The 144,179-nt window shown below is 40.1% G+C and overlaps 4 protein-coding genes across 4 annotated transcripts; 1 reads left to right on the forward strand and 3 right to left on the reverse strand.

The window, feature by feature from the left end:
- Window positions 1-9,534: 9,534 nt before the first annotated feature.
- gmds (GDP-mannose 4,6-dehydratase) lies at window positions 9,535-112,953 on the forward strand. Its single transcript, XM_063001430.1, has 11 exons — window positions 9,535-9,754; window positions 25,359-25,403; window positions 25,611-25,698; window positions 30,400-30,509; window positions 46,134-46,326; window positions 47,463-47,567; window positions 55,433-55,560; window positions 93,108-93,226; window positions 95,713-95,809; window positions 108,588-108,656; window positions 111,446-112,953. Exons 1-11 carry the CDS (start codon window positions 9,659-9,661, stop codon window positions 111,506-111,508), a joined length of 1,113 nt encoding a protein of 370 aa, XP_062857500.1. The 5' UTR covers window positions 9,535-9,658; the 3' UTR covers window positions 111,509-112,953.
- Window positions 112,954-123,971: 11,018 nt separating this feature from the next.
- foxc1b (forkhead box C1b) lies at window positions 123,972-125,576 on the reverse strand. Its single transcript, XM_063001431.1, has 2 exons — window positions 125,283-125,576; window positions 123,972-125,242 (listed from the first exon to the last, which is right to left on the reverse strand). Exons 1-2 carry the CDS (start codon window positions 125,517-125,519, stop codon window positions 124,283-124,285), a joined length of 1,197 nt encoding a protein of 398 aa, XP_062857501.1. The 5' UTR covers window positions 125,520-125,576; the 3' UTR covers window positions 123,972-124,282.
- A 7,993-nt stretch (window positions 125,577-133,569) lies between these two features.
- Window positions 133,570-135,670, reverse strand: foxf2b (forkhead box F2b). Its single transcript, XM_063002533.1, is given in 3 exon segments — window positions 133,570-133,675; window positions 133,677-133,779; window positions 134,731-135,670. Coding segments are annotated over 3 exon segments (1,149 nt in total).
- A 6,918-nt stretch (window positions 135,671-142,588) lies between these two features.
- Window positions 142,589-143,461, reverse strand: foxq1b (forkhead box Q1b). Its single transcript, XM_063002534.1, has one exon. It carries the CDS (start codon window positions 143,459-143,461, stop codon window positions 142,589-142,591), a length of 873 nt encoding a protein of 290 aa, XP_062858604.1.
- Between the last annotated feature and the right edge of the window lie 718 nt (window positions 143,462-144,179).

Here is a 144,179-nt window from a genome sequence, read left to right on the forward strand (position 1 = left end):
ACGCATACCCAGGGTCCAAGCAGCTGATTTCGGACGCCTCTCCAGTGTTTTCGCAGCTGAGTCCAGTTTCTCCAGGGTCCAAACAGCTGACTTCTGACGCATATCCAGGGTCCAAGCAGCTGATTTCGGACGCCTCTCCAGTGTTTTCGCAGCTGAGTCCAGTTTCTCCAGGGTCCAAACAGCTGATTTCGGACGCCTCTCCAGTGTTTTCGCAAGTGACTTTGGACACCTCTCCAGGGTCCTCACAGCTGAATCAAGGAGATTCTCAAGGATTTGTGCAGCTGATTAATGACGTTTCTCCAGTGTTTTCACAATTGACTTCGGACGCCTCTCCAGGGTCCTCACAGCTGAATCAAGGAGATTCTCAAGGATTTGTGCAGCTGATTAATGACGTTTCTCCAGTGTTTTTGCAGCTTATTCCGGACGCCTTTTCGCCAGGGTCCTCGCAGCTGACTCCGGACGCCTCTTCGCCAGGGTCCTCGCAGCTGACTCCCGAAGCCTCTTCTCAAGGGTCCTCGCAGCTGGTTCCGGACGCCTCTTCGTCAAGGTCCACGCAGCTGACTCCCGAAGCCTCTTCGCCAGGCTCCACGCAGCTGACTCCCGAAGCCTCTTCGCCAGGCTCCACGCAGCTGACTCCCGAAGCCTCTTCGCCAGGCTCCACGCAGCTGACTCCCGAAGCCTCTTCGCCAGGCTCCACGCAGCTGACTCCCGAAGCCTCTTCGCCAGGCTCCACGCAGCTGACTCCCGAAGCCTCTTCGCCAGGCTCCACGCAGCTGACTCCCGAAGCCTCTTCGCCAGGCTCCACTCAGCTGACTCCCGAAGCCTTTTCGCCAGGCTCCACGCAGCTGGTTTCTGTCAAGTCGGTGCCCCCCGATGGCGCTCCTGTTCCTGAGTTGGCGTCCCCCGATGGCGCTTCTCTTTCCTCATTGGCGCTTCCTGACAGCGCTTCTGTTTTCAAGTCAGCACCCCCTGATGGTGCTTCTGTCCTCAAGTCGGCGCCCTCTGATGGTGCTTCTGTTTCTGAGTTGGCGCTTCCTGACAGCGCTCCTGTTTTCGTGTTGGCACCCCTAGGTGCTTCCGGCTCCTCGACAGCGTCCCCCGACTGTGCCTCTGGATTTCTGTCGGCAGCCTGCGTCCCACCATTTTTATCACGCCTGCCTGAGGACATCCTTAATGACTTCAAATTTACCCCGCAGGGCCCAGGACCTCCTTGTTTTTGTTTTTTAAGGCACTCCAGGTGTAGTGCCTTTGGGAGGGGCATCTGTCACACTGCTAGCCTCTGTGTGCTCATATGTGCCACGCCCCCCTTCTCCGTGAGCACACTCACTCCTGCCATGCCTCACTCCTGTTTGGTCCTCCTGAGCAATCAGCCCCAGCTGATCCTAATCAGGGACCATTTAAAAGGATAGCTGAGGAACAGGCTGGCGGGGGTTATTTTGGTTTGGATTTGTTTCATGGTGACTCTGTTTGACTGATGTATCTCTGTTTCATATAGATCCTGATCTATTCTGGTTTGTTCTTGTCTTTGCCTTTGTCATGTTTAGTCTGTTTAGTTATGTTGCACTCTGTTTAGCCCTGTTCAGTCTGTTTAGCCCTGTTCAGTCTGTTTAGCCCTGTTCAGTCTGTTTAGCCCTGTTCAGCCCTGTTTAGCCCTGTTCAGCCCTGTTCAGCCCTGTTCAGTCTGTTCAGCCCTGTTCAGCCCTGTTCAGTCTGTTCAGCCCTGTTAGTCTGTTCAGCCCTGTTAGTCTGTTCAGCCCTGTTAGTCTGTTTAGCCCTGTTAGTCTGTTTAGCCCTGTTCAGTCTGTTTAGCCCTGTTCAGTCTGTTTAGCCCTGTTCAGTCTGTTTAGCCCTGTTCAGTCTGTTTAGTCCTGTCTAGTTCTTGTTTAGGTTTCCTGTGTGTTTAGTTTAGCTTTAGTTAGCTTAGCATAGGTTGTGTGTTTGGTTGTGTGTACCCTTGTCTTGTTCTACCCTGTCTTGTCTTGTTGTTAAATATACCAGTTTGTTACATCTCTGCGTGTGTGTCCGCCCCTTCTTGTTTGTCATAGCCCATACCGCGTGACAGCTCACAGTACCATGAATATTTGCTGTACCGTTTTAAAACTGGATATTGTTACTGTCCATGAACACTTATATTTTAGCCACAGGGCAGCTCTCGGACACAGCCTCAACAGAACACATTTTTGACAAAATTGTTGACCTGGCTCATTTTTATTGACTTGAAGTGATAATTTGATGTGTTTATTTAAAATGTAGTTAGTGTTTCTCTAGTCAGACGACAGGACGAGTATGAATTTTAATGAAATGTGATTCATTAGTATTAATTCTGATGTTTATAACCGTGTTGCTTTAGTCTGACGGACACGCTATACACAATGAGAACAGCTGGCTGTGCTTTCTGATTATGGTTATATTTACTGGTTGCCAGGTCGGCAACATTTTAAGTCAGCTTTTAAATATACTTCAAATTTTACTCTATGCACATACTGCAACATGTCTACAAACATCAGAGACACAATAATGCGAATAAATAAGTTCACTGTACTGTAAACATGCATATGTATAAATGACAATCATTCCATCTGCCCTAGATTATCCAGATCCTTTACAGTATTTTTGTCTGCAGGATTCAGATGCTGTTACAGATTTCTTGCAGACTCCTGTTGGGATAATAACTGCTATACCCGAAGACAGCCAGCAACCAGGTCCAAATACCCTGCACATTGAGCCATCCAGCACTGGAATGTATTATCATTATGGACGGCATTGCAAGTCACACACTGACTTGTGGACAAATACATTAAACATGATTAAATATTTGTGCTTGTTAAACAAGTAATATTTTGATTGTCTTTAATGTGGATGTTTTATTTGTGTAATTAATCATAACTCTTTAATGTTATTTACATGTTACATGTATATTCTGTTTAAAGTAGGAACTACTGAATTAAATTGAGTAAATAAGACTGTTTTAAGTAGACTTTAATGGTAGACATTAAGTAACCATAACTTGAAAATAAGTGTTATATTTACTTAACTTTTTCAATGCAACCGGTTTCCTGAATTTCTTTAAGTAAGATCAACTTATCACATTTTACAGTGTAGAGATGTTTTTGTATAATTGTATATGTTACAAGTATAAGTATATGCTAAAGACAATAAAGTAAAACATAGTCTGTCATGCTGGTTTGCTTAGTTTGTTTCTTATGATCTCATATTTTATGTAGCAAAACATTTGGAAGTTGTGCATTTTAGTCTCTAACTATAGCATAACAGCAAGGTGGAGCTGCAAGGTAAATATGGCTATTAAAAGGGCAGGTAAGTGTACACTACAACATCTAAAGTCAAGTCAACTTTATTTATATAGTGCTTTTTACAATATACTGTAGCGTCAGTGGGAGGAGCCGTGGTATCCAGGCTTACCGTCAGCGTGTATCCCAGTGTGGGAGACTGGGTGGCTGCGGTGAGAGCTGGATAGGTAGCTTATGTGTTTGTCTGTTGTATGAATGTATGTGTGTATGAATGAGTGTATGTCCTAAACCACTGAGAGAACTGCCAAGGGCAGCTCACTCGAGGCCCCGACGCTCGCCTTCCTGCTCGCCGGCGCCACATTGGTGTCAGAAGTGGGATTGTGATGTCTGGGTGGCTCTGGTGGTTCGGTGGGCCAATATGCCCGATCTGTCTGAGTGCGCTGGCCCCGGGGTTGTTGCGAGGGCATGGAAAGCCAGGTGCAGCAGGGGTGTTGAAACAGCGGCTCGGCAGTGTAATGGGGTGAGGTCCGGACATGGAGCCACCCAGTGGTCGCTGGTGAGTAGGTCACCGGGACGGTTGACCTTTAGGGAGGGGGCTATGTAGCGTCAGTGGGAGGAGCCGTGGTATCCAGGCTTACCGTCAGCGTGTATCCCAGTGTGGGAGACTGGGTGGCTGCGGTGAGAGCTGGATAGGTAGCTTATGTGTTTGTCTGTTGTATGAATGTATGTGTGTATGAATGAGTGTACGTCCTAAACCACTGAGAGTGTCCCACTCGAGGCCCCGACGCTCGCCTTCCTGCTCGCCGGCGCCACAATACATTGTCTCAAAGCAACTTTACAAAATCCAGGACCAACAGATACAGAAACCCCTGTTGAGCAAGCCGAGGGCGACTGTGGCAAGGAAAAACTCCCTGAAAATTACAGGAAGAAACCTTGAGAGGAACCAGACTCAGCAGGGCCCATCCTTCTTGGGTGGCCTGGAGGATACTTTAAATAAATACACGATTTACACATCATACAAACACAGAATTAAATGATCTAAAAGTCATAACTGGTAATAAATAGATAAATAAACAATTAAATAATAATAGAGTTGTTATCCGCTCTAGTCTTCAATAAAGTCTGTAGTGATTTCTTGTCGTTGCAATTACTCCAGACCCGTCACATCTGACAGGGGCAGCATCGTTGTCCCGGCAGTCTCGACTTTAATCCTTAACCTCGGCGGGTAAACAGGTTTCCATCAGAATGCCCTCGGGGTAAAACAACAGAGAATGTAGTTAATAATGTACAATGCTAGTTGACAAACAGTTTTACAGAGAGTTTTAGACTCCGGCAGCCCTAATTATTACAGCATAACTAAAAGGGAGAGCAAGCAGGTAACAAGGTCATGAAGGCTTTCACAGGACATCAGCGCCCATCTCCCCACCGTCATCAAACCTGAGTGATCGGACAAGAGAGGCAGGACGACAGCAACCCAACATCCCTGATCACCACAAGTTTCTATGACCAAGAACCCCCAAGCTCTGCGCCTTTGTCTATACTAATCAAAAGCCTGAGAAAATAAATATGTTTCAAGTAATTGCAACATACTTTAACATGTCACTACCAGGATAAGCCACAGGTGTGTTCAGAATGGTCTACCATCCAAAAAATAGTTGGTTAGTGATGGGTTATGTATAACAGAAATGTCAATATTTTTTACATGCATTTCCCAGCTTTATTCAGTGTTGTGTGTGAAACATAAAGGACAAGAAAACTGTGGAATACTGATTCCATTTACCTTCTCAAAAACACCAACTACAACTGTTGTTCAATACCTGATCACTACAGGTATATAATTTGACCTAAATACATTATATATAAAGATGATATATGTATAAACAGTGTCTAATTTAAATAGTCTCAGCATATACAATTTATTGTGCATTACTGAAAGAATGTGAATTAATACAGTAAGTAATTAATTAGTTAACAGCATTACTTAATAATATGTTAATAGTTAACAGATGGCTTTATTAATGGCTATTCATATGTCACTCATTAATTTGTTAATGTATACAGTGTATCACAAAAGTGAGTACACCCCTCACATTTCTGCAGATATTTAAGTATATCTTTTCATGGGACAACTCTGACAAAATGACACTTTGACACAATGAAAAGTAGTCTGTGTGCAGCTTATATAACAGTGTAAATTTATTCTTCCCTCAAAATAACTCAATATACAGCCATTAATGTCTAAACCACCGGCAACAAAAGTGAGTACACCCCTCAGAGACTACACCCCTAAATGTCCAAATTGAGCACTGCTTGTCATTTTCCCTCCAAAATGTCATGTGATTTGTTAGTGTTACTAGGTCTCAGGTGTGCATAGGGAGCAGGTGTGTTCAATTTAGTAGTACAGCTCTCACACTCTCTCATACTGGTCACTGAAAGTTCCAACATGGCACCTCATGGCAAAGAACTCTCTGAGGATCTTAAAAGACGAATTGTTGCGCTACATGTAGATGGCCAAGGCTACAAGAAGATTGCCAACACCCTGAAACTGAGCTGCAGCACAGTGGCCAAGATCATCCAGCGTTTTAAAAGAGCAGGGTCCACTCAGAACAGACCTCGCGTTGGTCGTCCAAAGAAGCTGAGTGCACGTGCTCAGCGTCACATCCAACTGCTGTCTTTGAAAGATAGGCGCAGGAGTGCTGTCAGCATTGCTGCAGAGATTGAAAAGGTGGGGGGTCAGCCTGTCAGTGCTCAGACCATACGCCGCACACTACATCAAATTGGTCTGCATGGCTGTCACCCCAGAAGGAAGCCTCTTCTGAAGTCTCTACACAAGAAAGCCCGCAAACAGTTTGCTGAAGACATGTCAACAAAGGACATGGATTACTGGAACCATGTCCTATGGTCTGATGAGACCAAGATTAATTTATTTGGTTCAGATGGTCTCAAGCATGTGTGGCGGCAATCAGGTGAGGAGTACAAAGATAAGTGTGTCATGCCTACAGTCAAGCATGGTGGTGGGAATGCCATGGTCTGGGGCTGCATGAGTGCAGCAGGTGTTGGGGAGTTACATTTCATTGAGGGACACATGAACTCCAATATGTACCGTGAAATACTGAAGCAGAGCATGATCCCCTCCCTCCGGAAACTGGGTCGCAGGGCAGTGTTCCAGCATGATAATGACCCCAAACACACCTCTAAGACGACCACTGCTTTATTGAAGAGGCTGAGGGTAAAGGTGATGGACTGGCCAAGCATGTCTCCAGACCTAAACCCAATAGAACATCTTTGGGGCATCCTCAAGCGGAAGGTAGAGGAGCGCAAAGTCTCGAATATCCGCCAGCTCCGTGATGTCGTCATGGAGGAGTGGAAAAGCATTCCAGTGGCAACCTGTGAAGCTCTGGTAAACTCCATGCCCAGGAGAGTTAAGGCAGTTCTGGGAAATAATGGTGGCCACACAAAATATTGACACTTCAGGAACTTTCACTAAGGGGTGTACTCACTTCTGTTGCCGGTGGTTTAGACATTAATGGCTGTATATTGAGTTATTTTGAGGGAAGAATAAATTTACACTGTTATATAAGCTGCACACAGACTACTTTTCATTGTGTCAAAGTGTCATTTTGTCAGTGTTGTCCCATGAAAAGATATACTTAAATATCTGCAGAAATGTGAGGGGTGTACTCACTTTTGTGATACACTGTACATATCATTAATTCATCATTAATTCATGATGCACTAATAATTAGTTGATGTATTAACTCATTGTTAATAAGATAAGATAAGATAAGATAAGATAAGATAAGATAAGATAAGATAAGATAGCCTTTTATTATCCCACAGGGGGGAAATTTGTAGTGTTACAGAAGCTTTCAAGAATACAAAAAATAGAAAATTACAAAGTGTTCCAAGAATATGTAAAAGTTACAAAAATATAAACAGTATTTTTGAAGAAAGTTAACCAAATATTGCACAGAGAAGTACTAAAAACCAAGTGAATTATTGTGATGGTAATTATCTACGTTTGGGGCGGTGCTGGTTGTATAGCCTGACAGCAGAAGGAAGAAAGGAGCTGCGGTATCACTCCTTTGAGCAACGCGGGTGCAGAAGCCTGTCGCTAAAGGAGCTGCCCAGTGCAGCCACAGTTTCATGCAGCGGGTGATCAGTGTTCTCCATTACGGATGACAGCTTGGTCATCATCCTTCTCTCCCCCACTGCCTCCACTGAGTCCAGGGTGCAGCCCAGGACAGAACTCGCCGTTCTAATTAGTTTGTCCAGTTTCTTCCTGTCTGCTGCTGTCATGCTGCTGCCCCAGCAGATAACATCATAGAAAATGGCTGATGCCACCAACGAGTCATAAAAAGAGCTGAGAAGGGCCCCCTGTATTCCAAAAGAACGAAGCCTCCTCAACAAATAGAGTCTGCTTTGGCCCTTCTTGTACAAGGCCTGTGTATTGTCCGACCAGTCCAGTTTTTGGTTAAGGTGAACACCCAGGTACCTATAGGAGTTAACAATCTCGATATTCCGTCCGATATAATACACTGGTAGTTAAGTGTTAGTATATGCTTAGTTATGTACCCGTATTGTAAAGTGTTACCATAATTCATTACAATTAATAGCTCTGGAGTGACTGGGTCATGCTTTAAGTGGAGAAGTTCTGAGTGAACATGTGTGTCCTACATTTGGATTTAAAGTAGGAAAGACTTCAGGTAGAGTTTCAGAATCTGGGGACAGTAGCACTGCAAGATCTGTCAGAGTGTATTCCTGCGTTTTAAACTGTCGTCAGACTAGGGTTGCCACCTGGACACTGTCCTATATAAAAACAATTTTGGTGGCCAGAATTGGACGCACTAGAACATACTGCAAACTATGCCTTGGTTTGTAGGGTAATTTGAACACGATTCCGATTCACGATTGCTTTCTCATCCTGTCATTACTGAAGTAAGATGAACATTTCCTTTTAACTGGAATGTCAGATTCAGGAGACACAGTCTTTTCTTAGTCCTCCATCTCGCCAAAAATAGATACAGCGCAATTAGCTATTGGTTAACTCGTCTTTCAACATAGACACTCGGGCAGCTGATTGCCTGATGAAAAAAAAAATGTTGAAAGCACAACAGGATGTAACAGAAACTCCAGCCCACTGATGTTTGTTTGTTCGTTTATTAGGATTTTACCGTCATGTTTTACACTTTTGGTTACATTAATGACAGGAACAGTAGTTAATCTTCACACAAGATTCATCAGTTTACAAGTTTATATCAAACACACTCATGGACAATTTAGTATCTCTAGTTTACCTCACTTGCATGTTTTTGGACTGTGGGAGGAGACCGGAGCTCCCAGAGTAAACCCACGCAGACACGGGGGGAGCATGCAAACTCCACACAGAAAGGACCTGGACCGCCCCACCTGGTGGTGGCTTGTTAGTGTGTGTTGTGCTGGTATGAGTGGATCAGACACAGCAGTGCTGCTGGAGTTTTTAAACACCTCACTGTCACTGCTGGACAGAGAATTGTTCACCAACCAAAAATATCCAGCCAGCAGCGCCCCGTGGGCAGCGTCCTGTGACCACTGATGAAGGTCCAGAAGATGACCGACTCAAACAGCAGCAATAGATGAGCGATCGTCTCTGACTTTACATCTACAAGGTGGACCAACTAGGTAGGAGTGTCTAACAGAGTGGACAGTGAGTGGACACGGTATTTAAAAACTCCAGCAGCGCTGCTGTGTCTGATCCACTCATACCAGCACAACACACACTAACACACCACCACCATGTCAGTGTCACTGCAGTGCTGAGAATGATCCACCACCCAAATAATACCTGCTCTGTGGTGGTCCTGTGGGGGTCCTGACCACTGAAGAACAGGGTGAAAGCAGGCTAAAAAAAAGTATGTCGAGAAACACATGGACTACAGTCAGTAATTGTAGAACTACAAAGTGCTTCTATATGGTAAGTGGAGCTGATAAAATGGACAGTGAGTGTAGAAACAAGCAGGTGGTTTTAATGTTATGGCTGATCGGTGTATAGTGTATACTAACATTCACATCTATCAAGATGTGCAATCTATAGTACGTCGGACGCACTTTGATCTTGACCAGGTCACACATTTAGTAGAAACGAATGAATCTCGTGTTTAGATCCTACAGGGGCGCTGTGCGATTCAAACAGCGTTATAAAGAACAACCGGTTCCTCCTCTGTATTTATCTGTGTACGTCATCGTGTCGTCACGGTGATGAGCTCTCTGATTGGCTGTTGCTGGTATACTGTTGCTGTGAGGGAGCAGTGTTGCTGTACTTTATCCTGCAGGAACAAACCGAGCGGTCCGGAACTGAGAGACTGAAGCGTTACTACTACTGACACACTAGATTCACTCCTTACTTCACTAACTTATTCAGTCCTTTAACCATGGCTCAGTGCGCTCCAGCTTGCTCCAACTGCACCCCTAACGGAGACTCGGATAAACCGAGGAGAGTGGCTATCATCACCGGCATCACCGGCCAGGTAAGTCCTGCTCCTCTTCCCTGATGTACATCAGTCAGACTGAAGGATGGAGGGAGGAATTTAAAGTGTCACATTATATAAAATAATTAAAAACAATAATAGTTATTTGTGGGTTTATTTTACTGCTAAATATGCTGTTCGGTGATATTGGCGTAGACTTTGTAACAGCCGCTTAGTATCCATGCAAGTAATTTTATTACTACCGTGTCCCAAATCCCTACATGTTCCCTACTCCCTACACCCTACAGCGTGGACTCAGGATACTCCGCGTCCCCTACCACACATCTCCTGAACGCTAAATATTCCAGTCCAGTGTTGGAGTTTTATCAATGCACCAGTAATCAACCTTGCGCTTAAAAACAAATCGTTTGCTAATAAGCAACACAGCCTAACTAGTGCACTACATAGTGAACTAGGTGTGACTTTGCAGCAGGTGTTTTCCTCATAGGCTGGTGCAGGTAAGGATAAGGAAGCAGGAAGCGCTCACCTGATCCTGCGTTACCTGTGCAGACCCGCTACACTATTATAGTGACATTAGAAAGCTCTTTTCTTTCAAATCTGATACCAAAGGTTGTCATAGGCACAAACTTCTAGACCTTCATCAGTGGTCACAGGACGCTGCCCACGCGGCACTGTTGGCTGCATATTTTTGGTTGGTGGACTATTCTTAGTCCAGCAGGGACAGTGAGGTGTTTAAAACTCCAGCAGCGCTGCTGTGCCTGATCCACTCATACCAGCACAACACACACTAACACACCACCACCATGTCAGTGTCACTGCAGTGCTGAGAATGATCCACCACCCAAAAAATACCTGCTCTGTAGTGGTCCTGGGAAAGTCCTGACCATTGAAGAACAGCATGAAAGGGGGGTAACGAAGCATTCAGAGAAACAGATGGACTACAGTCAGTAATTGTAGAACTACAAAGTGTTTCTATATGGTAAGTGGAGCTGATAAAATGAACAGTGAGTGTAGAAACAAGGAGGTGGTTTTAATGTTATGGCTGATCGGTTTATTATACTGTGGATCTGTGTTATTTGAAATGTGGGACGGTTGTAGCCTAGCGGTTAAGGTACTGGACTAGTAATCCAAAGGTTGCTGGTTCAAGCCCCACCACTGCCAGGTTGCCACTGTTGGGCCTTTGAGCAAGGGCCTTAACCCTCAATTGCTAAGACAATATACTGTCACAGTGCTGTAAGTCGCTTTGGATAAAAGCGTCTGCTAAATGCTGAAAATGTAAATGAAATGTGCAGATCAGCAGAGTAGAGGCCACCTAGTATAATCTCTGTGTCCAGTGGGTTTAATTAAGGTACTTTAATTTACTTCTATTTTACAAAAATATGTCATTATGTGAATAATTTAGTCAAAGTGTGAAGTAATGAGTGTGAGAGTTCTGGTCAGTGCTGTCAACACAGTCCACAGACAAATATACAGTTAAATATCATTTACAGAAGAAATGTCTATTATTTGTATTATCGACCAGTATGTGCATTTAAATTTGACGCCCTTAAAATACAAGGGTGTAACAACATTGGTGTGCTGGATTCACTGAGGGATCACCTGACCCCCCCCAGCTGCTTCCACCATCCACATGCTGGCCCTGTACAAGCCAGTAATTGTTTCTCACAGAGAGCTGTATCATGTATGGAGTCATGCTATGCCCTACTTGTATCCTCTACTTCTCATGTCATCTGAACCTTGCAGTGGTTCAGATCTGTTCTGTAACTGTGTAAGTGGGTGCGAGTGATGATATGATCTAGCTTCACACTGTGTTTTCCAAGCAGCAGTGTTGGCTTTAGCATTCACATTAAGTCAAGTCAAGTCAACTTTATTTATATAGCGCTTTTTACAATATACGTTGTCTCAAAGCAACTTTACAAAATCCAGGACCAACAGATACAAAAACCCCTGTTGAGCAAGCCGAGGGCGACTGTGGCAAGGAAAAACTCCCTGAAAATTACAGGAAGAAACCTTGAGAGGAACCAGACTCAGCAGGGCCCATCCTTCTTGGGTGGCCTGGAGGATACTTTAAATAAATACACGATTTACACAAATCATACAAACACAGAATTAAATGATCTAAAATCATAACTGGTAATAAATAGATAAATAAACAATTAAATAATAATAGAGTTGTTATCCGCTCTAGTCTTCAATAAAGTCTGTAGTGATTTCTTGTCGTTGCAATTACTCCAGACCCGTCACATCTTACAGGAGCAGCATCGTTGTCCCGGCAGTCTCGACTTTAATCCTTAACCTCGGCGGGTAAACAGGTTTCCATCAGAATGCCGGGGTAAAACAACAGAGAATGTAGTTAATAATGTACAATGCTAGTTGACAAACAGTTTTACAGGGAGTTTTAGACTCCGGCAGCCCTAATTATTACAGCATAACTAAAAGGGAGAGCAAGCAGGTAACAAGGTCATGAAGGCTTTCACAGGACATCAGCGCCCATCTCCCCACCGTCATCAAACCTGAGTGATCGGACAAGAGAGGCAGGACGACAGCAACCCAACATCCCTGATCACCACAAGTTTCTATGACCAAGAACCCCCAAGCTCTGCGCCTTTGTCTATACTAATCAAAAGCCTGAGAAAATAAATATGTTTTCAGTCTAGACTTAAACATTGAGACTGTGTCCAAATCCCGAACAGAGGCAGGAAGATTATTCCAGAGTTGTGGAGCTTTGTAAGAAAACGCTCTTCCACCAGCCGTGATCTTTTTAATTTTAGGAACTATAAGTAACCCTGCATCTTGTGAACGAAGTGGACGTGCTGGGTTGTAGTAATTAATAAACTCACTCAGATACTGTGGAGCCAGACCATGTAGCGCTTTATAAGTTAGTAAAAGTATTTTGTAATCAATGCGAAATTTAACTGGCAGCCAGTGTAGAGATGATAGAACAGGAGTAATATGGTCAAATTTTTTAGTTCTAGTTAGCACTCGAGCTGCTGCATTTTGAACTAACTGGAGTTTGTTTAAGGATCTACCAGAGCATCCAGTTAGAAGAGCATTACAATAATCTAACCGAGAAGTTATAAACGCATGGATCAGTTTTTCGGCGTCATTAACAAATAGTATATTTCTTATTTTAGAAATGTTACGCAAATGATAGAAAGCAACTCTAGTAATATTATTAACGTGTGTATCAAATGAAAGATCTGAATCTATTGTGACACCTACGTTTTTTACATCTGGGATGGGAGTAACAGAGAACGTGTTTAAGTTTAGCACCAGGTTAGACAACTTGTCTCTTGCAGCTTTAGAGCCAACAAGTAAAACCTCAGTTTTATCTGAATTAAGTAAAAGAAAATTACACGACATCCAGTTTTTTATGTCGTTTACACAATCTTCTATCTTACTGATTGTGTCAGTATCATTTGGTTTGGCTGATATATACAGCTGTGTGTCATCTGCATAGCAGTGAAAGTTTATGCCATGTTTATGAATAATTTCACCTAGTGGAAGCATATAGAGTGTAAATAATAGCGGTCCCAGTACCGACCCCTGTGGAACACCATACTTTACTTTTGTAGTTTCCGAGCATTTATTATTTACATAAACGAATTGAGAGCGGTCAGTCAGATATGATTTGAACCAAGAGAGTGCGAGTCCTTTAACACCTACTGTATTTTCTAGCCTCTCCAGTAAAATGTTATGATCGACCGTATCAAACGCTGCACTAAGATCTAATAGAACAAGAAAAGAGACACATCCATTATCAGAAGACATTAACAACTCGTTAACTACTCTAATTAATGCAGTTTCGGTACTATGGTTGGGTCTAAATCCTGATTGAAATTTTTCATGAATACAATTTTCATTCAAATAAGAACATAGCTGTTTGGAAACTACTTTTTCTAATATCTTTGAGACAAAAGGAAGGTTTGAAATTGGCCTATAATTAGCTAGTACATGTGGATCAAGATTAGGTTTTTTAATCAGGGGTTTAATAACAGCACTTTTAAACAATTTAAGTACATATCCAAGGCTAAGGGATGCATTGATTAATGTAAGCAGGGGCTCTACAATAGCTGGAAGTAAATCTTTAAGTAAACGAGTTGGAACAGGATCGAGTATACACGATGATGACTGATGATTTAATCAACACAGTTAGTTCATTTTGGGAGATTGGATTAAAGGAATTTAGTTGGATTAACTCGTTACTGTTATCATCACTGTTCTCACCAATGCTGCTCGGAGTGAGTCCATACTTAACATTGGCAGGTGACACACTCTGACTCTGAAGTCGTATTTTTTCTATCTTGTCATTAAAGAATTTAAAAAAATCATCGCTGGTACAGTCAGGCGGTATATTAGATTCAGTTTCATTGGCGTTTTTAGTTAATTTGGACACTGTCTCAAAAAGGAATCTGGGATTGTTCTTATTTTTCTCTATTAGGGACGAATAATATGAAGATTTAGCTTTTATAAGTGCATGTTTATACTCAGTTAGAGCATCTTTCCAAGCAATCTTATACACTTCCAGTGTAGTGTGACGCCACTTGCGTTCTAATTTCCGTGCTGCTTGTTTAAGTGCGCATGTGTGGTCATTGTACCATGGAGCAAATTTTTTCTCCCTAATCAGTTTAGTTTTGAGTGGGGCTACGTTATCTAAGGTTGCGCGCAGTACGGTCTCTAGGTTTTGAGTTGCCTGATCTAGTTCTTTAGGTTCTGATGCTGGTATATTTGGTAATTCTGGTAGGCAGTTATGAACGCTGCTGCAGTTGCAGATGTAATAGTGCGCTTATATTTAAAACGATTTGGTTGCTGTACCTTATTGGACAGGGACACTTCATAAATTAGTAGAGAGTGATCAGAGATTAAGTCATTCTGTGGTACAATTTCCAGGTTGTCTATGTTTATACCATAAGTAAGTATTAAATCTAAGGTATGTTTACAGCGGTGAGTGGGTCCTGTTACATTTTGGGTGATGCCTAAAGATTCTAAAATAGTCAAACGCAGTTTTGAGTGGATTACACTTATCCTCATAATGAATATTAAAGTCACCAACAATTAAAGCTTTTTTAGTTGATAAAACTAATTTAGAAAGAAAATCGGCAAATTCGTTAAGAAATTCTGAGTAAGGACCAGGGGGTCGATAAACAGTAACCAGCTTAAACATACTAGTTTTATCAGATGAACATTTATTGGCTATGTCAGAAATAAGAACTTCAAACGAGTTTGTTATGGGAGTTGATTTTACAGTGAGACCTATGTCCTTGTCATAAATTGCGGCTATTCCTCCACCACGACCGCTAAGACGTGGCTTATGTTCATAACTGTAACCCGGAGGAGATGCTTCATTTAAACCTAGATACTCATCAGGTCTAGCCCAGGTCTCAGTTAAACAAAGTGCACTAAGACTCTTATCTGTAATTATTTCATTTACAATTACTGTTTTGCATGCAAGTGACCTGATGTTTAGAAGTCCTAACTTTAGTTTAGCTTTACTATGGTTTTCATGATGCTCATTTAGATTAATTTTAATTAAGTTATTATGACATACTTTTTGATTTTGTTTTGGCTTACACCTGCCACGGTAAACAGACACAGTCTCAATGGTTTGTGACCTAAGGATTCCGGGTGACGTCCGATGGCGACTCGCAGACAGTCGGTTAGGCCTGTTAGTCTGCTGCCTGGTCTTGGCTCTGGATAGTCATTTAACACTATCTGCCGCTACACTAACGCGGTGGTAAAGCCTGTCACCTATGCTGCAAGAAATGCGAGCAGCACCCTCCCACGTGGGGTGGACACCATCCCGCTTCAAAAGACCAGGCCTTCCCTCAAAGGTGGACCAGTTATCTACAAAATCAATGCAGTTTTCTGAGCACCATTTAGACATCCAGCGGTTCAGCGACAACAACCTGCTGTAGGTTTCGCCACTGGGTCGAATCGGTAAGGGGCCAGAGCACACTACTGCCTCAGACATCGACCTAGCTAACTCACACACCTCTTTAACATTACTCTTAGTAACCTCAGACTGCCGTAAACGAACATCATTAGTGCCGACGTGGATAACAATCTTCGAAAATCTACGATTAGCATTAGCCAGCACTTAGCATTAGCCAGCACTTAGCATTAGCTGGATGGGCCATGGTACCAGGGGTAGAAAACGATACTACAGAGCTTTACATGGCACAACATTTTGTTTTAGCTCCAATATGTATCCAGTGCTCATTTTTATCAGCTGAAATCATGACAGTGTTTCTATCCACACGTTCCTTTGGTCTGAAACCCAATCTGACCTTTCCTCCCTGTCTGACTATCTGGCCAGACCGGTAATACCTCTTAGACTTGAACTCTCATTGTTTTTTCCATAGTATGTTTCTTGTACAGTAAGAGTGCAATAAATCACAGTGGTTAGGATATAAAAAGGTGTAGTAAATCTAAACAAGTTAAACAAAAACTCTTTTATATGTATGATTCATTCATGGAAAATCAAAGATTTACGCAGCACTGTTTAGGCAGCAGAACAAGCTTAGTGCTTACCTCTTGATTGCCAGTAAAGCTGCTTTATTAATATTTTTTATTAGATTAATGATATGTTTTATTTCTAGAGTGCCTTTCAGAGACTACAGATTATACATATATAAAGACAAGTCAGCTGATTAGAGCTCTCATTGGGAGCAAAAAAAGCGATCACACCAGTGTGTTACAGAGTACATTTTAAGGTGCTGTTACTGGTCTATAAAGCTCTCAATGGTGTAGGATTAGCATGTTTACTAAATATTCGACAGAGCCAAGTAGAAGTCTTAAACTGGACTAACTGACTAGTTTCTTGTGATCTAAGGTGAAGACTAAACATGGAGAAGCAGCATTTAACTGATATGGTTCTCTTAAATGGAACCAGCTGGCAGAGTACACTAAAAAATATGACATTAGAGTTTGTTTGTTTATTAGGATTTTAACGTCATGTTTTACACTTTGGTTACATTCATGACATGACGGTAGTTACTGGTTACACAAGGTTCATCAGTTCACAAGTTTATATCGAACACAGTCATGGACAATTTAGTATCTCCAATTCACCTTGTATGTCTTTGGACTGTGGGAGGAAACCGGAGTTCCCAGAGGAATCCCACGCAGACACGGGGAGAACATGCAAACTCCACACAAAAAGGACCCAGACCGCCCCACCTGGGGATTGAACCCAGGACCTTCTTGCTGTGAGGCGACAGTGCTACCTACTTAGCCACCGTGCCGCCCCTGATTTTAGAGACTTTTTAATTCATTTACATTTTCAGCATTTAGTGGACGCTTTATATCCAAAGACTTACAGTACTGTGACAGTATATTATCTGAGCAATTTAGGGTTGAGGGCCTTACTCAAGGGCCCAACAGTGGCAACCTGACAGTGGTGAGGCTTGAACCGGCAACCTTCTGATTACTAGTCCAGTACCACTAGGTTACTTCCTTCAAATTCAGACTAAAACATTCCGATTTGACCAGACATACAACTCAGTTTAAAACTGAGATAAATGAATCATGCTTTAATCATGTATTCTATATATATTTTTTTAACTTATTACCTTTGTATTTTCTAATATGTGAAGCACTTTAAATAACCAACATGTATGAAAGGTGCTATAGAAATAAACTTGCCTATTACAAATATATACTTGTATTAATACAATTGCCCAGCTTGTGGACTGTAACTATATTGAATGACCTTTACTGCCACATAGTTGGTCTAAATGAGTGGTGCTGTACCATACCTGCCTTACTGTTCACTTTCACCTGTCAGACAGCAGAGGGCGCCATTGTGCTGTATGACAGAGTTGTACAACCACAATGCTGGAGTGACGACTGCTTTAACAAACTTGATCTAAGTCCTCACATTTTGTTTCTGCTGCTATAGTGCAGCGTTTCTCACCCCTGTTTCAGTCACGGCACAGTATCCCTCAGGTCACCTCAGCTTAAAATGGATTTATGTGTAAGTAGAGAGAAAACACAGAGTTTGGCTCTGTACATCAGCCTGTATGTAGTAATATGCTGACCCCAGAGCTGACTTTGTGATATCAGGGGGGGAGGCATTGAGAGAGGGCCATGTAGGAAAGTTTCAGGATGTATGAGGTGGCTAATAATCTGCATTTCATGATAACATGTAACTATCCATTTTTGGAATTTTAATTCACTTTAGGGCGGCACGGTGGCCTGTTGTGTATCACTGTCGCCTCACAGCAAGAAGTTCCTGGGCTCGATTCTTAGATGGACCGGTCCAGGTCCTTTCTGTGTGTAGTTTGCATGTTCTCCCTGTGTCTCCGTGGGTTTCCTCCGGGATCTCCGGTTTCCTCCCACAGTCCAAAGACATGCAGTCAGGTTAATTAGAGATACAAAATTGTCCATGACAAACTTGAACTGATGAATCTTGTGTAATGAGTAACTACCGTTTCTGTCATGAATGTAACCAAAGTGTAAAACATGACGTTAAAATCCCAATAAATAATTTTTAATAATGTATCAATAATGTCAGAATATATTTGACGGCACCACTGTTGAGAGGACCTCACCAAACTCTACGGCTCTCCAGCCCTTCTCATGCATCCTAAGTGTTTAATAATTCCTAAAACCAAAATGCAAAACTTTTTTTGTAGGTGTGGTTCGAGGGTAGGACAAATGAGCAGAAAAACACATAAAGAGGTGCTTGACTTTAAACCAACTAGATCTCAGTAGCAACCACAGCTGCACAGATGATTTTTATTAGGTCGGTTGCCAATTAACACGTGTTCGCTATAAAAAGCTCTGATCATTAGCATGTTGGAATGGAAAATATTAAAGCAAATAACAGAGGCCAAATAGTGAGAAGCCCTACATGAGTCACAAAACTGGAAAATTTTTTAATGATTTAAGGCTAAGTTTTGGATAAACAGAACCACCAGAGAGAGAGAGAGAGAGGTGTAGATGCCACTTCAATTACAGAATAGGTGCTAAATTCCTAAAAAGTGTGATCCCAGAAATAACCACATAATTTGGTGCAAACGGTTTAAAAGATGTGCTTATCAAACATTGTAGCTCAAGAGCTGAAGTTCATGACATTTACATTTACAGCATTTAGCAGAAGCTTTTATCCAAAGCGACTTACAGCACTGTGACAGTATACTGTCTAAGCAATTGAGGGTTAAAGGCCTTGCTCAAGGGCCCAACAGAGGCAACCTGGCAGTGGTGGGGTTTGAACCAGCAACCTGGCCGAATTGGTCATACTGCCCTCACCCACCGACACCTCCTGGTTGGCGAGCAGGCACCAACCTGTCAATTATGTGCTACATCCATAACAGTCAATCATATTTTATTAGAATGCCCTACAGTTTCAGCCATCAGAGACGACTTTTATAGGGGTGAGAACATGAAAGACTTGTTCGAGAAGATTCCTCCAATTAAAATTCAGGACTGTTTAGACAGACTTGTTCAGAAATATGATCTGAACAAATAATTATGTACAGTTTCGATATCTGTCTCTGCCATAAATATAGCCAGTATGTTGCTGATATGGCATTAAACCCAAACAAACAAACACACAGTGCTGCTGCTTGTAAACGGTTAAAGGCAGAGGTGGCAGAAGTACACAAGTTCCTTTTGAAATTTTTTTACTCAAGTATAAAAGTACATCACCATAAATGTACTTCAAGTAATAAAGTAAAAATAATTTTAGAAAAAATTTTAAATTCAGTTTTGTGAACAGAATATCTTTTTTTTTTTTTAAGTTGGAGGTACACAAGCACCATCACACAATCAGCTTAGGTTTTATAAATTCGTGGTTCACTTTCGTAAATCGTAAGCGGTTCTTGCTTTTGATGAAGACGAGAGCAGAAAACGTTCAGTTTTCACATCAGTTACTAAGTTTGTTAGTTCAGGATAATCGGCTTTTACTGACAGAAAACTTTTAGCTCCACAGACAGAATGAGTCTGACCTGGTTACCGCTCTGTGGTAATATCAGTTTACTTAAGCCTTTTAAAGTAAGCGAGTCACACAGAATGTTCCAGTAGCTGGTGTTTATTTAAAACTGCGACATTCATTAATAACAGTAAACACGGAGAGATGACTGAGAAATGAAACTTACGCTTTGCTTCATGTGAATCGACTTACTTATATCGATACTGTGAACAGAGCATCTCCCACTATACACCTTTCTTAAAGACACACACACACACACACACACAAACACGTCCTATAACAGCAGTCACCGATGTATCTTCACTGTTAGCCCTGTTTTTAAGGTCTTTTTCAGACTGAACTGGACGAGATTAAACGTGTGCGTGGTCAGCAAGACTAATCAAATATGTTTCCTGTGGGTGAAAAATAAATTGCTTTAGTTTTAGAAGTAAAAAATAAATCTCGTAATGCCACTCCCTTTGGATGCCCCCCCGATAGCCCCACCACCACCACCACTTCACATCCAGTAGGATTCCGATTTGCACTTCATTAGGTGCCTGAACAGAACTGCCTGATTAAAAAATACGTAAATAAATAGATAAAATAAACCAATAAATACATTTATGTAGTTAAAACTAAAGTTACGAGACTGTTTTGAAAATGTAGTGAGTGAAAAGTACAAATTTTTCTTTTGAAATGTAGTGAGTAAAAGTGAAAAGTATTAAGTGACAGAAATACTCAAGTAAAGTACAGATACCTAAAAAAGATTTGTACTTTGTTACTTAATGCCTCTGGTTAAAGGCCTTGATAGGCGGCACGGTGGCTCGGTGGGTAGCACTGTCGCCTCACAGCAAGAAGGTCCTGGGTTTGATTCCTTTTCTGTATGGAGTTTGCATGTTCTCCTCGTGTCTGCGTGGGTTTCCTCCGGGAGTCCAAACACGTGCAAGTGAGGTGAATTGGAGATACAAAATTGTCCATGACTGTGTTTGACATTAAAATCTTAAACTGATGAATCTTGTGTAACCAGTAACTACCGTTCCTGTCATGAGTGTAACCAAAGTGTAAAACATGATGTTAAAATCCTAATAAACAAACAAACATCTGCTCTGTGTATATTGTGGTGTTTTGCACTTGTGTTGCACCCTGGTCCTGGAGGAACCTTGTTTCATTTCAGTATGTGCCTGTATACAGCTAAAATGAAGACAGCCTCTTGAACTCATACGCTTGTTTTTTGGAGAAAGCACACAAAAATGATGTGCACGATGATTGGCATGCATTACTGGCATGGCCTCACCAATGTGACTGTATGAAAAAGGAAAGGAAGGACTGTCAGAACGCGCCTGTACTGTAGGACAGAAGAGAAACAGTCAGACGGAGAATGCTTGTGTATGAGCACTGCTATTGAAATGCCCAGGTCTGTGTGAGTTTCCTGTCTGAGACGATAATCAGGGGGAAACAGGCCACATTCCCTAACAGTCTCAACACGCTGAGAACCTCCATTTATCACAGAGGATCATGGGTCCTCACTCCAGTTTGACATTGGCCATCACACATGTTGTCAATGACCCTTAAGCACCCCGCACTGGTATCGTGAGCCGCGGAAGCTGGGACCAGTGTTGTGCAGGAATCGTAATACTTCATGAAAATGCTACAGGAACCACTAAGCTTTGTCTTTCAGGTGCACGCGCACAGTAATGCTTTCTTAACTGCCAGATTACCCTGGGTTTTCCCAGAAATCTTTGGGACTGTGCCTGTATCACCCCAGCAGGAAGCGGGGTGGGGTGGAATGCCACAGAATGTTCCAGAATGTGCGGTTGGGAATTTTGAGCAGGAAAAATGAAAGAGAAAGCTTAAATATGTATGTATATGTATATGTATATACAGTATATGTACTGTATGTATATACTGTAGACACACACCCCTGTTTAAATAGCAAGTTTTAAACACAAAGACTGTGGCACGGTGGCTCAGTGGGTAGCACTGTTGCCTCACAGCAAGAAGGTCCTGGGTTCGATCCCCAGGTGGGGCGGTCCGGGTCCTTTCTGTGTGGAGTTTGCATGTTCTCCCTGTGTCTGCGTGGGTTTCCTCCGGGTGCTCCGGTTATCTCCCACAGTCCAAAGACATGCAAGTGAGGTGAATTGGAGATACTAAATCATGACTGTGTTTGATATAAACTTGTGAACTGATGAATCTTGTGTAATGAGTAACTATCGTTCCTGTCGTGAATGTAACCAAAGTGTAAAACATGACGTTAAAATCCTAATAAACAAACACAAAGACTACATATACCCAATACATTAAAACAAACTCTCACACACGATAATACAAAAATAATTACATGTACATAAAATTCCTTAATAATATACGACTGAAAACATAATACAAGATCAATAAAACACCAATTCCTGCTGTGAATATTATAAATGTAACATGGCGTTATAAAAACAAACAAGTAACAAGTTGTAACCGAGCGGTTAAGGTACTGGACTAGTAATTAAAAGTTCCCTGGTTCGAGCCTCACCGCTGCCTGGTTGCCACTGTTGGGCCCTTGAGCAAGACCCTTAACCTCCAATTGCTTGGACAATACACTGATCAGCCATAACATTAAAACCACCTCCTTGTTTCTACACTCTGTCCACTGTCTATTTTATCAGCTCCACTTACCATATAGAAGCACTTTGTAGTTCTACAATTACTGACTGTAGTCCACCTGTTTCTCTGAATGCTTTGTTAGCCCCCTTTCACCCTGTTCTTCAATGGTCAGGACCCCCACAGAGCAGGTATTATTTAGGTGGTGGATCATTCTCAGAACTGCAGTGACACTGACATGGTGGTGGTGTGTTAGTGTGTGTTGTGCTGGTATGAGTGGATCAGACACAGCAGCGCTGCTGGAGTTTTTAAACACCGTGTCCACTCACTGTCCACTCTATTAGACACTCCTACCTAGTTGGTCCACCTTGTAGATGTAAATATATAAGTATATTTTTGGTTGGTGGAATATTCTCAGTCCAGCAGTGACAGTGAGGTGTTTAAAAACTCCATCAGCACTGCTGTGTTTGATCCACTCATACCAGCACAACACACACTAACACACCACCACCATGTCAGTGTCAGTGCAGTGTTGAGAATGATCCACCACCTAAATAATAACTACCCTGTAGAGTCCTGACCATTAAAGAACAGGCTAAAAACAGTATGTAGAGTAACTGTTGTTCTACAATTACTGACTGTAGTCCATCTAAGTGCTTCTATTTGGTAAGTGGAGATGATAAAATGGACAGAGTGTAGAAACAAGGAGGTGGTTTTAATGTTATGGCTGATCGGTGTAAATTGTCACAGTACTGTAAGTCGCTTTGGATAAAAGCATAAATGTAAACAAACAATAAATGGCAGGTTTGTAAGATGTAACAAATGAAACCAAGATAAATGATTTGAGAACTTTTTCCATTATTAATGTGACATCTGTACAATTCATTAAAAAAATAAAAATTTAAACTAATACTTTTTTGAAGCACCATTTGATCTAATGACAGCATTCAGTCTTTTTGGGTTTTGAGTAAATCAGAATGGCACACCTTGGCCAGATTGTGAGGGCATCTCCTGTGCACACCTCTCTTTAGGTCACCCCACAGGTTTTCATTAAGATTCAGGTCTGGACTCTGACTGGACCAGGCTTCTTTTAGTGAAAATAGTCTTGTTGAGAAAGAAAAGTTTTACCGTTTAGCACAAGAACAACCCAAGGCATACCTCCACATCTTCAGCCTTTTAGCAGAGGCCTGAAGGTTTTGTGCCAAAATGAACTGATATCTGGAACTGTTCATCATTCCCTCCAGCTTGACTAAAGCCCCAGTTTCAACTGAGGGAAAAATAGCTCCAAAGCATAATGCTGCCACCACCATGCTTCACCTTTCTTCTGGTGATGTGCAATGTTGTTTCTTGCACCAAACATACCTTTTGGAATAATGCCCAAAGTTCAACCTTGGACTCATCAGACCATAACACATTTACCCTTGTGCTTTGGACAGACTTGATGTAGGTTTTTGCTAAATGTAGCCATGCTCGACCACACAGCCCAGACACATGAAGAATATGGGAGATTGTTCTCACGTCATACCCCAACCAGTACCTTCCACAAATTCTTGCAGCTAATTTAATGTTGCTGTAGGCCTCTTGGCAGCCAATTTGACCCCTTTTTTCTTTTGGAAGGTCGTCCAGTTGTTGTACATGTAAAGGATTTAAAAAAAATTTATTTGAACATTTCAGCACTAAAAGTGACTTGACTTTATAAGATTAACAGTGTAAAAGAGAAGCTGTTTCCAGTTGATTCTATGATATGCTGTAACAATGCAGCAATGTGCAATAAATCTATTTTATTCCTTATATAAATGATTGATTATATTTCTTACATTTTATTTATTAATTTCTTCTGAAATGCCACACTTACAATAAAACACATCCTAATAGAACACCCCAAATACATCTAGGAAGGACAACATATACACATGCCTGAAACCATAAAAGAAACCTTTACACACAACACATGCACACAACACAAGAACAGTTTTAATCTACCTTGCAGCCATAAAAAGGAAAATATATAATGGCCATTAAATGAAACATACACTATATTGCCAAAAGTATTCACTCACCCATCCAAATCATTGAATTCAGGTGTTCCAATCACTTCCATGGCCACAGGTGTATAAAACCAAGCACCTCGGCATGCAGACTGCTTCTACAAACGTTAGTGAAAGAATGGGTCGCTCTCAGGAGCTCAGTAAATTCCAGCGTGGTACCGTGATAGGATGCCACCTGTGCAACAAGTCCAGTGAAATTTCCTTGCTACTAAATATTCCACAGTCGACTGTCAGTGGTATTATAACAAAGTGGATGCGACTGGGAATGACAGCAACTCAGCCACGAAGTGTTAGCCGCGTAAAATGACAGAGCGGGTCAGCGGATGCTGAGGCGCATAGTGTGCAGAGGTCACCAACTTTCTGCAGGGTCAATCGCTACAGACCTCCAAACTTCATGGAATGGGTTTCCATGGCTGGGCAGCTGTATCCAAGCCTTACATCACCAAGCGCAATGCAAAGCGTCGGATACAGTGGTGTAAAGCACGCCACCACTGGACTCTAGAGGATTAACCCTATGGATTAAGAATGGGATGTCACTCAAGTTCATATGCGTGTGAGGGCAGACGAGCGAATACTTTTGGCAATATAGTGTACGTGTTACACATGGTGTTAAAACCCAAATAAATAAATACAATTTATTTATTTGTTCTGAAAAGATGTGCATTTACAAAGGCAAGGCAGGAACACGCACTGGACAGGGCAACAATCAATCACTGAATGATACACACTTAATCTTTACTCACTCATTCATATCTAGTGGTCATTTAGAGTAGCCAATCCATCTTCTGCAATTGTTTGGTTGGCAGAAGGGAAAGCACAGTGAATTGAAAACATAAACAAACAGAGAACATGTCAAACTCCTTAGAGAGAGTGAATGGAGGAATGTTCCAGCTCCCAGCTCGGTTCCCTGGGACTTTTGTCTCATACACTGAATCAGAACTCACACTGATTTAGTGAGAGTTCTGATTCAGTGCGGTTCATTTCCTGTGCTGGAATGTTTTCTAGTGAAATTTAAAGTCACTGTGGCTCATTTGAGTGTGTGTGTGTGTGTGTGTGTGTGTGTGTGTGTGTGTGTGCGTGTGTGTGCTTTCAGGATGGCTCGTACTTGGCAGAATTTCTGCTGGAAAAAGGCTATGAGGTAAGAGATTGCAAGACCTGCTCTGTAAAGATCTTAAACCCCTTAGCACACACACACGTTTGGAGAATACACTCATCCACTATTCACAGCTTATTTCACTTTCTGTAACATCGTTCCTGTAAGTCCTTTCATTAGTTTACTAGAAGAGAAGAGGTCTCACAAATGTTTTAGGTTTTTTTTTCTCTGTTTGCATTTCTGTCTGTGTAGGTTCACGGTATCCTCCGCAGGTCCAGTTCCTTTAACACAGGCCGTATCGAGCACCTTTACCACAACCCTCAGACACACACCGAAGGAAGTGAGTGAGATTATTATTTACTTTCCTTTACTAACACAGTACACACAGGGGTGGACAAATGTACCCCAACACACAGGTCCAAAGCAGCGCTCCTCAATCAGGGTTAGAAACCCAACATGGTTACATGAAATGCAGATAAAGTTCATTTAAAATACATTTCTCAGAGTTGACAAATTAAAATTATAATTGAATCTATTCAAATGTTAGTTTAAAAGCAAATCTTAATGTCATTCACTTGTTAGCAGGCTTTTCTCTAAGTACCTAAGATGCAGAAGGTAGATTGCCTGACCCGTATTGGTCCTAGGTGTTATGTGTGAGTGATTATTACCCGATGATTAATAATATTGCTGCCTCGCACACAGTGCTGCTCGGTGGATGCAAGTTTTGTGTTTAACCTTTCAATGTAAAACACGCTAACAAATTACCAGCCTTTCACAGCCTTTATCTGTTCCTCCACCAGCAGATCGATCACTTACTGTAGGCCAGCAAAGAACAGAGTCATTTGTCCACCCCTGATACATTTATTATTTATTATTATTATAATTTATTGTCTGTATGGATTCCACTGATTATTTCTGGGTTTTTACTAACACTAGGTTGTTTTAGGTATTTGTGGCTTCAGTACAGCCCCTTTAATTTTGTTTTATTTCATTATTATTGATTGCAAGTTATTAATTCATTTATAAATAAATTGTTTAGATCACAGTTGTTATTAGTCTTATGTCTGGGTTTGACCGAAGCCCTGCAGTGGATTGGCGCCCCATCCAGGGTATTCCTGCCTTGTGGTCAGTATTAAAAATAATTGATCTGATAAAGTAAAGCAAATAATAGCTAAATTTATAACATAATTTATGTATTTAATTACTTTTATTCAGGGATATTTAGCCAAAAAAGTCTAGTAAACATAAATACATGAAGGTTCATACATGGTGTTTTTTGCCCTCAAATACACTAATCAGCAATAACATTAAAACCACCTTCTTCTTTCTACATATAGAAGCACTTTGTAGTTCTACAATAACTGACTGTAGTCCGTCTGTTTTTCTGCATGCTTTGTTAGCCCTCTTTCATGCTGTTCTTCAATGGTCAGGACCTCACAGGACCCCCACAGAGCAGGTATTATTAAGCTGGTGGATCATTCTCAGCACTGCAGTGACACTGACATGGTAGTGGTGTGTTAGTGTGTGTTGTGCTGGTATGAGTGGATCAGACACAGCAGCACTACTGGAGTTTTTTAACACATCACTGTCACTACTCACCTCACTAGTCCTCCAACCAAAAATATCCAGCCAACAGCGCCCCGTGGGCAGCATCCTGTGACCACTGATGAAGGTCTAGAAGATGACCAACTCAAACAGCAGCAATAGATGAGCGATCGTCTCTGACTTTACATCTACAAGATGGACCAACTAGGTAGGAGTGTCTAATAGAGTGGACAGTAAGTGGACACGGTATTTAAAAACTCCAGCAGCGCTGCTGTGTCTGATCCACTCATACCAGCACAACACACACTAACACACCACCACCATGTCAGTGTCACTGCAGTGCTGAGAATGATCCACCACCTAAATAATACCTGCTCTGTGGGGGTCCTGACCATTGAAGAACAGCATGAAAGGGGGCTAACAAAGCATGGAGAGCAACAGATGGACTACAGTCAGTAATTGTAGAACTACAAAGTGCTTCTATGTGGTAAGTGGAGCTGATAAATTGGACAATGAGTGTAGAAACAAGGAGGTGGTCATAATGTTATGGCTGATCGGTGTATATAGTTCATTTTAAAAAATCTGATTGTTTTTAATTAAACACTTGATCTTGCAGTGTGGATGTAGGTGTTAGTTATAATAACAGAAATTTACATATTCAGCATTTAGCAGATAATTTTATTTAAAGCAACTTACAATTATGACTAATAAACTGCAAGCAATTGAGGGACTTGCTCAGCACCTTGCTGGTTTTGGGGCTCGAACCAGGAACCTTCTGATTACTGGTCCAGTTCCTTAACCCTCATTAACAGCTGTTAATACAGTACATACACATCACACAATAGTTCTTAGGTTTGTTTGATAAAAGGCTCAGAAGTGAATAAAATGTGGAAATCCTTGTGTGTCTAACTTTACCATCTATCGGCAGGATCTGAATCATCAGCAGGGTGTAAGTTGTTTGTTTAATTAACATATTTTTCCATCGATCTTTTTCTTGATTTAATATAATTATACAATCTCATTTCTGGTTTTCATGATGACACAATTAAAGAACCAGTTTTCATTTAAATGTACCTTTGTATGTTGTGAAAACCAGAATTGGTGCAAACTGGTATCGGGGATTCCTCTGTTCATTAGTGATATAACTTATCATGTGTATTCTTTCAACCTCAAATTTATTTAAAAGAAAGTAGATTGATTCTTTCCTTTTTTTCAGTAAGGCTGATTTATATTTCTGCACAGATGTACATGCACCCGTCTGCAGCATGGTGAAGTGCACACGCACCCTTCCAAAATCTTAACTTCACATTATACAGTTGATGTGATTGTACACACATCTGGTACATCCATTCTTTGATCATTGTATACTACACTACCATACAGATACACTTGTGTGTATACAACGCACATTGTAACCGTTGGTGAACCATACTCAGCACTGTAATGACACTAGCATGGGAATGTGCTGCTATGGTATGAGTATATCAGGTGCAGCAGTGTTGTTGGGATTTTTAAATACTGGCCTCTTTATTAGGAACACCTGGGAGGGTTTCCTCCGGGAGCTCCGGTTTCCTCCCACAGTCCAAAGACATGCAGTCAGGTTAATAATGGGAGATACAAAATTGTCCATGACTGTGTTTGACATTAAACTTGTGAACTGATGAATCTTGTGTAATGAGTAAACTACAGTTTCTGTCGTGAATGTAACCAAGGTGTGTAAAACATAACAATAAAATCCTAATAAATAAATACATATTAGGAACACACTCTGTAGGCACCTGTTGGCTATTTTTCATGCACACCGTGTCCTAATCTTCCCCTAATCTTTTATCAGTGGACATGTTCTGACCTGCAGGACTATTTTTATTTAGATTTCTCCATCCAGCATTGACAATAAGGTACAAAATACTCACCGTTGCAGTGACTCACTGTTCCACTTACACCAGTGCAGCACACCGTGCCATGTTACACAGTGCAGTGCTGAGAATGACCCACTACCCAAATAACATCTGGTCAGTGGGGAAGGTCAGTTTGGATTGGTGAACGGGTTACACAGGCGAGACAGTGTACAGTGCTACAGTTAGTAATTGTGTGTTTACAAAGTTTATCTGTATGGTTGCTGTAGCTATTATATGGACAAAAGTATTGGGACACCCCTTCTAATTATTACATATTTGTGTTTCAGCCATAACAGTTGCTAACAGGTGTAACAAATCAATCAAATTATATACTTCCAACTTTGCAGCAACAGTTTAGGGAAGACCCTTTCCTTTTTTAGTATGAGTGTGCACAAAGCAAGGTTTATAAAGACATGAAGAACAGCTTGAATAAAGAAACTCCAGTGACCTGCGTGGAGCCCTGACCCCAGCCCCACTGAACAGTTTTGGAATGAACTGGAACATCAGCTGAGGCTTTCTTGACCAACAACAGTGCCCAGACATACCAATGCTCTTCTGACTGAATGGGCACAAATTCCTCTAGACATACAGTATGTCAATATCTTGTGAGAGACCTCGAAAGAGTGGCTGTTAGAGCTTGAAGGATCACATGGAGGTCACTTTATTTTAATACCATTTGTTTTTTAAATCTGGTGTCCAGCAAGCTAATGGTCAGGTGTCCAAATACTTTTGGTCATATAGTGTACGTGCCAGATTGGTGTAGCTAATAAAGTGCTTGATGAGTGTATCATGTAAACAATTTTTGGATGAGCAGAATTTTGACAGACCCCTCTAAGGTGTAGAAATGCAGAAGTATAAATTGGCCTGTGGAGAGATTGTGTTGGGGTGGAAGTGTGTGTGTTGGTGTATTATATATGAATCGCAGTGGATTTAGCCAAGGTAAATACAAATACTTAAGCAAATCATTTATTTTACTTTGTTTTACTTCGCTATAATTCAACAGTTTTTATATATACCTAGTATTATATCATATTAAATACTTAGTTTGAAATGTGAAATTAGTTTGAATTTATTTGCTTTATTGTGGCTGCATGGTGGCTCAGTGGGTAGCACCGTCACCTCACAACAAGAAGGTCCTGGGTTCGATCCCCAGGTGGGGCGGTCCGGGTCCTTTCTGTGTGGAGTTTGCATGTTTTCCCCGTGTCTGTGTGGGTTTCCTCCGGGAGCTCCGGTTTCCTCCCACAGTCCAAAAACATGCAAGTGAGGTAAATTGGAGATGCAAAATTGTCCATGACTGTGTTTGATATAACCTTGTGAACTGATTAACTTTGTGTAGTTGAAACCAATTTAAAACTGTACACTGTTTAAGTAGAATGGCGCTCGGTTGGGTATCGAGATCAGGGTTTGAATCTCGGCTGTGCTTTCGGCCGGCCTGTCATCTACACAGACATGATTGTCTTCGATTGCCCTGCAATGACTTGCCGTTCTGTCCAGGGTTTTCCTGCCTTGCACCCAATGTGTGTATATATTTTAATATTATGATTTCTTTCTATAGTCAGTTATTTGTGTGTGTCTGCTTGTGTGTGTGTGTGCTGTAGATATGAAGTTGCACTATGGAGACCTGACTGACAGCACATGCCTGGTTAAAATAATCAATGAAGTCAAACCCACTGAAATCTACAATCTGGGAGCACAAAGCCACGTTAAGGTAAAACCGTCCCTCAGTGTTCCTGTAGGTCATTTTCTCTCTGTGGTTGGGATACACAACTTCTCTTTGTGAACTGACTGTTCTACTCCTACACCAGCTAGAACACACACACATGCACACACACACACGCACACACATAGATTGGTTTTTAATGAGTGATGCATCTGGGTGTGTAAGGTGAAGCAGTGACCCAGTCCGGCAGTAATTCTGAAGAGTAGGCGAGGATGCACACTGTGCTGTTTTTGCTTTTCCCTTCCCTGGTCTTCACTCCTGATGTGAACAAGTTTGGGATGTGGTCGGAGGGATGTTACTCATTGGCTTGGTCATCAGATAAATGTTTGTGTATGTGTGAGGAAGAGAGAAAACCTGTGTGGGTGTTTTAGAACAGTTGAGTAATGAGAACAAAGACTATTTGAGTTTCAGAGTGAACAATCCGACTGATATTTCCCACAAAGCCTGTACTGGTCACTCATCTCACAACAGTACTGTGTTGGTGGTCTCGCTGACCAAAAAAAAGAAATAAAGCAGCAGGGAACATTACAACAATGTGGTTTGTGCGCTTAGACTTGTCTGTGCTTCCATCTGAGCAGTCCTCGGAAGATTTTAGATGGATAAATAAATGCTTTAGATTAGGGCTTGAGCCAAAATCCTCTATTGCGGTATGAAGTTTAATATAATCACAGTAACAGTGTACGTGACAATATAGAAATGATTTGTATATACAGTATTTGTAAATGGCATTAATTGGACCAGTCCTCACACGGCCTTGTATACTCCTGTCTCAAACAACAAAAAAACCTTGCTTAAATGTGCTGTAAATTTGTCCATTTTTATGTTATTAGGGTGGCAGGAATCACTTCTATAGCCACGTTCCTGTAGGAGTTTCCTGCATTACTTTTGTATTGTTGTAATGACATTTTCAGCTCACAGTAATACATTCAGATCATAAAAATATTGAATTTTACACTTAAGAAAAATTATGAAAGAGGATAGATAAGATAAGAGATTAGATGCCTTTATTGTCATTGCACAGTGTACAACGAAATTGAGTAGCAATCCAACGGTGCTTACACATACAATAAGTAAAAATAAAAGCAGAAATTATATACATATACACAACACACACACATGTATGTATGCCTAAGAATCTTAAATATAAAGAATAAAGACTAAACTATAATTATTAAAAAGGACAACAGACATTGTTTACAGCAGTGAGGTAGCAGTGGGGTATTGCACATGCCCTGGATAGCTTAAAAAGATATTGCACAGAATATATATTTAGCCCTAAAAAAACAATAGTGCAGTCATAATAAATATAAATATGAATTACGGTCAGAGTAGAATGAAACATTGTGCCATGTTTTAAAGGGGTCCCGTGTTTAATGTTGTTGTTCAGTTTACTTGTGCAGTGATTTTATAAGTCAGTTGTTAGTGTGTGGTTTGGAGGTGTTCAGTTCCCGTATGGCCCTGGGGTAAAAACTGTTTTTTAGTCTGTGACCGGGCTGTGATGGACCTGAAGCGTTTTCCAGAGGGCAGCAGGTCGAACAGATGATGTCCAGGGTGAGATGGATCTCTCAGTATGCTGGTTGCTCTGCTGAGGCAGCGAGAGCTGAAAAGGTCCTCCAGGCTGGGCAGTGGGCAGCCGATGATCTTCTGGGCAGTGTTGATGACCCTCTGAAGAGATCTCTTATCTGCCGCTGAGCAGCTACTGTACCATGTTGAGATGCAGTATGTCAGCACACTCTCAATGGCGGAGTGGTAGTAGGACACCAGCAGCTTCTCCTGAAGGTTGTTTTTCCTGAGAATTCTTAGGAAGTAGAGTCTCTGCTGTCTCTGCTAAAAAAAAAGATTACTGTTCATAATATAGTTATTATTTACCATATGCGTTTGTGTTATATATTAATCTATACACTAATATTGTAATTCCTTTCGACTGTACCATTAGGGGTCGCCACAGCGCATCATTTGCCCATATATTTTGCTTGGCACAGTTCAACCCTATTGCTTATCTGAGCTCTGGACCGACACCAATGGTGCACTGATGTGTCCCCCTAATTTTAAGGTTCACGTAACACCATGCGTCTTCTATATTTGTGAGCCCAGTTTAAGATTCAAAACCCTGTAAAAATGTACACACTAATATACAGTGCTGGACGGTATGACAGTACATTCTGTATACTGTCTTTGATTCCTTATACCGTATGGATTTTTCAAATACCACCATACCATAACATAGTTAATACAACAGCTGTAGGCTTCAGTAGGCAGCAAATCATATAATATTGTTTGCCGCTGTGACCTGTGGTCAAGTTGTACAGTGTAGTTTGCAAATGTCATTTTATTTGTTAAAGGGGGGGCTAAGAGTAACTGTACAATACTTAAATATTAAATAATAAAATTAAACAATAAAAACTGTATTTATTGCAACTGTTTCACACGTCCTGATTCCATCATATATATATTGTCATTTTGTGGGGCCAAGCAAAGCTTATAGTACTCAAAACATTTCTTATATACATGGTGAAATTAAAGCTTTTTATATTCTATGTACTTATGACAGTAGAATAAACCACAGACATAAAAAGTCCCAGTCATACACAAAAAAAAACATACCATGTTGGCAAATTTGTTAAAAAGACTAACCAAATTATAGACGTGAGATATTAAAGCATATTTCAGATATTCATGTGCACAATTTGGAGATTTGGTTAAAATTGGGATTTGTTCTAGTGAAAGCTACTTTTTTAAAATAAGTGTCAATGTGATTCAGTATTCAAGAGGCTTTATTGTCATTTCAGCTATATACAAATAATATATAATTTATTAACACATTTATTAATTTGGGTGGCACAGTGGCTAAGTGGGTAGCACTCTCACCTCACAGCAAGAAGGTCCTGGGTTCGATCCCCGGGTGGAGCGGTCCGGGTCCTTTGTGTGTGGAGTTTGCATGTTCTCCCCGTGTCTGCGTGGGTTTCCTCCAGGAGCTCCGGTTTCCTCCCACAGTCCAAAAACATGCAAGTGAGGTGAATTGGAGATACAAAATTGTCCGTGACTGTGTTATGAGTAACTACTGTTCCTGTCATGAATGTAACCAAAGTATGTAAAACATGACGTTACAGTCCTAATAAATAAATAGATTAATTAATACCTGACCTCACAAATGCTTTTTTGACTGAATGGGCGATTCCTACAAACACACTCCAAAATCTTGTGGAAAGCCTTTCCAGACGAGTGGAGGCTGTTAGTTCTACATTCATTTTGATTTTGGTTTGGGATGTCCAGCTCTGTTTGGCATTTAGTGCATGCTGTGCTCTAGTAGACCCTGTATACAGTATGTGTACAGTACATCAGTCTATAATTCTATCTATACAACTTGGGTTTTTTTGTATTGTTTCATTGTGGTCAGTGTATGCCCACAGCAGACGCTACGTACCTGCCGTGGTTCTGACCATGAGCAGAACAGTGTGTTCTTTTGCTCTTATAGACCATCTGCTTTAAGGTTCGACACGTTGCTTTTGACTTGTTTTTTCACTGACTATGATTATAAGGAGTCGTTACTGGAATCAGTGAAGCCTTTCTGTCCGCTCGAACCAGCTCGAGTCTGGCCATTCTCTTCCTGACTCTCTCATTAACAAGGCGTGTCTGCCGGCAGAACAGAACCGTTCTGTGTTCGCTCAAGAGGCTGTTGTGCATAATATTCCCAATACATCGGCACTTTCCGACATTCTGGCAGCAACAACCATCCGCCCGTCAGTCAGTCGGATCACATTTGTTTCCTGTCTGATTCTTGATGTGAGCATTAACTAAAGCTCCTGACCTGCCTTTGAATATTTGGCTGTTAACTGGATGAATAAATAAATGAGTTTAAAAATTAATTAATAATTAGCAAAAATCATGATTTTATGAGCAACCACACATTTATGCTGCTGTAAAATAAAACCAGAGCAGATCTAATCAAATCCTCAGATCAGTAAGAAATTAATACCATTAATAACGCTCACTTGATCTGTAGCAAAACATTCTGACCACGAGGGCAGCACAGCAATCCTGCTGATCAAGTGGGTGCAGCACAGCATTATTGGTTCTGGTTTTAACTTGACCATTAGATTCTGTCTGGATGAAGTTTGACATGTTTCATCCATGCCCGCAGTATCTTCCCTCCACCTCGCAGAGACCTCTCAGAAGGTGAATTAGCTGCTTTAAATTGAGTAAAAGTGTGCGTGTGGTACCCTGCCATGGATCGGCTCTCCATCCTACATAAATACATACTGTATATACGCTATATGGTATATGTTTGAATGCCCGACCATGATCATGTTGGACATTTCAAAATTAAGGTGACCATGGGATTTTGCACCCATTTAGTCAAATAAGCATTTGTATGTCTGGGCACTGATGTTGATCAAGAAAGTCTCAACTGATGTTCCATTTCATTCCAGAGCTGTTCAGTGGGGTTTCTTTAAACCAAGCTCTTCTTGTTTTTTATAGAGTTTGCTTTGTGCACAGGGGCTCAGTCATGCTGGAACAGGAAAGGGTGTTCCCTAAGCTGTTGATTCAAAGTTGGAATCATATAATTTGTTTTATATAATTGATTTATTACAACTGTTAGCAGTTGTTGTGGCTGAAACACAGGAAATTAATAATGTGAAGGCGTGTACATGTTCCTTACAAAAGCTTGTAAAATTCAACTAACTGGAATCGTCTTCATATTTGATTTGAACGCGTCACTTTTCAGTTGCACCAAGAATTGATTGAGCAATTAAATCAAATGTTTCTGCTGCTTTTATGTGGCCAAAAAAATTTGAGTTGTCATTGAAATATAAAACAAGGTTCCACAGCAGTGGCATACAAACTGTTGGTAGGGCAGTTGTAGCCTTGCGGTTCAGGTACTGGACTAGTAATCAAAGAGTCGCTGGTTCATTTACATTTTCAGCATTTAGCAGAATCTTTTATCCAAAGCGACTTACACGATGAGCTGAACAGCATGAGCAACTGAGCGTTAAGGGCCTTGCTCAGGGACCCAACAGTGGCAACTTGGTGGTGTCTGGGCTTGAACCGTCAACCTTCCGTTTACTAGTCCAGTACTTTAACCACTGAGCTATCACTGCCAGGTTGCCACTTTTGAGTTTTTGAGCAAGGCCCTTAACCTTCAATTGCTAAGACAATATACTGTCACAGTACTAGAAGTTGCTTTGGATAAAAGCATCTGCTAAATGTCTAAAATGTAAATGTAAAAACTGCAAGGCAAGTCCTCTTTCAGAATCTTAGAGGAAGCTACTGGGGTGGAATAAAGTGACCTGAATTTTTGGGTTATTTTAATAAGGCCACAAGCAATTATTTTCTTCTACTTAATTGATTAATTACATCTGGTTAAAACAAATTAATTAAATGGTGTTTTTAAGGTGTCTCAGTACTTTTTGTCCATATAATAGGGTACATATGGGTGGTGTGTTGCACATTTCCTTTAGTGACACACAGGGGTCAGAAAAGTGCTGCAGTGTGTGTGTGCTTAGCAAAATTCTGTAGCACAGTTTCCTTTAGAAATGTCCCACTGCTGAGAGAAATGAAAAACCTTCCTGCCTTAACTTTATTTTACTTCTTTGTTTTAACTTGTGACTGAAACAATGTGAATAGTTTAAGCAAGCATTCAGCTTATGTGTACAGATGTGTACAGAATAAGCAGCGGATTTTGTTCAAACCCAGGATAAAATGTACTCTGGTGTAGTTGGCGGTGGGCATGGACTCAGTAGTGAGCAAAAATCCCTCTCCATGCTGGCTGGCGGCTCTTTTGTTCACACGCTGTTTGAGTGTGTGTTTACATCAGGATTAAAATTGTCAGGCTTGGTCGGATTTGTTTTATATGAGCGAGCTGAAAAGACTTTGGTTGTTTGCATGTGTATTACAGTCTGTACACATGTTGTAGTTCTTTATTTAGGGGGTTTGGACTTGAAAGAATGAAATGATAGACTTTACAAAGGTGCCTGATTTGTCTTTTCCTGATTGGATGAAAATGTAATACAGTGATTTAATTCATTACTGTAGCTATTATTAAGCAACTCTAATTTGAGGGGTCATACATTTATTAATTTTATTTAAATTTATTTTAAACATATCTAGCATGGAAACGTACCTGCTTCCTGTACCTTAAAAGGGGGAAACATGCTCACATGTTCTCTATTTATATGAGTGTTTCCTTTTGACCCACTACCCTAGTTGATCTGACCACAAACAAATGAAGCCTTATTCATAAAGGAGTTACATCACCACTACACAGATTAAAAACATGATTTATTGTGTATGGCAATGAATAGACCCACAAGGCATGATGGATTTTGTTGTGAAAAGCATGAATCACATAGTTCAGTTCTCATTCCATGTGGGCCTGACAGAATTTCTCTGATTTATTCGCGTTCAGCCTGGTACTCTTTATCACACATTCATGGATTTGTGGTAAATGTGCCATCCCACCAACATCCATACGTGCTGATAGGACTCTTCCAGCACCAGCTTGTTCCTGCATGCAGCTCGGCGGCGGAATGCTTTTCACTCGCATCCTAAGTCACGCCGTCATTCTATAGGTTCATTATAACATTCTTTATAATGCTTTTATTCGAGACTCCAGTAAACCAGAAAAAATGCCACGTCTTGGTTAAACACAAGCCAAGAGCATTTAAGTATGCAATAGTGCTCTGATGAGCTTCTTCTGATGATGGAATGATGCGATAACGAAGAGGCATCGAAACGAAGCATAGGCGTTTCCTATCGACAGGAACCCACCTTTAGATTTTATCTCTAGTGACAGATTTATGTTGGAACCTGGACTGGGTACTTGTGTACTGCACCATGTCTTACAGGGGTCAAAAATGTCGATTCATCAACGTACCCCTGTGCTAGATCAGTGTAGGTTTGATGAACCACTTTTTTTTTTTTTTTTTTTTTATATGAAATAGGTTTGTACATTCTCTCACTTACTCCTACACAGACAGGTCTGATTAAGTACCTCTGAACAGTTTGGTGGTGGTGTGGGGGGGTATATCTGGGAGTGAACTGACACATTCCTGTCACGTCTCCATTCCCTCCAGCAGTTCTTGCTTCTCTCCGGTTGAAGAGCCTCCAGTTATAGCAGTAATTATTATAATGTATAATAATTATAGTATGAAGCATTATTAGTGTATTTCAGACTGATATAGATGCACTGATATGCAACAGGAGGTCATTTTTAACTAGATAGTTTACCGGACTGTTCCAGGATTCTGGTACAATGATCAATTCAGTTGAACGTTTTGAACTGTGAGTATCCTAGACATGTCTGAACTTGTCCATTTCATAAAGATTTTAATGAATGGAATTAACTGTTACCAAAGAAGAAGGAAATTGGTGCACAATTGGTGCACATATACTTCTAAAATCCTGTAGACGTCACTGTTTTGAACATTGAGCAGAGCGTTGTTGTACAGTCGTACAGTTAACTCAACACAGCTGCAGTGAAGTAAAACATCTGAATACATTATTAATAGACATTTTTGCAACAGCAAAGGTTTTTTTTTGACTGAATGATTCCAACATATACTACTTTAACAAAAGAATTTGAGTTTGTAAACTTCTTTAACAAATTAAGAAGAACAAAACTTCACAATAAACGGTCAGTGTAAAATATTCAGGGGTGGCTCGGTGAGTAGCACTGTCGCCTCACAGCAAGAAGTTCCTGGGTTAGATTCCCAGGTGGAGCGGTCCCAGTCCTTTCTGTGTGGAGTTTGCATGTTCTTCTGGTGTCTGTGTGGGTTTCTTCTTCGAGCTCCGGTTTCCTCCCACAGTCCAAAGACGTGCAAGTGAGGTGAACTGGAGTTACGAAATTGTCCATGACAAACTTGAACGGATGAATAACCAAAGTGTGTAAAACATGACGTTAAAATCCTAATAAATAAATAAATAATTCGTTATTGTAAAAAAAATTATTAAATGTTGTAATAGAGCCCCGTAACCGTCTTGTTAGGAATTACGATTGACCTTTGTGCAGTAAAACTAGCCCTATTACTATGGGCACAATTAAACAATGTATTTGCATTGGATAATGGACTGTTTAACATTGTTAGTTCATCATCCGCTTCGTCCTGGTCAGGGTCGGGAAACATTAGGTGTAAAGCAGGAATACAGGCGGCTCGGTGGGTATCACTGTTGCCTCACAGCAAGAAGGTCCTGAGTTTGATCCCCAGGTGGAGCGGTCCTGGTCCTTTCTGTGTGAAGTTGTTCTCCCCGTGTCTGTGTGGGTTTCCTCCCACAGTACAAAGACGTGCAAGTGAGGTGAATTGGACATACAAAATTGTCCATGACCAACTTGAACGGGTGAATAACCATGAATAACGTGTGTAAAACATGACGTTAAAATCCTAATAAATAAATAATAATTTGTTATTGTAAAAAAATATATAAAATTATTAAACGTTGTAATAGAGCCTCATAACCGTCTTGTTAGGAATTACGATTGACTTTGGTGCAGTAAAACTAGCCCTATTTCTATGGGCACAGGTGAACAGTGCGTTTGCATTGGATAATGGACTGTCTAACTTTTTTTTCATCATCTTGGTCAGGGTCGGAAAACACTGGGTGGTAAAGCAGGAGTACCCTAGACAGGGTGCCAGTCCAGCGCAGGGCACAGCAGTGATGAACAAACTGCAAAACCTTTCCACGTTTAAAAGCTTAGCAGTAGCTACTGGGGAGCAATAAAGTAACTGGATTTTAATAATGTCAGATTTTACATGTATACATTTTACATATATACAATAAATATATTTTTTTTTTAGAGGGAATCTTTATAGAGATTTTTAAAAAACTGGAAACTTTTGAGTTGGATTTTTAACAGTGGATTGAAGTGATTGGGTTTGTTCTTTATTTTGCATTAGTTTGGTGAAGCTGCGCATCACATCCCTGTGCACAAAAGACAGTGTTTATTGAACCTGAACTCTATTAGCTACCAGTGCAGCTGTGCTCATTTAACATGCAGCTGGATTCACAGAAGCTCCTGAAGTGCCTGCAGAACTTTACAGCTGGATTCCACCAAAATCCGTTTAAGCCCATACATTTTCTCTCATCTAAAACTGTTAGTAGAAACTAGTATTGGTAGTAATTCTGTACTTTTTTTTGTCTTGTGCTTGTTTGTACACACAATATTGTAGCAGAAAAGAAAAGAATCATACAGACTAAACCACTGCATGGCGGTTTTCAACGAATTCTGTGACTTTTCTTTGATTGGAGGAGTGTTTTTCTTGAGACTGTTGTGGCTTTTCAGAAACTTTTACATATACCACACTCCGTATTTATCTGGCTTGAAGCTCTTGTTTTAACATGATCAATAGCTTTTAATAGCTTTTTAATTAGTTCCTGAAGGAACTCTGATTGAACCGTTAATCACTTCACCTCCCAGATTTGTCGAGTTGAACTAAATCTGTTGCATTTCTGGGACAGAAAGCTGAGAATTTTGGGAAGACCAAAGTGTTTAAAAAAAAAAAAAAAAAGTTTTGAACAATTGGAACCCAGTGCGTCCATGATTTAACCTCCTGGCAGATGCTGAATCATTTTGAGGACATTTACACCTGTGTTTTTAGCAGCTTCTATTTTATAACATATTTTCTTGGTGGTTTCTTGATTTTAAAATTATATTATAAAATTATATCCAGGACAGGGCGCTGATTCATTGTAAGGCCGCCACCCTTTGGACATGACCAACAGATTTAGATGCCGATCTGCCAGTAGCACTGCTGGGGATTTGAACCCTGTGGTAGTGGGTTTCTTAATACCTTTTTTTCTGGTGTAACACTTACTGTGACAGCTCTACAATAAATCTCCAACACCGTTCACTCTGTCCATCATCACAGGCGAGCTGATTTATACAGCAGTGCTATAAAACAGATTTGTTCCCATACGAGCAGTTATTAAGCTGTCATATCAAAGATGAATTTACCAGCCACCACACATGTGTGTGTGTGTGTGTGTGTGTATGTCTGTGTGTCTGTGTGGCTGCAGAGTTAAATTCCTATGCCACGGTGCCGTGGGCGATCGTAGGCCGGGGCAGTTCAGGCCGTCAGTGTGTTAGCGATGTTTTGTTAACCACACAATAACTTCTCTCATTCTTCCAACCCTGTAACTGACAGCACCTGTCAGCTGAGATGACACAACATGCCCTGTGTGTGTGTATGTGTCAGACTCAGAGGTGCACCGGTTAAAGGGGACGGGGGCGGTGACGGGGGGGTTTACATGTGGAAGCTGTTAGCTGCTGTCAGCACAAAGCTAACCCAGAAAGAGAGATGGACACAAAGAGCTGCAGGGGGATCTGGGGCATCTTTTTACTATTCACACTTCAGATACACTGAAAGGGTGTCAGACTTTACCAAAGCACATTAAGTGCACTCAGCACAAGGCTGGGTACAAATATCAGGAATCTCAGATTATACTCAAGGACACATGCCCCCCACCCCCCTTTTTTTTAAATAAATGCAGGAAGTTATAAGTCCAACATACAAACTAGAGTGAAAACATTTCAATATTTACATCATTTATTTATTTATTAAGATTTTAACGTCATGTTTTACACTTACATTAATGACAGGAACGGTAGTTACTGCTTACACAAGATTTATCAGGTCACAAGGCTATATCGAACACAGTCTTGGACAATTCAGTGTCTCCAATTCACCTCACCTGCATGTCTTTGGACTGTGGGGGGGGGGGGGGGGGGTGGCATGGTGGCTAAGTGGGTAGCACTTTCGCCTCACAGCAAGAAGGTCCTGGGTTCGATCCCCAGGTGGGGCGGTCCAGGTCCTTTCTGTGTGGAGTTTGTCTGGGACTGTGTTCGATGTGACAGCCTGGACTACCTGTTCTGTCATGAATGTAACCAAAGTGTAAAACATGACGTTAAAATCCTAATAAACAAACAAAATAAACAAACTTTGGACTGTGGGAGGAAACCCATGCAGACACAGGGAGAACATGCAAACTCCACACAGAAATGACATGGACCAGGCGAGGTGAATAGCGCCAGTGCCCTCTGCTGTTTAAAGTGAATTGGTTCATTATACACGTAAACCGATTCGAATCGTGGCACATGTGCACCAATTTTTAACTCCCTTGTGGTGCATCGTTACATCCTGTGCTGTAAAATAGTAACATTATGACCAGGGCCGGCGCTAGGGGGGGGCTGAGGGGGGCATTGCCCCCCCAAATTGTGTCTGCCCCCCCAAGCACAATGCAAGCAACGGCTATTTTTAAAATGATCTCTGAACCAATCACAAAAATGCATTTTGTTTTACAGTGTGAAGATATTTCCTTGCTTATTCCTGATTGGCTCTTTGAGTCATATAAAAATCGGCAGACTGCCCCAAACAGTTCAGTTCGGCAGTATATGTTCTGTTAGTGTGAGCGAGAGGCAGGTATACTGGTAAACACTTTTTTTTTTACAGAATTAGTATTCTTTTGTTTTCTTTATATTTTAATTTCCCAATAATATAAATATTCTCACTCATTCCTATTTCCACGTTTGAATATTCTCAGTCTGTGTGTAGGTACATTTGTCAGCTTTGACTTAAATTTGTATTAAAGCCTTTCAAGAAATAGAGTTGTTCTATTAGTAATGGCAATTTAATTAAGGGGGCGTATTAAAATGAAATACAATTAGATAATCTTTTTTCTCCATTTACATAATCAACATGTATTTTTTAATCATTGGGTTTTAAGTTTAAGTTCGAAAACATGCATTTTTATTTCTTTACCTCATACATCACTTTAAGCCAGTATCAATAGCTTGGCTGTCATCATTCATGCACAAATCAAGCCTTGAATATATTTCTGGCTTCAAAAACATGACTATCAACATGCCCCCTCATTAGGTTTTACTGCCCCCCCAAGCAAAGCAGTCCAGAACCGGGGCTGATCATGACCCTTAAAAACGAAGCAACCAGTAATTAAAATGTACTTGAAATAATGTATTTGAATTTATTGTTCATTTCATTTAGTTTTCATCAAAAGTTTGTCCTGGTCCGTGTTGCGGCAGGTCTAGTTTTGCTGTAAAACGGTGATTACAAGGCAGAAACATCCAGGACCAGGTGACCCTGGGCTTTGGTCTTCACACCAGCCTTCCCCAGACATCATGTCATGTCTGCATAGACTCCTGGTTGGCCCATAGCACAGCTTAGACTTGAACCACAGACTCAGCAGTGGTGGGCTAGTATAATAGACGATGAAAACAATGAATTCAACAAGCACTGAATTTATTGTTTTAGATTTATTTAGAAGACCCTGATATGTGCCCAGCGGGATATTCCGCTAGCACACTAGCGCCGAGATTCTGAACTCCTCGGTTCGAAACTCTGTGTTGCCTCCAGTCAGCTAGGCGCCATCTAGCGGGCATAATTGGATATTAAAGCCGGATAGGGTCTCTCTCATAACTAATGCAATTATGACCTCTGCTGGCTGATTGATGGCGCCTGCACAGAGATGAGAAAAGAGTGCTGTCATGCATACGGCATGCTGCCCACGTGTCGGAGGGGGCATGGGTTAGCTTCGTTCTCCTCAATCCGCATTGGTGGAGAGGAAGCATGATGCAATCGGGCAATTGGACGTGCTAAAAAGAGAGAAAAAGGGAGAAAATGCATAAACAAAATATATGTACATAAAAATAAATAAATAAGTTCAGGTCTCTGAGAAACTTCTGTAAACCATGAACAGAATATAAAGTGTGTGTGTGTGTGTGTGTGTGTGTGTGTGTGTGTGTGTGTGTTTATGTTGGAGAAAGTAAATGAATGATGAGCTGAGCTTTTGGCCAGTCAGAAAGATTATTAAAACGGCAAAAGGGTCAAAAAGAAAGACATTAGTGGTAAATGAAGCATGGATGTAACCGGCTAATTAATTCCATTCTTGGCGTGCTGAAGGTTGTAAATGTGGAGGAGTAGTATGCAGGATGGGGGGGGGGGGTGTGTGTGTGAATGTGAGAGAGAGACGGAAAGAGAGAGAGCTGTCCCTGTGTCAGTATAAATCCCAACTTTTACAGAAAATGTTTAACATTTTAATTTACGGCATTTTGCTTTTATCCAAATCAGTTTTATAACTGCAACAGAAAACAGTAGTGATTTAACGGATTGATTGATCGGGAGGATAAAAGGCTTATTGAAAGAAAACCTAAGTGCTGAATTAAAGTGAATCCCTGTAGTCCTGTTCTGAAATCCTGTGGAAAGCTTTCCTGAAAGAGGCCACAGCCATCAGGGAATAGCATTTCCATGAAAGGGTGAACATGGTCTGCAACAATGCTTAGGTAGTTGCTACGTGTCAAAGTAACATCCACATGGATGGCAGGACCCGAGGTTTTCCATCAGAACATTGCCCAAAGCATCACACTGCCTTCACTGGCTTGCCTTCTTCCCATAGTGCATCCTGTTGACATAGTGCTCCCATAGTGCATCCTGGTGTTCCCCCAGGTAAGCGACCCACATGCACCCGGCCATCCACGTGATATAAAAGAAAACATGATTCATCAGACCAGGCCACCTTCTTCCATTGCTCCGTAGTCCAGTTCCTATGCTCACGTGCCCATTGTTGGCGCTTTCGGCAGTGGACAGGGGTCAGCATGGGCACCCTGACTGGTCTGCAGCTATGCAGCCCCATACGCAACAAACTGCGATGCACCAGCATTACCTTCTTCAGCAATTTAAGCTACAGTAGCTCGTCTGTTGGATCGGACCACACAAGCCAGCCCTCACTCCCCACGTGCATCAATGACCCTGTCGCCGGTTTACCACCGTTCCCTCCTTGGACCGCTTTTGATAGATACTGACCACTGCAGACCGGAAACACCCCACAAGAGCTGCAGTTTTGGAGATGCTCTGACCCAGTCGTCTAGTCATTACAATTTGGCCTTTGTCAAACTCGCCTTAAATCCTCACACTCGCCCATTTTTCCTGCTTCTAACATCAACTCTGAGGATAAAATGTTCACTTGCTGCCTAATATATATCACCCACTAACAGGTGCCGTGATGAGGAGATAATCAGTGTTATTTACTTCACCTGTCAGTGGTCATAATGTTATGCCTGGTCAGTGTATAGTGGACTGTTTGCCCACTAGGAATAGCCAGCTGCTAGCAACCTGCCAAATGTTGACCTTCAAATTCAGGGAGTGTGAATTTCCCCTGCTGTTACTGGATCTGCAGTGACCTCTGTAGTCTTTGGAAACCACCGGCTTCATAGATGGCATGATGATGATGGTGATGATGTCAGGTTTTGGTGGTAGAACAGTGTCTACACCAGTCTGCACACCCATGCCAGCTCCTTTTCTCTTTTTGCAAACACCCTGTTCTCTCTGCTCACCCACGCATACATTAAGTAATGTCATCAATCATCTACATGTCTCATTTCAACAGACACCGAAATACTTGACAGTGGTTTCCATTTCCCACTTATCAGCTGTCAGTCAGCATTGCTCTGTGTGGATGATGTATGGGGTAAACTGGATCCCTCCCAGCGCGCGGCCGTACGTTTGTGTAGAGGTGTGCGTCTCTGTGAAAAAGACGTTCCTAGTCAGAATGAGCTCATGTCAGCGTTCTCTTACTTACTCATCATCCCACTCTGGCAGGGATTCAAACCCGCCTCATGTGTGGGTTCAATTCTGTCTCAACTCGTTATGTGAGAGCAGAGAATATTCAGGCAAGTGCCAACGTTGCCATGGAAAAAAAAGTTCTGTGTATTAAGAGCTCAGGAAAATCACTTCAATTGCCATTCAAGTCCACAGTGAGAGGAAAATGTGCTAAAATACCAAAAACAGAAGTGCTTGAATACTTTTCTGTCGATTGACTTGTATTTATAAATATTAACAAATAGGGATGTAATGATACACTCTACCTATGATGCAATGCGGTTCACGATACGACTTTTTTTAAACAAAATGAAATTGAAGACAAAGTTTCCTTTTATTATTTCTCTTTAAAAAAAAATGTGTGCTTATATTTTATTTATACAAATAAAGAATGTCCTTTTATTTCTGAGGTAGGTACAAACTATGCAAAACAATGCTGCACATTTATCTTTTTGTGTAAAAAAAAAAAAAAAAAAAACTTAAATAAAATGTTAAAACAAATCCAACATTATATAAATAAATGAATAATACAAAAAAGAAAGTATCCTCACATAAATGAATTTGGCTGGAAAATTCCGAACTTGGCCACCCTGTAGTGACGTCTACCAGGCGAAGTGAATAGCGCCAGTGCCCTCTGCTGTTTAAAGTGAATATCGATTCATTATACATATAAACTGATTTGAATCATTACACACGTGAATCGATTTTTAACTGTCTTGTGGTGCATCGTTACATCCCTACCATAATGCAATTTAAATTAATCCTTAAACACGGCTTTACATCCGACTTTAGTAAATAAATACTTAGTACTATTTTAACAAGACTTGGACTTTTAAACCCTACTATTTCCATCACCCACACTCACAGTTCTGTTTGCCAACACATTACAGTGAAGCTGGATACATACACACACAAGTAAACTGAAACTTAAATTGAAGAAATAGCAGGCAATGCCCAGGTGTGTGTTTCTCATTTTTCATTTTTTTGTTTTAACTGTGCGTTTCAGATTTCCTTCGACTTGGCGGAGTACACTGCAGATGTCGACGGTGTTGGTACGCTGCGTTTGCTGGATGCAGTAAAGACCTGCGGATTGACGAACGGTGTGCGGTTCTACCAGGCGTCCACCAGTGAACTGTATGGCAAAGTGCAGGAGATCCCACAGAAAGAGACCACGCCGTTCTACCCACGTTCACCTTACGGTACGCACATACATGCCAAAGAAAGAAAATGAGTGGAGGGGGGTGTGGGGCTGTATGCCTGGAGTAACCATACACACCGAAGTGACAGAAAAACTGGTACACTGGTCTAATACTTGGTAGGTCCCCCATGGGAGTGCAGGCTTTCAGAAATACAATGGTACATGGGTTCCACAAGCTGTGCAAATATTCGGTAAGCAGTAAACACAATACTTCCTGCACAACAGTCCACAATTCTGTTGTACTCCGAGGTTGCATGGCATCCCAGATGTGTTTCATAACATTAAGATCTAGTGACTTTGGTGGGAACAGCAAAACTCCAAACTCAGATGAGTGTTCTTATAACCATAATTCATAACATCTCTAGACGTGTGTGTCGGCACATTGTCTAGTTGGAAGAGGCCTAACTCATCAGAATGAACACAGGACATGAACTCGTCAGAAAGGACGCACACACAGCATTTACCTGTCCGAGACGTTAGCAGACGTACCAGGGGTCCCATAGACTGCCAGCTAAACAAACCTCATACCATCAAGGAGCCACCATCAGCCGATACACTTCCATGTTGTACCAGTTTTTCTGGCACTTCAGGAATACCCCTTACTCTGTGATACCTGCAGGATACCTCTTTCTATTAAACACATACTGACAATGTACTAGATACTACAACAACACATGCACAACAAGCAATACCAAAGACTAATTCTTAACCAAGCAAAAATGAAAACGATCCTTAATTTCTTGAAAAAAATTTGAATGAAGGGGTGCATTTAAAGAACAACATAACAACAACACTTGGCAATGGAGCTGGCATGAGAATGATTTACCCTTCCTGCTGTGATTATAACCATGGTGTAAGCATGGCATAAAACAAATAAATAAATGGTGTAATTGAGTAAAATCACATAAGCATAAATAAGTATCTGTTAGTTTGTCTAGATGTTAATTGGCTTGGGCTTTAAATTGAAAAAAATAGGCTGCTCCCATTAGTGGCTAGGTTCACTATTGCATAGCCTTTAAATTATACTGATTACTGTATTATTATTAATAAATATAATTTATAGCAGGTATGAGACGCCATATATTTATAATGTTGAAATGTGCACTTTCTCTCTGTCCCTGTTGGTGTGTGTCTCAGGTGCTGCTAAGCTGTACGCGTACTGGATCGTGGTGAACTTCAGAGAGGCGTATAATCTTTTTGCTGTGAATGGAATTCTCTTCAATCATGAGAGTCCTAGAAGAGGTGAGATTACAGCGCACACTCCACCATTGTGATCGCTTTAAGGGAGAGTTTGATGAATGGTGATGTATGGTTTGGTTTAAAGAGCAGTACCTCACACACTCAAACACACTTAGCACAAAAGCTAAAGATATTTGGGATGCTGAGAGAACAGTGACGTTGCCCTGGCTGTACATCTACCATGTGTAAGTGGTCGTGTCAGAGGGAAGAAGAGGGCAACGTGGTTTCTTTGACGTGGACCTCTGCTGTCTGTTCAAGGGGTTTGAGGATTCACTGAGGACTTTGTGGGACTCCATATGTGATACAGCCCTCTCTATGAGATTTCACCATTGACAGAAAACAGCCGGTGACTACTGTAACTACTGAGAGATTAATGGCACTTAGCTACTTGCCCTGTCCTCCGAAGGACATACACACAGGAGACGACCAGTGCAGTGTAATGAAGAGTATTTATTGGCCATAGGAGCACCCACACTTTCACTCATCATCCAGGATAACCGCAATAGAGTAGAACAGTCAGACTACAACCCAAGCTAATCACCAAGCGTGCTTATCTGTCCATGTCTGAACGCCCTCTCACACAATAATGCGCATGCTCATACCACTTAAAGGGATCGTTACACTACACGGATGTCTGAGGTGGTATGTGATAGTCTGCTGCTCTCCCCAGCCAGTATGGGTTTCTTTAATCAGCAAGGGAAATGCAGTAGAGAATTAAAATGTATAGGTTGGTGAGAATACAGGGACAATGCCAAATGCATGGTAGGTGATGTGATGACTTGAAGCTGTTTATTCACCAAAGACCCTGGGAACCTTGTTAGGCTGTAATGGGAGTTTATTATTTTTTCAATTTAACTGCTTTTACCTGGAAGCTCTCTGATGAATTGCTGCCGTGTCAGGGTGTTTCTGCCTTGTGCCCAGTGTTATCCAGTGGAACCTGACCATAGCAACCCTGACAAGGTTAAGGTGATTGATGACAATAAAATGAAAAAATAAATAAAACTTCTGACACACGTCTGGGTACCCATTTTGTCCACATTTGTTATTATTATATTATATTAGATGTTGTAATTATTATCTTTTTCTGAATTTTGTTTATTTGCAAACATAATATGCTGGTTGTTAAGGCTGATTCACATTGATGAAGTTTTAATGAACAGATTTAGTAGAACTGACAGTAATCAAGTCTGGCTTTAGTTTGGTTGGTTAATTAACTAACGGGGGGGGGGGGGGGGGGTCATTACTTTTTTGGAGACGGTTGAGGGTTGTTCCATCAATAAATCAAATAAATATAAAAAATTTGTAATTATTTTATATTTATATTTTGTTGTTTACTTACTTGTATTAAATTTAGTTTTAAGATCTGAAATCATTAAGTGGTGGCACGGTGGCTAAGTGGGTAGCACTGTCGCCTCACAGCAAGAAGGTCCTGGGTTCGATCCCCAGGTGGGGCAGTCCGTGTCCTTTCTGTGTGGAGTTTGCATGTTCTCCCCGTGTGCTCTGGTTTCCTCCCACAGTCCAAAGACATGCAAGTAAGGTGAACTGGAGACACTAAATTGTCCATGACTGTGTTCGATATAACCTTGTGAACTGATGAACCTTGTCTAATGAGTAACTACCGCTCCTGTCATGAATGTAACCAAAGTGTAAAACGTGACATTAAAATCCTAATAAATAAATGAATAAATACTGAAACCATTAAGTGTGACAAACAGGAATTAGAAACAGTGCAAATACTTTTCTTTTAGCTATGTACTAGTGAAAGAAAGCAGATAGAGAGAAGAAAGAGAGTGGACTGTGTGTGTAGGCCTGAGGGAGAGATGGATCTCTGTTAATTTCCTGTCCAGGCTAAAGCAGAACTTTATGTAAACACATCTTTGTGAGTCCATGTGAATTCTGTTGATCTGTGTAATCCGTCTGTAATAAACCCACTTCCATGTTCAGCAGAAACATCATCTATCTAAAGATCTATATACGTGTATGTATATATATATACAGTGTATCACAAAAGTGAGTACACCCCTCACATTTCTGCAAATATTTCATTATATCTTTTCATGGGACAACACTATAGACATGAAACTTGGATATAACTTAGAGTAGTCAGTGTACAGCTTGAATAGCAGTGTAGATTTACTGTCTTCTGAAAATAACTCAACACACAGCCATTAATGTCTAAGTAGCTGGCAACATAAGTGAGTACACCCCACAGTGAACATGTCCAAATTGTGCCCAAATGTGTCGTTGTCCCTCCCTGGTGTCATGTGTCAAGGTCCCAGGTGTAAATGGGGAGCAGGGCTGTTAAATTTGGTGTTTTGGGTACAATTCTCTCATACTGGCCACTGGATATTCAACATGGCACCTCATGGCAAAGAACTCTCTGAGGATGTGAGAAATAGAATTGTTGCTCTCCACAAAGATGGCCTGGGCTATAAGAAGATTGCTAACACCCTGAAACTGAGCTACAGCATGGTGGCCAAGGTCATACAGCGGTTTTCCAGGACAGGTTCCACTCGAAACAGGCTTCGCCAGGGTCGACGAAAGAAGTTGAGTCCACGTGTTCGGCGTCATATCCAGAGGTTGGCTTTAAAAAATAGACACATGAGCGCTGCCAGCATTGCTGCAGAGGTTGAAGACGTGGGAGGTCAGCCTGTCAGTGCTCAGACCATACGCCGCACACTGCATCAACTCGGTCTGCATGGTCGTCATCCCAGAAGGAAGCTGACGCACAAGAAAGCCCGCAAACAGTTTGCTGAAGACAAGCAGTCCAAGAACATGGATTACTGGAATGCCCTGTGGTCTGACGAGACCAAGATAAACTTGTTTGGCTAAGATGGTGTCCAGCATGTGTGGCGGCGCCCTGGTGAGAAGTACCAAGACAACTGTATCTTGCCTACAGTCAAGCATGGTGGTGGTAGCATCATGGTCTTGGGCTGCATGAGTGTTGCTGGCACTGGGGAGCTGCAGTTTATTGAGGGAAACATGAATTCCAACATGTACTGTGACATTCTGAAATAGAGCATGATCCCCTCCCTTCGAAAACTGGGCCTCATGGCAGTTTTCCAACAGGATAACGACCCCAAACACAACCTCCAAGATGACAACTGCCTTGCTGAGGAAGCTGAAGGTAAAGGTGATGGACTAAACCCAATTGAGCACCTGTGGCGCATCCTCAAGTGGAAGGTGGAGGAGTTCAAGGTGTCTAACATCCACCAGCTCCGTGATGTCATCATGGAGGAGTGGAAGAGGATTCCAGTAGCAACCTGTGCAGCTCTGCTTTGGGGCTGTTTTTCTGCAAAGGGGACAGGACGACTGATCCGTGTTGAGGGAAGAATGAACGGGGCCATGTATCGTGAGATTTTAAGCCAAAACCTCCTTCCATCAGTGAGAGCATTGAAGATGGAACGTGGCTGGGTCTTCCAGCATGACAATGATCCCAAACGCACCGCTCGGGCAACGAAGGAGTGGCTCCGTAAAAAGCATTTCAAGGTCCTGGAGTGGCCTAGCCAGTCTCCAGACCTCAACCCCATAGAAAATTTGTGGAGTCCGTGTTGCCCAGCGACAGCCCCAAAACATCACTGCTCTAGAGGAGATCTGCATGGAGGAATGGGCCAAAATACCAGCTACAGTGTGTGCAAACCTGGTGAAGACTTACAGGAAACGTTTGACCTCTGTCATTGCCAACAAAGGTTATGTTACAAAGTATTGAGTTGAACTTTTGTTATTGACCAAATACTTATTTTCCACCATAATTTACAAATAAATTCTTTAAAAATCCTACAATGTGATTTCCTGGATTTTTTTTTTCTCATTTTGTCTCATAGTTGAAGTGTAGCTATGATGAAAATTACAGACCTCTCTCATCTTTCTAAGTAGGAGAACCTGCACAATCAGTGGCTGACTAAATACGTTTTGACCCCACTGTATATACGTATATATATATATATATACTGTATATACAGTGTATCACAAAAGTGAGTACACCCCTCACATTTCTGCAGATATTTAAGTATATCTTTTCATGGGACAACACTGACAAAATGACACTTTGACACAATGAAAAATAGTCTGTGTGCAGCTTATATAACAGTGTAAATTTATTCTTCCCTCAAAATAACTCAATATACAGCCATTAATGTCTAAACCACCGGCAACAAAAGTGAGTACACCCCTTAGTGAAAGTTCCTGAAGTGTCAATATTTTGTGTGGCCACCATTATTTCCCAGAACTGCCTTAACTCTCCTGGGCATGGAGTTTACCAGAGCTTCACAGGTTGCCACTGGAATGCTTTTCCACTCCTCCATGACGACATCACGGAGCTGGCGGATATTTGAGACTTTGCACTCCTCCACCTTCCGCTTGAGGATGCCCCAAAGATGTTCTATTGGGTTTAGGTCTGGAGACATGCTTGGCCAGTCCATCACCTTTACCCTCAGCCTCTTCAATAAAGCAGTGGTCGTCTTAGAGGTGTGTTTGGGGTCATTATCATGCTGGAACACTGCCCTGCGACCCAGTTTCCGGAGGGAGGGGATCATGCTCTGCTTCAGTATTTCACAGTACATATTGGAGTTCATGTGTCCCTCAATGAAATGTAACTCCCCAACACCTGCTGCACCCATGCAGCCCCAGACCATGGCATTCCCACCACCATGCTTGACTGTAGGCATGACACACTTATCTTTGTACTCCTCACCTGATTGCCGCCACACATGCTTGAGACCATCTGAACCAAACAAATTAATCTTGGTCTCATCAGACCATAGGACATGGTTCCAGTAATCCATGTCCTTTGTTGACATGTCTTCAGCAAACTGTTTGTGGGCTTTCTTGTGTAGAGACTTCAGAAGAGGCTTCCTTCTGGGGTGACAGCCATGCAGACCAATTTGATGTAGTGTGCGGCGTATGGTCTGAGCACTGACAGGCTGACCCCCAACCTTTTCAATCTCTGCAGCAATGCTGACAGCACTCCTGCGCCTATCTTTCAAAGACAGCAGTTGGATGTGACGCTGAGCACGTGCACTCAGCTTCTTTGGACGACCAACGCGAGGTCTGTTCTGAGTGGACCCTGCTCTTTTAAAACGCTGGATGATCTTGGCCACTGTGCTGCAGCTCAGTTTCAGGGTGTTGGCAATCTTCTTGTAGCCTTGGCCATCTTCATGTAGCGCAACAATTCGTCTTTTAAGATCCTCAGAGAGTTCTTTGCCATGAGGTGCCATGTTGGAACTTTCAGTGACCAGTATGAGAGAGTGTGAGAGCTGTACTACTAAATTGAACACACCTGCTCCCTATGCACACCTGAGACCTAGTAACACTAACAAATCACATGACATTTTGGAGGGAAAATGACAAGCAGTCATTGTTTCCTCGTGGAAACTTTCTTCTGACGAAAGAAAAGCACTTTAAAGGGTTGAAACTCTTCAGCTGAGGGACCTGCACCTGTATGGATGTGTTAAACATCTCACCTATCCACTACAAAACTAAACATGTTCCTCTTCACTCCACCTCACACCTGTGTTTTTGTTCACCCCGTCGTCAAAGGAACAGCAGAGGCCAACGACGGAGATGCTGCTTTAGCGTTCAAAAACCAAATGTCACTCGTCACATTCTTTAACACACAATCACACAAAAACACAAAAACCTCAGACTGCAAAACTACACTCAGTGTTTCTAGCGAGCGTCTCCATATTTCTGTGACAGGCCTTTAAGGGGGCATAATGAGACTCAGTGTTTTGAGAGACAAAAATTCGAAACTTCACTTTTTACTGAGGTTTGTTTTTTCTGGTGGCTCCTGCACACACACCTGGAGTCTGGTCGGCTCTGAAACTGCACAGAGATTTTATTTCGTATAACCACGCGTTCGCCCCTGGGGAGGTGGGCTTGAGCCAGGCACGGACCAGGCTGCGGTTGACTCGTTGCTATTTTGCTCTTCTTCACAACTCCCCTCACACACATAATTACACTTAAAGTGGAAACACGAGCTGGTGTGTGGAGACGGCCTGTCGTGGCCTTTAAAAAAAAAATGGTGCACACAGCAAATCCATTATAGCCACGCTCTTGTCGATCACTAGACGTGAGACGAAATCAGATCCCCCGCTGCTCGCTGCAGCTCTGGTAGTGACTGCAGTGTTTACAGTGCTGCACTATGAGCCGGCTGTCCAGTTCATGCCAAACTCACACACCTGGTTGTAAGTAGTGTGTGTGCTGAAGGAGCTCTTTGTGATTGAGCTCGCTGCCTCTGGGGGTGACAATATAAACTTTTTGCATTTTATTCCTTTATATGTATGTATGGTAGACATGGATCATATTATATTTTTCTATTAGAATGAATGTCTGACCCTGTCTGAGGTTATAATATTTATAATGCAATTTATTTCTGGTGGTGTGAGCTTGCATTGCTTTTATAAATTCTTTGATACAAACTGTACAAACTATTACTGACTGTAGTCCATCTATTTCTCTGCATGCTTTTTTAGCCTGCTTTCACCCTGTTCTTCAATGGTCAGGACCCCCACAGAGCAGGTATTATTTAGGTGGTGGATCATTCTCAGCACTGCAGTGACACTGACATGGTGGTGGTGTGTTAGTGTGTGTTATGCTGGTATGAGGGGATCAGACACAGCAGCAATGCTGGAGTTTTTAAATACCGTGTCCACTCACTGTCCACTCTATTAGACACTCCTACCTAGTTGATCCACCTTATAGATGTAAAGTCAGAGACGATCGCTCATCTATTGCTACTGTTTGAGTCGGTCATCTTCTAGACCTTCATCAGTGGTCACAGGACGCTGCCCACGGGGCGCTGTTGGCTAGATATTTTTGGTTGGTTTACTATTATCAGTCCAGCAGTGACCGTGAGGTGTTTAAAAACTCCATCAACGCTGCTGTGTCTGTTCCACTCATACCAGCACAACACACACTAACACACCACCACCATGTCAGTGTCACTTCAGTGCTGAGAATGATCCACCACCTAAATAATACCTGCTCTGTGGTGGTCCTGTGGGGGGTCCTGACCATTGAAGAACAGCATGAAAGGGGGCTAACAAAGCGTGCAGAGAAACAGATGGACTACAGTCAGTAATTGTAGAACTACAAAGTGCTTCTATATGGTAAGTGGAGCTGAGAAAATGGACAGTGAGTGTAGAAACAAGCAGGTGGTCATAATGTTATGGCTGATCGGTGTACATGATTCTTCCTTCTGCATGTTTGTACATCATCACCTCCAAGTCAAGCGACTTTTCAATGTGGTGTTTCTGTTATTTTGTCCACTAGCTGTATGATATGTTAAAACTGACTTGGACAGAAATATCTGGCACATGTACACATTCAGAATATGTTTAGGGGAGCTCCATGATTATTATGGCTGCTCTTGAGGCATTAATGTTAATGAACGTGTTTACAAAAAGTGTAACGCGACCCTGAGCGCCCATAATGCACTCGCACAGCTGTGCTGGCATTTTCAGGCGCTACAGTACGACTTGAACCTTTGTCTGCTTTTAAACACAGCACAGCCCAGCAGGTCTCTCCACCGTCCAAGCTTTCCCACAGATCGCAGTGTTCTTGTGTCTCTGGCAGCTTTGCAGGACATTGGACTGGCTCGCACTGTCTCCAGGGTGGTCCTCTGACTAGACAAGAGTCCCGTTTTGCGCATCTGTGCGTGCCACCAAATTACTGACTGACTGACTGACACCGCACTGGATTTATTTTGGCCTCACTACTGAGAGTCGTTCTGACATTTACATTTTTATGTTGGTGAAAGGGAAGAAAAGAGACAAATGAAGATACAAGTGAAAATACAACCAGATTAGTACGGTTTAAAAAGTGAGTTAAAACTTTAATCTAATTTTGTGTGTTTGTGTCTTTTACAGGTTCTAATTTTGTGACACGGAAAATTAGCCGTTCAGTGGCAAAGATCCACCTCGGTCAACTGCAGTGCTTCAGTTTGGGTAATCTGGACTCCAAGAGAGACTGGGGCCACGCCAGAGACTATGTGGAGGTACACACATTCACTCTTTGTGTATTTTACCCCCCCCCCCCCCTTCCAAATACATACCCACACTTACACAGTGGTCCAGATGTACAAGGCCTTTAGAGCCACGTTCTGCAAAAAAAACGACCAGGTTGTGTCTTTTCCTGTGTAATTGCACAACTAATAGAAAGTTCATGTAAGAAGTTTCATTTGATTTTTAGTTTAGGGCAGTCAGAGAGGGTTTGGGGTGTAATTTCTTCCACCTCCCAGAACCAGGGAAATAACTGCAGGTATTACTTAAAGCCATTTTGTACATTTATTTTTCTTTTTTTTTTTCTTCTTTTTTTTTTATTTAGTATTTCTTACCCCCATTTGTACCCCTATTTAGCATGTGTTCTTTTATGCAATTCTCCTCAATCTCTTTTAGCATTAGCTCCGTATTTTCTTGATTGTTTTGTCATTAAGTTGGTCGGTTCATTCTTATTAATATTTATTTATAAGAATATAGACTCTTTTAGCGTCTATCTGTTATGTGCTTTCATTGATTACATCATTTATTGTTTACACCCAGCTTCACTTACACCTACATTGTGGGTGTACAATTACTGACTAGCTTGTCTGTCCACTTTTTTGCTGCCATATCCCATGTATCCATATCCAATGTATTCATCCAACAGGACACCCCACTGACCAAATGTTATTTGATTATTAGTTCTCAGCACTGCAGTGTGTCTTATACCTCTATTTGTGTAGCAGGTGCAAGAGTGTTTCCAGGATTTGTTCCCAAGCTGGTAGGTCACCAGTTCTTGACCAAAATATAAAAGCAACAGCAGCCTGGGATCAGAGATTGTGATTAAAGACTAGAGGAAGATATGAATGATAGAATGACTGTGGATGTGAAAATGTTCCTACATAAAGCAGTGACCTTAATAGTGCAGCTGACTGTCTATATGTATTCCTGTGTTTTTTTTTCCCTCGTTTGTATACATTCCTGGCACACGTAGATGCCCATGTTCTCTTACACACACCTCACACACCATCCCACATACACACTCTCACAGAAACACAAACACACTCCTGCCCGGTTTCCCGAAATTTGCCACGGTCGGGAACCTCATAAACCCGGTTACTGGATTCAGCTGCTCAGAATCCAAACATTCAGTCACACGGTGAAGCCCAACCTCAGTTACCAGGAGGAAATCTTCTGTCCTAAATAAAACACTTCCTCTTCTTTATTACAAATAAACACCACATTTCATCTTCGCTTCTCAATTTCTCCACATCAGTCTTTTCTCTCTCTTTAAGATTTAACCCCATTTATCCTCCAGTCTTGTCATTTCCAGTTCCTGATTGTGAATCCTCTGCCATATGCACAACCCTCAGTCTGATTCAGGAGAGCCGGATCATCACTAATCTGTGACCACTTCTTATCACCTGCCAGTGTTTGGCTCCCACAGAGCCGTATCGCATACTCAGAGCCACTGCTGGCTTCTGTAATAGTAACTTAATACACTCTCCACTGCAATTGGGTAAAATACAGCCTACAGTCACAAAATATTCTGTGTAGGAGAGCTGTCACACAGTGACATAGTAATAGCAGAAAAATTGCCATTGTTTATCCCCAAAAGTTGGAATAAACAGGTCAAAAATAGCATTGCAAAAATATATGCAGCATTAGGAACTAAGTGTATTGAAAGTATTGAAAGACTGAGATATTTTCATGATTAAACCTCATATATCCATCACTAAATCAGAATGTACAGCACTGGGGACATGGGAAAACCTCTGATATCTAAGAGATAAAAACAGTATGTATACAGTCATTTTATTTTGGGGAGGTAGAAAACACTTAATAAATACAATTATCAGTACTGGGGACATAAAAGGCACCAAATTGTGGGAATGACCCTAATGCAAAAACTTTTTGATCAAAATTTTTGAAAGCAATCATTTGTTTTTGTAAACAGGATCAGTCTGCCTTAGTTCATAATTCTTTCAGAAATGTTGATCTGAGTTCAGGTTGAGGAGATTCCATATTTAATGGAAGCTTTTTTATATAAACAGTTATTTTATCTGGTTAAAGAACATCCACACTGTTGAACACAGTGGATTATTGTTACAGTTTCCACATAAGCTGCGTAAGATTTGAAAACTAGCTAATATTCTCATGGTGATGTTCTGGATTTTGGTTACAGAGTGGTTTCACTCAGTGTCTTGTTGAATTGGAGAACTCTGGGCTTCAGCGCTGCCTGTGTGGGAGGCATTTAGGAAAAAAGAGGTATTTTGTACCAAGTGTCATTTTGTGTTCTCTGAGTCACAGAGCTCTAAAATAGCGGCCGAGAAAAATACAGCCATTACTGTCAAACTAACAGCTACAGTCCTCTCAAAGCTGCTGAGAGAGAATGAGAGAGAGACAGAAACGCTATTCACATGTGCTCATTCATATTTCATCCAGAATTGTAATTGGAAGACGTGAAGTGTGGGAATGTAAATGTCAGGTAAACTGACGCTGAGGTTTACCAGGTCGAGACTTGGTACAATTGTCGGATAAATGCAGGGTCACAAATGTGAACAAGATGAATTATTCATCACTTTAGGGATTGGTTTCTCTGACTGCCCTTTGTTATAACTGTTTGGACCTGTTTTACGTATGATCTAATGGCAAGTGGTGGCAAAGTGCCACAAAAACTGGACCAGGCTGTTGTTTTCAGGAAAAAAAACAACTTTATTTTTAAATATATTCCAGTAAACATTCACATTTACATCATTTAGCTTTTTTTTATAAAAAAAATTTTCTATTGTATTTCGGCATTTTCTCCCAATTTAGTGTAGTCCATTTGTCTTTTGCTGCTGGGGGATCCCTGATTGCAGTCAAGGTGGGTACATTGCTGCTCACGCCTCCTCCGACCCGTGCGCAGCCCTTAGCGGAACCCTTTTGTCACCCATGCATTCTTCACAGGCACCTCTATCTGCCAATCAGGGTCCTTACACAGCGTTTGAAGACCCCGCCCACAAAGTCTGGTCATCCCGTCCTAGCAGAACCGTGTCTGCTGCAGGCACTGGCAATTATGCCCGCTAGATGGCAACGCCGAGTGTGCTAGCGGAATATCCTGTTGCACCACCTGGGCGCCTTAGCTTTTATTTTAAGTCACTTAAAGTTGTGACTGATTGCAGTGCAGGCATTTAAGGGTTAGGGGCTTTGCTCCGGGGCCCAACATTGACAGTTTTGGTGGGGATTTAAACCAGCAACCTTCTAATTCCAGATTCCAGTGCCTTAATTGCTAAGCTACCACTGTAAGATAAATCATGTCACAAAGCTCCTCATATTTACTTTATATTTAAATGTAGCTGATAAACAACCTTAAAGGTTTTAAATGTAAATATTGAGCCATAGCAAACACTGGAAATGTTCCTGTGAGTACAACTGGTTCTATAATCTGCAAGTGGAAAGTTATATAAAAAAGGCAAATCCTTTTTGGACTTGCAGAATGACCTGAAAGCAGCAGGAACAACAGTTACAGTGACCATGAAGTAACTGGCTGCACCACCAGCAAAACTGTTCTGCTTTAAAAATTCAAATTTGCTTGCATAAATTGACCTTTTGACAATTAGAAATGAGAAAAATCCTTCTTTTTTTTATTATATTTATATTTACACACATAAAATAGAAATTTTACTTTTTATAAAATAGATAGTAAAATATAAATATTAAGTTTATTAAATATTTAAAAAATTAGTTATAAAGACACCCCATTAGTCTGCATTGCAATTATAGGCTAATATTGTTGTTGCCTAAATTATAGGTAAAGGTTTGTCATATGTACATACTGTACATCGCATATCTCAGCTCATTTAGAAACTGGGGTCAGAGCTTAGAGTCGGCCATTGTATGGCGCCCCTGTAGCCGAGTGGGTGAAGAGCCTTCCTTGCTCAAGGGTGCAATCATGGCCACAAAGCAGAGCCAGAATTTGAACCCACAATCTTTCGATTGATAGCTTAACACTCTACTTAATCGGCTACACCTGTTCCTAGATGATGCAAATTCAAAAGATGAAGGTAACCTGCGCTGTCTACACACACTTGGGGTGTGAAAAGGGTTAGAGACAAGATTGGTTGTATTAAAAGTTAGTGTGTTTGTCTAAACTCTTGAACCTGTGTGTAGTTGTGATGGATCTTCACCGGTGTGAAGAATTTAGCTCTGTAAAACAGAAAGTGCTTTTGTCGCCAAATGAAATCAGTTGTTCTCTAATTCATCAATAAAACCCCCCCAAAGTTTTCTTGGCTTGTTTTCTGATGAGTCTCGTGTTCTGACACGTATTCTATTTGCATGTCAGTAAAAAATTGTCAGTATGTTACTTTTACACCCAACAAAGTGTCCTGACCTCAGAAAATGATAGGGTGAAGCAATCAGAGTCGATATTAAAGACCAAGGTGAAAGATCTGTGCAGTGGGAGGGTGAAGGTAGATCCATCTGACCACAAAACTCTCCTGCAGAACAATTTTTCTTCATCCATATGGTCAAATCTCTCTTTGTGGTTGAACCTGGCAATGTAACAAAGAAAAACTGAGGTGACGAGCAAATATCTGCTCAAATTTTCATCTGAATAAATAAACACAGTTTTCTTGAACTAACACTATAAAACACACTTATTACCTGTATTTGTAGTGCAGTGGTACCTTGTAACTCAACGGCCCCTAAACTTAAAATCTTTGAAACTCAACACCCTTCGTCAAGAAATTTGTACCCTTAAACTCAACGATTCCCTTAAACTCAACATGTGTGCAACTGCTGCTTTGTTCAGCGCTCGGCTTGAGCGGTGCAGTAAAATGTCATCAAAGTGCGTGCGAATACGAGACGAATTTGCATTTGTGTGGAATAACCGTCAGATTCAGTCTGAAAGCTCCACATGTATCTGTGTTTATCTGGATTTTCCTCACTGTTTCACTTTTAAACTTGTGTTACAGCTCGAGGTTCTGAGAAATTAAGAGAATCAGCTTTTCCGAGAGTCTAAAATGCTTATCGTTAAAAAAAAGCTTAATGTGACTTAATGTATTAAAAGAACGACATAAACACTAAACCTTTTAATTATTACTGCTCATAAGTTCTCTCCACTAATTAAGAAGCATAAGGAAACAATAAAGAAGTAAAGAACAGGTTTTTTTTTTTTTTTTTTTTTTTTTTTTTTTTTTTTTTATATTCTATTTGTTATTTTCAGTGTGTAAGTGTCAAAAACAACCCCAGTATTTTACATAAGCCTAAAATACAGTATATGCAGTTCCACAGGACCATGAAACACATTAACAGGTTTCTCATACATCCTTATAAACCTTTTAAACACAACACCACTCCCAGAACCAGTTGACATTGAGTTTCAAGGTACCACTGTACTTAGGTGCTGGGTGACTTGGACAGGAGGGTGCTGATTAAAATGGTGTGTCAGTAATAATTGGTTGCATGGATACATCACTTACAGTCCATGCGGGTGTGGTTTGTGAGTTACCCTGTAAAAGCAGAAAATTCTTGATCTGATTTTGTTATTTTCTTACCGTGGTTTATGAATAAACGAGACAAAACTGCTTTGCAAAAATGCACAATGGTTTATTTATTACTGGCACTGCACACTTTCAGCAAAATCTGTAAAATGTGGTGAAGTGGGCATTAGGTTTTCTGGGTGGTGTTGTTGCATCAGTGCATAAACAGCATGATATAACTGAGGGAAACATTCAATATTGTATCAAGAAATTGTACACCATAAGAGAGTGTTTAATCACCTAAAGCTTATAAAAGCTAAATTATTAAATAAGACGATGTGCTTAAACACAATAGTAAATAATGACAAAATGAAAAAAATAATTGGATGAATTAAATAAAGATGGCAGTACATTTGATAAACAAAAAAATATTTTTCCCCCTGAACAAAGCTTTATCATCACTCGTCTGCTATCATTAAGTGTAGAAGGGAATAAAGCTGGACAGCCGTATATGCTAAATAAACAACCAACGACACCTTGCTACTGAATAATTATTTGGATAATTTGGGTCTATTGTTGCTGTTTGTTTGTGCGTGTGTGCGTGCGTGCGTGTGTGCACATAGTTGTTGAGTAAATGGGGTTTAAAAATGGAGGGGTTTTGATGGGAGGATTTGGGGGGGCAGAGACTTGAGTGACCAGCATCCAGCAGAAGAAATAAACACAGCTGCAAACTGAGACCACCTTAATATCTCTCTCTCTCTCTCTCTCTCTCTCTCTCTCTCTCTCTCTCTCTCTCTCTCTCTCTGTCATTTCTCACTCTCTCCTGTCTCACTTTCTCTGTCTCACTCTCTCGATCTCTCCTAATATTGATCATAATGATGTGCAGAACACAGTTGCATTGTGGTGATAATTAGCTAATTAAAAGTCAGTCGCCAGTCACAAACAAAAGCATTTAAGTTTTTTTTCTGTTTTGGCGTCCATAAGGATGGCTTGGAACTAACGTGAAATTGCAAGCATTTCTATACATCCAACAGCCTCTTTATTGAGTTGATTTGTTCCTCTCATAAAATCTGTTTTTGACTGTCTTAGAACAAAAACTGGAGTACATTGTCTGCTTTTGTTATCATACCTGAACCCGGCAAATTCCTGACACCACAAGGTTCTGAAATGCCTCTCTGTACCTGTACTGTTGTGTGAACTGCTTATGTGTGTGTGTATAAGTAGACGTACAAGTGTGTGTGTGTGTGTGTGTGTGTGTGTGTGTGTGTGTGTGTGTGTGTGTGTGTGAGAGAGTATATATTTGAGTATGTGTGAATAAGTAGACGTACAAGTGTGTGTGTGAGAGTATATATTTGAGTGTGTGTGTATATATTTGAGTGTGTGTGTATAAGTAGACGTACAAGTGTGTGTGAGAGAGTGTATGTTCGTGTGTGTGTGAGAGTATATATTTGAGTGTGTGTGTATAAGTAGACGTACAAGTGTGTGTGAGAGAGTGTATGTTCGTGAGTGTGAGAGTATATATTCAAGTGTGTGTGAGAGTATATATTTGAGTGTGTGTATAAGTAGACGTACAAGTGTGTGTGAGAGTGTGTATATTTGTGTGTGTATAAGTAGACGTACAAGTGTGTGTGTGTGAGAGTATATATTTGAGTGTGTGTGTGTATAAGTAGACGTACAAGTGTGTGTGTGTGAGAGTATATATTTGAGTGTGTGTGTGTATAAGTAGACGTACAAGTGTGTGTGTGAGAGAGTGTATATTTGAGTGTGTGTGTGTAGACATCCGAGTGTGTGTGTGGCAGCTGTTATCCCTGGGATTGACGTGCTCGAGCTCTTCCCTGCTGTGCTGAGGATGAAAGCACACACTCTGATTTCTCGCGCTGTATTTTTCTCTGTTCTCTTCACATGCCCTCTGTAACCAGATTCCCTGACTTTCAGAACCGACCACTGGGAGGCACCGGGAGAGGAAAGATCAAAACCAGATCAGAGTGAGATCAAAATGAGATCAGAGCGAGATCAGAGCGAGATCAGAGCAGGACAAAATATCAGTTCTGATAGACACAGTGCAATACAGAGTGAATAACACTGATTTTTTTTGTGTGTATTTCATCTGTAAGATGTTCATACTTACTCACCCCTCACTGTTCATCTACACCCTGTAGTTCACTCCTCACTGTTCATCTACACCCTGTAGTTCACCCCTCACTCTTCATCTACACCCTGTAGTTCACCCCTCACTGTTCATCTACACCCTGTAGTTCACTCCTCACTGTTCATCTACACCCTGTAGTTCACCCCGCACTGTTCATCTACACCCTGTAGTTCACCCCTCACTGTTCATCTACACCCTGTAGTTCACTCCTCACTGTTCATCTACACCCTGTAGTTCACTCCTCACTGTTCATCTACACCCTGTAGTTCACCCCTCACTGTTCATCTACACCCTGTAGTTCACCCTGTAGTTCACTCCTCACTGTTCATCTACACCCTGTAGTTCACCCCTCACTGTTCATCTACACCCTGTAGTTCACTCCTCACTGTTCATCTACACCCTGTAGTTCACTCCTCACTGTTCATCTACACCCTGTAGTTCACCCCTAACTGTTCATCTACACCCTGTAGTTCACCCTGTAGTTCACTCCTCACTGTTCATCTACACCCTGTAGTTCACCCCTCACTCTTCATCTACACCCTGTAGTTCACCCCTCACTGTTCATCTACACCCTGTAGTTCACCCCTCACTCTTCATCTACACCCTGTAGTTCACCCCTCACTGTTCATCTACACCCTGTAGTTCACTCCTCACTGTTCATCTACACCCTGTAGTTCACCCCTCACTGTTCATCTACACCCTGTAGTTCACCCCTCACTGTTCATCTACACCCTGTAGTTCACTCCTCACTGTTCATCTACACCCTGTAGTTCACTCCTCACTGTTCATCTACACCCTGTAGTTCACCCCTCACTGTTCATCTACACCCTGTAGTTCACCCTGTAGTTCACTCCTCACTGTTCATCTACACCCTGTAGTTCACCCCTCACTGTTCATCTACACCCTGTAGTTCACTCCTCACTGTTCATCTACACCCTGTAGTTCACTCCTCACTGTTCATCTACACCCTGTAGTTCACCCCTCACTGTTCATCTACACCCTGTAGTTCACCCTGTAGTTCACTCCTCACTGTTCATCTACACCCTGTAGTTCACCCCTCACTGTTCATCTACACCCTGTAGTTCACTCCTCACTGTTCATCTACACCCTGTAGTTCACTCCTCACTGTTCATCTACACCCTGTAGTTCACCCCTCACTGTTCATCTACACCCTGTAGTTCACCCTGTAGTTCACTCCTCACTGTTCATCTACACCCTGTAGTTCACCCCTCACTGTTCATCTACACCCTGTAGTTCACTCCTCACTGTTCATCTACACCCTGTAGTTCACCCCTCACTGTTCATCTAAACCCTGTAGTTCACTCCTCACTGTTCATCTACACCCTGTAGTTCACTCCTCACTGTTCATCTACACCCTGTAGTTCACTCCTCACTGTTCATCTACACCCTGTAGTTCACCCCTCACTGTTCATCTACACCCTGTAGTTCACCCTGTAGTTCACTCCTCACTGTTCATCTACACCCTGTAGTTCACCCCTCACTGTTCATCTACACCCTGTAGTTCACTCCTCACTGTTCATCTACACCCTGTAGTTCACCCCTCACTGTTCATCTACACCCTGTAGTTCACCCTGTAGTTCACTCCTCACTGTTCATCTACACCCTGTAGTTCACCCCTCACTGTTCATCTACACCCTGTAGTTCACCCCTCACTGTTCATCTACACCCTGTAGTTCACTCCTCACTGTTCATCTACACCCTGTAGTTCACCCCTCACTGTTCGTCTACACCCTGTAGTTCACTCCTCACTGTTCATCTACACCCTGTAGTTCACTCCTCACTGTTCATCTACACCCTGTAGTTCACCCCTCACTGTTCATCTACACCCTGTAGTTCACCCCTCACTGTTCATCTACACCCTGTAGTTCACTCCTCACTGTTCATCTACACCCTGTAGTTCACCCTGTAGTTCATCCCTCACTGTTCATCCCTCACTGTTCATCTACACCCTGTAGTTCACCCCTCACTGTTCATCTACACCCTGTAGTTCACCCTGTAGTTCACCCCTCACTGTTCATCTACACCCTGTAGTTCACCCTGTAGTTCACCCCTCACTGTTCATCTACACCCTGTAGTTCACCCTGTAGTTCACCCCTCACTGTTCATCTACACCCTGTAGTTCACCCTGTAGTTCACCCCTCACTGTTCATCTACACCCTGTAGTTCACCCCTCACTGTTCATCTACACCCTGTAGTTCACTCCTCACTGTTCATCTACACCCTGTAGTTCACCTGTAGTTCACTCCTCACTGTTCATCTACACCCTGTAGTTCACCCCTCACTGTTCATCTACACCCTGTAGTTCACTCCTCACTGTTCATCTACACCCTGTAGTTCACTCCTCACTGTTCATCTACACCCTGTAGTTCACCCCTCACTGTTCATCTACACCCTGTAGTTCACCCTGTAGTTCACTCCTCACTGTTCATCTACACCCTGTAGTTCACCCCTCACTGTTCATCTACACCCTGTAGTTCACTCCTCACTGTTCATCTACACCCTGTAGTTCACCCCTCACTGTTCATCTACACCCTGTAGTTCACCCTGTAGTTCACTCCTCACTGTTCATCTACACCCTGTAGTTCACCCCTCACTGTTCATCTACACCCTGTAGTTCACCCCTCACTGTTCATCTACACCCTGTAGTTCACTCCTCACTGTTCATCTACACCCTGTAGTTCACCCCTCACTGTTCATCTACACCCTGTAGTTCACTCCTCACTGTTCATCTACACCCTGTAGTTCACTCCTCACTGTTCATCTACACCCTGTAGTTCACCCCTCACTGTTCATCTACACCCTGTAGTTCACCCCTCACTGTTCATCTACACCCTGTAGTTCACTCCTCACTGTTCATCTACACCCTGTAGTTCACCCTGTAGTTCATCCCTCACTGTTCATCCCTCACTGTTCATCTACACCCTGTAGTTCACCCCTCACTGTTCATCTACACCCTGTAGTTCACCCTGTAGTTCACCCCTCACTGTTCATCTACACCCTGTAGTTCACCCTGTAGTTCACCCCTCACTGTTCATCTACACCCTGTAGTTCACCCTGTAGTTCACCCCTCACTGTTCATCTACACCCTGTAGTTCACCCTGTAGTTCACCCCTCACTGTTCATCTACACCCTGTAGTTCACCCTGTAGTTCACCCCTCACTGTTCATCTACACCCTGTAGTTCACCCCTCAATGTTCATCTACACCCTGTAGTTCACCCCTCACTGTTCATCTACAATCTGTAGTTCACCACTCACTGTTCATCTACACCCTGTATTTCACCCTGTAGTTCACCCTATAGTTCACCCCTCACGTTTCAGCTCATAGCCAGTCGTTTATACCTCACTGCTCTCTGCACTCCATATTTCATTTGCTTTGTCTGAGAGTTCATTTCATTACAGAGACTGCACACACACACACACACACACACACACACACACACACACACACACGTTCACTCTCACTTCATCACTCTGTGCAGCTTTTTATTTAACAGACAACTTTTCTGTTCAGTTTTAGCGTTCAGACGGTATGAAGTAAAGGTCAGAATTTTAACAACTGTTCATTTGTAACCTGACTCATAAAACTACTACACATGAAAGTACTGACCAGTTTGTCTTCAGTGCAGAACCTTTAACACGCTGATTTGGTTCTATAAGTGTTAGTGTGCTTCTCTGAGCTGTGCTGCTTTTTCTTTAGAAACCTGTAAGTATAGAATCTCAGTACCAGTATCAGCACATACCCAAAATAAATGTGCTCTCATGACACATGTGGGCCAAAAACATGATCGGGAAATCCCTCGCTCTTACATTTTCTAATCGGCGATAATCTTCTGACGCAACCAGTCGCTTCTAAACTAACCCGAGTGCAAATCCAGCTATCAGTCATGTGCCCGTCTGTCTGTTTCTAGCTGCCTAATCGTGGGTAAGACTGATGTTCTGCTGAGCGGACGTGCTTTAGTGCAGAGCTTCTAAAATCTGGGCAGATTGTTTTCTGGCTGCAGTTCAGTAACGTTCCAGAACACCAAGAAAGCAGCAGAGAACCCGCAGTGTACCGTTCCCGGCTTAGTGTTCCCAGTTCCTGCTGTAGAACATTAGCACTGTTTCGTATTTACTCGTTTGCTTGTTGTGAAGCTGATTCATCCTGGAATATGACTGCAGTTTGGTTAAATTTTAGACTAGAAGGGCGGTGCTAAATGAGCGGACCTGGTCAGCAGCTCATCACGTCCTTTCCGTCCTGACAGTAAAGCGTTTATGAAGTTGTTTTTCAGGTTCAGAAGGGAATCTGAGCTGCACAATTTGCACCCAGCCGCAGTCAGTGAGGAGAAGGACTTAAAAACAAACCGCAGCAGCTCGTGCCAGCAGGACAGGTGTGCACACGAGTCCCGAGCTTGAGTCGGACTTTTAAAAAGACCCCGTTTGTCCACTCGAGGCCGAGAGGAAGTCCAGAAGGCCTCTGGCATGTGTGTCTGTGTGTACACTTACGGGAAATGAAATATCCCACATCAATCATGTTTTTTTTTACATTTATGAATAATTCATACTGCCCGTTTGTCTCCCCTCCTCAGTCTGAGTTTTTCTTCATTCTGCTGGTACCGACTGGATCGTACCAGAACCTACTGCACCAGTTCCACCTGCTTTCATGATTTATTTATCCAAACTCTCTTTTCACACACATTCACTTTTAACATCACTCATGAATTGTTAATGAGAGGAACTGGACTAGACTGGCCAAACCGCTCCGTGTTATGAAGGACGCGTTTTATGACGCGATGGTTTTCCATTTGGAACGTTTCGTTCACTCGCAGATTGTCACTGTACCAAACTTTTGATTCTCAAACTGAGTAAACTGCACATCAATAATAAGTTTCTATAAATTAATTTTCTAGTTCTATACTAAAGCAAGCCATTTACTTAAATATTATAAATAATTTCTTTCAAATAAAAAGATTATCAGTGAATTTATTGGTTTATTTTTGGTGCCTGGTGATGGGGGAATTTGTTCAGAATTTCTCTGGGTTCCTGTTGACAGAATTATGGTATAAAACTGGAAATACAGTTTTAGCTTCTCTTTTATGTTTTTTATCAATTTATCTCCTAATCCAGTTATATTCAGCTACCCAGGTATAATCACTCCTCTACAGCTGCAGACCCCTGCATTGAGCTTTCTCATTAGATGTTTAATTGGCTCACAGCATTAATGATTTTTTTTTTTGATTTTTTTTTTTACACATTTTTATCAACTGTTTTATCCTGGTCAGGGTTACAGCAGGTGTGGTTTCACAGGGGCACACTGGATGCAGGGCATGAATACCATGGACAGGGTGCCAGTTCATTTTAGGGGTTTGGTCTCCCCAACACGCCTGCAGACATAGCCAGTCGTGTGTGTGTGTGTGTTACCATGTATACCGATCAGCCATAACATTAAAACCACCTCCTTGTTTCTACACTCACTGTCCAATTTATCAGGTCCACATATAGAAGCACTGTAGTTCTACAATTACTGACTGTAGTCCATCTGTTTCTCTGCATGCTTTGTTAGCCCCCTTTAATGCTGTTCTTCAATGGTCAGGACCACCACAGAGCAGGTATTATTTAGGTGGTGGATCATTCTCAGCACTGCAGTGACACTGACATGGTGGTGGTGTGTTAGTGTGTGTTGTGCTGGTATGAGTGGGTAAGACACAGCAGCGCTGCTGGAGTTTTTAAACACCTCACTGTCACTGCTGGACTGAGAATAGTCCACCAACCAAAAATATCCAGCCAACAGCGTCCCATGGGCAGCGTCCTGTGACCACTGATGAAGGTCTAGAAGATGACCAACTCAAACGGCAGCAATAGATGAGTGATCGCCTCTGACTTTACATCTACAAGGTGGACTAACCACGTAGGAGTGTCTAATCGAGTGGACAGTGATTGGACACGGTATTTAAAAACTCCAGCAGCCCTGCTGTGTCTGATCCACTCATACCAGCACAACACACACTAACACATCACCACCATGTCAGTGTCACTGCAGTGCTGAGAATGATCCACCACCTAAATAATACCTGCTCTGTGGTGGTCCTGTGGGGGAACTACAAAGTGCTTCTATATGGTAAGTGGAGCTGATAAAATAGATAGTGAGTGTAGAAACAAAGGGGTGGTTTTAATGTTACGGCTGACCAGTGTACATGTGTTTGCGAGTTTGTGCGTGGTTGCATGTCCAAGTTTTGCGTATTAGTGTGTTCATATATATATATATAATATATATATATATATATAATGGAGGTATTATTCCTCCATATAATACCTATAATATATATATATATATATTATATATATATAAAAAAAAAAATATATATATATATATATATATATATATATATATATACAGTGTATCACAAAAGTGAGTACACCCCTCACATTTCTGCAGATATTTAAGTATATCTTTTCATGGGACAACACTGACAAAATGACACTTTGACACAATGAAAAGTAGTCTGTGTGCAGCTTATATAACAGTGTAAATTTATTCTTCCCTCAAAATAACTCAATATACAGCCATTAATGTCTAAACCACCGGCAACAAAAGTGAGTACACCCCTAAGTGAAAGTTCCTGAAGTGTCAATATTTTGTGTGGCCACCATTATTTCCCAGAACTGCCTTAACTCTCCTGGGCATGGAGTTTACCAGAGCTTCACAGGTTGCCACTGGAATGCTTTTCCACTCCTTCATGACGACATCACGGAGCTGGCGGATATTCGAGACTTTGCGCTCCTCCACCTTCCGCTTGAGGATGCCCCAAAGATGTTCTATTGGGTTTAGGTTTGGAGACATGCTTGGCCAGTCCATCACCTTTACCCTCAGCCTCTTCAATAAAGCAGTGGTCGTCTTAGAGGTGTGTTTGGGGTCATTATCATGCTGGAACACTGCCCTGCGACCCAGTTTCCGGAGGGAGGGGATCATGCTCTGCTTCAGTATTTCACAGTACATATTGGAGTTCATGTGTCCCTCAATGAAATGTAACTCCCCAACACCTGCTGCACTCATGCAGCCCCAGACCATGGCATTCCCACCACCATGCTTGACTGTAGGCATGACACACTTATCTTTGTACTTCTCACCTGATTGCCGCCACACATGCTTGAGACCATCTGAACCAAACAAATTAATCTTGGTCTCGTCAGACCATAGGACATGGTTCCAGTAATCCATGTCCTTTGTTGACATGTCTTCAGCAAACTGTTTGCGGGCTTTCTTGTGTAGAGACTTCAGAAGAGGCTTCCTTCTGGGGTGACAGCCATGCAGACCAATTTGATGTAGTGTGCGGCGTATGGTCTGAGCACTGACAGGCTGACCCCCCACCTTTTCAATCTCTGCAGCAATGCTGACAGCACTCCTGCGCCTATCTTTCAAAGACAGCAGTTGGATGTGACGCTGAGCACGTGCACTCAGCTTCTTTGGACGACCAACTCGAGGTCTGTTCTGAGTGGACCCGGCTCTTTTAAAACGCTGGATGATCTTGGCCACTGTGCTGCAGCCCAGTTTCAGGGTGTTGGCAATCTTCTTGTAGCCTTGGCCATCTTCATGTAGCGCAACAATTCGTCTTTTAGGATCCTCAGAGAGTTCTTTGCCATGAGGTGCCATGTTGGAACTTTCAGTGACCAGTATGAGAGAGTGTGAGAGCTGTACTACTAAATTAAACACACCTGCTCCCTATGCACACCTGAGACCTAGTAACACTAACAAATCACATGACATTTTGGAGGGAAAATGACAAGCAGTGCTCAATTTGGACATTTAGGGGTGTAGTCTCTTAGGGGTGTACTCACTTTTGTTGCCGGTGGTTTAGACATTAATGGCTGTATATTGAGTTATTTTGAGGGAAGAATAAATTTACACTGTTATATAAGCTGCACACAGACTACTTTTCATTGTGTCAAAGTGTCATTTTGTCAGTGTTGTCCCATGAAAAGATATACTTAAATATCTGCAGAAATGTGAGGGGTGTACTCACTTTTGTGATACACAGTGTATCACAAAAGTGAGTACACCCCTCACATTTCTGCAGATATTTAAGTATATCTTTTCATGGGACAACATTGACAAAATGACACTTTGACACAATGAAAAGTAGTCTGTGTGCAGCTTATATAACAGTGTAAATTTATTCTTCCCTCAAAATAACTCAATATACAGCCATTAATGTCTAAACCACCGGCAACAAAAGTGAGTACACCCCTTAGTGAAAGTTCCTGAAGTGTCAATATTTTGTGTGGCCACCATTATTTCCCAGAACTGCCTTAACTCTCCTGGGCATGGAGTTTACCAGAGCTTCACAGGTTGCCACTGGAATGCTTTTCCACTCCTCCATGACGACATCACGGAGCTGGCGGATATTCGAGACTTTGCGCTCCTCCACCTTCCGCTTGAGGATGCCCCAAAGATGTTCTATTGGGTTTAGGTCTGGAGACATGCTTGGCCAGTCCATCACCTTTACCCTCAGCCTCTTCAATAAAGCAGTGGTCGTCTTAGAGGTGTGTTTGGGGTCATTATCATGCTGGAACACTGCCCTGCGACCCAGTTTCCGGAGGGAGGGGATCATGCTCTGCTTCAGTATTTCACAGTACATATTGGAGTTCATGTGTCCCTCAATGAAATGTAACTCCCCAACACCTGCTGCACTCATGCAGCCCCAGACCATGGCATTCCCACCACCATGCTTGACTGTAGGCATGACACACTTATCTTTGTACTCCTCACCTGATTGCTGCCACACATGCTTGAGACCATCTGAACCAAACAAATTAATCTTGGTCTCATCAGACCATAGGACATGGTTCCAGTAATCCATGTCCTTTGTTGACATGTCTTCAGCAAACTGTTTGCGGGCTTTCTTGTGTAGAGACTTCAGAAGAGGCTTCCTTCTGGGGTGACAGCCATGCAGACCAATTTGATGTAGTGTGCGGCGTATGATCTGAGCACTGACAGGCTGACCCCCCACCTTTTCAATCTCTGCAGCAATGCTGACAGCACTCCTGCACCTATCTTTCAAAGACAGCAGTTGGATGTGACGCTGAGCACGTGCACTCAGCTTCTTTGGACGACCAACGCGAGGTCTGTTCTGAGTGGACCCTGCTCTTTTAAAACGCTGATTGATCTTGGCCACTGTGCTGCAGCTCAGTTTCAGGGTGTTGGCAATCTTCTTGTAGCCTTGGCCATCTTCATGTAGCGCAACAATTCGTCTTTTAAGATCCTCAGAGAGTTCTTTGCCATGAGGTGCCATGTTGGAACTTTCAGTGACCAGTATGAGAGAGTGTGAGAGCTGTACTACTAAATTGAACACACCTGCTCCCTATGCACACCTGAGACCTAGTAACACTAACAAATCACATGACATTTTGGAGGGAAAATGACAAGCAGTGCTCAATTTGGACATTTAGGGGTGTAGTCTCTTAGGGGTGTACTCACTTTTGTTGCCGGTGGTTTAGACATTAATGGCTGTATATTGAGTTATTTTGAGGGAAGAATAAATTTACACTGTTATATAAGCTGCACACAGACTACTTTTCATTGTGTCAAAGTGTCATTTTGTCAGTGTTGTCCCATGAAAAGATATACTTAAATATCTGCAGAAATGTGAGGGGTGTACTCACTTTTGTGATACACTGTATATATATATACTGTGTATATACAGTATATATATATATATATACATATATATATATATATATATATATATATACATACATACATTATATATATATATATATATATATATATACAGGGGTTGGACAAAATAACTGAAACACCTGTCATTTTAGTGTGGTAGGTTTCATGGCTAAATTGGACCAGTCTGGTGGCCAATCTTCATTAATTGCACATTGCACCAGTAAGAGCAGAGTGTGAAGGTTCCATTAGCAGGGTAAGAGCACAGTTTTGCTCAAAATATTGCAATGCACACAACATTATGGGTGACATACCAGAGTTCAAAAGAGGACAAATTGTTGGTGCACGTCTTGCTGGCGCATCTGTGACCGAGACAGCAAGTCTTTGTGATGTATCAAGAGCCACGGTATCCAGGGTAATGTCAGCATACCACCAAAAAGGACAAACCACATCCAACAGGATTAACTGTGGACGCAAGAGGAAGCTGTCTGAAAGGGATGTTCGGGTGCTAACCCGGATTGTATCCAAAAAACATAAAACCACGGCTGCCCAAATCACGGCAGAATTAAATGTGCACCTCAACTCTCCTGTTTCCACCAGAACTGTCCGTCGGGAGCTCCACAGGGTCAATATACACGGCCGGGCTGCTATAGCCAAACCTTTGGTCACTCGTGCCGATGCCAAACGTCGGTTTCAATGGTGCAAGGAGCGCAAATCTTGGGCTGTGGACAATGTGAAACATGTATTGTTCTCTGATGAGTCCACCTTTACTGTTTTCCCCACATCCGGGAGAGTTACGGTGTGGAGAAGCCCCAAAGAAGCGTACCACCCAGACTGTTGCATGCCCAGAGTGAAGCATGGGGGTGGATCAGTGATGGTTTGGGCTGCCATATCATGGCATTCCCTTGGCCCAATACTTGTGCTAGATGGGCGCGTCACTGCCAAGGACTACCGAACCATTCTGGAGGACCATGTGCATCCAATGGCGGTGCCGTGTATCAGGATGACAATGCACCAATACACACAGCAAGACTGGTGAAAGATTGGTTTGATGAACATGAAAGTGAAGTTGAACATCTCCCATGGCCTGCACAGTCACCAGATCTAAATATTATTGAGCCACTTTGGGGTGTTTTGGAGAAGCGAGTCAGGAAACGTTTTCCTCCACCAGCATCACGTAGTGACCTGGCCACTATCCTGCAAGAAGAATGGCTTAAAATCCCTCTGACCACTGTGCAGGACTTGTATATGTCATTTCCAAGACGAATTGACGCTGTATTGGCCGCAAAAGGAGGCCCTACACCATACTAATAAATTATTGTGGTCTAAAACCAGGTGTTTCAGTTATTTTGTCCAACCCCTGTATATATATATATATATATATATATATACAGGTCCTTCTCAAAAAATTAGCATATTGTGATAAAGTTCATTATTTTCCATAATGTAATGATAAAAATTAAACTTTCATATATTTTAGATTCATTGCACACCAACTGAAATATTTCAGGTCTTTTATTGTTTTAATACTGATGATTTTGGCATACAGCTCATGAAAACCCAAAATTCCTATCTCAAAAAATTAGCATATTTCATCCGACCAATAAAAGAAAAGTGTTTTTAATACAAAAAAAGTCAACCTTCAAATAATTATGTTCAGTTATGCACTCAATACTTGGTCGGGAATCCTTTTGCAGAAATGACTGCTTCAATGCGGCGTGGCATGGAGGCAATCAGCCTGTGGCACTGCTGAGGTGTTATGGAGGCCCAGGATGCTTCGATAGCGGCCTTAAGCTCATCCAGAGTGTTGGGTCTTGTGTCTCTCAACTTTCTCTTCACAATATCCCACAGATTCTCTATGGGGTTCAGGTCAGGAGAGTTGGCAGGCCAATTGAGCACAGTAATACCATGGTCAGTAAACCATTCACCAGTGGTTTTGGCACTGTGAGCAGGTGCCAGGTCGTGCTGAAAAATGAAATCTTCATCTCCATAAAGCTTTTCAGCAGATGGAAGCATGAAGTGCTCCAAAATCTCCTGATAGCTAGCTGCATTGACCCTGCCCTTGATAAAACACAGTGGACCAACACCAGCAGCTGACATGGCACCCCAGACCATCACTGACTGTGGGTACTTGACACTGGACTTCAGGCATTTTGGCATTTCCTTCTCCCCAGTCTTCCTCCAGACTCTGGCACCTTGATTTCCGAAAACAGTACTTTGGACCACTGAGCAACAGTCCAGTGCTGCTTCTCTGTAGCCCAGGTCAGGCGCTTCTGCCGCCGTTTCTGGTTCAAAAGTGGCTTGACCTGGGGAATGCGGCACCTGTAGCCCATTTCCTGCACACGCCTGTGCACGGTGGCTCTGGATGTTTCTACTCCAGACTCAGTCCACTGCTTCCGCAGGTCCCCCAAGGTCTGGAATCGGCCCTTCTCCACAATCTTCCTCAGGGTCCGGTCACCTCTTCTCGTTGTGCAGCGTTTTCTGCCACACTTTTTCCTTCCCACAGACTTCCCACTGAGGTGCCTTGATACAGCACTCTGGGAACAGCCTATTCGTTCAGAAATTTCTTTCTGTGTCTTACCCTCTTGCTTGAGGGTGTCAATGATGGCCTTCTGGACAGCAGTCAGGTCGGCAGTCTTACCCATGATGGCAGTTTTGAGTAATGAACCAGGCTGGGAGTTTTTAAAAGCCTCAGGAATCTTTTGCAGGTGTTTAGAGTTAATTCGTTGATTCAGATGATTAGGTTAATAGCTCGTTTAGAGAACCTTTTCATGATATGCTAATTTTTTGAGATAGGAATTTTGGGTTTTCATGAGCTGTATGCCAAAATCATCAGTATTAAAACAATAAAAGACCTGAAATATTTCAGTTGGTGTGCAATGAATCTAAAATATATGAAAGTTTAATTTTTATCATTACATTATGGAAAATAATGAACTTTATCACAATATGCTAATTTTTTGAGAAGGACCTGTATATATATATATATATATATATATATATATATATATATATATATATATATATACACATACATATATATACACATACATATATACATATATATATACTGTATATGTACATTTGTGTGTGTGTGTTTGTGTGTATGCATGTGTTTGTATGTGTGTTTGTGCATTTGCGTGTGTGTGTTTGCCCGTTTGTGGGTGTGTGTGCGTCTTCTGGCATGTTGTAGGTCTTTTAGCAGCAACAACAGCAACTAAAGTCCATTCTATAATCTGATCACCAGTTTCTGCTGTGTGGAAGTTTAAGGCCACTCTTTTGTTGCACATGTAGTATTTTGTGTGTGTGTGTGTGTGTGTGTGAGAGTGTGTGTGTGTGTGTGTGTGTGTGTGTGTGTGTCGATGTGGGCAGTGTCATGTTTTCCCCATCTGTCTGTCATTACACCCACCTGAGCAGCACAAACTACGAGCATTAATGATTCGGGCGGCGCCCTCTTTGTGACTTTGGGAGACAGTAGAGGTGTTAAATGACTTAATGCTTTTCTGTCATTCTCTCACACTGCATGTAACGAAGTGTGACCAACCTTTCTACCTGGCGTGGTTTATCCAAGAGTTCTGTCATTCTGCCTTATCACTCAGCAGCCTAATGTGTGCGCGTGCGTGCGTGCATGTGCATCTCACTGTTGCCAGTGGCCTGGTTATGTGTCTGAATAGGAAGGCTAGAAACTCACATGGAGCTTAGCATGGCTCTGCATATGTGATACTGGCAGGTGAAAAGAAGTGGCTGCAGATCGAGGGTTTGTCCAAGCAGCAGCGGATTCACAGTCAGGAATTGGACATGACTAGATTTGGGTGTAAATGGGGAAAATCAGAAGCATCGGAATAACTGAGTGCAGTAACACGCCCCGGACAGGGCGCCTGTTGATCCCGAGGCTTTGACCACCCGCGCCCATGTCCAGTGGATTCCAAGTGCTGTAAAGTGCTGCGCCACCCGAGCTCTTATGCAATAATGTTGAATCTTTTGTGATTGCTGCACCAGGATTTTATATATATAGAAGCACTTTGAAGTTCTACAATTACTGACTGTAGTCCATCTGTTTCTCTACATACCTTTTTAGCCTGCTGTTACCCTGTTCTTCAATGGTCAGGACCACCACAGAGCAGGTATTATTTGGGTGGTGGATCATTCTCAGCACTGCAGTGACACTGACATGGTGGTGGTGTGTTAGTGTGTGTTGTGCTGGTATGAGTGGATCAGACACAGCAGCGCTGCTGGAGTTTTTAAATACCGTGTCCACTCACTGTCCACTCTATTAGACACTCCTACCTAGTTGGTCCACCTTGTAGATGTAAAGTCAGAGACTATCGCTCATCTATTGCTGCTGTTTGAGTTGACTCCATCAGCGCTGCTGTGTCTTATTCACTCATACCAGCACAACACACACTAACACACCACCACCACCGCCATGTCAGTGTCACTGCAGTGCTGAGAATGATCCACCACCTAAATAATACCTGCTCTGTGGTGGTCCTGTGGGGGTTCTGATCATCGAAGAACAGCATGAAAGGGGGCTAACAAAGCATGCAGAGAAACAGATGGACTACAGTCAGTAATTGTAGAACTACAAAGTGCTCCTATATGGTAAGTGGAGCTGATAAAATGGACAATGTGTGTAAAAACAAGGAGGTGGTTTTAATGTTATGGCTGATCGGTGTATATAGATATAATGATTCACAGCTACTTCATGTTCTGTTTGTTAGTTCCAAATGAAGTTTTATTACCCACAGTTACCCTGGTACATGCAACTCACAAAACCTTATAGGTCTGGTTTCTATAATGTATAATTAAATTGGTCTGGGTGGTAGCACATACAAACACTCTTTCTTCTATACACACACACACACACACACACACACACACATACTAACACACTTTGTTCATTCCCAGCCCTACCTGACCTGGTCAAACCACCGTCCCCATCTGGTTCTGCTTTACTCCTCCCTGAGGGCCGGGAAATAGTTGGAGGAGCTCGTGTTTCCCCAGGGGTCCATTTCACAGGTGCACCTCTGCATGTCTTGAGCCTTTTTACATTAGTCTCAACCAGCAGAAATAACAAACATGAGCGTATTAGGAGAGAAACGAGCTCAGTCAGAGATTCTGTGTCGGACGCGGCGCATGAATCTGAAGCTCGGTGCAGTTTAACCACAGCTCCACTGCAACCTTTCAGCGTTCAACATCTTAATGACTCAGCAGTCAGAGCCCTGCACCCGGGCTGCTAACCGTCCTTACACAAACACACCATCCAGATGTGGCCAGTGATGCGTTGGATTGGATAATGGGTCGAGCCTGACTGGTTAATAGCAGGAGTTTCTCTTTTAGAGCTTAGAGGCTAGAGGTCAAACGCTGCCTTGTCCATTACACAGAACAGTGTGTGTGTGTGTGGTTGGCTTGACGGGAACATGTGACCACCCAGAGATACACCAGGAGGTGGTAATCCCTGCCGGGTCATAAACACTCACCCTTCTGCTTTCTCTTTCTCTCCATATGGAGTGGAATAGGTTGCTGGGATTCACATCTGTATCGAGTGAGTCTCTGATTTAGAGGGGTGTGTTGCTCCCGCTGCTTTTTGGTTTTGCTTGTTGTTTTATTAGATTGCAACATCATAGTGGACACCATCTCTCTTATATCAGCACGTCTCATATAGCTTTTTTTTTAATTTGCTTGTAGTATGTTGTTTTGTTGTTGTTATTATTATTAGAAACTTTTTATTAGTTGTTTTAAGTTGCTTTACACCGATCAGCCATAACATTAAAACCACCTCCTTGTTTCTACACTCACTGTTCATTTTATCGACTCCACTTACCATATAGAAGCACTTTGTACTGACTGTAGTCCATCTGTTTCTCTGCTTGCTTTGTTAGCCCCCTTTCACCCTGTTCATCAATGGTCAGGACTCTCCCAGGACCACCACAGAGCAGGTATTATTTGGGTGGTGGATCATTCTCAGCACTGCAGTGACACTGACATGGTGGTGGTGTGTTAGTGTGTGTTGTGCTGGTATGAGTGGATTAGACACAGCAGCACTGACACCTCACTGTCACTGCTGGACTGAGAATAGTCCACCAACCAAAAATATCCAGCCAACAGCGCCCCGTGGGCAGCGTCCTGTGACCACTGATGAAGGTCTAGAAGATGACCAACTCAAACAGCAGCAATAGATGAGCGATCGTCTCTGACTTTACATCTACAAGGTGGACCAACTAGGTAGGAGTGTATAATAGAGTGGACAGTGAGTGGACATGGTATTTAAAAACTCCAGCAGCGCTGCTGTGTCTGATCCACTCATACCAGCACAACACACACTAACACACCACCACCATGTCAGTGTCACTGCAGTGCTGAGAATGATCCACCACCTAAATAATACCTGCTCTGTGGTGGTCCTGTGGGGGTCCTGACCATTGAAGAACAGGGTGAAAGCAGGCTAAAAAAGTATGTAGAGAAATAGATGGACTACAGTCAGTAATTGTAGAACTACAAAGTGGCGAAAGATTTGCAAGCATGTTCGCCACATGTATGTCTAAGTGGAAAAAATGCACAAGCAACTGCAGGATTTACTCCTCATGTTCAAGCTTTTTTCAGATTTGTTTTAATCAAAGAGCAATTCGGCTCATTTCAGTTGTAGCCAGATGCAATCAGAACCTGACATGAACCAGGCGGGGCATTCCACACACACACACACACACACACACACACACACACACACACAGCTGGAGCATGTTATACCTCTCTACAGTAGCTCGGCCTTTCTTGGTTATTAGAAATGTATTGTTATGCCATTTGGCCTGAATTTTATTCAATACAGGTGTTTCGGTCACTTCAGCAAGAAAACCCGAGCAAACACACACACACACACACACACACACAAGCCGATCTGTCCGCTCGTCCGTCACACACACCCACCGGCAGCTTGAACGCATCATATTATGTCTCCGCAGTTCACTGAAATTACAACATGTGATTCCAATTTCAGGGCCTTTGCTTTCAATTTGGCAGGAATGTATTTCATTATAACTTCATATATTACGAACTCCGACCTGCCGTGTCCGTGAGTGTGCTTTATTAGTGTGTGTGTGTGTGTTGTGTTGTGTGATCGAGGTAAATCAGAAACACTCGTGTTTCATGTTAATCGGGTGCTGTGTGCTTTATGCTGCATGTTTAGATCATTACCTGATCGCTTCATTGGGAGCTTTTATAAAGTCTGGAACTTTCTAGATTGGATAATTAATGGACTGACGTTGTGGTTCCACAAACATGTCAGCAGATGTAATAACGCTTGGCTGTCGTGTGTTTCCAGTGGCATTAACTGTAATAAAAAGCTGCTGCAGGGACGATTTACTGGACAGGTCATGTGATTAACAGGCTCGGTAATAGTGGGTAGCACTGTCGCCTCACAGCAAGAAGGTCCTGGGTTCGGTCCCCAGGTGGGGCGGTCTGGGTCCTTTCTGTGTGGAGTTTGCATGTTCTCCCTGTGGGTTTCCTCCAGGTGCTCCGGTTTACTCCCACAGTCCGAAGACATGCAAGTGAGGTAAATTGGAGACACTAAATTTTCCATGACTGTGTTTGATATAACCTTGTGAACTGATGAATCTTGTGTAAGGAGTAACTACCGTTCCTGTCATGAATGTAACCAAAGTGTAAAACATGATAAAATCCTAATAAACAAACAAACACATTCTTTCAATACTGAACAGCAAAGCAGTACACGAGAGCAGTTAGTATGTCAGAATGCGTAGTATACATTAAACAGTATGTGAAAAGTACCCGGATGACCTACTGTCTGGCCGGCCATTTTTGAGTCAAAATGCACACTTACGGTCCGATAATCTATCCCATAATTCAACTGGAGCTGCAAAGGCGTTCGTAGTGAAGAAGAAAGATGGTGGAAAGCGGAGTAAGACAAGCATTAAACATGTTATGATTAAGTACAACCCTGAATAACGTTATGAGTAGCTTTGTGGAGAACTGCAGAATGAATGTAGTCTGATTTTAAAATTGTTATAACTGTTAACAGCCTTTTTTTTTTTTTTTTTTTTTTTTTTTTTTTTTTTTTTTTTTTTTTTTTTTTGTTACTCGTTCTAAATGCAAAATTATCATCACTGGTGGATGATTGCAGCCAAAAGCCTGTGCTTACTTAAACTTTATAAACGTTGGTGTCATGACCTCTGGCCTCTTCTGGCTTTTCTTCTGATCTCTTTATAAAGGCAGAATTAGAAAAGCCATGCAGGTTGGAAGCTTTGCTCTGGCAGCCATCTTAACAGTTATCTTATCAAAACAGTGCATTCTTTACATAACTCCTTTCTTCCTTTCAGCTCCGGCCAATCACGAGCCCTGACACAAGCGTCTGCTCCCGTCCTCAGTCTGCAAATAACACCCGCTTTCTTTCATGTTTGTCAGGCCGGGCTGTCGGTGACGTAGGGTTTGGATTATTTTACTTTTATAAATACATTAAGCCAAAGCTGCCCTCACTGTACCTGCATAATCTGACTGTACACACCTGAAACCAGCAGACGCCTGGCTTTCCGTTTCCAAGTGCGCACACAGCTTTGTTGCTAGGGCTGGAGGTGTGTGTGTGTGTGTGTGTGTGTGTGTGTGTGTGTGTGTGTGTGTGTGTGTGTGTGTGTGTGTGTGTTTCTGCTTTGTATCACATTTGATTGACAGGAGCCTCACAAGTACTGTATTGTATACCTCACAAGTATACAAGCACATCGCCGAAGTTCAGATTTCTGCTGCATTTATCCTACAGATCACGTCAAAAACAATTGAAATAAGAACATTAAGTTGATGGATAATAATAATAATAATAATAATAATAATAATAATACATATAGCCGAGAAATAATAATAATTATACATATAGCGAGAGATAATAATAATAATAATAATAATAATACATATAGCCGAGAAATAATAATAATAATAATACATATAGCAAGAGATGATGATAATAATAATAATAATAATAATAATAAATTAAAAATGTATATGAGATAATAATAATAAAAATAATAATACATATAGCCTAGAGATAATTAATAATAATAATAATAATAATACATATAGCCAAGAAATAATAATAATAAAAATACATATAGTGAGAGATAATAATAATAATACATATAGCCGAGAAATAATAATAATAATACATATAACCTAGAAAAAAAAATAATAATAATAATACATTTAGCCAAGAAATAATAATAATAATACATATAGCAAGAGATAATAATAATAATAATAAAATAAAAAATTATATATCGAGAGATAATAATATTAATAAAAATAATAATACGTATAGCCTAGAGATAATTATTAATAATAATAATAATAATAATACATATAGCCAAGAGATCATTAATAAAAATAATGATAATAATAATACATATAGCTGAGAGATAATAATAATAATACATATAGCCTAGAGATAATTAATAATGAAAATAATAATATATATAGTGAGATAATAATAATAAAAATAATAATACATATAGCCAAGAGATAATAATAATAATAATAATAATAAATGTAGTTGAGAAATAATAATAATAATAAAAAAAACAATAAGAAGAAATAATACATTTAGTCGAGAGATGATAATAATAATAATGATACATATAGCGAGAGATAATAATAATAATAATAATAATAATAAAAAAAACAATAAGAAGAAATAATACATTTAGTCGAGAGATGATAATAATAATAATGATACATATAGCGAGAGATAATAATAATAATAATAGTAATAATAATACATTTAGTCGAGAGATAATAATAATAATAATAATACATATAGCCTAGAGATTACGTTGCAAATCAGTTCACACTGTTTTTACTAAAACTTGGACCTTCCTTGTGGAAATTTTTAAGTTGCTTCCTGTAGATAAGAGCTAATAAAGGTAGCTGATGTACAGTTTGGGCCAAAAGTCTGACGCCGCTAGCAAAAATGCTTTTGCTCTAATTTAAATTTTTTTTTAGATTTAATACAATGTATGTTTTATTATTTACAAATCATATAATTTGACAGTTTTTTTTATACCTCTCTCTCCTTTTCAGTTGTGTATACCTCTCGCTCTCTCTGTCATCAGTCCTGTATACCTCTCTCTCTGCTCTTCAGTCTTGAATACCTCTCTCCCATCAGTCCTGTATACCACTCTTTTTCTCCTCTTTAGTCCTCTTGTATACCTCTCTCTCTCTCTCTATCTCTCTCTCATCAGTCTTGTATACCCATCTCTTTCTCATCAGTTATGTATACCTCTCTCTTCTTCAGTCCTGTATACACTCTCCCCTCAGTCGTGTATACCTCTCTCTCTCTCATCAGTCATGTATACCCCTCTCTTTCTGTGTCATCAGCCTTGTATACCTCTCTCTCTCTCATCAGTTGTGTATACCTTTCTCTCTTATTAGTCCTGTATACCTCTTTCTCTCATCAGTTGTGTATACCTCTCTCTTCTTCAGTCGTGTATACCTCTCTCTCTCTCATCACTCTTGTATACCTCTCTCCACATGCATACTAACAGAATAGTGTAAAACCTCGTCTTTCCATCTGGTAAACCATTGATCACAGACAGTTGAACACGCAATGCTTCCCACACAGGGCTGTTGGGTTGATGAAAACACACGTACGCTGCTCATTTGATTCTCTTGGATCATTTTTAGGCGTACAGTGACCTGGCATTCCCTTTCTCCATCATGTTTCCTCTCTGACTCATGGATTCTCTTGCACAATAGAGCTAATTCATTTGTTTTCACTTTGGTTCGTTTCACAGCGTTTCATTTTAAAGACCTCCCATCATGTTTAGCTTCAGTCCTGCAGTGCCCGGCTCTGTACACGCGCTTATGTACAGCTGTAGTGTTTATAGCACAGTCAAGCAGCTGGCTTTTTCCACTCGCGGTGCCCAGACCGTAATGAAGTGTGTGGCATGCGTGCGTGTGTGTGTGTGTGCATGTATGTGTACTTGTTCACACACATGCTGCTCATTTTCCAATTTGTATCCAATCTGTTCTTGACAGCAGCTTAAACGACTCAGATAACCATCTCTGCTGCTAATGCACACACATGCGCACACATACACACACACACACACACACACACACACACACACACACATACACATACATGCATGCACATGGATTTTTTATACATAGAAAGCTGTGATTGTCAGTAAAATGTATTTACACACCAATAATAATTATAAGCAGAAACAAAAACTGTGTGTGTGTGTGTGTGTGTGTGTGTGTGTGTACATGTGTACATTCTATTTTAGAATGTATTCATGTGTCTGTACAGTTGACAGTACAGTCAGTATACCGTCAAAAACAGATGGAGGATAAAGAGAGGAAGACCAAATATGCACCGGAAGAACCTGGCAAAGAAATGAGCCGTGTCAGCAGTTCAGAAAAGACTAAAACACTATATACAACGACATTACGAACCACATATGCAAGGACACGATTTCTCTATAGACAGTTGAGAAATAAGCTTTCAGAGCGATAATTAAAACACTGGATCTTACGGGGCGAAAATACTTCAAGTTGGTCACTATTCCAGAGATATTTAAAGTCGTCCACTTTTCTACAGACCTGTGGTCAAGTTGTACAGTGGAGTTGTACAATGTCGTTTTATTTGTTAATTGTACAATACCTAAATATTAAATAAACAATAAAAATTTTATATATTGCAGCTCTTTCCTGCATACTGATTCCTTCATATATTGTCATTTTGTGGGGCCAAGCAAAGCTTATAGTCCCACACCTTCATTATATACATGGTGAAACTAAAACGTTTTATATTCTATGTACTTATGACAGTAGAATAAACCACAGACATATAAAAAGTCCCAGTCATACAAAAAAAACATCCTACCATTGGGGAAACGTTTTTGAGAGCTTCACACCAGCAGGCTGTGCAAAAGCTTTTTTCATATTGCTGTCAACCTTATCAACAGCTCCTGTTTACTACAATAGTTCTCTCCACCACCATCATACTGTCTATATTATTATTTCTTTTTAATCATTACTCAATTATATCTAATTTATATAATCTATTATCTTTCTGGTTTACACTATATCTGTAGTTTCACAATATTATATGCAATTCTGCCAGTAGCACTCCTTTATGCACCTTATTTGTTCCATATTTGCACATTAAATCTACCTCATCATCACTTGAACTATTTATTTACTCACTACTTTGCACTCCTGGTTAGATTCTATCTGCATCTATGACAAAGTTTTCCAATCTAATCTCTGTCTAATCTAATGAAATCTAATTAGGGATGTAACGATGCACCACAAGACAGTTCAAAATTGATAATGAAATGAAACTTTGTCATAATTTATCTTTAATTTCATTTTGTTTAAAAAAATCAGGAAAAATAGATTTGTGGACCTAGTATCGTGAATCGCATTGCATCGTGGGAAGAGTGTATCGTTACATCCCTAAATCTAATAGATTAATAAAGTTTACTAAAAGTCAAGTTCATGCCAAAAAAACAACAGCTCTAATTGAATCATTGATGTGTTAGCTTGGTCGAGTTGGTATTAGAATTAAACCAGAATTGTGCCAAAAAAAAGAGAAGAAAGCAGCTTTACTTTAAAAGTTACATAATTTTCCACATGAAAGAAGGAGCAAACATCTACTTGTACAAAACTGGTGAAACATAGCCGTACAGACTGATGTCTGTAATTAAAGTATTAAATCAGTGCACTGCTTCTTCTTCTGATCCTTTTATACTAGTTTTTCATGGTTAAGACAATATTGACTATTTTGAAGGAATGTGATTTATCTTCAGGCGTTCTGTACAGTGATGAATGTGAGCAATATATTCAGAGTAATACGTTATGACTTGATCAGAAACAAAGACGTCCTCATGAGCATTCTCGCTGTGCCTCACACTGTCTGATCTGGATTCCAAATTGCTGACGTGGTTAGACGTTGTCGGCTCTTTTTATTTGCAGTGGTACTAAATCTGCTGTCGGTGAGTTCATCACATAACCGGGGTGGCACGGTGGCTCGTTGGGTAGCACTGTCACCTCACAGCAAGAAGGTCCTGGGTTAAACTCCCAGGTGGAGCGGTCCGGGTTCTTTCTGTGTGGAGTTTGCATGTTCTCCCCGTGTCTGTGTGGGTTTCCTCCAGGAGCTCTGGACAGTCTTGGACAATTTAGTGTCTCCAATTCACCTCACTTGCACGTCTTTGGACTGTGGGAGGAAACCCACGTGGACACAGGGAGAACATGCAAACTCCACACAGAAAGGACCCGGACCGCCCCACCTGGGTATCGAACCCAGGACCTTCTTGCTGTGAGGCGACAGTGCTACCCACTTAGTCACCGTGCCGCCCGATGAATCTTGTGTAAGCAGTAACTACCGTTCCTGTCATGAATGTAATTAAAGTGTAAAACATGACGTTAACAATCCTAATAAATAAATAAATACATCATATTACCGATCTTGACCCACGATCACAGAGTACGTTTGATGTGAAGCTTTTTTTAAGCGGTATTCGAGCAGTGTAAAGCTGGGTTCAGTTGCTGTATGAGTGTGTATGAGCACCAGAAATATAGAGACTAAATAAAATCCAGTGTTGAAAATCACTAATAAAGTTCACAGGTAACTGGCTGCACTCACTCTCACTGTGTGTGTGTGTGTGTCTCTCTGTGTGTGTGTGTGTGTGTGTGTGTGTGTGTGTGTCTTTATGAATAAGAGAGCGAGTGAGTGGCAGAACGACAGCCCGTCTGTGCTTAATTCAAACCACCTGCCTTAAACAGTGCACTTCTGTACTCTGTACCAAAAAATACTATACCCGTGTGTGTGTGTGTGTGTGTGTGTGGTGTCAGAGAAAGCAACGTTAAAACTTTCACCACTTTTAAAAATACGCTTCCAGGAAAACGCCGAACCAGACGAAATGGCTTGTGTATTGTGAACTCTCAGCTGGCCTCGCTTAGCCTGGTTAAAGGGGAAGAGTCACGTTTAGCTCTTTTATAGCGGGAAGCTTTAGGAATGCCAGCGTTTACGAAACAAATTGCATCATTTTCCTAAAAACTATTCATGAGATGAAGAAAAACTACACCAATGACTTTACTGTTTCTGTACCATGCATGTCAAATGGAATTCCCAAGAATTCAGTTTGACAGCGAGCAGCCTTCCACACAGTAAACCTGTATAAACTTCACTTTACAGCAGCATCAGGAAAAAATGTTGTTTTCCCACTTATTTAGGTTGGAGTGGCGGCACGGTGGCTGAGTGGGTAACACTGTCGCCTCACAGCAAGAAGGTCCTGTGTACGATTCCCAAGTGGGGCGGTTTGCATGTTTGCATGTTCTCCCCGTGTCTGCGTGGGTGAATTGGAGAAACAAAATTGTCCATGAATGTAACCAAAGTGTGTAAAACATGACGTTAAAATCCTAATAAACAAACAAACAAACAATCCCCATAATAAACCTGTATAATCTTCACTGTACAGCAGCAATAGGAAAAAATTTAGTGTAGGCGGTGGCTCAGTGGATAGCATTGTCGCCTCACAACATCTGTGTGGAGTTTGCATGTTCTCCCCGTGTCTGCGTAGGTTTCCTCTGGGAGCTCCGGTTTCCTCCCACAGTCCAAAAACATGCAAGTGAGGTGAACTGGAGATGCAAAACTGTCCATGACTGTGTTTTACATTGAAGACTTGCACTGCTGAATCTTGTGTACTAACCTGTCCTGTCATGAATGTAACCAAAGTGTGTAAAATCCTATTCAAATACAAAAAAGCGCCCAGGTGCCGCAGTGGGATATTCCGCTAGCACGCCAGCGGCAAGATTCTGATCTCCTCTGTTCGAAACCCGGCATTGCCACCGGTCGGCTGGGCACCATTCAGCCAGTGAGGGTGTTGTGCAACCAGCAGAGGTCTCTAGAGTGCTGAGCGAACAGCCACGGATGATTTAATGTTTATAGTATAAATCTTAAAATGGTTGTACTTAAATAGGAAGAGTAGACATGCTGAATTTGGCTGTTTTTGACTGGTGCACCAATGGATATAAAGATACAAAATGTACCTCGTTCCCTCATGATTTGTCTTCACGGTGCATACAAACGATCAGACTCACTTCACTTAATTCCACAGTGAAATTGTACCTAATCCAGATGTCAGAGCTGAACCTCAGACAGCCGAACTCGAGGCTGCTGTGATGGATGGGCAGGAAGGCCAGGCTGATAAGGCAGGAGCTACGTACTACTTTCCTCCACACTCGCTGTAGCGAACGTTTCCCCTTCCCTCATGGTCTGAGTACGCACTGTAAATGCCTGCTCAGTACGGAGTAGTGAGTCAGGGTTCGACTCGACACCAAGATCCACATGCGAATGTGGGAAAGAACATTGTGCACACACAGTGACGGCCTTTCACAGTGGAACAAATCTGTCTGGTCTTTACCACAGGTTTCGAATTGGCTGGCGGTTTTCTGTGGGCATTTGTGTGATATATGTGTGTGTGTGTGTGTGTCGTGAACAGGAAGGGGGGGAGGTTGGCCAGGGCCCCTCCGCTGTCCCTCACAGAGGTAATGATCCAGAACAGAAGACTAAGTAAAGTCGAGGGTGAGACACGAGTGGCTTGAGTTAGGGAGGGCGAGCTGAATGGAAGAGGTGCGGCAGAGGTACACCGGAGGTAACTGAGTGGAAAAGAAAAAAAACATCCCATTTTTTCCAGCGCTTGTGCTTTACAACACCCACCAGGTCTACACCGAAGGTACAGACTGATGAGTAGGCATGTCCCAGTCATGAAGGTCCAGTATAGGTCACTTCAGAGTTACAGGGTTCCCAATACTTTAATACACTTGATGCTGTCCTCGTCTCTTCTGATGCAAACATGCTTCCAGATTAATCAGTGTTAAAAGATAGACGTTTAATATTTTGGATTAGGATCATTATGTTTTATTAACCGTGTTCGTTTACACACTTAAACCGCCTCCCCAAAGTAGAATTAGACAAATATTCAGCTTGGCACAGGTTTAAAAACATCACAAGACTTGGCACAAGTTCTCGACAAAATATTTGTGATGAACCACTTTTTGAAGAACCTGTAAAGTGGGTTTCTAAATCAAACCCAAACCAGATGTGTGGATTTATATCTGAAATGTTTTAACTATGCGTTTTTGCATTCCATTGTACTCAGATCTCAGTATAAATATGGCATCTGACTTCATGTGCAGTAGGACGGTCACCTACGTTTTGGTTCCCAATTTAGAAGTCTGGTCCAGGTCCTCCTGGCTTGAGTTGGCCAGTTTAAACACGTCTGACCTCACAGTCACACTAATTGATTTTTTTCACTGTTTTGGTTTGCTGCCTTTTTTAAAATTTGCAAGGACCCACCACCCCAGTCCACAGTTCAGATTAAAAAACATTGTTTATGTTGTAATGAGGGCCCAGCAAAAAGGTCCTGGGTTCAATCCCCAGGTGGGGTGGTCCAGGTCCTTTCTGTGTGGAATTTGCATGTTCTCCCCATGTCCACGTGAGTTTCCTCCGGGTGCTCCGGTTATCTCCCACAGTCCAAAGACCTGCAAGTGAGGTAAATTGGAGACACTAAATTGTCCATGACTGTGTTCGATATAACCTTGTGAACTGATGAACCTTGTGTAATGAGTAGCTACTGTTCCTGTCATGAATGTAACCAAAGTGTAAAACATGACTTTAAAATCCTAATAAACACAAAATTAATGGAACCTTGTAATGATTGGTGGCAGATCTGATAGTGCAGGCTTTTGGATCATTTGTTCAGTAGTCAAAATAATGATGAGCAATACAAACCTATTGCTGTGAACATTAGTCCAATGGTCCAGATACAATAAAAAGAAGCCTGATGGATTTAGAGAATTCTGTATTAAAAATTACACTTGGATTTCTTGCTATGGGCTCTCTGATACCATTAAGCGTTATCTATAGGGCCCTAAATTCACAGGAAAATGTGCTTAATAATGACCTTGTTTTTAAAAAATCACAAATTTCACCAATTTTAAAGACGAGTGCCACAAATTTATGGCAGTCATTAAATAACACTCATACAATTAATGATTAAATAAATAAATGCCGTGTATTAAATGTAAACCTAGAACACCCAGCAACGGTGCGAGGCTTCATGTTCTGTCTCAAAGGCGAAACATTCTCGTCCGCGTTTTTACACTCCTCCTCTGTGTCCACAGAATTGGTTGGAATTTTCCAAACTCAGTTATCCAAGTACTGTTTTAAGCTCTTTAGACTTCAACGTCTTGGACATTTTGCCTAACTGATTGCTAACTGAATTGCCGTAGGATTGCTAGGTTAATTTGCCCTATAGTGCAGATTTATCAGTAAGCGTGAGACTCTTGAACGTTATGCGAGTGAAAAATGTAAAATCGCTAAACACCAAATTTCACCGCAAATTGCATATTACACGGGAAACGGCTCATTTCACGGTTCGTGTTATGATTGTCACGGCCGTGAATTAGGTAGAGCCTTAAATTAGGGGAAGACTTAAAGCTGTACTGCTGACAATAGCAGATTTTGTACAAAGTACTAACATGCGTCACTGTGCTAATTTGCGCTGCTTTAGCACAGCATTATTGTGTTTATACTGTATAACGATAAAACGGCTCTTTCTCCAGTTTTCGGTCGTAAGTTACAAATTAGAGCTGCTGCTACATATTGCGAAATGTAACGTGTTTTTAATGATAATTTTAGTTTTCAAAAAGTGTGAGAAATCATCACTAGGCAAAATTACAGTTATTAATTGATGCTTTAATATCATCTTTGGTCAAAGCACACCTTTGTCTCGTCAGGCATCTGAGCACACGGATACGTGTTACAGGGAAAATGAGCTCAGACTAGAGCTCGGTCTAACTTTATTTCAGATGAATTTGGATGGAAAGCTCATGGACTGTACACGTTGTGGGAACATTACAAACACTGGTGTTAAATGGATCACAATGGACTGTAGACGCTTTAACAGTTAACGATGTGGGTCGACATGATGTTATACGTGTTGCATCTAGAAATGGTTGATGTTAGTACCCTGAGCGCCTGTTTTCAGTGGCAGGGTTACGAACAGGAAAAGATCCTCACTTTTGCCAGATGATGTGAACAGCTGAAAGATGGGTAGCTGTTAACAACTCTATAAAGGCATTGGCTGGCTTTCTAAAGATAATTTAGATTTAATAATTTTATCATAATTTTATTAATTGTTTATATTGGTAAACATGTTCTTGCAATAAAAATGTGCATAACTATTCAAATTTTGGTTAGTTATTTTTGGTTCTTTAATCGCGATTTAAAATTGTAATTGTGTGACAGCCCTTATACGTATATACAGTATATTTCACGTTCTTGATTTTCTCTCATATTCACAGTAAAAGACTGTGTATCCAAGGGCGTGAGAACAAGATCTGTGGTTTACAACTAAAATAAGATCAAAGAATATAAATGATTTCCTTACAGACTAAAAAGGTCTTCAGCTCTCTGTTCTCACACATTTACCATGAGTTAAGATCTGCAGATTTCGGACAGCAGATTTATAGTAAACTTTCTATTTTCAGGTGACCCCTCTCTAACTTTTCCTCCCTCTATTCCTCCTCCTACCCTCATTTCTAATCTCCTCCCCCGTCCGTATCTTTCCCTCTTGCCTCCCATGCGTATGTCTGGTGCCTCATTTGCAGCTGATGAATGGAGCATATGAGTGAAGCCGGGGTAAATTATGAGTGTGAGTAAACGTTGAGGCTCAGTGGTGATCTGCCCGGCCTCCCACTGCAACAGACGAAACGTGCTGATGGACTCTTTATCCCTTGACCGACTCCGGGGGGGGGACGAGTTAAGCGTCTGCCACCGAGCCAACTGGCTTTAGCTACGAGCCTTCAGTCCACCACACCATCACATACAGTGTGGTTTAATAGCGGGTGTGTGCGCTTGGGAGAGTTGGAGCGTGATCTGCTGATGCTGACCAATTCCTCTGAGGCAGACTCATCTTTTCAGCCCATTTATCCAACCCTCTTTTGCCTTTTAGATCTTTTGGTCTCCTTCCTAATGATAGTGTGTATCTGTGTGTGGTGATGTTCTGACCTGGAAACTCCTGTTTTCATTCCCACAATTTCTATCCCAGGAGGATATGTTATGGACGTCATTTCTGGGATGGGTGTGTGTGTGTTGGAGAGTGTGTAGGACCACATGAATGCACCAGAGATCTTACTATAATAATTCTCTTAAGAACTGGTGTGTGTGAACTCAGGGATGTTTCTCGCCTTGTTAAATAATTGTTTTAAAAAGACAATTTTCTGACCACTAGCATGTTAGCTCTGCTAAATACCTCACATTGTACTGTATGTAGCTCTGCAGTTTTGTCTTGCTTTGTTCAGGTACAAGCAGTAACAGGATACAAGATTCCAAAATATGTGATTCATAGCGTGTGTATACACCGAGCAGCCATTACATTAAAACCACCTCCCTGTTTCTACACACATTGTTCATTTTATTGACTTCCCTGACCATATAGGACCACCACAAGACCACCACAGAGCAGGTATTATTTAGGTGGTGGATCATTCTCAGCACTGCAGTGACACTGACATGGTGGTGGTGTGTTAGTGTGTGTTGTGCTGGTATGAGTGGATAAGACACAGCAGTGCTGCTGGAGTTTTTAAACATCTCACTGTCACTGCTGGACTGAGAATAGTCCACCGACCAAAAATATATCCAGCCACCAGCGCCCTGTGGGCAGCGTCCTGTGACCACTGATGAAGGTCTGGAAGATGACCAACTCAAACAGCAGCAATAGATGAGCGATCGTCTCTGACTTTACATCTACAAGGTGGACCAACTAGGTAGGAGTGTCTAATAGAGTGGACAGTGAGTGGACACAGTATTTAAAAACTCCAGCAGCGCTGCTGTGTCACATACACACACACACACTTTTCCTCCGCTGTTCTATTCCCTAAATCATTCGTCATGTTTGTCAGGATTGATGTTTAATAAGTTTGTTGCTTAATTTCTCTTCCTTCTTGATGTTTTGTAGATGATTTGAAGCTTAGACTTTTTTGATACATTGAAATAATTTGATACACATTTTTCCTCCTAAAAGCCTCTTTGTGGGCCTTGTTTTAGCTTATATATATTAGATTATAGCACTAAGTGCTCTCCCCCATTTCCATTTAGCTGGCCTGTTGTGCTGTGAAGCACTAAAGCAAATCCTTACAATGTAATAGTAACTAGCAATGCTAAGTGAAAAGGGCATATTATATTTAAGGTGTTATTCTCTTACTTTCAGGCCATGTGGCTGATGCTGCAGCAGAAGGAGCCGGAGGATTTCGTTATAGCGACGGGAGAGGTGCACAGCGTGAGGGAGTTCGTGGAGAGAGCTTTCAAACACGTGGGAAAGACTATAGTGTGAGTACACAAGCATACATCTAATATGTACTGCGGATTCAGTAAGTATTCACAACCCTCGACTTGCACAGTTTATGCTGTAAATACTGTTTTACCCATCAGTCTTTAAACTGGATCATTTGGTTGTTCCAGAAACAACATTATCATTTAACCAGGGTGTCCGTGCGCTACTGAGAATGATCAAAAGGAAAGGAAATTGAGAAAGTTAGTGAGTTTAAATATTTAGGAGTGACTCCCAATTAAAATTTGATACTCACGTAAAGAAATTGTCCAAAACTATTAAAACTAACTTAAACAGCTTTTGAATGATGACCTTGCATTTCACTCAAGGCTGCAAAGATGTATGTGCATGTTATGCTTTATTGCATGTCATATTGTGGAACTGTATGGGGTCAAGCTTCTCAAACAACAATCAAACCTGTAATGTCATTATACAAACAGGCGTTAAAAGTAATGGATCGGAATTCATAAGAAGAAGACAGAAGATATCCTTTATATGTCATATATACATATACAGTTGTACAGTACAATGAGTAGTTGTTGGGGTCAGAGCGCTGGGTCAGTCATCGTACGGCGCCCCTGGAGCAGACAGGGTTAAGGGCCATGCTCAAGGACCTGGATTTGAACCGCCAATCTTCCGGTTGATAGCCCAAAGCTCTACCCACTAGGCTACCACTGTCCTGGATGGATCGGAAATCAGTGAGATGGCATCATTGCGAAATTCGAGAAAGATACAACTTGCTGAGTTCTGATGATTTTATAAAATTCTCTATCCTAAAGCTCGTCTTTAAGTGCGTAAATAATCTTGCAACAAAAATATTGTGCCAGTTCATTACAAAGCAGGAAAACAGTGGAGTGACAGCCAGGGGAGAAGTAAGTGGCAACTGTATAATGCCGGTGTATAGAACAACTTTTGGTCATTGATCTTTTACAGTTAAAGGTGTACGATTATGGAATTTATTACCTTCAGAAATCAAAACCCAAAACGAATTGAAAGTTTTTAATATAAAGGTAAAGCAATGGTTTAAACAGAAACAAACTTGTGAACACTGTAAGTATTGGTTGATAAACAGATATAAAGATGGACTCATCACAAATGTAATCACTCAAATGAGTATGTTGTTTTATGTATTTTATGTATTTACATTTTGTACTATTTTGTTATAAAAGCCTAACCAGTGACTGGGGCTGCAAATTAGCTTATGCTAGAAGCCTTTTATACAATACATCTGGTGCATTTTATGTAACATTGTTTATTTGTATTGTCCCTGTTTATTAAACTATTAAAATAAAATAATAAATATAAAACTAGTTATTTAATTAGCAGGGGTGCTTTAGAGGTACCATTTTACTGATGTATAGGCTAAATTGTTGAAATTGTGCATAGCAAAACATGAGCTACAGTCAGTTATTAGACCCCTACACTAATAACAATGTTTCTATTTGGCATTTTTCTTAAGTTTTATAAATCTTTTAGTCTGAATAAGTAAAATATCTGAATAATAACTTTTGAGTAAAAGGTTTAAAAGATGTATATGAATATACACGGTGGCTAAGTGGGTAGCACTGTCTCCTCACAGCAAGAAGGTCCTGGGTTCGATCCCCAGGTGGGGCGGTCTCAGTCCTTTCTGTGTGGAGTTTGTATGTTCTTCCCGTGTCTGTGTGGGTTTACTCTGGGTGCTCCGGTTTCCTCCCACAGTCCGAAGACATGCAAGTGAGGTAAATTGGAGACACTAAATTGTCCATGACTGTGATTGACATTATAGACTTGTGAACTGATGAATCTTGTGTAATGAGTAACTACCGTTCCTGTCATGAATGTAACCAAAGTGTAAAACATGACATTAAAATCCTAATAAACAAATAAATAAAAGAAGTTGGAGTAAAATTTGATGATCCATGTTATCCCAGCATGATTTTACAGTATTCAAAAGAGGATCTAGTGTTACTGAATATTTGGCTTTCTCGCTTTCTCTGTTTCTCTGTATTTAAATGCTCCCATTAATGCTCAAAGGGATTTAGGTCAGTTTAGTTTAAAGGAAAGTTCATAACAGTCAGTACTTCTTGATCTTCTTACATTTACACTGTCTTTTTTCCTTGTGTAGTCTTAACATTTTAATACTCCTCTTTTCCTTAGGGTCAGAAATGACCTGCCTTCACTAAATTCCCAAAAGAAGGCAGCTTGATGACATTTTAAAACCCAGTTCTATTTTGCATTATAAAAAGGCAAATCTTAGGCTTAAATAAGATTAAGAGGATCTTTGCTAATAATCCTGTTTGTGAGTCATTTTTGACTCTTAAGACAACTCGTAGGTTAATTAGTTGTTGGAAAGTTGTACAGTTGGAGATTTATTATGAATTAAAGTCAGAAAATATGAACAGAAGCATTTTTACTAGTGTTCTCATACTTTTGCCCCCTACTGCAGCTGATATACGCTTGTGTCTCTGTGTATATTAAATGTACACTATTTGTTTGTCTTCTACAGGTGGGAAGGGAAGGATGAGAAGGAGGTCGGTAGGTGTCAGGAGACAGGAGTCATCCACGTCAGAGTGGACCCCAAATACTACCGTCCCACTGAAGTGGTGAGTTTTTAACCAGTGATTTTCTCATCACTGCCTTTTGTGCAACATCATTCTGTCTTATCTCTGTGGTTGCCAGCTTTTTTTATTAGCCGGGTCACGGTAGGTCACAAAAGGCGCCGTCACAGGCTGCACACACAGAAAATCATATAGGAATAACAGATCTGTAGCATAAACATAAAGGCCGTACCTCAATGTGATGCAGGCTGCCTACAGCACACAGTCTAGGAAGCTTTGCCTTCACAAATACATGTGTGTGTGTGTATGCGCATGTGTAGAAGAGTGGTCAGTGACTTAAAAATAATTCAGATTTATTAAATGGTTGTTGATTGACTTCATATTTCAGTGTATTTTTGTAAACAGCTTTATCCTTGTCAGGATCGTGGTGGGTCTGGTTCTTCCAGGCAAGGCAAAAATATTTCCGTAGCCATTCACGCCTGCCAACCGGTAGCACTGCTGAGATTCAAACCCTCGAGCACCCTGTCTGACTAAACACACACACAGACACACACAATTGAAAAAGCAGTGCAGCTTATCTGTCATGAGAAAGGAAAAGTGAGAAGGAAAAGCGTTTGACCTTTGACCGTGCAGTTAGGAAAGAGACTGTTCTTCTTCATGTTCACTAGACCTGGAAGTATCTGCCACTGGAGGAAATGATTAAATGCTGCGTTTCAGTCACAAGTACTTGAGTCATTGCAGGATTCCCACAGCTCTCGAAAGGATGCGCTGGTGCTTTTATGGGCAGTGATAGCTCAGAGGGTAAGGTCCTGGATTATTGATTGAAAGGTTGCTGGTTTGGGTCACACCAACACTAGGGCTTCTGGGCATTGTAATAATAATAATATTAATAAAAGTTTGACCTTTATTGCACCTTTCACCAATAGGCTTTTGACATTATATATAGGAGAGGAAGAACAGAATAAAGTGGGTAGGTCCTGGGTTCGATCCCCAGGTGGGGCGGTCCGGGTTCTTTATGTGCGGAGTTTGCATGTTCTCCCCATCCTATAGGTACCTTGTCACTAGGATGTATAAACCAGTGCATTGTAGTGCCGTTCCCAAGCCCGGATAAATAGGGAGGGTTGTTTCAGGAAGGGCATCCGGGGTAAACACTGTGCCAAATCAATAATGCGGATCTCGAGCAGCCGAGGAAATGGAGGAAGAACAAAATAAACATATGGGATTTCAGTTAAGATTTATTAATCACTGGACCTGGTGGTATTAGTTTCCTTTAAGTAGAATCTGATATTGTGGTTAAGTTTTTAGTTTAGCTTAATGTTATTACATGTTTGCATTAACATTTTACTGGTTCTGTTGGTGTTTAATATTTTCTTTGATATTGTCGCAAAATCTCTTGTTGTGAAGACAGTGGTGTTAAATGTTTCCTTGTGATCAGCTTCTGCTACTTCTGTTTCTGTGGTGCTTATTAACCATAACTTAAGTGGATAATATGTTGTATACTAATATGTACAAAATAACGGTGTTCAGTTTAGTAGTTTGGGAGACCTTCCCCTCCACTAGGCCTGATACTGTTGGTATTATGGGAAACGTTTCCTCGAGGTGGTCTAGTGCTGCTATAAACTTTTGCTTAAGGTTGGAGCCGATTCCTTTGGCCAGTGATTTTCTCCAGTGCACCAGAATGTTTCCTTCACTTCTTCTGGTTGTGTCGTTGAATATTTCCTGCTTGTAAACTGGTGCTGTTGGTAATGTTTTCTTTAGACTAATGCTGAACACAGCTGAAAACATCTTGCTGAACTACACAGTGTGCACTCGGGTATTCTTAAACCAGTTTAAATTCATACGTCCGTTTTATGTACTTATGCACTGATTTAAAGGAATTTTATTAGGCATTTTGGGAAAACAGGACTACAGACAGCCAAAAGCTTTTTATTATTATTGTTCAGTGCCAGACAGTCTTAAGGAAGTCCCTGTTTCTTTCTTTTTCTTTTAGTACTTTCATAAGCCTCTAGTCTTTTTTAAGCATTTAAAGTCTGTTACAGAAGCCTAAAGCATGTGTTAATGAAAACAATCTCAGACTGACACGTGTAATAAAAAGCAAGGAATTAAAGCCCCATCACCTCATCGCATGTTTGTGGGTATGTCTTAAATCTTAAGGATTATTAGGGATTAGAATATAGCTGGTGGTATTAAAGACGGATTAGTTAGTAACTTTGCTTGAGTAAACAAGGTTCTTGACGTTCTTCAGTGAGACACAGGTGAATATTAAGCAATAAATGTCCTAAGGTGTACAAAAAGTGAGTTTAACAAGAGGCTGTAAATAAAAGTTTGACAGTGTAAAATAGTTTGTATTGTACTTTGACTCAAAATACAGAACGATTGAACATCTTCCCTTTTTTTTTGAGTGATTCTCAATAACACATTTCAGTCACTACATGGCTGGATCACCTGAATTATTGTACATATGGGGAGAGCATTTAATATACAGGTTAGTAGAGATTCACACGTGTTTTTCTTTTCTGGTTACAAATCCTGGTGCTCCACACAAAGCTGAGTTTTTGGGTATGAGCATATGTATTACTGCCAACTCTGACACAGTATATACATGTGTTTATGTGTATGGAATAGTTCTTAGAACTGGTAATGAAATCATAAGGCCAACTTTGGGGTCTGCAAAACCTCCAAGCTCTCCTCCAAGTGTGTAGATCTGCCCATTAGCTGCAGTTAGATAAAGAGACAGTGATTATGGGTTGGGATCACTGGTGGATGAATGTATCATTTTGCTACCCCTCTTTCAATCTAAAAGAAAAGGAGGACAAACCTTGCCTTGCCTTCGGTCACTGTTTGTGGCCTGTACTCCTCTTAAAGGAGGTTTTCTTTAAGTAGTCTTCTTTCTTTAAGTAGTCTTCTCCCACCTCCTAAAATATGTCAGGAGGTGTGTTGGCCACTCTCAGTTGCTCCCAGGTGTCACTGAGTGAATGATTACACAATAGACTATATAGTTGGTAATTTCCTGTAATGAATTTTGCTCTGTCCAGGGTGTATTCTTGCCTTGAACACACACATTTCAGTGTTTCCAGCTCTGGAACTGTCATGATACTTAATTAAAGAGACATGATACTGATGATAAAATTGATTAATAATAAAATGTATATATTGGAATCAGAAGACTATGCCTTTACTCATGTACCATTTAATAAAAAGTGTTGCCTGTACATCCCATTACATTTAAAGCATTTAGTACATTTAGACACTTTTATCTGAAGCGGTTTACAGACTGACTACAGCCAAGCAATTGAAAGCTAAGCACCTGTCAGTGAAGAGGCTTGACCCAGCGATTACTAGTCCAGCACCTTAACCATGGTGCTATTTCTTATAATATAGGTTCTGTGTAATTAATACATTTGATTAATTAATAAATCAATACTGTAATGAGCAGCTTCTTGGGTCTATGACAGTCTGAGTATTACTGTTTGTCTAGACTGTATGGATATCGATGTCGCCCTAGTCCCAGACGTTATGGTGATTAATGTTTTTCATATTTGGCTGGCTATGTGGGACTGTATGCAACTCTGAGCCGAGTTTCTGCAGCTTGTGCGTTTTTTGTGAGTTTATACGAGCAGTGAAGTTTCTGTACCGTGTGTGACTCCAGATCTGACCATATACGACAGATTTATGATGACATCAGTGTAATAGGTCAGAGCCATTAAATCTGAGTGCGAACGATGTCGTAAAGTGTCTGGCCGGGTGCCAGGCAGATCTCAAACGTGCAGTAAAGCACGTTTCTGATGCCCAGCCTTTCCTCGAGGTGACCGTATATATATCGAGTTCACTTTTATTTTTATTTACCGCACTTCTGCGAGCTGCAGAGCTGCGAGCGTGCCGTTCACAAGCGACATACGTGTACATACCGTTGCTACTGTGTTTCTTAGCGTCTCGTTTGCCTATAGCTTTCGGCGCTTCTCTTAAACACTTGTCCACGTCAGTCTGCTTTAGCGCTGAGGCTTTTCAGATGGAACGTGCCCCGGGTTACAGCACGATCCTGAACCTGGAGGATAGAGACAAGTCTGCGAGACAGTGAGAGAGACTCGGAGACGGAGAGACGATGACAGATGAATAGTGAAGGCGACTTAAAGAGCTATGCAATGAGAAAGGAGGGAGGCTGAGGCAGGGAAATAAATGGGGAGAGAGTGTAAGTTCTCCCCTGGCCTTCTCTCTGGTATTTCCTGAAGGACTTTGACTGAGCGGAACCACCCTGGGCCCCACGGAGGGGAGAGGGGAAAAGGAGAGAATGTGGTTTTGTGAAATGTGAAAGAGTTCATACAAACTATAAATGTAAAGAATAGAGCCATAAAAATGTACCCAGCAAGCTTAATGCAAACTTTTGGGTCTGTTTTCACATTGTTTAAGCAGCACCGAAAATAGATGTGACAAAATATGAAGGAAAGAGAGACGTAAGTAGTAATGATGCATTTCTTTTTTGTCATTACTTTTTGTTCATTTCTTAATTTTACCTTCTGTCCATGCACACGTAGATGAAGCCCCATCTTCCAGAATCTAAGACTAATAGTTTTTATTTTTGTTGATTTGATCACAGCCTGTCTTATCTTTTCATCTCTTTGTGATTGGTTTAACTGACTGATTTAACTATAATCTGGATTAATCTATAATCCGGTAATTAATACTCAAACGTCTAATATTGCCAGGCCAGACTTACTGATTTATTCATTTAAACGGTTCACCAGTGTATGAAATCAATGCTGGCGTTACCTTGGCAGAAGAAACGTGGCCAATTCAGCTCCTAACTTCACCCCCTTTGTACATGTATGTTTCTCCAATCATGTTTTAGCAGCTCCTGGATTTACTTTCGCTCCCTTTGGCATCATTACACATTTTTGCAAAAGAAAACGTTTCACCATGTTTTTGGTTAGGACGTGAAGAGATCTTAGATGGGAGTGTATCTATAACGTAATGCACAGGAGAGTGTAAACAAGTCCTGCCATCCTTCGACTGTGCATTTCAGCCATTGTTTTCTTATAGGACGGATGCTTTGATCATATTGCTTTAACAATCATGTTTTGTTGTGATTTCACAATATTACCCTTCGATTTTTCTTTCGGCTGCTCCTGTACTCATGGGTCACTACAGCATGGGTCATTTTGGTCCACTTACCTGCTTTGGTACATTTTGACACTGGGAAACCCTTCTTATTTTATCTGGACTTGGTACCTGGCCACCCCACCCTCGTTTCTCAGACATAGCCAATCATGTCTGTGTATACGCCAAACTGGCCCACAACATCACTGAGATTCAAACCCCATATCCCAACACTAGTGTGCTAGTGTGTTCTACCACTGCACCACCTCAGCGCCCACAACAAATAACAATATTATTTTATAATAACTGTTTATAGTAACTGTATATATTTATCAATACATATCAATAGTAATAGGGTATGAAAATGCTGCGTTCAAGTCAGTGTTGAAAATATCATATTTACAAGATAAGTATCACAAACACACAGATATTTTTAATAATTACTAGATTTTACAACATGATTTTACAACATGCTTTTAGACTAATGAGAAGGAATACCATTAAGGTACACTATATGGACAGAAGTATTTACCTCTTAACTCAATGTGCATATCTGTTTATTTAGCATAGTGAATAGTATTAAATTAAAGTAAGAAAAAGAGAGAGTGATAATGGGTTAAGATTTTTGTTGGATGGATGTGTTTGTCCTCCTTTTCTTTCAAATTGAAAAAGGGGTAGCAAGGTGATGCAGGGTCCTTGACTTTTGTGTCTCTCTCTGGCCTGTACTCCTCGTTGGAGGTTTCCTTTAAGTAGTCTGGTTTTCTCCTACTTCGTAAAATATATCAGTAGGTGTGTTGGCCACCTGTAGTTGCTCCCAGGTGTCACTGAGTGAATGATTACACAATGGACAGGCGGCACGGTGGCTAAGTGGGTAGCACTGTCGCCTCACAGCAAGATGGTCCTGGGTTCGATCCCCAGGTGGGGAGGTCCGGGTCCATTCTGTGTGAAGTTTGCATGTTCTCCCCGTGTCTGTGTGGGTTTCCTCCAGGTGCTCCGGTTTCCTCCCACAGTCCAAAGACGTGCAAGTGAGGTGAATTGGAGATACTAAATTGTCCATGACTGTGTTTGATATAACCTCGTGAACTGATGAATCTTGTGTAATGAGTAACTACCGTTCCTGTCATGAATGTAACCAAAGTGTAAAACATGACATTAAATTCCTAATAAACAAACAAACAAACAAACACAATAGACTATATAGTTGGTGATTTTCTGTAATGAATTGTTGCTCTGTCCAGCAACATTGTATTACATTTCTGTTATGCTTGCTTCAGACCTAATTTTGAATCCCCCCTCCCTATAATGGGAGCATTTGCTGTCTATTCTGGTGAAGTTACCTAAAACTTACAACTAAACACTAATACAAAATCAGTTTCCTGGGTGTCTATTTATTTTGCACCAGTGCAGCTAAATGGGAAACTTCCAAGAAAGAATTAAAGCCAGCATTAAAATTTTTGTTCTCATATATGTTTAAATGCAGACATGACATTTGCATACAATGATAAATCTGTCTACATTTGGTGGGCATGATGAAAGCAAACTGGTGGTTTTCTGTGAAAGTGAGGGCAGAAAGCTGCGGGACCGAGGAGGTTAATTGCAGGCTGCCCTTTCTAAATGACACGTCTCTGGGCTCGTTATTTTGATTGAGTAATTAACTCTGGCTCTCTCTCAACTCCTGAACTCCTGACACCTCACATTCCTCACTCTCTTACACACTGTCGCACACTCTCTCTCTCTTTCTCTCTTTCTCTTCCTCTCTTCATTCTGGATCATTTTTCATCCCAGGCGAGAGTGCAGGGTGAAAATATAGAAGGATTTAATCTTGCTAATGTTCTCATCTGACTAGTCTAGCCGGGCCAGCGCTAATCTTGAACGCGATAATGGCTGGGAAAATCCTTTAGCGAAAGTTGGCTGTAAGTTGCGTGGCTATAAGTGTGTTGTTGACACGACTGCATCGAATCCTGCATTGAACACAGAACCCCAGTTGTGTTTGTGTTTCCTAGTGTGAGGTTAAAGTAGCGATTAGTTGTGAGAAAACTACTTATTATTAGTGCTTTCTTTAAAAGGTACCATAACATTCGTAAGCATTACATAAAGCACATACATGGCCAGACGTATGTGGAAACCCTTTTTTATTTTCATCACTTATTATACAGCAGTTTGTGATTGTGCACAAAGTGAGATCTACAAAGTTATGAGTGGACAGGCTTGGTATGGCTTCCCTCCACTGGCCTGCACAGACTTGAGACTGGATGAAAAGTGGCTTGGTTGCCTCACTCGTTTATCTTCAACCCTTATAGCTGTGGGTGGCACTGTGGCTCAGTGGGGAGCACTATCACCTCACAGCAAGATGGTCCTGGGTTCGATCCCCAGGTGGGGCGGTCTGGGTCCTTTCTGTGTGGAGTTTGCATGTTCTCCCTGTGTCTGCATGCTCCGGTTTCCTCCCACAGTTCAAAGACGTGCAAGTGAGGTGAACTGGAGTTACAAAATTGTCCATGACTGTGTTTGATATAACCTTGTGAACGGATAATTCTTGTGTAATGAGTAACTACTGTTCCTGTCATGAATGTAACCAAAGTGTAAAACATGACGTTAAAATCCTAATAAACAAATAAACAAACTTTTGGGATAAATTGTAACTCGTGAGTAGAGTTGACAGATTTCACTTGTAACTAAATAAAACTGGAAGAATGGTTGGAGTGGTTGCCTTACATACTTTTATCTTCAACCCTCTGTAACACAGCCTTACTCTTCCCCTAAATATAGTGGTGTGTCCAGACCTAATTCAGTCAACTTAGCTGAAAATTGGACCTGTGGGTAGAAAACAGAGGACCTGGAGACCCTATTGACAACACAGTTTTTCTTCTTTTTTCCTCTGTGTGGATAGATTTGTATTAACACGCAAAGAACCTTGACAACTACAGTGGTACCTTGAAACTCAACGTAAGTTGGTTCTGGGACTGGCGTTGAGTTTAAAAGGTGTGGAGGTATTTTTTCCCATAAGGATGTTTGGAAAACCTAGTATTACCTAGTAATAACTTTTTTTTTTGTTTCCTTATGCTACTTAATCAGTAGAGTAAACTTATGAGCAGTAATAATTAAGAGAGGTTTAGTGTTTCTATGTCCTTCTTTTAATACATTAAGTCACATTAAGCTTTTTTAACAATAAGTGTTTTCGACTCTTGGAAAAGCTGATTCTCACAGTTTCTCAGAACCTAGAACAAGTTTAAAAGTGAAACAGTGAGGAAAATCCAGATAAACACAGATACATGTGGAGCTTTCAGACTGGATTTGATGGTTATTCCACACAAATGCAGATTCGTCTCGGATTCGCACTTGGATGACGTTTTACCGAACCGCTCAAGCTGAGCGCTGAACAAAGCAGCAGTCGCACACACGTTGAGTTTAAGGGAAACGTTGAGTTTAAGGGAAACGTTGAGTTTAAGGGAAACGTTGAGTTTAAGGGAAACGTTGAGTTTAAGGGTACACATTTCCTGACGGCGGGTGTTGAGTTTCAAAGATTTTGAGTTTAGGGGATGTTGAATTACAAGGTACCACTGTACCTAAATGTTTTATGAGAACCATGGATTCTTCATACAAATAGCTTTTCGTAACTGTAAACTGCGAGCGCTTGTTAAAAATGTCCTCTGCCACTTGCATCTCCGCTGGTATGAACACATTGATCATTGGTATTTCATCCAGAAGACTTTTTTTGTATATTTGATGAAATTATATTCCCTTTCTGGCATTCTGTCCACTGGGACATGACTTTGCGGGACACTCTGAAGCTATATTTGCTTGGATTCTTGGTTTCAAAACAGTTAGCATCAGCTTATTCCCCCCAGAACTGCTGACTATACCTCTAACAGTACTACATGCGAGTCTGGGAGAATTTCATTTCATCTCTAAAATTCCCACACAGTGTGTTTAACATCAGAGAGTATCTTTCTTCCACACACCCACACGGCTGGCCCACTTCTTTGTGTGTGCAGGCAGAGGTCAAACCCACAAACACTGGACAGCCTTATTTCCCAAGCCTTCGAAAGGTGGGCGGCAGACTTCCTGGCCCTCACACACCCCGGACGTGTGTGTGTGTGTTTTAATATAAATGGCAATTTAAAACCCCGCTTTTAATCCTGTGTTTTACCATTCCTTATTCATGACTTCCTGTTGTTTTCTCGGATATGGAGCACTCTTACTCTCCGCTGCAAACTTGGAAGCACCCCGTCGTTTCCTAAAAATAACACAGTTTTAGAGATTTTGTGCAAATTGCTACTGGTTTCTTTACTTATTTTAGGAGTTTTATAAATATTTATGTAATGACTTAGACCCTCTTTAGTGGTTGATGCCTTCATCAAACATTCGAAACTTTGTGTGTGAGTAATAAAGAAAGTTGCATTGGAGAATGAGATAAATGTAATTCTATGACAAATGTAATTCACTTCAGGCTTTTTAGAGAGAGGCAAATTATGTCTGTATGAAGGCGCCCGACCAGCCAATAGTGGATTCGAACCCTGGATCCCAGCAGTAGTGGGCTAGCATAATTATCTGCACCACTTGAGGGAAAAAAGGACATTAAGGCTTAGGAATTACCCAATTGGTCTTTTCTTTTCTTTATTAAACACAAAGCACCTAAGCAGACACTTTTCATTCGGCAGCAATGGGTTCTCAGTGTAACCCGTATGGCGTATTTAGAATCTCGCTTTGCCTTCTGTGAATCATTCATCACTTGTGTAGACAGCAGAGGTCGCGTTTCTGCAGCGACAATAAGGAGAAACCCCCCGCTGGCATTTCCTGCTTCAGGAACAGCCAGTAGGGCTGTAAAGACACTCGGCCAGATCGATAGCACCTCTGAACTCGAGAGCTTAAGGTTCTACAGTTCCTGCAAACATCACACTAAGAGCACAGTTTGCTGAAGGAAATGAATCATTTCAAATATGCTAAAGTGTTTGTTCATGGGACCATTATTAAAAAGACAACTTACTTTTGACAAACTTTTCACATGCTTTTAGACGATTCAGGTGTTATTTTTTACCTGATGCTCACACTAACTGAACGGCCTTGTCATTTAGGTTTATCCAGATTTCTTAATTGTCTTTATCTTAACAATCATTACTTTTAAATTCAGTATATTGAACATGTGGCAACTGAGATTTATACCATGTGCATTTAATAACTACATTTTAATGACCCATATTAGATAATTTTGGGATTTTAACATCATTAACATATTACACAATTATAGAGCAGCTCATGGTGTGTTTTTCCAAACACACACACACACACTAATCAGGTACTTGGATTGTTTCCTGTTAACATACTGTAATGCTAAAATGCCGTAATGTAGCTTAAGTTCTGTTCTCACTCACACACATGCTCTTGTTCAGATTCATTAGGTGATCTAAATGAACCAGGTTTTAATTTTTGCTAACTAGAGCAGTTAATTGAGTTAATTTCTTCTCTGTACATATCTGCTAAACCTGGTGGGAGGTGAAAGCAGCTGAGATTAATTTAGCTGTCAGTAAATCTTAATTATGATTAATATTGGGCTTTTATCTGGATCAGAACTATAATAGATATAAGCTGATGTATGTACTTGATATATTTTGTATTTTAATCAGTAGATGAAAGTCATGGCAGTTGATTAAAGAACAAACTTGATCCTTCACTAGTGAATGACTTTAGTGCTTAAAAACTAATTATTTATTTGATATTAAAATCAGCTGCATCTATTGTTTTGCTTAACTTGGCCTAACAAATTAGTATGTACATCATTTAAATATTAATTAAACTGTAGGTTTAAACATTCACAGACAGAATAAATATTATTTATGTTTTGTTTTTTTTTGCCAGCTCTTGTATTTTTAAGGGTTTGCCACAGCTGATCATTCCGGTCGGCATACCTGATCTGGTACTGTTTTTACACCAGATGCCCATCCTGACGCAACCCTCCTTATTTTATCCAGGCTGGGAACCAGCACTGAGAGCACTGACAAGTGCCCCTCCCAATGTCTAGACCTCCTCAGAGACCATTTCTGTGTGGATGGCTGACTGCCCGAATTTCAAATCTCAATGGTAGTGGGCTGGCGCTGTGCTGCACTACCCAAGCAGAATAAAGTCCAGAATAAAGATTATTGATATTAGACTAAAATTTGATCATAAACGTTTACATTTACTTTTAGTGACCCAGTGCAACGCTAAGCAGGATACACTGGATTTGTTAGAGTTCATTTGTATTTACATTTACATTTTCCGCATTTAGCAGATGCTTTCATCCAAAGCAACTTACAGCATTTTGACAGTGTACTGTCTTAGCAATTGAGGGTTAAGGGCCTTGCTCAAGGGCCCAACAGTGGCAACCTGGCATTGGTCGGGCTTTCGATTATTAGTCCAGTACTCTAACCACTAGGCTACAACTGCCTAAGCAGTGGTCAATCTCATTTTCAATGTTTGATGCTGAGATACTTTGTAGAACCCTTTAACAAACAAGCAGAATCCTAAACACTTGCCTCTTCACTATAACAGTTTTGGAATTTGTAATTTTTTAGTTGAATTTTTAACATTATATCAAAGTTTGCAATTGACTTACTGTTGTCATTAACATTAAGTTCTCATGTTCACTACTGCATTCCAACAAACTCTCTGTATTCAAACACATTTTATTGTAAATTAAAGTATTTTTGTAATCTTTTAGTATTGTCTGTATATGTAGTAAAACTGTTAATTATTTACACTTTTTATTAACAAGGTGATAATTACTGCTTAAAAGTTATAAATTGTTGAACTGTTAGCAAGAGAATCATTGTTATTTAGTAGTATTTCATTATTATTATTATTATTCCATCATGTGTTCTTTATTTTTAAAGGGTTTGTTTTGTGTCTTAACGTTATCCTTCCAGCTCTAAAAAATAATAATACATTTAACTTTTTATAAATGGTTTCCGGTGCCTTATAGAGGGTTCATAGAACTTTGCTCAAATGCAGCCTGATAAAGGCAGGTGGGTTAAAATCATTAATGATCAGAATAGCCTTTTACATACGATGAATAATCTGGTACAAATTCAGGTATCAGGTATTTAGGTTTCTTGTTTTTATGTTGTATTAGAATCTGGTGTTCAGATTGAAGATTAAAGTATCTTGTCCACATGAGCATTTGAAGATTAGAGTACTGCCTGAAACCTGATCTTAATGCAGTTATTAGTGTGCATATAAACACACTTTATTTGTATAAAAGAAACAGTGCTGATTGTTCAATATTTGACATGAAAGTGTCTTTCCAGATATAAAAAATAGCCAAACATGATGTTTCCCCTTTAAGAGGGTGTAAATGTGTATGTGTTTGTGTTCTGGTTCCTTGGTGCTTTAGTGTAATCAGATCAGCCATAAAGACTCAGGCTCTTTAACCTGGCACCCTGAGAATCTCTTTTAAAAAGCCATTTCTCATTCTGGCTCTGTCTCGCTATGATTGAGAGAGGCCAAGAGAGAAAAGTTAGGCCACTCGATTCCCATAATCCATCATGCTCAGTCATGGGGCATAGGGGTTAGGAGGGGGACTTGTTGGATTGGTGACCTGCTTTTCCCCTCACCTCTTTAAAAGTGTGACGTGTGTGTGTGTGTGTGTGTGTGTTTTGGGGTGCAGACAGAGAGAGAAAATTTGGGGTTGTGCAGCAAGGGAGGTCATGAAAGGCTGGAAGTTAATGTTTCTTTCTCTGTGTGTTTGTTTGTTTAGGACTACCTGCAGGGAGACAGTACTAAAGCGCTGAAGATGCTCGGCTGGAAGCCACAAGTGACATTTGAGGTAAAAACACAAACCAGTCGATTATTTTGTACAAAACAACTGAAAGCTATGACGATGTATTTTACTAGCTTACAAAGGGCCACCCAACACGGCCCAACAGTGGTGGGGTTTGAACCAGCAACATTCTGTTTACTAGCCCAGTACCTTAACTGCTAGGCTACAACTGCCACATGTGGTTTTTTGCAACATGTTAGCAGTATGTAAGGAGGCATTATTTTTCCGGAATATGGGGACGTCATTAGAAAAGTGTGTTTGCACCATAGGGTGCACCAAGGTGCTGTAAAATTCCCTGATATTTGTTGCAGTTATCTGATCAGTGGACCTGTTGATTTCCACATACATCCATACATTATTATGGAGCCTCTACTGTACCAACAGTTAGTAGCAGACACTGTGGTTTAAAGGCTTTTCCTACCAAATCCAGATGTTGGAACCTTGCTGAAGATGGTACAGGGTTCAGGTTTGTTCTCTTTACACCAAGCTGTGTCTCTATATTGGTTTCCTTATACACAACAAGTCCAGGTTTGTAATGCTCATGATGTACGATTTCTGTCAAGACTGGGTCACAGAGATGCTTATTTAATTCTGAGGTTGTTTTTGTGGTTGTGTTTTGTGCAGCTGACCTGTAAAGGCTCGTCCATCCCTGTCAGCTTTTATCTTCGACCACTGTTCCTTGTCGCTGATACAGCTTGTCTATGTTTAACATTTGCTGCCATGACTTTTAAAACTATTCCCCCTGAAACATAAAAAAATTGATACGTCTGCAATTTAGGAATCCGCTGGCCTCTGGAAAACCCAGTCGCCCTGTAATGAAATTTTAGGGGTTTTTAGGAGTTTATTTATAGCTGACATGCTGTTAAATGGCAGTCAGTTAAACTTTCTATTGCATATTTCTTATTGCACAATCATTAGTGCTATGTTTAATCTGTTTGTCCTGTGCATCAGTTTGCACAATTTTATTTGGTTTTGTGTAGTGTTTAATTTTTATACTTTATATTTTTTATACTTTATATTTTTATCTATGTACAGTACAGGCCAAAAGTTTGGACACACCAGCCAAAAGTTTGGACACACCTTCTCTTCAATGTTTTTTCTTGATTATTTTTATTTTCTACATTGTAGATTAATACTGAAGACATCCAAACTATGAAGAATTATGTAGTGAACCAAAAAGTGTTAAACAAACCAGAATATGTTTTATATTTTACCAACTCTACCTCTGCACAACCCAACTGATGGTCTCAAACACATTAAAAAAGCAACAAATTCCAAAAATTCACTCTAGACAAGGCACAAACATTCATTGAAAACCATTCCAGGTGGAAACCTAATAAAGCTGGTTGAGAAAATTTCAAAGAGTGTGCAAATCTGTCATTAAAGCAAAAGATGGCTACTTTGAAGAATCTAAAATATAAAACATATTCTGGTTTGTTTAACACTTTTCTGTTTACTACATAATTCCATACGTGTTCCTTCATAGTTTGGATGTCTTTAGTATTAATCTACAATGTAGAAAATTTAAAAAAAATTAAGAAAAACCACAGGAATGAGAAGGTGTGTCCAAACTTTTGGCCTGTACTGTATATATTATACTGAGGCGCTCCGGTGACACAGCCACAATTATACTATCTCACTACCGCTGGGGTTCAGGGTTTAAATCTCTGACAGTGCTATGAGCTGGTCGGGCTGAGGGGTTTGAGACCCCACGATAGATTGATGTCCTGTTCAGGGTCTGTTATGGCATTGCTCCCAGTAATTCTGCAAAAGCTGGACCCAGTGCAACCCTGACCAGGGTAAAGCTGTGGTCAAACATTAAATGAAATTAAAATATATCATTCTGTTGTTTTGTGTTGCACTTTAATTATGCTATAATTTCCCCTCCAAGGATTAATAAAGTGTTTTCTTATCTAATGAGAAATCACTTGTGCAGCTGTATTTGTGATTGTAATTTGATCACTGAAACATTAAGCTGCATTTTGGGCTATTTCTGTCCACTCTTAGTCCAGTCCAAGTCATATGCTGTTTTTGTTCACACCCATTATATTACAGCTAGAAAGGAAGATGCAAAGATTACTTGGCCTGTTGTCCATATAGGGGTGGGGTATTAAGCCTGATAGGGACTTTTCGTGACTGATGCAACTACGACCTCTGCTGGCTGATTGATGGCGCCTGCACAGAGACGGGGAAAAGAGTGCTGTCAGGGTGTGTCTCTCCGTACACAGTGCTGATCCGCATTGCACTCGTCAAAAGTGTAGGTGAGAAAATGCATACGGCTGCTGCCCACGTGTCGGAGGGGGTGTGGGTTAGCTTTGTTCTCCTCACATCAGAGCAGGGATCGTCACTGGTGGAGAGAAAGCATGATGCAATCGGCAAATTGGACGCACTAAAAAAAAGTTGAGAGAAAGAAGGGGAGAAAATGCATAAACAAAATATATATTAAAAAAACTAAAGTTGCTTTCAAAAGAAGCATTTATTACGGACTCCACTAGAAATACCGACTCTGTACTAATCTTCTTTCATTTCCATCAAAATTAATAAAGCATCTATCTACTGTATCTCATCTAAAAAAAAGTGCATTAAAGCTTTGAATTGTATTTAGATATGTGTGCTTTTACACATTTAAAATTGTAATTTAATAATGTATTTATCTGATACTGAATCTGAGTAGAACATTTTAAGATTTTTGGATACATCGGTGGATAATGTCATACTTTGTCATATTTTGTTGTACATAGATGTTTATTTATGTATTTATTTTTATTAAACCCGTGTGTAATAATGTTGTACAGGAGCTGGTAAAGGAGATGGTGGATGCAGATGTTAGTCTCATGAGGAGCAACCCAAACGCATGAGCCCGCAGCACATCAACATACCAGTGGCGTGTGGGTGGGTGTGGGTGTGGGTGTGGGTGTGGGTGTGTATGAAGGAGTACTCTTTTTCTTTTCAAGTTCGCAGTTCCTCCAGAAAGGCCGGTGCTGCTTTTTACATTCCACTTTTCTTTTATACTGATTCATGAGCATTTGGACATTTTTAGGGTTGTAACAATTGTATGCAATTATTAGGTTTATTATTTAAGATTATTCTTCCTGTTATGATGATTGTGAAAGGATGTAGATGTGTTTAATGACATTCTAGTTGTATAGCAGTTTTATTTTTCCCAAAGATACAAACAAGGTCAGTGTGCCTTCAAGGTTTTATCTTCAGTTCCTCCTGGAATTTTCTTTAACATTCATATAAATGTAATCACTTCTTGTTATATTTGTGCTAAACATCAGACAGACTTGCTTTTACATTTATTGCAAATAAATCACATTTCTTAATAGATCATTAAAGTAATCACAGAAACAAATCATGCAAAAATAATTAAACATTTTATAATAAACTAAATAAAACTGTTTTGTACATCATCAACATTGTTGTGAGCCACAAAAAATCAGCAACAGACATAAAAGACGTTTGTCCCACTTTATTTGACTATATTTTAATTATTGTCTGTATAGTTTACATGTGGAGGATCTATAAGAACGTTGATGTTTGTTACAATACTTTTATTACATTATTTAAATGTCAAATAGTAGTTTATTTTTAAATGTGATGTCTTTTCTTTAGTTTATTGTTATGCCTCATCCATAAAAGGTGCAAATAGTGTCACAAATATTGAGAAACACCACTGTCAACTCAAGCATTTTATACCTCACCAGTAAAGATGCTACAAGATCCTGGTTTGGGACAGAATTCTGTTTTATTTTATTTATTTTTAAAGGTGTCTATTTCCATTGATTCCTTTTTTTCTGAAAGTGTGCAGCGATCCTACAGTGCTTAATTTCATTACATTACAGAGTGTAAGCAGCTTTTTGGTGCAGGCTTTGTATATGGATTTGAAACATGATCAGACCAAGTACCTGTATATCTATAAAATAATGTTGGTCTGATAGCTGCATAATAATACTGGAAATCACAAATTGATTAGCACCAGGTGTTTTATTCAGCAGTTTTTTGCTTCAGCTGCTTGTACTAATATCTAAGCACAGTGATAATCACACATAGTGCTGATGTTGAGCCAGTTTGATCTAGCTATGAGGCGTTTTACTCTGGGCTTTCCCCTGTATAAAAATGAAATCACTGAGCCACTTCTTAAGCCCATCAATATATTTTGTGTATCGTTGAACCCCTAGCAAATTATTTCTTTTAAAACAGTTGTTTTAACTGTGCCAAGTAAAATATTAAAACACCTCACAACATGAATATGTAATCCTAATTTTGTTTATTAAATATGATTTTAAATCATTTTAAACGATCGACTTGTTGGTTTACTTTTTTGTCACGTGTTGCAAATAGTGATGTGTATAGACATCATTTTAAGTTTAAATGAAAAGCACCTTCTCCTGATAAATGTCCATGTGCATTATTATTTATCGGTAAGTGCAGACAAGCTTCTGACGCTTCTCTTGTGAAATCTTTGTCCATTCTTCTCTTGCAAAATCTTCCAGCTCATTGAGGTTTGATGGCTTTAGTGCTGCAGTTATTTTATTTTTTTAATATATTTTCTATGGGATTTAAATCTAGGAACTGAAAAAGCCACTCCAGGATATTTCAGGACTGTTTTTTAACCAAGCTTTGATTTACTTGTAAGTGTGTTTGGGATCATAGTCTTGCTGAAAATCCATTTATCACTAAGGTTCAACTTCACCACAGAAGGCAGAACATTCCTCCTCAAAATGCCTGGAAATACCTCCAGTATGTCTGTGAATCCACAGTGGCAAATCACATTGTTCTGCCAGTAGAATTGCTTTTCAATAGGGCAGTGGAAGCTCACTGGTTACTGGTCTAGTATTTGGAATACTGGAATTAAGGGTCATTATTGAGGTCCCAATATTTAATCATGTTGTAACCTAACAAGGTTTTATGTTTCTCATCCATACGTCACATTTTAGGACAAAACTGTCCTTACAGCACACTACAAGAAAAATGTGTCAATATTTGTTTCACATTGTTTTAAAAAGCCTATTATTATGTATATTACACTAAGAGTATAACAGTATGTTAGAGGATAGTCTACATTGTTTGTGGCGGGTGGCTGGCACCCATATTTCCCCTTATAGCTCCACTGTATGCCATACCTCATGCACTTTATTTAAACTATACTGTAGCTTACCTTCGGTGCTTACTTTGCATTTTAAAGTTGGTAGGCAGCTCAACTTTCCACCTGGATGCCTGTTGTATAGTAGGTCCACATTCAGCACAGGAGGTGTCACTGCGGCTCGTGCCAACATACTCAGGTTACCGAAGGGTCACCAGGCTTTGTCCCCCCCCCCCCCCCACGCTCCCCTGCCAGGCCACAAGCACAATTACGCCCTTGTGTTGTGAAGGAGATTCGTGTCCGCTAGAGCCATTTTCAAAACCACATACTCCTGAATTAAATAGCAGCGTATGTCAAAATTGTACAGTCTTTTAAGTTTCTGGATAAAGTACGCCCTACTATTTTCTCTCCAAGTGCTTAAGCTTGTCTTGCATAAATCTAGGAGCCATAGCACTTTGTTGTTGTGGTATTATTATTTTTTTTAAACAAAAGGTATTCTTTAATAAAGATTTTATAAGAAGTTGCTTCATAATTTTTTCAGTATTAAAACAGGGAAATTAGTCAATAAAGGCAAAAATATTGTAACCTACTTAATCTGATGTATCACACAAGAGGTTCTTGTCTGTAAATTCATATCTGATTACTAGGTGCCTTGGTTACTGTAAGCACTTTGCATTACTTAAAAGATTGGGTGTTCACATGCATTTACATTTAAATATGCCTCAAATTATATAGACTAATGCAAACAGAACATAATTAGTAACATTATTACTTAAACCACATTAGTTAAAATCTGTTGTTTTCTTAAAGTGGATAATCATGTTGTAATCAGCAAGTTAGATCTTATACCAATATATATGCTGTCTAAAAATGACCAATACAAGAACACTTTGAATTGTCTTAAGAAAACCAATTGTTTATTAGCCCACTACAAAACACATGGCTGATTTCTAAATAGCACCCCTGATGCTCTTTAAGTCCCATCAGAAATACCTTGATTTGATTTGAAGATGAACAAGCATGACTTTCACTAATATCATAATCTTCTAATTACTAGTTGGAAAGTTCGGGTTATTATTTTTATTATTAACACAGATATAGAGATTAAAAGCCACTTGCCTTTTTCTGAAGTGATGAATTCCTACAAAGAGCTTTAACAAGTATACAAAATCAAATTCTGCTCTCTGAATTTCTCCGCTGCTTGTGCTTCACCTCAACGAGACTGTAGGAGTCACTGTTTCAGCATCAACACAGTGTTATTCCAATCAACTCTTCCTTCGTCCCTGCCCTTTTCCCCAGACATGGCCAAACGTGTCTGTAGAGCAGCAGTCCAGGACTGTGGCACCACTGACACTCGAACTCAGGTCTCTGGAGTGATGGGCTAGTACTGTACATTAAATCACCACCCAAGATCCCCTTTTGTTTACAGTCGATTTTAATGAATCCCATATGTAAACAGATTGTATTTGTAAACTCTTGAGTATTTGTTTGCAACATGAATATTGCAGAAAATAGTACATGATATTTTATGGCTTATTCTCATTCACACTGACACATTCACATACTCACATTTTAGAAGGAATTTAGAAACGCTAATCCCCATGTTTCGAGAGGTGAAACAAAACCTATGTGGACTAAGGGAGAACATGACAAACTCATTTCAAAGTAATCAAATTCAAGGTTTGAAGCCAGCTATCCAAGCCCCTAAAGCTTGTTGAACTGTTGTACAACAACATATGACATGTCATTGTACCATTGCAATAATTCATATAAAAGCCATGTCATTTTATTAGTAATTTTAAAAAAAAAGTGTTGCAGGGAAATATAGATTTCTTACTTTACTACTATATTTGATCAAAGGCTAAAAAGTACTCCCAATTATATGTACAACTAATGAAAATATCCAGACCTCTGTGTGAAAACTATGCAGTAATATTATTTACATCATTCAGTTACTCAGTGTGTTTTATTAGATGGTTAGTTGGTTAACTAGCTGAAGGATTAATTTAATGTTTACCGAAAAATGTTTTAAATAGATATTCCTGTAGATCTTGACTTACCAGAAATTATTTTATATAATATACAATTGTTGCCGTTTTCTTGCTCAACTGTGTTTCATGTCCGGTGAAAGCTGTGGTTTCTACAGCTGAATAAGTGGCGTCTGAGGGGTGGCATTTGTGGCGCTGGCAACATCTTTTTTGCCCACCCCAGACTTTCGACCTCTTAAATTAGCCTAAATAACACGGGTCACTTAATCAGTGTAGTTATAGACTTTTCACAGCTGGAGACCAATTAAGGGTGTGTTGAGGGTCATGAAGGATAAAGTAAAACCTACTGCAAATGAAGAGGCATTTCAAAGGACTATAACATGTTTACCGTCGATTTGCATCAGAAACATTACATACATTTAGACTTTGAAATATACTGGAATTTTTAGGAAAGATATGATTTTTTTGGCTCACACGCATTTAATAGTTTGCAACTTACCATCAAACAGAACTCGTTATGTACTTTACCTTAAAAAAATAACATTAAATACCACAAAATCAGGAATTTTGTAAGTTAAAATCGCTAATCTCCAACTTCTAACCCTGGCTATGTAGAACAGAATTATGTATTTAATAATGTTCTGCTCTGTGGTGGTTTGGGTTGGGCCAGAAAGTAAGGGTAACGTTTTGATGAAAGTTTTTTACTTAGTTTACTTAGTTAACAGCACAAAAATGTCATGCGGTCCCAACACAGTCCTGCTTTTCTCTCCAGGCGCCAGAACAATCTGTGCTTTAAAAAAGTCGTCATTTTTTTCCTGTCAATGATTCGTTCGTGTCGGCCATAATCATGCATAAAATTTAACATAGAAGATCTATGTATGTTTTATGTTTATCTATGTTTGTTCCTGTGAAGTAATAACGGTGTAAAAAATCACAAATAATTCCCACTATCGATTTGGAAAAGCTTTATTAACTGATTGAACGATCGATCGTAGCCCACAAAATATACAGACTCAACTGTGTGTGTGTATATATATATATATATATTTACATTGCCGTAAAGAACTATTTTATAGGATCTTGTTTTTCTTTGTTTCTATTTATACAATCATCAATCAATCTGTAAATAAAAGCTACATATACAACAAATTTGCTAAATTTGTTTTTAAATTTTAGGCCTTAACGTGATTTATTTGCTGATTTTTTCACATTTTATTTCCCCCGCAGTATGTTATAGGTTTTTTCCTGTTTTGGTGTGTATTTAACGTAGTAAAATCAATTTGACCGCATAATGTGGACCGTCTCACATCATCACTACATTTTTACATGTAGGGGTTTGAGGCCTTCACTGCAGGACAAGGGGTTATGAGGGGTTGACGGCACCTTGTGCCATTTACCCGACTGATTTTAAACATGGAGTTGAAGGCCTGATTGGAAGCAGACGGATTTTCCACCAGTCCACACACACACACACACACACACACACACACACACACACACACACGCAGGTGCAGGGGCCACAGAAGAACCTCTAAATGTGCTTCTTCTAGCAGATCATGTATGAATTGCGCACATTCAGTGTCGCTGTGCGGCTACTGGTGTGCGTCAGTGGTGAAGACATGAAAGTGAATTCTGGTTCACATAAAGCCAAACCAACGACCAAGCACAGTCGGCCTGGGCATGAAATATTATCTCAAATATGGTAAACCCGGTCTTGGACTGAATAACAGCCACACATGCTCAAGGACATGCCACCTACTGAGATGTTCAAAAACAAGCTGAGTTCAATCTAAAATGCAATTTAAATGCAGATGCAGAAAATGCAAAGTTAAAAATTCTATTACCAAGTTACACGAAGTAAAACAAAGTCAGATTTTAAATACTGGACACTAGAAAACTACAACATACTCCTCTTGGATTTTCTAAAATATGCACAACTCCTTAATTTATTAAGCAAAAGCGATTGTGCTATTAAAGGATATAGTTATGTGTTTTAAACCAGGAGTTCTGTTTCACGATAAAATACAGCGTGTTTATTTAGCTATAATTGCCCTAGTAAAAAATAACCGCTATTACATTTTATTCTGTAGATTAAAACATAAATCAAATGCGCACTAATAACGGCAGTAAAACTTTGCTTTGCGTAAATGAATGATGAATTAATACTGACATACAGTAGCTGCGTATTTATTTTTATTTAATGCATTTTAATGTAGTTTTATATATATATATATATATATATATATATATATATATATATATATATATATATATATATAATATTATTTATATATATACAGTGTATCACAAAAGTGAGTACACCCCTCACATTTCTGCAGATATTTAAGTATATCTTTTCATGGGACAACACTGACAAAATGACACTTTGACACAATGAAAAGTAGTCTGTGTGCAGCTTATATAACAGTGTAAATTTATTCTTCCCTCAAAATAACTCAATATACAGCCATTAATGTCTAAACCACCGGCAACAAAAGTGAGTACACCCATTAGTGAAAGTTCCTGAAGTGTCAATATTTTGTGTGGCCACCATTATTTCCCAGAACTGCCTTAACTCTCCTGGGCATGGAGTTTACCAGAGCTTCACAGGTTGCCACTGGAATGCTTTTCCACTTCTCCATGACGACATCACGGAGCTGGCGGATATTCGAGACTTTGCGCTCCTCCACCTTCCGCTTGAGGATGCCCCAAAGATGTTCTATTGGGTTTAGGTCTGGAGACATGCTTGGCCAGTCCATCACCTTTACCCTCAGCCTCTTCAATAAAGCAGTGGTCGTCTTAGAGGTGTGTTTGGGGTCATTATCATGCTGGAACACTGCCCTGCGACCCAGTTTCCGGAGGGAGGGGATCATGCTCTGCTTCAGTATTTCACAGTACATATTGGAGTTCATGTGTCCCTCAATGAAATGGAACTCCCCAACACCTGCTGCACTCATGCAGCCCCAGACCATGGCATTCCCACCACCATGCTTGACTGTAGGCATGACACACTTAGCTTTGTACTCCTCACCTGATTGCCGCCACACATGCTTGAGACCATCTGAACCAAACAAATTAATCTTGGTCTCATCAGACCATAGGACATGGTTCCAGTAATCCATGTCCTTTGTTGACATGTCTTCAGCAAACTGTTTGCGGGCTTTCTTGTGTAGAGACTTCAGAAGAGGCTTCCTTCTGGGGTGACAGCCATGCAGACCAATTTGATGTAGTGTGCGGCGTATGGTCTGAGCACTGACAGGCTGACCCCCCACCTTTTCAATCTCTGCAGCAATGCTGACAGCACTCCTGCGCCTATCTTTCAAAGACAGCAGTTGGATGTGACGCTGAGCACGTGCACTCAGCTTCTTTGGACGACCAACGCGAGGTCTGTTCTGAGTGGACCCTGCTCTTTTAAAACGCTGGATGACCTTTGCCACTGTGCTGCAGCTCAGTTTCAGGGTGTCGGCAATCTTCTTGTAGCCTTGGCCATCTTCATGTAGTGCAACAATTCGTCTTTTAAGATCCTCAGAGAGTTCTTTGCCATGAGGTGCCATGTTGGAACTTTCAGTGACCAGTATGAGAGAGTGTGAGAGCTGTACTACTAAATTGAACACACCTGCTCCCTATGCACACCTGAGACCTAGTAACACTAACGAGTCACATGACATTTTGGAGGGAAAATGACAAGCAGTGCTCAATTTGGACATTTAGGGGTGTAGTCTCTTAGGGGTGTACTCACTTTTGTTGCCGGTGGTTTAGACATTAATGGCTGTATATTGAGTTATTTTGAGGGAAGAATAAATTTACACTGTTATATAAGCTGCACACAGACTACTTTTCATTGTGTCAAAGTGTCATTTTGTCAGTGTTGTCCCATGAAAAGATATACTTAAATATCTGCAGAAATGTGAGGGGTGTACTCACTTTTGTGATACACTGTATATATAATAAATATATATATATATAATATATATATATATATATATATATATATATATATATATATAATATATATATATATATATATATAATATATATATATATATATATATATATATATATATTATATATATATATATATAGTTGGAAGTTGTTAATCAGTAATTAATTCAGTTCCTGTGTCTTGTTCGCATTGTATTTCATTTTAGTAAACATAAATTAGTCCAATTCATTGGATTTATTACTCATCATTACTCTCATCTGTGTGTTCATACTTTCAATACATTTATAAAGGAAATTAAGCCACTTAATAACTTTTACAATGATTAAAAACAGCTCGAAATGCATTAAAACTCGAACTGTTTTAGTTATATTTAGTAATCGCTACAAGACGGTAAATATTAAAATATTTGTAGCATTTGTTTCATCTATTAAATCCAATTATGCAAGTCCCAAAAATTATGCAATGTGTAAATAGTATATAGTGTATTTAATTGTACATTTGGAAACATTTACGAATTCGTTTTCATATACAAACTATAAGATAATGCGTAATAAATAAGTTAATAAATTATCCATTTAAAAAAATAATGAACTTCAGTTTTGTGAACTTGAACAGTGGCTTTAGATCATGTCCACTGTAACAAATACAATTAAATGTTATACAAATAAAATTAACCTTAATATAAATACACTGCCCGTCATAGTCGAGGTGTTTTATTAATCTATCTGCGCCCATCACGGAATGACTTTAATGCTTAAAAAAATTGTATAATAACAGATCATTATTAAAAATGCGCTAATTACATTTTCCTAAGAATAAATCCAGTTTTAAAATTCTCTGAAATGATCTGACTTCTCTGATTTGTGCGTTCTTTAATTAAATATTTAATTAAATTCTTACATTAGGCCTAAGTTAAACAAAACAAATCAAATAAGTGGATTATATAAAATAATCGCCCGTAGGGAATACATGATGATCAGAATAAATCATGGTTGCTCAGAGCACACAGTACTGTCATCTGATTATCTAAATAACCATTTAAAGAACTGTTAAATACTTTATTAATTTTTGAAAACCTAGTTATTTTATGCCATTGCTTTAAATATTTTTTTCTGCACGTTTACTATTAAAAACAGTCCAGAAGTCTGGGAAGCAAAAAACAAATCACTTAGTTCAATTAGCTTTTATTGCACGGGTGTTTTTTCTGTATTTATCTGTATTATTGTTATAGTGGTTGTCTGTTTTAAATGTATTGTTTCAGGACAAACAGTATTAATTGCTCTGGTGAATTAGCGTTTATAAGAGGTCTATAAAATTATTTTTAACATACTATAAACCACTGAGTTTTCCTTCAAGTATTTCCAAAATAGATGCTCGGCTAGTCTTTGTTGTTAAACGTCTTTTGTAAAAATACACCAACCTCAATTGTTTCCTCAAATCAGAATCAGTTCAAATAAATAATCTGAAGCGATGTAATACAACAGTTTTGTAATAATCGTATGCACTGTTCCTAACAATGTATTTGTGCTATAATAAACCTTCTCTGTGTATACATAAAGTTTAATATAATAAATTAGTGCGAAATTCCCTGAAGGCGCTAATGATTGAATTTCTATTAAAAACTAATATCTATTAAATTAAAATGAAGATTTTTTTATTGCACACTGTATAAATGCAGTAAAGTCAAAATAAAATATTTTTAAAGTTGTCACAAGGTTATTATATAAAGTTATGTAGTAACCTAAGAACAATTGTTATGCAACTTTAAAATTCGTTTCTTCAGCGGTATATTGTGACCTTAATGCTGGTTACTGATTTTGTTAATGATGCACATTTTCTACAATCTAATTCTGCAATTAAGTATAAATTAAAGTATTAGAAACACTACTCCTACGAGCCTACAATTTATTCATAATTAAATCTGACCGTATTCTACTTAAACTTAACATGCACTACAAACCAAATTTACTATTCAGTTTACACGTATAACTTAGCTATTATTACCTGTGGATAACCATAAAGTGATATTAACCTAGTCTCACTTTTAAAAGAAGCTTATAAACAAAAGCTTATGGGATTACATTGTTTATCTTTTTACTTTTGGGAATGAAGATTTTAGAAAAGAAGCACAAAAGTCACTTTCACTAACAAGCCCATTTCTCATGTGTTCAATAAAAACAAGAATCTCCAGTATGCTCCAGGTGGACACCATGTAAATAAACGTGCTTGATTGGTAATGTCAGCAGCAACCCACAGAGCACAAAAGTGCATTTCTTTCTCAGGTTGTTATGAATTAAACACAATGTTGCGACCAACGTAATAGTAAAATATTTGCAGTGATTGAAATGTGTGGCTGTTATGTAAATTTGGTACAAGTATATTAACAACTTAAATTTTACGTTGTGTGAAGGTTGTGTGTTTGCTGGGCTACAGGTAACAGCCTGCAGACATCACAGTGCGTGACTGTGGACTCACACTAAACCAGACTGCACATTTGTTTTTATTCATTCACATGGTGAAATACGCGACTACACGTAGGTTAACTGTGGGCCGGTGTGAATACATCTGAAACGAGTCTGGCTCGTTATAGCAGGGGCCTTCAGCACGGTGTCGTTTTCTGCCGAAAACTCCTAAAAGGTCTCAACAAAGCCACCTTTTTACTGCCCCGAGTCTTTACTACTGCCCTCTTCTGTACTACACCGGCTACTTATGTCTACGTACACACTGGGACCCTGTAGCCAACTAAGCAACTTTCCTTTCTTTCTTTCTTTCTTTCTTTCTTTCTTTCTTTCTTTCTTTCTTTCTTTCTTTCTTTCTTTCTTTCTTTCTTTCTTTCTTTCTTTCTTTCTTTCTTTCTTTCTTTCTTTCTTTCTTTCTTTTATTTTAGTTTCATTTTCTGTATCTCTTTCTTTCTATCTTCTATCTTTTTTCCCATAATGCAGTTCCTCACTAAAACGCTCCACAAACTAAGTGGCCAATTACTCAAACTAACAACATCCAAATGTGCACTTAAGCAGAAAACACACAACACCCAGTTTACCAGCCTCGCTGTGCCCGATAGCATTTTGGGCACTGGGGTATAATGGACTTGTGTTTTGCTCTTCATACCAGTCAATTATATGTAGTTAGCATGTAATCGCAGCCTACTTGTACATGTCACAGTTTGTTTAAAGCTTGTCAAATAACACAAATGAGCTTCAGATGTGACCACTAAACACGGAGCATCTGCTGCTGGGCGTTTGGGCCATGATGCTAAAAATAGACATAAACACACTCATATGATGGAGTTAATTATCTTCAGCCTACACACACAAGAACAATAAATGTGATTTGCTAATTCAGCAGCAATAACGTTTGGAAGGTTTTTGTTAAAACAGTGCAATCTAAAACACGTTAATTTTTATTAAAAATATGCTAAACGGGCACAATAGGCTCGGCGTAAATTGTATTGTGTTAGGAATTATGAGACATAATTTAAGAAATAAATTATAAGACATAATTTAAGTTAAAAATAACTTTCTGTTAAATAGTGTTTAATCTGTGTATATTTTGTGTCTTGGAGGAGTCAGTCCTTCATGCTATATAGCTGCTTAAATTTTGTGTTACACGATAATACCACAGTGAAATTCAAGTCTTAATTTGGTCTTTACATTTGCTTGAATTGACATAGATAAATTGAGTCTTTTTTGTCATTATGATAATAATGATTGCTAATATTCTGTTTGTTATTGTTTTGTTATTGTAAAATATGCTTAATTTCATCTTAATGTACCCCTAAATTAAAACAATCTTAATTTTTATCTTAAATGTATTGAAGCCATTATTATTATTATTATTATTATTATTATTATTATTATTATTATTGTGTTGTAGATAGTAGTAGTAGGTCCAGTAAAATAAACGAGTTTTTACTACTCAATAATAATAAGAATAAGAATCATAATAATAATAATCATCATCATAATCATAATATTCTTCTATTAAAATTACTCTTCTCTTCTCTTCTATTTGATACTATTTAGTAGGAAATGCATCCTATGGTTGCACAGTGCTGCTTTGAAGACAATCATTTATCATTTATTAATTTTTTAATTCAAGATTAATTAGATACTGTTTTGTATTAGTTAAAATAATATTAGAATTTGGCCATTTGTTTTACTAAGACTGACAGATAAAACATAACATTTGTAAATTTGTTCTATTTACATATTTATCTGGGCTCATTGGTGCATGTTGTAATAAAGCAAAAACGCCAAATCACTTGATGGTTAAACTTAAAGAATGATGTAATTTATTCATCAATTAATATATTCGAGTATTTAAACACCGCATTTTTGTACAAAGTTAAGTTCAATTTTTGTATTATATAAATAGCATTAACATTTGGTTTAAACTGTTCCATCTTACTATTAATTAAATAAATTATTTTGGAGATAATGAGGCAAGTCCGCGAAAGCAAACCTCATTTTTCCAGGCCTTACAGTCCAAAACTGCTTCAGCAGTCTCTACTCATTGTCTGGCTCAAACAAATCACTGTTTTAAATATTAATATATGATAAGCATATGAAAGTGTCTAGACCAATATTAAAAGTGTATTTTGCCTTTATGAATTTGGTCAGAACTTGGAGCAGTCGTAGACAAAGGTTCCCGTGGCCCGGTAGAGGGGCTGGCTGGCAGAAAAAGGGTTTTGACAGGCTCCATCGCCTGCGGCCGCTGGTGAAGAGTTTAGCGCTAGTCGCTGCGCCTCGAAAGCCGCATGAAAGCCGCTGGACTGCTGTGACCCGTAGCTCGAGTCCACGCTGTGATTGAGGTACCATGGTGTGATCCGACTCTGTTGGACGTGCTGGCTGTCCTGGCGGGTGGTAATGGTGGCGCTTGAGTAATCCGGTAAGGCATCGTTGCTTTGCCCGCGGTCCACGGTGTACATGTCGCACTGGTACGCTGCCGGCTGGCCGCACGGTGGACTGTAGTGCGCCGGCTGCGTGGAGGGCGAGTACGCAAGAGGCACCGAAGTTGGTAATGCAGCGGCGGCCTGCGGTGGAGACCCCCGGAGCCCTGCGATTATGTTATCCATGCTGTAGGCCTGCTGTGCCGGCTGCGTCTGCGGGCTCCCACCTTCGTCCTGGCTCTCCGTTTTAGTCACTGAACCAAGAGATGGCGAGGTATCGCGTCGTGGAGGTGTACATGATCCATTCTCCGTCTTGATTTCTCGAAGCTTTACTGATTGCTGAGCTTCTCCTGTCTGCGCCTGGGTCTCTTTATTTTGTATTTCATCTTTTTCCTTCAGCACATCCTTCTTCTTAAACCTGCGCCGACGACGCAAAAAGCTGCCGTTTTCGAACATGTTATAAGAGTCCGGGTCTAGCGTCCAGTAGCTGCCTTTGCCCGGCTTCTTGTCGTCTCGGGGCACCTTAACGAAGCACTCGTTGAGCGACAGATTGTGGCGGATGCTGTTCTGCCAGCCTTGCTTGTTCTCCCGATAAAACGGAAAACGCTCCATAATAAATTGGTAGATCCCGTTCAGCGTGACCCTCTTATCTGCTGAGTTCTGGATGGCCATGGTGATCAGGGCGATGTAGCTATACGGGGGTTTTGGCCATGGTGATCAGGGCGATGTAGCTATACGGGGGTTTCACCATCTCTTTGGGCTGTTGAGTGTGTGCGTACGGACCGTAAGGGCGACCGATGCCAGCTGGGTACTGTTCGTGCGCTGCGTGAGAGTACACGCTCATCGGGGCAGGGATGCCGTTGTATCCTCCACCGTTGGCAGCCCGGTAGTAGCCTTGATCTCCGGTGATGTAGGGCGCAACGCCCATTGAGCCCGGGCTGGATGCAGAGTAGCGCGCATGCATGGCGCCCCTTACGCAGGTACCGGTGCGCCAAATTTCTCCAAAGTTCACTCAACTTTTCTCCGTATCGCTCTCGTTTTATTTAAGTCATCCAACCCCTTACACAGTTTCCCACTAATTGTTAGTCTAGGCAGCCGTGCGTTTCGCTCAAGCATTAAACGTAATGAACAGTCACAGAAACTAGCCGAACTTATGAACTTCACGCACTTTCCCGTCACTTCACAAAACTTTTCGGAACCGAAAACACAATTCTGCCTTTTTGGTTGTGTGTGTGCTCCTCCCAGAAAGCAGCCCGCCTCCAACAGATGCTTAAAACTATTGGACTGCATGGTCTACAGCATAAAGGCGCACAAGCAGATCTAGTGTACATAGTGGTATACAGTGTACCAATGCACAAATTCTGTTCTTATTTGATATACTCTCAGTGCATTCTCTTTAAATTCACACACAATGTATTTAAACAAAATAATATGTATTAATCAGACAGCACAAATTAATAACATTAGTACCATGTTGTCAATAATAACAGCGTTTTTTCTACGTTAAGAAATAATTACTATTTTACATTATTGGAGTTAAATTTTTATTTGTTTCTCGAATGCTCTTCATTTGGCGTGTAAGCCTTTACATATATACGTTTAATATATTAACTAAATGCCTCTTTTCCACGTGATATATATTTATGCTTAATACAAAATAAATTAATGCATAATTCAGACTAAGTTTAATTGTTTGATGCATTTTAATTAATTTAAACACGTAAATTGTGTCCGATCATTTTCCATTTGTGATGAATAATTACGTAGTTGTTCCAGATTAGTGAATAGTTTGTTCAAACACACAGAATCTAAATCAATTATTTCTGAATTTATGCTTGTTCTATTGATTACTTGTATATGAGTGGATTCAGAAAGTATTCAGACCCCTTGACACTTTATGGTGTTGAATTTGATGTTAAATCAATTTAACTGGCATTTTACCAATCACCCACACTAACGAAAAGAAATCATGTTCTTACAAGATGAATGAAAATGTATTTAAAATCAAAACCTCTTGATCTCCTCTTGAACCTAATTCAAAACAGTATTCAGATCCTTTGCTATGTCACTTCAAATTGTTGGGCACCCATTGTGGTTTAATTATCTTTGAAATATGTCTAGAACTCAACTTTAATTTAACTGATTAGAGTTTGGAAGGGCACACACCTGGGTCTATAAAGCTCCACATAGGGACAAAAAAACAAGTCAGGAAGCAAGGCATAGATCAGGGCCAGGATATAAATAACTATCTAAGGCTTTAAGTTTTCCCAGGACTAAAAAGTGCTCTTAATAATTGTGAATTTGGTGTAAAAATGGGCATGTAAGAAATAACACATTGTTCACTCGGTGGGCATGCTGCTTTAGTGGGTAGCACGGTTGCCTCACAGCAAGAAGGTCCTAGGTTTAATTCCCAGGTGGAGCGATCTAGGTCCTCTCTGTGTGCTTGTTTTTCCTGTGTCTGTATTCATCCATCCTCACTCTGATTTCCTCTCACAGTCCAAAGACAAGTTGGGTGAATTGGAGATACAAAATTGCCTGTGATGGTGTTTGACAGTGAACATGAACTGATGAATTATGAACAAAACCAGTGTTAAACATGATGTAAAAGTCCTAATAAATAACTTGATAAATTACCATAGGTCACTTTAATGGAGTTTAAATATCTACAGAGATGGGAGAACCTGTTAAATAGACAACCATCTCTGCAGCACTTTATAAAATCATGCCTTCATGGTGGTGAGTGGTAAAACAAAAAATGCATACCATGAACCGCTTGCACTGCACAACACCAGTGTAATATCAAGCCAACATACTCTTCATGGCCAAAAGTATTTGGACACCTTACCATGAGCTTGTTGGACATCCCAAGTATAAAATAGTCTTTTCAACTAACAACAGCCACTCTACTGAGAAGGCTCCTCACAAGAGTATGTTTTAATTTTTAAAGGAGTAACTTTGAGCCACCTCGATGTAGAAAATCAAGCAGCTTGGCATTGTTCAATGGATTGTGGCCATCAGTCTTCCTCTTGATTTAATTCCACAGATTTTCAGCAGGGTTCAGGTCTGGAAATTGGGCTGGCCATGTGGCATAAAGCATTGTCCTTTTGGGAAAAATATAGCAATCAAGCAGGGAGTTGGGCAACATTGTCAGAGCAGAAAGAAAGAAGTTTTAATCTTGTACGTGACTTAAACCATGTATCCTTTACCAAGACAAATCTACCAGTTTCAGCCTTGCTGAATCACCCTTAGATCATCACAGATTCTCCACCACAATTTTCAGTGTGTGCAGGACACGGCTTTTGCACCTCTCTGGGTCTCTGTTTAAGTATTAGATGTACAGGTGTTGTAACAAACTGAAAACTGGAGAAGATACCCATACAGTAATTCTCTATGATCCATTACTTGCAGTCCTTTGCTAAGCTTAGCCTGGCTCTTCTTCACTTATCACTGATTGTTTTTATTTCTTGGCCTCATTTTTCTTGTCCTTTTCTTGACCTCGTTGTGCACTTTACCCCAGCTGCCTTTAGCATTGTTTCTGAAGGTCACTTCAGCATTCAACATTCTACGATTGTTGAGTGGCATTCAAATAAGTTCACAATCATCCCAGCCAGAGTCATATTTGCCCTTTACCAGTCTATATGTTTGTTGTTGCCAAATGCTTGGTTTTCATTTTATAAACCACCATCTTTGAAATTAGAAGGATGAAGCAACATAATGGTCACTCAAGCAGTCAAGCCAGAATTGACCCCTTCTGTTTTACTCTTTTGCCAAGGTCAATGCTATTTATTTTATTCAGTTTACTTTTGAAGTACTATTAGCAGTGTTTTTGCCACCCAGCTGGTCCTATTGCGAAAAGATTGTGATGATCACAGCAAAGATTTTATACTTTATTGTTAATAAATAAATAATAATTTGGTCTCTCATTACAATTTTTCTGTGTTGGAATATGGAATATTTTCTATACATGTAAAATGGTATTTTTTGTTCCAATAGATCTACTGATCTGCAATTATGAATGCTTTATTTGATAATGTACTGAGGATAGTTTAATCTGTTTGACTGTGTAATCTATGTTTAGTTTAATTTAAGCCCGAACCTGGATAAGCAGTTGTATGAACTGACAACAATTAATTAATTCATTTTCTTATCCGCTGTTTTGGACTGTTGGAGGAAACCGCAGCTTCCGTAGTAAACCCTGCAGACATGGGGAGAACATGCAAACTCCGCACAGAAAGGACCCGGACCGCCCCACCTGGGGATTAAACCCAGGACCTTCTTGCTGTGAGGCGACAGTGCTACCCATTAAGCCACTAAAAATACTTTGTGTGCAAAAATGTATGATTGCTCTACACCATTTTTAAAAAATCAGTCACGTGCTGCAACACATAATACTCTTAGTAGGCTTATTTAATATATTTAATACACAGCTTAGTTAGACAGTTTTATTCAGGCTAACCTTTGTCCTCATATCGAGTTACTGGGAAACTAGTCGCGTTTTGTACGTGACAGTAATGCTTAAGAAATTCACTTTGTTATTTGCTGCCCCCTTGTGGTGATGTATATGTAATTTACATGAATAAACATAAAACGTACTAATAAACATATTACAGTGTGTATTTAAGGTTATCTCATTGTTTACTTTTTGGTTTTGTTTGTTTCTATGAAGCATTTTAGTGAGTAATGTGAGTCAAATTAAATATCCTTAATAGCATAACTTTTGTGGGGGAAATGACATTTGTAAATAAATTCATAATTAAAGTGTTTTTTGTGTGATCTTTCCACTTCAGTTTTATCTGAATATTATAATTATTTATAAATAATTAAATAAATACATTATAAAGCATTTAAAACTACTTTAGTGAAAATTTAATTGATGTTTTAAACAACAAGTGAACGTCTATTACAGCTTACAGGTGGGCAAGCAACTATTATGAGTAGTTTTACCATTTACATTTTGCTGTTGGACTACATACTTTCTTTTATATTACATATTTTATATTACAGAAGTTGTATTTTGCCTCAAAAATGTCCCAACTTTTTTAAGTGTTTTGCAGGAATCAAATTAAATGTATATTTACAAAATTAATTCAAGTTGCCTAGCCAAAATATATATAAAAATATTTAGTATTTAGGTTTAGTAGAATTAACAAATCACATATGCTTGTTTCTAAAAAAGGTTAGACCCAATGCATTAAAATTAGACCCAGCGCGACCCTGATCAAGATAAAGCGGGGTGGTTAAACAGACAAAGGATGAATGAATATATAAATGAATAATATGAAATATTGAACCCTTATGTTTTCAGATTCAGTTCTTTGTCTGTTTCAGGCTTTTGTAGGCCTACCTGTTCTGAATTATGGGCGTGGCATTAACGAAGAAGGGCGTGGTATCAATTAAAGAGGGCGTGGTATGTTATTTCCCACACAAACGCGACCAAGCAAAAAGGGCAGTGAGTGTTTGCTGCTTATTGTTGAAATGGTATGTCTGTTAAACTATGCTGAGGAAGAGTGGGCTAAGGTGGAACCCTGAGGTAGGCCTATCATTATCAATCACACAGGGTGTAATTTTAAGGACCACACATAAATGGTTTTGATAATTACCCACATTTCTAACTGGCCAAAGAGAAGCGAAGAGGGAAGACAAGGTTGTCAAAGTTATCATCGAAGTGCAGGTCATCAGTCAGGGTTTTACTCAACATTTGTGTTTTTCGTTGAGTGTGTGTGACACAAAACCCCCAAACAAATCAAAAGTTAATGCTCCACTCGAGTTTACGACTTGATAGACAAAGCCATAACTAATCAGCAGTAATCAGTTTGTAATGAGCTGTTGTTTTTTGTGTGGTTTAGTTAACTTGTTTTGTGTTTTGTTTACTTGTTTTGTAATTGATTTCTCTGTTTTGGCATTTGTGATTTTTGTCATTTGCTTTGCACTTAAATACTAAAGGATGGCCTGTGAACTTGCCAAACTGACCTGCACTTGCAAAACGTGTGCAAAATCAAATACTTTCAAGCATGAAATAACGAGACTTCACCCCATTTGTAACACTGCTTTATATGATATGTGTTTTGTGAACACTAAATGGTATATAGATGGTATACATTCCTAAATTCATTTAAACATAAAACCTAGGCCCAGAATAAAGTAATCAGAGTAAATGTAATTATAAATGATGTAGACCTGCTTCGATTTTTGTAAACATGCATTTTACATGTACATTTTCAGCAACGCTTTTTTTATCCAAAGCGACTTGTACCGTGACAGTATATTGTCTAAGCCAGGGGTGCACAACTTCTTTTTACCAAGGGCCGATTTCACATAAACACCTAAACCAGAGGGCCACACATTTCATTTTTACAGATCTGTCCACATGAATTTGTAATACAGTTCAGGCTGGGTGATATTGAAAAAATTCAATTGAAAAATTTTAATTTAAAAGACTGCAGAAATGCAAGAATAGTAACAGCACCACCTAATTATCCTTTCAAGGAACTCAAACTTTATAACAATAACAATATAACAATAATTAATAATTTGAACAAAATAGACATCTTAATTAGCTATATCCTTTATATAAAAAACTCACAAACAACTCACTTTAAATAATGTGCAGCATAAGAAAAGTGCAAAACCACAAACAGTTCTTTACAGGTTTTTTAAAAGGAACTCGAGCCTGTTTACTGTTTCCACCATATAAGTGAGTCTGTATCAGTATCTACACTGGGGGACATCGAATAATCACTCAGCTCAGCTTTGATTTTGTCTTCTTGTGACTGTGGGGTGGATGGACTGGGCACATTCCACGTCTAACCATATGGACTACAATTCCCATGAGCCCCTGGACTGTCACGTGACTACCACATGTCCCCGGTCAGCCAATCCTGATCGCGCTCACCGGAGTTTTGATTCAGTTCAGCTGTGTTCAGTTCCATGCGCATCTTATTTAAACTCATCTGTTTTAGTCTCGTTGTGAAGTTTTGTCGATCGTGTTTGTCTCCTTATTTCTGAATCTAACCGTTACCGTGTATGATCCTTGTTGTCTTCCGTTTGCTGCCTGTCTTTTTATCCTCTGGTTTTGGACTCTGCAGGGTTTTGTACACTGTTTTTGCCCTTTTAATATTAAACGTTCCCTGCTTTATATTCCGCGAGCGTCTGCTCAGTTTCTGCCTCGTGACATGTTGGTATTTTAATTAAAATATAAAGTATGTAAACAATCGCGATTGTCACATTCTAACATCATGTGAAAACGTTCATTCTAATTAACAGAATTAATCGTGAAAATCGCCCAGCACTAAATACAGTTACATAAAATCAGGTACTTACAAGAAATGTCTTGGTCTGACACCAACTGGTTAATGTGGTCGCAAGCACACCAGACATGAGAAAATACCTGTATGTTCATTCAGGGTTAAATTTCATATACTTGAGATCCATTTTTCTTTTTTTACTCGTACTTGGTTTGGACAAACACATGGTACCGCTGGAGTAACTTGTATTTACATAATTTACTTTTCAGTCCCAATTTCATGGAATTACCCGGTGAATTTAAAGTGTCAGTATCATTTATTTAAAAATACATCAGCACTTCATTTGGCGGGCCGGATGTTGTGCACCCCTGGTCTAAGCAATTGAGGGTTAAGGGCCTTGCTCAAGGGCCCAACAGTGTGGCAGCCTTGCAGTGGTGGGGCTTGAACCAGCAACCTTTTTATTACTAGTCCAGTACCTTAACCGCTAGGCCACAATTGTCCCTTTTTGACGGAATAGTAGTTGGCCAGCTCATGATTTAGCTGTTTGAAGACTTTCACCAGGCCTGTGGGAATAAGCGCTGACAAACATGCGGATTATAGCTGCTAGATGGCGCAATAGTATCGCACTACTGCATGGTTTTACGGTTCCTCTAGTAATATTTAATGTAGGGAACGGTCATACTGTATCAGTTAGGGTTTATTTTGGCTACATCTAAAACAGCTTATCTGAAACGTTACTTTATCATTAACAACATGCAATAAAATAGTAAACGTCTAAAGAACCCTATCGAATTCGATATTTTGAAGATTTTACAAGAAAAGATAATTTAACACATCATTTGAAGAAAACATGCTTCACATTTTAATGAACAAAAACAACAGTTTATTGCTAAATGTAACATATTGGGGAAAAACAGAAAACACAAAATGTAGTACGAATAAATCCAAAGATTATGGTACATTAAATGTTTACCCAATGTTAAATTCAGAAAATACTGGTAGAATTTGTGCCTGAACAAACAATAAAACAATAAAAGAGCCGCATTTAAGATTGCTCACTGTAAAACGTTACCAAGAAAAGGAAATCAAAACATAATCAAGTATGTCCAACTTTTAAACTGTTATTTTATAGCAATGCTTTATTAAATTAAATACGTTAAATCCTCTATTAAATAATAAAGAGGAACTTAATTATTGGCCAACTAACAGATTATCTTGGTTGTCGTATATATATTTTTTTTTACTGTTAGTTTTGTTTTGGATGTCACTTATATCAATACTGTATTCACTGCATTCACTCTGTAATTAAAAACATGTTTAAACAGAATATTTTATACTTTATAACTGGTTTACATGTTCTATATTAATAATCATTAATCCCTTATTAATGTACAAAACAACAACAATAATATATATGAATGGTACATGTTTTACTTGGAAAAGTGTGTATACAATGTTTTATGTTTTCTTATGTGCTACATTTTATCATCAAATCAAACAACAACAATTATTTATATATATGTATATATAATTGGGAAAGTCTGTATACAATATTTTCTTATGTACTACATTTTATCATCAAATGTTGACATTTAAATCCCCCCAAAAAATAAACACAATTGTCGACCATTCTGTCATTTCTGCATTTAGTAGCTGTTTGAGCTCCTAATTAAAAGCTGTCAACAAGCTGTCCAACAGACATTTTAAACATATATACATATAATGTGCGTTAAGAGCCAGGTCAGGAGTTTTTTTGTTACAACAAATAAGCTACATCACACACGGCTTGACATCCTGTAGATCACTCTGGTGATAATGATGAAGATGGTGGTTGTGATGATGATGATAATGATGATGTTTATGATGATGTGAGTTATCCACTACTAGGTAGATTAAGAGCTGCGATTCCACTGAAGTTCAAAAGCAAGTCCTTTTGTTCTTCTACAGGGGAAGTTTGGATTTGGTAGCGCGGTACAGCCACTGCCAATAAAACACACAATAATGCACCATGTGACACACAACATTTATTTAAACATAATATCAGCAAACGTGTTTAAGTTAGATTATCCGAGTACGACTATAGCTAACGAGGTAAAGTCATCAAAAGCATAAGAACACAGTCAATATTTTATTTATTGTTTAATTACATAGGTTGTACAACAACACTTGTGTATATACATTAAGCAAAATATATTAAAAGTACACAAGTATTAGGCATTAAAGTATACTTTAATACCTAATACTTGTGTACTTTTAATATATTTTGCTTAATGTATCTTGAGCCGCTGTAATAACTGACTTTCCTTATGGGATTAATAAGGTTATCTATCTGTCTGTCTGTCTGTCTATCTATCTGTACTTAATGGGTTATTTGCTTAATTTATACATAAATAAAAAGTATTTAATTAACACTGAAAGAATTAACAAATGAATTGAAATTGTTCGTTTTCAACAAAATACTTTCTGATTTGTAATACGTTCATCTGAGTCTTAATATGTAAAAAAGTTACAAATGCTTGTTATTTTATTATATGAATTAAAGAACAGATTACTCGCACATTCATTCTCAAAACATTTTGCAATTGGTGTTAAAAATGTGCTTCTAATAGCAGAGTGCCAAAATGCAAAAGTCATTTATTTTGTTTACCAGAAAATCTGTTCTTAAAAGAAATGTCAACACGTAATGATCTTTTTAATTTTACTAAATCTATTTTGTATATTTTAGCTTAAGTCAGTCAGTCCAGATAGACCTACTACTGTGCCCAAACGTGATGTTTTGACAGGAAAAACAAAAATGAACAGCTAATGTTGTCCAAAGTCTGTATTCTTATTTCAGTAAAACTGTGTATATTTATGGCCAAGTCATGTTCCCATGTTCGATTATCTAAAAATAAGTACATTAAATAAATAATGTCTGTAGCATTAATGTACCTTTCATGTCTGCACCGGGTCTGTAGTTCGGGTGTGGATAGACTCGCTCCATCGAGTTGAGTAATGAAGAGACTGGTGGTGATGAGGTCTGTGGTGATGAGGTCTGTTGTGCTGCGGACCTTGCAACACCAGAACTGACAGGCGAGCGTTTATTAAGGTATGGAGATGGAGACCAGTGTGAACTGGCTCCAGAATACTGACAGTCGGTCGGGCTCCCTGTTGGACATGAGGAACCTGAACTGCTGTTCGCTCCATAGTCTGCATTTGTCATGTGTTGTCCATAGTGTCCTACACTTAACGCGTCGTACCCACTGGCAGCTACAGGCCCGGACATCACGTCCAGGTTGTAGCTGTTAGTGTGACACAGTTTGTTCTGTGGGTTAAAGCTTTGGGGTAACATGGCAGAGCTGAACTCGAGGCCGTTCATCATGCGGTACATTGGCTTCATCAGGACTTCACATTTCCTCCGAAATCCTCGCGGTCTGCGCCGAAACGAGTCCTCCTCAAACATGAACTCACTCGCAGGGTCAACAGTCCAGTAGTGGCCCTTTCTAGGGCGGCCAAAACATTTGGGCAACTTAATGAAGCATTCGTTAAGAGACAAATTGTGGCGGACGGAGTTTTTCCAGCCCTGGTAAGAGCCTCGAAAGAAAGTGAAGCGTGTCTGCAGAAAGTGGTAGATCTGGCTCAGGGTGAGACGCTTTGCTGGTGCGCTCTGTATCGCCATCACGATGAGTGCAATGTAGGAGTAGGGAGGCTTTTCGGCTCGACGCAGTCCAGAGCTGCTCGTTTTGGTTTTGCTGGCTGCAATAGCTTGGCAACCTGAGTCAGTCTGAAATCCAGTTAAACCGGGATGGATCTCAGCGGATAACGAATTTTTCCTCATGGTGAAACTGGACTCCAGCGGCACACGCAAAACATCTGTCGTGGTCGTCTTCATCGGTGATGTCCAAAATCTTTAGATCTGAAGCAACGTAGAAAACTGAAGAACCTCTCTTCAAAATGTAGTACTTGTAACCAACCTTAGATTGCAGTCATATTCCTATTTCAAAATTGTGAAGGTCAGTGAGAAAGAGACAGACTTACAGACCGAGTTATGTCGTGATCATTGAATCTGTATAATGTGAAGGTATTTTAGCTGTGTTGAACCGGATATCCATAATCCCCCCTGTGAGAAGGAGACAGTATAAGTGCGTGAGGCCCCTCAAATAAACAAACCAGCAGAACAGACCACTCATTAAAGATTAAATCTGCCTCCTTCCCTCTCCTGTAAAAGGAACCCTCCTCTAGATCTTTCTGCAACTAAATTGTCATTGGTCTAACACCCACCAAAGAAATTACAGTAAAATAATACATTTCTTGGCATTACTGTTAAATTTATTCCTATGTACGATCATGTTTTGGTACAAAGGCAATAAGGCCTAGTCTTTGAGGAGCAAAGATGGGCTAGTTTGTCACAAAATGCATGAAAAAATGATTACAATTTACAACCTCATTGCTAGCCCTAAATTGTTTGTAAATTACTGTAAAATTGCATGACTACTGTGTAGTTTAATATTTCATGCCAAGCACAAAATAGGTGTAGACCTTATTTTTTTATATATATTTTAAGCACTTAGTTTTTTAAATGAACTTGAAATCTGCAAGAGTTGAATTAGTCTACCTGGATGTGTTTTAACGCGCGAAGTGTGTGTGTTTTGTGTGTGTGTGTTTTGTGTGTGTGTGTTTTGTGTGTGTGTGTTTGTGTGTGTGTTTGTGTGTGTGTGTGTGTGTGTGTGTGTGTGTTTGTGTGTGTTTGTGTGTGTGGTGTGTGTGGTGTGTGTGTGTTTTGTGTGTGTGGTGTGTGGGTGTGTGTCTGAAATGGGATCGAATGTTTATTGCAAATGATTTTGACATGAGTGGAAACAGACTTTTTCCATCTGACTCATGTTGAGAACCACACACAGCGTCCCAGTATCAGACTTCAGGCCGGAGGCGAAAACAAAACCCCTCAGGCTTCTCATAAAGAAGCAAAAACCAAAAATAATCATCTCTAATGCACTATTACAGTTTTAATATCTGAACTGACACAGAGCTGCAAGAAAGTGTATGAGGAAATTATTTATGTGAGCTAAACCCCTATTATTATTATTATTACGTTGAGACACCAAAACACATTTACTTCAGGTTAAAGATGACAGTTGACAACAAAAGCCCACTTTTTTTTCCTTATCTTGAAGATCTGCTTTATGCATTTATCTGTCTCTACTAAGTCTTAACCAATATCAATAAATGTTTAAAGTTGTAATAAATAAACGTTAAATCATGTGATAGATTATAATGAAGGCTTGTAGCTTCAGGCCAAAATTAACTACGAAATTATGACCAAAAACATGAATTTGCACTGTATACCTACTCCTGACCATTTTGACCAACTGTTCTTAGACATGATTATACAAAAACGTATTAACATTGTTGTTTGTTGTGATGACCATATTTAAATAATAAGAGTTTATGTTTAAAATACTTGAATGATCCTATATTTTGATATGACTAAATGTAAATCTTATGGACACAAATGTGAAAGCCTTTTTATCATCACTGTAAAACTCACTTTATGCAGCTCAGTAAGGATGTATGTAGATAAATGTTTTCTCCTGAAGCAGGGTCAGCTTTCGGACTGGTTTCCACCTCCCACTGAGCACCTTAAACCCCCTCTGCGTTCAGGATGCCCAATCGGTCAAAAGGAAGTTCAGGAAATTTGTGCTACTGTACTTTGATGCCTGTGCTAAGTGCACTTTCCGTTGTATTAAATAACAGTTGCTTGCTGTATTTCGCATTTCTAATTCTGTAGTTTTACACTGATCATCGGTCTTTACACAGGACCTTTTTAATTTACCCGTGGTGAGAAATACTTCAGCAAAGATGAGAGGTATTAAATAAGTAATTTTTAAAACAAGTAGCCTGTTTCAGGAGCTTGATGTGGTCTTCAGTGAAATTGAGAAACGTCTTGAGGCTGGCCAGTCAATTAATAATCTCATTCTTTAGTGGAAATAAACACTTTAGAGCCTAATCGTGTGTGTTGGCATTTTTAGGGGTGACACTTGGTCTAACATGTTTAAGAACCATGCAGATGCTGGACTGTGTTGACAAGCATTTTTACACCACAATTTATTGTAGCACAATGTAAAGAAGTAGCCTTTAAGTAGTTTTGGGACTTAAATAACTTAGTTAACTGGCAGCTGTTTTACTGTTTAAACGATCTTGATGCAGATGATGAACGAAGCAAGTGGCATTTAGTTAAATACACCAATACATATTTGTAATGAACAACTTCAACTAAAAATCTATATATTTTGAAATGTAATAAAAACGGAAGTACTTTCCAACACTTATGTTTAAAAGTTTTTATTAAACCAAAACATTTAAACCCTGAGCTCTCTAAACAGGGAACGCTAGTTTAAAAAAATAAAGTAAATAAGCACCAAACGAACAAACTGAACATGTGTAATTCATGAATCTGTGTACATTTGTCAACTGTGTGAAAAAAACCCCGATATGAAATAGAAATCATATCATTAGTCTTTCTAAAAGGTTTAAGCCTTTAGTTTTGTCAGGTTTCTTCCCCACTGTACAGGTGTGTTATTCTGTTAGTCTACCTGCAGGTCGCAGCATCACACCTGAATATGCTCTAATATGATCTCTGGAGAAGTCTCTTCAGCACAGAGAACTGAATGATGTATCATGTGCATTCTCCAATATAAAAAATGTTTAATTGAATTTTTGTAATGCAAAATACAAACTCTTCTATGTAGCTCTAAACATTTACAGTTACAGTCATCATCTTTAACACCACAATAAAACGCAATAAGATCTCAAAACCATAACAAAGAAAATGAAATAAAAGTCTGGAGAAGCAGAAATGTTACAGTGCGTTAACTTAATTCTAAAGTGTTAAACAAATCAAAACACATCTCATTACATACCTAATGCTGGATTGCTTCTTAAATGTTTTGGATGCTCAACTGCAACATTGGCTAGCACACTTTTCGAATGGTAAATAACGTTAGATCAGTTTTGTGAGTGTGGGGATGATCATTTTGTGTTGTCAAGTGTGAAAGACGATTCAGATTTCTAAACCAACATATAAAATTGGTTTATTTACCGTGTTTTGTAAATAACGCAACCGTTTTACCAGTATTAAAAGACCAAACTGTATATGTGTCTGTGTGTTTTATAATTAATTCTCTCATGTCTGTTATTATGCGTGTGATACCATTATTATTTCTCTATATTTATTAATGAACTGAACTAATTAAATGAGTAAAAAAATGTAAAGTATTCAAAAAAGTAAATCTATAGCCGACGTTGTAAATCAGCTGAAAGTTGAAAACATATTGATAATATGCATTTAGGTGTTGGGATGTTGTGATACAAATAAAATACCTCCTAATGAAAGTGAAAGACTTACCCCATTTCTCATTGTGAAACTCACAAGGTGGAGTCCACAGTCAATGTTATGGCAAACACAGTATTTAAAGATTAATTTGGAAAACAAAAAGGGACTTCTTTATATAAAATAACACAAAAACAGCAAAACAATTTTTAATTTATTTAATTTTGGAAAAGATTGGTCACTGGTTATAAATATACTGGGTATAGATTTTGACAACAATCCTAAATAGAATATTGAAAAACATTTTTTAAAATATACTTTAACTGCTCTTAAATTGCCTAATCATGACTTAATGTGTTAATTAAGGAACCTACTTAATTTTATTAAATGGGTTGATGTGTTAATTACATTTACATTTTCGGCATTCAGCTATTAATCCAAAGCGACTTACAGTTGTGACACTATACAATCTAAGCAATTGAGGACTAAGGGCCTTGCTCAAGGGCCCAACCGTGGCAACCTGGTAGTGGTGGGGTTTGAACCGGCAACCTTCTGATTACTAGTCCAGTACCTTAACCATTAGCAGTTTACAATGTATGAATTTAATGTGCCTTTATATATATTTTTAATTTTCCATGTAGTTAATCATTAGTCTCACTGATTCATTCCAACATTCCAGATTTATATTAATTTACATTTTAACACATGACATTTCTTATAAAATGTCTATAGCTTTCTTAGTTGTTGTTTTAAAATTAACCATTTACAAAAGACTTTAAAAAAAATAACAACACGTTTAATTTAACAGGTTTGTGTGGAATGCTGGGGCAGTGCAGTAAAAATTCATCAGAAAAAGGTGTGTCAAAGTTCACCCTGTCTGACAACTTTTATTTTGGTGTCCAAAATTAGACCGGGTAAAGCCAGTAATGAAAGAAGACTAATACAAAGGTGTGTGTATATTGTGTTGAGTATTGTTTGAGTGGGGAGGTAACATTTTAAGATTACTAATAAATAATTATCTTGTACAGTATGGATGATGACTAATGGTTCATTTATCTACACGGTACACTTGCTTACTCTTTAACATCATTATACAGAATAATACACCCTTAATTTCCTTCTGGATTAATAAAGTATCTATCTATCTACTATTTGTCTCAATTATTCATTGAAACTAAGGCCAAACAAACAAAAAGACACAGATAAATGAAAGACATTTCAATTCTGCATTCTTTCTTTATTAACAAAGGTATTCCAATGTCACGTACTTAACAGTTCTACCAGACTGGTGGGGTGCAGCTCACTGAAGATAAACCTGAAATATTTACATAACAATATTAATATTACAAACTATATACACTATATGTACCACATTTTAGCCCAGTCTAATAACAAATGAAATCAGTAAACATATGTGGATGCACTTTGAGACCATATTTAGTTGTGTAATTTGCAAGCAATCACTACAATACTAACACACACACACACACACTTTATACTATATTATATTACATTGTATTATAATAATTATATGAAAAATAGGTGCCAAAAAATTAATTACGGTGATGCAATGGAAGGGTTCTTCTTCGAAAGTTGTTTAATTGATGACAAAATTCAATCCACATGATGTAAAAAAGTTTAAAAGTCTAACATATACAGTGTATCACAAAAGTGAGTACACCCCTCACATTTCTGCAGATATTTAAGTATATCTTTTCATGGGACAACACTGACAAAATGACACTTTGACACAATGAAAAGTAGTCTGTGTGCAGCTTATATAACAGTGTAAATTTATTCTTCCCTCAAAATAACTCAATATACAGCCATTAATGTCTAAACCACCGGCAACAAAAGTGAGTACACCCCTTAGTGAAAGTTCCTGAAGTGTCAATATTTTGTGTGGCCACCATTATTTCCCAGAACTGCCTTAACTCTCCTGGGCATGGAGTTTACCAGAGCTTCACAGGTTGCCACTGGAATGCTTTTCCACTCCTCCATGACGACATCACGGAGCTGGCGGATATTCGAGACTTTGCGCTCCTCCACCTTCCGCTTGAGGATGCCCCAAAGATGTTCTATTGGGTTTAGGTCTGGAGACATGCTTGGCCAGTCCATCACCTTTACCCTCAGCCTCTTCAATAAAGCAGTGGTCGTCTTAGAGGTGTGTTTGGGGTCATTATCATGCTGGAACACTGCCCTGCGACCCAGTTTCCGGAGGGAGGGGATCATGCTCTGCTTCAGTATTTCACAGTACATATTGGAGTTCATGTGTCCCTCAATGAAATGTAACTCCCCAACACCTGCTGCACTCATGCAGCCCCAGACCATGGCATTCCCACCACCATGCTTGACTGTAGGCATGACACACTTATCTTTGTACTCCTCACCTGATTGCCGCCACACATGCTTGAGACCATCTGAACCAAATAAATTAATCTTGGTCTCATCAGACCATAGGACATGGTTCCAGTAATCCATGTCCTTTGTTGACATGTCTTCAGCAAACTGTTTGCGGGCTTTTTTGTGTAGAGACTTCAGAAGAGGCTTCCTTCTGGGGTGACAGCCATGCAGACCAATTTGATGTAGTGTGCGGCGTATGGTCTGAGCACTGACAGGCTGACCCCCCACCTTTTCAATCTCTGCAGCAATGCTGACAGCACTCCTGCGCCTATCTTTCAAAGACAGCAGTTGGATGTGACGCTGAGCACGTGCCCTCAGCTTCTTTGGACAACCAACGCGAGGTCTGTTTTGAGTGGACCCTGCTCTTTTAAAACGCTGGATGATCTTGGCCACTGTGCTGCAGCTCAGTTTCAGGGTGTTGGCAATCTTCTTGTAGCCTTGGCCATCTTCATGTAGCACAACAATTCGTCTCTTAAGATCCTCAGAGAGTTTTTTGCCATGAGGTGCCATGTTGGAACTTTCAGTGACCAGTATGAGAGAGTTTGAGAGCTGTACTACTAAATTGAACACACCTGCTCCCTATGCACACCTGAGACCTAGTAACACTAACAAATCACATGACATTTTGGAGGGAAAATGACAAACAGTGCTCAATTTGGACATTTAGGGGTGTAGTCTCTTAGGGGTGTACTCACTTTTGTTGCCGGCTGTTTAGACATTAATGGCTGTATATTGAGTTATTTTGAGGGAAGAATAAATTTACACTGTTATATAAGCTGCACACAGACTACTTTTCATTGTGTCAAAGTGTCATTTTGTCAGTGTTGTCCCATGAAAAGATATACTTAAATATCTGCAGAAATGTGAGGGGTGTACTCACTTTTGTGATACACTGTATATAAATAAAATTCATGTTGAACTTATGTACAGAATTGAAGCAAGTAAGTACAATGTCACATGGCATCACACATTTTCCAGCATCTTCATTTCCCAGACTGGATAAATAACACAGCAACACAACAACAAATTTCATCTAACAGCACAAAGTGCACACAGCAAACATGTTAGTATGTGTTTCCCTCAGGTGATCAAAGAGTTAATTCTTAAGTTGTGGTAACAAGGATCGTAAAGAGAAATGTGAGGATGTGCAACATCCCTAAGCGGATTCGAGAAATCAGGTCCACATTTAATGTCCGACGGGTCCCACTTGTACCCTTGATATGCAAACAAGGCTTCAGATCCGACGTGTAGTAATGGTACAGTGGACAGTGGGTAGCCCATGATGAGTGGCATTAGATTAGATGCTGAGGGTGGTAGGACGCGCTCCTTCACATCATCCGGTTGCCTGAATGGTTTACTGAGGATGCTGTCAATAGCAAACGAGCTGGAAAACGTGCTTCTCGTTTTGGTCATCTCCTGCTGAGGAATTCTGGTGTCTTCTCTGGTGTCAAAGTCCTTCAGGTCCTTGTTTCCAATGCGCTTTCTCCTGCGTCGGAAGACACCGTCGGCGAATGTGTACTCGCTGTGCGGGTTCAGCATCCAGTAGTTGTCTTTGCCCCAGGGACGCGACGGATCGCGCAACACTTTCAAAAAGCAGTCATTCAGGGATAAGTTGTGTCGCACCGAGTTCCGCCAGCCTGTGTAGCTGCCCCTGAAAAAGGGGAACTTTTTCATCAGGTAGTCGTTTATTTCTGCAAGCGTGAGGCGACCTGTAGGTGAGTCTCGAATAGCCATGGCGATGAGGGCGATATAGGAGTAGGGCGGCTTGGGTCTGCGCGTATACGGCTTGGACGTGCCACTGGAAACACCTGCTGGCCACGGGCTGTTAGCCGCACAGTCTCCGTCCGAGCCCAGCTCCTCTTCAGGGGACGTTACAGAGTCCAAGTGTATTTCAGCCTCAGTGTTTGGGTTCTTCTCCGGGATCCGAGTCGCGGAGAAAACCTCAAGCTTCATTCTTGCTGTGGTTTGGATAGAGATGCCGACTCTCCGCGGATTAAATGCAGCGTTCACAAATCTGTCACAGGTTTGATTCATCAATACAGAAATCCTCACTGGAGAGCTGCACACTCCAAAAGCAGTTAAATATAACATGGCCAGCCCCCAGGGAGGTGCTTCTTCTGTACGTATACTGCACAGGTTATTCACCTGCTTTAGGAGGTGTGTTTACGCATCTGTGCCAAAACACTGCTGTAAACAAAAGTAATTGCCCCTTTACTGATTCCCTGTGTCATTACAGTCTTACCTGCTTTTTAAAATAAACTAAGAAAAACTACAAATATATAAACTAAACAAACTATCATAAACTAAGCTGTCCATCAGCCCAAGGGCAGTGAAAGATTTGCGTTTGAGATTTTGGAAGGTTACTCTATTAAGCCCCACTACTGCCAAGTTGCCACGATTGTGCCCTTGAGCAATGAAATCATGTTTTACAATTTAATTATTTTTTAGCTTTAATTTAGGTTCCTTCTGAGAAATGTCCAATAAATGAATCAATCAGGAAAGGGTCAAATCACTTATGGTATATTAAATAATATATTAATAGTGTGCACTAAGAAAATAATGTGGGACAGAAAGAGAGTCTTGTGGCTACACAACTACTGGTAGTAGAGCAGCAGGAACAGGTCAGCACAGTGACACAGTGGGTAACGCTGTTACCTCACAGCGTTCCTGG

This window comes from Trichomycterus rosablanca, chromosome 9 (genome assembly GCF_030014385.1).
Source record: "Trichomycterus rosablanca isolate fTriRos1 chromosome 9, fTriRos1.hap1, whole genome shotgun sequence".
NCBI lineage: Eukaryota > Metazoa > Chordata > Actinopteri > Siluriformes > Trichomycteridae > Trichomycterus > Trichomycterus rosablanca.

Excerpts from the sequence above, each read along its gene's own strand:
- gmds (XM_063001430.1), top strand. The coding sequence starts at position 9,659 with ATGGCTCAGTGCGCTCCAGCTTGCTCCAACTGCACCCCTAACGGAGAC. Across the intron at positions 46,327-47,462 it reads CTACCCACGTTCACCTTACG|GTGCTGCTAAGCTGTACGCG; the intron begins GTACGCACATAC and ends TGTGTGTCTCAG. Across the intron at positions 95,810-108,587 it reads ACTACCGTCCCACTGAAGTG|GACTACCTGCAGGGAGACAG; the intron begins GTGAGTTTTTAA and ends TTGTTTGTTTAG.
- foxc1b (XM_063001431.1), bottom strand. The coding sequence starts at position 125,519 with ATGCATGCGCGCTACTCTGCATCCAGCCCGGGCTCAATGGGCGTTGCG. Across the intron at positions 125,243-125,282 it reads TGAAACCCCCGTATAGCTAC|ATCGCCCTGATCACCATGGC; the intron begins ATCGCCCTGATC and ends CCGTATAGCTAC.
- foxq1b (XM_063002534.1), bottom strand. The coding sequence starts at position 143,461 with ATGAAGCTTGAGGTTTTCTCCGCGACTCGGATCCCGGAGAAGAACCCA.